This window comes from Fundulus heteroclitus, chromosome 3, assembly GCF_011125445.2.
Source record: "Fundulus heteroclitus isolate FHET01 chromosome 3, MU-UCD_Fhet_4.1, whole genome shotgun sequence".
Classification (NCBI taxonomy): domain Eukaryota; kingdom Metazoa; phylum Chordata; class Actinopteri; order Cyprinodontiformes; family Fundulidae; genus Fundulus; species Fundulus heteroclitus.
Window position 1 is genome coordinate 34,933,365 of NC_046363.1, and position 122,600 is coordinate 35,055,964.

The 122,600-nt window shown below is 38.6% G+C and overlaps 9 protein-coding genes, 2 long non-coding RNA genes and 1 other non-coding gene across 15 annotated transcripts in view; 8 read left to right on the forward strand and 4 right to left on the reverse strand.

The window, feature by feature from the left end:
• The window catches only part of LOC105937448 (glycoprotein endo-alpha-1,2-mannosidase-like protein), an 18,903-nt gene extending 4,151 nt beyond the window's left edge, over window positions 1-14,752 (reverse strand). Inside the window, exons 1-2 of the mRNA XM_012878765.3 lie at window positions 13,840-14,752; window positions 9,177-9,286 (exon numbers count right to left, since the gene is read on the reverse strand). Of these exons, the coding sequence (XP_012734219.2) occupies window positions 9,177-9,286; window positions 13,840-14,353 (624 nt within the window). The 5' untranslated portion in view covers window positions 14,354-14,752. The remainder of the gene's footprint in view (window positions 1-9,176; window positions 9,287-13,839) is intronic.
• A 5,895-nt stretch (window positions 14,753-20,647) lies between these two features.
• Window positions 20,648-34,448, forward strand: si:ch1073-284b18.2 (protein lin-28 homolog A). 2 transcript variants are annotated; one of them, XM_012878743.3, is made up of 4 exons: window positions 20,648-20,805; window positions 21,692-21,864; window positions 29,407-29,591; window positions 33,745-34,448. In XM_012878743.3, exons 1-4 carry the CDS (start codon window positions 20,796-20,798, stop codon window positions 33,962-33,964), a joined length of 588 nt encoding a protein of 195 aa, XP_012734197.1. In that variant the 5' UTR covers window positions 20,648-20,795; the 3' UTR covers window positions 33,965-34,448. The 2 variants fall into 2 exon arrangements, with proteins under 2 accessions (XP_012734197.1, XP_012734196.1); XM_012878742.3 differs by lacking the exon at window positions 20,648-20,805 and adding an exon at window positions 20,968-21,239.
• An 8,401-nt stretch (window positions 34,449-42,849) lies between these two features.
• On the forward strand, window positions 42,850-50,362 carry mecr (mitochondrial trans-2-enoyl-CoA reductase). 2 transcript variants are annotated; one of them, XM_036135266.1, is made up of 10 exons: window positions 42,850-43,167; window positions 44,983-45,080; window positions 45,217-45,348; window positions 45,433-45,576; window positions 45,757-45,859; window positions 46,037-46,139; window positions 46,255-46,328; window positions 46,889-46,949; window positions 49,895-49,967; window positions 50,066-50,362. In XM_036135266.1, the coding sequence occupies exons 1-10, from the start codon at window positions 42,974-42,976 to the stop codon at window positions 50,227-50,229; spliced, it is 1,146 nt and encodes a 381-aa protein (XP_035991159.1). In that variant the 5' UTR covers window positions 42,850-42,973; the 3' UTR covers window positions 50,230-50,362. The 2 variants fall into 2 exon arrangements, with proteins under 2 accessions (XP_035991159.1, XP_035991160.1); XM_036135267.1 differs by having other exon boundaries at window positions 43,085-43,191.
• A 2,942-nt stretch (window positions 50,363-53,304) lies between these two features.
• On the reverse strand, window positions 53,305-58,189 carry smpdl3b (sphingomyelin phosphodiesterase acid like 3B). Its single transcript, XM_012878741.3, has 8 exons — window positions 57,832-58,189; window positions 57,510-57,723; window positions 55,837-55,934; window positions 55,566-55,709; window positions 55,290-55,459; window positions 54,623-54,803; window positions 53,786-53,919; window positions 53,305-53,688 (listed from the first exon to the last, which is right to left on the reverse strand). The coding sequence occupies exons 1-8, from the start codon at window positions 57,890-57,892 to the stop codon at window positions 53,326-53,328; spliced, it is 1,365 nt and encodes a 454-aa protein (XP_012734195.2). The 5' UTR covers window positions 57,893-58,189; the 3' UTR covers window positions 53,305-53,325.
• On the forward strand, window positions 54,849-55,749 carry LOC118562651. The gene is made up of 2 exons (XR_004930721.1): window positions 54,849-54,882; window positions 55,634-55,749. It is a non-coding gene; the product is annotated as an uncharacterized LOC118562651 (long non-coding RNA).
• Window positions 57,655-72,232, forward strand: rpa2 (replication protein A2). 2 transcript variants are annotated; one of them, XM_036135268.1, is made up of 10 exons: window positions 57,655-57,754; window positions 57,839-57,867; window positions 61,165-61,259; window positions 61,513-61,614; window positions 63,181-63,294; window positions 68,390-68,464; window positions 68,684-68,800; window positions 70,475-70,612; window positions 70,763-70,857; window positions 71,746-72,232. In XM_036135268.1, exons 1-10 carry the CDS (start codon window positions 57,729-57,731, stop codon window positions 71,831-71,833), a joined length of 879 nt encoding a protein of 292 aa, XP_035991161.1. In that variant the 5' UTR covers window positions 57,655-57,728; the 3' UTR covers window positions 71,834-72,232. The 2 variants fall into 2 exon arrangements, with proteins under 2 accessions (XP_035991161.1, XP_035991162.1); XM_036135269.1 differs by lacking the exons at window positions 57,655-57,754; window positions 57,839-57,867 and adding an exon at window positions 60,845-60,993.
• Window positions 72,233-72,308: 76 nt separating this feature from the next.
• themis2 (thymocyte selection associated family member 2) lies at window positions 72,309-82,799 on the reverse strand. The gene is made up of 6 exons (XM_012878763.3): window positions 82,557-82,799; window positions 82,084-82,224; window positions 81,570-81,995; window positions 77,423-78,639; window positions 77,073-77,190; window positions 72,309-75,600 (listed from the first exon to the last, which is right to left on the reverse strand). The coding sequence occupies exons 1-6, from the start codon at window positions 82,657-82,659 to the stop codon at window positions 75,497-75,499; spliced, it is 2,109 nt and encodes a 702-aa protein (XP_012734217.1). The 5' UTR covers window positions 82,660-82,799; the 3' UTR covers window positions 72,309-75,496.
• A 4,110-nt stretch (window positions 82,800-86,909) lies between these two features.
• ppp1r8b (protein phosphatase 1, regulatory subunit 8b) lies at window positions 86,910-97,292 on the forward strand. Its single transcript, XM_012878764.3, has 7 exons — window positions 86,910-87,030; window positions 87,414-87,474; window positions 87,792-87,945; window positions 92,252-92,466; window positions 93,993-94,137; window positions 95,443-95,507; window positions 95,623-97,292. Exons 1-7 carry the CDS (start codon window positions 86,978-86,980, stop codon window positions 95,974-95,976), a joined length of 1,047 nt encoding a protein of 348 aa, XP_012734218.1. The 5' UTR covers window positions 86,910-86,977; the 3' UTR covers window positions 95,977-97,292.
• Window positions 87,558-87,713, forward strand: LOC118562786. Its single transcript, XR_004930801.1, has one exon.
• Window positions 97,293-100,512: 3,220 nt separating the features above from the next.
• LOC118562652 (cytochrome P450 4B1-like) lies at window positions 100,513-114,285 on the reverse strand. Its single transcript, XM_036135271.1, has 12 exons — window positions 113,989-114,285; window positions 112,771-112,915; window positions 112,626-112,670; window positions 112,393-112,520; window positions 110,611-110,735; window positions 110,332-110,486; window positions 110,119-110,225; window positions 106,254-106,444; window positions 106,038-106,171; window positions 105,467-105,531; window positions 101,414-101,496; window positions 100,513-101,031 (listed from the first exon to the last, which is right to left on the reverse strand). The coding sequence occupies exons 1-12, from the start codon at window positions 114,178-114,180 to the stop codon at window positions 100,854-100,856; spliced, it is 1,548 nt and encodes a 515-aa protein (XP_035991164.1). The 5' UTR covers window positions 114,181-114,285; the 3' UTR covers window positions 100,513-100,853.
• LOC118557698 lies at window positions 114,189-117,829 on the forward strand. The gene is made up of 5 exons (XM_036127839.1): window positions 114,189-114,298; window positions 116,599-116,681; window positions 116,783-117,085; window positions 117,187-117,468; window positions 117,549-117,829. Exons 2-5 carry the CDS (start codon window positions 116,603-116,605, stop codon window positions 117,827-117,829), a joined length of 945 nt encoding a protein of 314 aa, XP_035983732.1. The 5' UTR covers window positions 114,189-114,298; window positions 116,599-116,602.
• A 2,613-nt stretch (window positions 117,830-120,442) lies between these two features.
• On the forward strand, window positions 120,443-121,034 carry LOC118562654. Its single transcript, XR_004930722.1, has 3 exons — window positions 120,443-120,631; window positions 120,731-120,771; window positions 120,892-121,034. It is a non-coding gene; the product is annotated as an uncharacterized LOC118562654 (long non-coding RNA).
• Window positions 121,035-122,600: the final 1,566 nt, after the last annotated feature.

A 122,600-nucleotide genomic window follows, 5' to 3' on the forward strand; every position in this document is an offset into this window, starting at 1 on the left:
CTGAGACAGCTCTCTCCTTTGCTTCCCGTGATCCATGATCAGTGTGGTACACACCATATACCCCGACATAACAGTAACTACTTATTAACCTTAAATAGACAGAATGACTGGTTACAAGCATGAAGGCATCTGCTAATTAGAGGACACGCCTCAGTTTAACATGTCCACATGGTTAAATTATGTTGAGCCTTTTCTAGAGGTGCCAAAATTTTTGCCCAGGTCTGTTTCATTAGTTTATGTGTTTTTAAGATCCTGTTCAAACACAATTTAAAATCAATGTCGGATTTTCATTGCTTGATTTTCAGCAAATGTTTAGTTATTGTTACTTTTGTCAGTTTTAAGTTATTTCAGTGACCATTGTGGGATTTTCCCAACACTTTTGTCCACGTCTATATGGATGATTTTCCCCTTATGTACATCACTTTGAGTTGTAACATCATGTAAAATCTCAGTAAAACAAATGGAAATTTGTGGTTGTACTGTGACAAAATGTGACAGGGTACATGCCATATAAGTATTCTTGTTGACCCTACAAATAACCTGAAAGGATTTGGGCAAGACAAACAGACACCGAATGTTTTATGTGCAATAAGACGGTTGTGTTGATTTTTCTATAACCGCAGGCCTTTTGAAAATGTAAATCATAACTTAGAAGCTATTTCCATGAAGTCATAACTTTCTGGACATGGTGTGAAGTAAAGTGAGCCTCCAGTGTCAACCTCTCCTGAGAAGCTGATGTAACACAGGATTTAAAGCCACATGATTATCACCCACAGGAGAAAGACAAAGCTGTTTCACTGCAGCTCAGTGTAGACCCACTATAGTCCCAATTTACTGATAACTCTGCTGTAAATTTTAAGTAAATGAGTCCAAGCATCATTATACGTCATAAACACCGTCGGTACGACCCTGGGACAACTGCAGGATGATTCATGCTGAGCAGAGGGAAATTTAGTGCCACCTCATGCAGAAAGCACAAAGGGGTGAGGGGGGGGGGAACACAACATAAACACAAGGCTCCAGATCGTTGCAATAATTAGATCCATTTCAAGTAAACTTGGGAGATCCCTGTAATTGAGAGTGACACTTTCTTTCGTCTGTGGCCAGACAGACAGAGGGTCACGCGCGATTAAAACGTTGCCATCCGCAGACGAAAATAAGACAGTCTGGCGGATCACAGGGCACCCATGCGCCGTGTTCCCCTGTGCACTTGACATGGCCTACTTACGAGACAGAACTTTTACCGCCCCTCAGGGTGCAGATTGTTCAGAGGCACAAACTGACTCATGGGACCTTTGATGCTCATTTCCCCTCCGCTCATTTCCTCCCGCACTCAGCTCCCAGGACACCCCTTACCACCACCCCCCGTCCCCCCGTCCCCCACCAACACGCCCCCACGCTCCCCCTTGGGCAGAGGGACTATTTCGGTTCGAGCCGAGGTCGAGAAGCAGCAGCAGTGCTTATGAGGCTCCATGCGCTGAGCTCTCCAGCTCTCCTGTGCACAACACGCAAGCCGTGTGTGGGAGCTGCTGAAAATACCTTTCACCTTATATAATGAAAACTCCACCGGTTTCTTTTGTAGCCTTACCCAAAGATAGCTTATGGCTTTCTTAACTGTGAGGAGCGGGACTGCTACAATGATTGATGCTGTTTGCGGAGAGGTTCTTGCAAACCAGCGATAAATCCAAAGTTGCCCCCCAAGAAAACTTTGAGTCAGTGTCTGGTCATTTCCACTGATGCCTAGTGTTACGATCTCCAGTTTCTTTTTCTTACAGAGACATTTACGTACACTCGTCGTGGACATGAACGTCATATCATGTTCTGTGCCTTCAGAGGATGCATGTGAGACGCTTTTCTTCCAAGGGGAAATTAATTTACGACAAAGAACTCAAAGTATTGACTGCATACATCTGAATTTTTCTTGGTTATTCTCTACTCTACAAAGAATCTAAATCCAACATACATAAAATGAATGGCTTTACGTGAATGTGGCCTCTGCTACTTAAAACCCACATGTCTTACCATTTTACCCTTTGCTACTTTTATTTCATACCCATAAACAAAGTGTTTCCTACTATTTAAACACAAGTAAAAAAACATTTTGGTTAATTTTTTTATGAATTATGATGGTAAATGCTGATATAACGGCTCAAATTTTACACTTAATCATATTTTATCACCTATAAAACCTTGTTTTAGACTCCTGTGATAGACTGGCAACCTGTCCGACGTGTACCCCGCCTGGAGACAGGTACCAGCCCCCTGTGACCCTGCACAGATAAGCAGGTAGAGACGATGGATGGATGTTTTAACTCCATTCCCATTTAGTTTGGTTCTCCCGGTTACAGCCTGTTGAATCTTAGAAAAGTGATCCCCCTCTAGTAGACATAATTTATAGCAGTCATAGAAAAAATACCTTTTCTTTTAGTAGACTACTGCGCATTAGTCTTAAAATTGTTGAAATTGGAGGTTTTCAAAGCTGGTATGAAACGTCCCCTGGGTGGTACGAATAGATGGATGGTGGATACACCACGTCCCACAGTGGACAGCCACATTTCATATCTAAAAAGTCAGGCATAAAACAACCAAAAATACGTGTGTAAAAGGAATGTGGAAAAATGATCATGTTTGAATAAATATTGTTTAGCAAGTTGTAAAAAAAACAACAACAACACTCCTTGTTGCCAAGTTCAGGCATAATTCTGACTGAATATTTGACCATCCTTCTTATCAGAGTCAATTGTGTTACTTTAAATTTGATTGTTTTCTGACGCAAATCTTTTTATTTTTGACGTGAGTCAATAGTTTTCATTTAGGGTCAAGTTCAGAACATTTCCAGAGCTCTGGTGTTATTCTACTTCCTCTGTTCCTAGACCCCATTCCCAGGTGTGTTTGTGATCATGGTCCTGCTTTTAACATTTCCCTGTTGGTTTGTGAGATATCTGGACAATTTAAAGCATGTCCTGCTAACCCTAACCCTAACCCTGCTCTGCACAGCACAACAATTTTATTGCCACAAAATCAGACTTTTGACTTAATGGTACCACCTCCATGTTAGACAGTTAAAGCACTGATTTTTGTCTTTGAAAGCCTTGCCTTGACTCCTCCAAACACACTTGGTCGTTGTGACTAAAAAGATCAATCTTCATTTCTTCTGTCGGTAAAACCTTTCTCTAGAAGGTGTCTGACTCATCCATGTGGGCAGCTGTGAAGTTCAGTCAAGCTCGGAGGTGTTGATTTTGAAGGTTTGGGCTTTCTTCTTTGGTCCATACAGTCCATGTCGGCGTAACACCTGCCTCTCTTCGCACTGCGACACTGGTGTTCCCGGTTTATTCTTTAACAGTGTAACCAAATGTCTTTAATACAGGATGATAAACCCCAACTAGTTTGGCATTTTTCTTCTGGTACGGCCTCTATATCAGCCCTGGTGAAAATGCATGGGCTGTCTTTAAAATCCATGTCTAAGCCAAGAAACCAACCCATTTAAAATATTTATCTATTCAGATAAGAGGTTGGGTCAAATATCCAGTCAGAAAGATGCAAGTGCCTGATTCATAACTATAGAAAGTGTAGGCCTTCTCTGCAACTTGCTTAGAAACATTTATCCAAACATTATTGTGGGCTGTATGTACATATTTGAGTCCACATTTTTTATCAATTACAGAAAATCCTCTGTAAATTCAAACTTGTGCACCAAATTCTTCAGTTTATTTTTATTTCTTTTTATGAATTAAGTTTTTTTTTTTTTTAGCTTTTTAACATTCCACCATAAAATACAATGATTCAAATGTATCTTTAAATGTCCTAAATAATTATGCTAGTAAAACCTATGATTGCTGCATCTAAATTTCTGGTCATTTGGGAAACTTTAACGTGACGCTGTTCAGTCTGAGAGATTGCCTGGTTTGTATTCCTGCTCTTTGTTTTGGATCAATTCTGCTTCCACAAATAACGCCGAACAGAGAGAGAGGAGACAAGGTTGGAAACCAAAGTCGATACAAAAGTATCTGCCTGTCACGTGTAGCAATTTTAATACAGCGCTATCCCCAACAAAGAGGAATTTTCCAGTGAATTTATAATTAAACATAACTGCTTGAATAATCCTTTCAGTAAATTTCCAGCCACCACCACGGCTCCAGTGAAACTCAGCTGTCCTCTTCACTTATTTCTCTTTTCTTTTTCTTTCTTTTTTTTTTTTGATCCTTGGAGCTGTGAAACATGATCTGAGCCGAAGTTCTGCACTTTGCACTCTGAAATTCTCAGATTGCACAAAAAGAAGAGATCCAAAAATAAACGTTGCTCTCTGCAGAAAGAGCAAAAGGAGCTTGGTAGGAGGACGCATGGAAAAACTGCACTGCGATTTTATCTATTCACGAGGGTATTGTAACTTCTGAAAAGATAAGCAGAAATCCCTTATTTGCGACCAGATGCTGTCATGTTGCAGAACGAGAAAGACTTGAAGCATGTCGCTTATTGTCCTCCGCGTGCTTTTGATGAAAATGTCGTACTGACCGCCGGAGCAGAGATGACAGCAAGACTTGGTAACAAACTGTCTGTTAGCTCCACTCCTGACAGCATTATGTGTGAAACCCTCACGAATCCACTGTTCCGTGTCTGTTCTGATAGTCCTTTTCTTGTCTATTCAGAGATACTTTATTCATTTGCCTCAAGCCAGATTACTGAAGATATAAATGTGATATAAAATCTGACAGTCTGGCTTTAAAAGCCCTTTGGTTCACCAGAGCTGTTTATAGAGAGGATAGTGTCAGTTTGTTGGAAAATGAATTATCAGGGTCTTCATACAAACCAATCTGCCATCGTCACGGGTGGCATCACAGAAGTTCAACACCAGTTATTCACCTTCATAATTACATCACCAGGTTTTTAAAGTGATTTATTTTTTCTTTATAACCAAGCAGTAAATATTTTTTGCGTGAAAAGACCATTTTGAAAGTAGTATAAAGATGACTTATTTCCCATCTAAGATAATAAAATTACTGAAATCTGCAAATGCATACTGCTTTGCAAAAGTATTCGTAGTATTATTTTTTTTTTTTACATTTTGTTGTGTTAAAACCACAATCTTCAAGAACATTGTTTGTTTTCTTTGCAACAACAACACTGTATCTCTTTTCCCTCCATGTTTCTGTCCTTAAATATTGTCTTACGTGAACTTTACACCCTTGCATGTCAACTTTTATCTGTAAATCTTCCATAACAGAAAGCAGGCAGCTAAAAAAATAGGGCAGGTATTTCATCATTTTATGGCTTCGTAGAACAAACCTTCATTTTTGGAAACATCTCCTTAGGTCTGATGGAAATTGAAAAATGGATGAAAGTTTTTGACTAAAAACACATTGGTTACATTTGGAGGAAATAGAAAAAACATCCTAGCTATGAGGTGTAGAGCTGGTAGCATTATGCTGCCGGTGTTTTGCTGCAGGATGGACCGGTCGGCTTCACAATACACATGGTATAATGAGGAAATAACATTGCTTGGAAATATTGAAGTAGCTTCTCAAGACATTCAGCAGAAAGTTTAAGCTTGGGTTCGAAGTGGCTTAATGACAAGAAATTCAAAGTTGGCCACCACAAAGCCCTGATCTCTGTCCCATAAATGAGGACAGAGCTGGGAAGGGATCGAACAAATATTTAGACATTTTTGTAACGAAAAAAGTTTTATTTGGTTTAATGTAAGATTGTGACAAAATTATTTAGTGAATGTAAAATATTTGGTTTCAACTGTATTTTGTGGGCTAAATAAAGAAAACGGAAAAGCCCTGGGCTAAAAAAAACTCATAAAAACAACTTATTTGGACATTAAGTTTCAGGGCAGTAGGCAACAGACTATAACTGCATAAGCCTTTAAGAAATTTCTGGCATCTAATAATGCTCTTAGAATCATTTTAAACTATGACAAACTCTTTCCTGCATAACAAAAATATGAATTTGAATATGACATTTCAAGTCTTATGTAATTAAAAATTACTCCCGCCCTCATTTTCACAGCTCTACCAACTGGAGTTTATCACCTGCAGCGCCACTCAGAGATGGTTTACAGCTGCTCACAGGTTTCTGTTGCTTCTGTTGCATAAATCTGGTTTCCAGTCATGCGCCTTCAAAACTGTCTTATTACAAGTAAGAACAAATGCAATAGTTTATTTGTCAGGCACAGTGTACATTATTAAAAAGTAACAGCATTTTAAAAGGACAATAATATAGGAATTACGTACTTTGATTCTTATCAGGATAAGACATATCACATAAAAGAGATGTTGATGAAAAACTGAGGTAACTACAACCAATATGGATTCAAACAAAAGGTTTCTAAATGTGACCTTGGTGTTGCCGAAGTTTGTTTTTTTCTTTTCTTTTAATAAGATGCAAACAAACTATAGGAGTCCAGTTCTCTCTATTAGGTCCCCGACTGAACTGAGTTGAAAACAACCTTAATAAAACAAGATTCTAGTCCAGAGCAGCTGAAACAGAACAAAAAGCCAAGAACATATTGGATGGCAGTTTCAGGTTAGCTAGTCCTTGTCATTCTTTGATTCAGATTTTGGACTAATGACTGTTTAAAATCTGACTTTTTTTAGCCAAACATCCTAAGCAAGTTTGGTCTAAACAGAGACTCTGAAAGTCAGGCTCGGTTAGCTCTTTTGATCAACTTCAACCACCTTTCAGCTACATTTAGACATCTGAGTAGACCTCTTTTCACCTTTCCACAGCATGTTCTTGCTGCATACAAGGAAGGCAATGTTTTCCATCTAAACCAATCACATTTAAAAAAAAAAATTTCCTACAGAAGCCAAAAGTGGCAAGTTGATAGTTCTCAGAGCAACCACTGGATTTTGACTATTGTTTTTTTTTATTCCATTAACAAAAGTATTTTTATTTTTTTTATCTGTTCAACAATAAACTATCCATCCATCCATTTTCCGTTATGCTTATCCCTATTGGGGTCGCGAGGGGTTGCTGGTGCCTATCCACAGCTGTCAATGGGCGAAAGGCGGGGTACACCCTCGACAGGTCGCCAGTCTATCAGGGCAACACAGAGACAGACAACCATTCTCTCACACACTCACACCTAAGGAGAATTTAGGGAGGCCAATTAACCTAACAGTCATGTTTTTGGACTGTGGGAGAAAGCCGGAGTACCCGGAGAGAACCCACGCATGCAAAGGGAGAACATCCAAACTTTGTGCAGAAAGACCCAGGGCAAGGGTAGGACTTGAACCCAGGACCTTCTTGCTGCATGGCAAACACATCTAGTAGTCTGATTTCTTTAGAAAAAGGATTGTGAATTATAGTAGATCACATATTTACATTTTTAAGAGGTTTGCCTGCTTAATAAAAAAAAAAAGAAAGAAAAAAAAAAAAGATCTTTCAACTATCATTATTGGACAATGGCTTCAAAAGTTGGTGTGACAAGGGCACTCATATCATTGAAGATCTGGATGTTAACAATACTTTTGCTAGCTTTGAACAGTTATCCAGAAAATTTCGTCTGGCCAATAATATTTTTTCCCCCATACTTACAATTAAGGGATTTTACTTGTAAAAAGTAATTTTTTGCCAATTTTCCTAGGCTTCCCTCTCTGTCCTGTGTGGATTCCCTGTTAAGGATCAATACACTGAATAAAAGTAGAACATTATTTATTTATTCCTACATCATGGATAGCTGCTGCCTCCTCATTTCACATAATCGAGAACAATGGGAAAAAGACTTTTGGGTCCCGCTGTCAGACGAGGAGTGGGAATGGCTCTCAGTAGAATCCACTCTTCTTCCATATGTTCCAGCTAAACTATATAAAGCTAAACTAGCAAGAATGTTTCCAAATGTAGTCCCATTACTATGCCAATCTAGGTGTAAACAGACCCCTGGCTCATCTTATCATATGTTCTGGTCTTGTCCGAATCCTGTTCCTTTTTGGTCATCCTATTTTGAAGTCATCTCTAATGCTTATGCTTATGATGTTTCACCGTCTCCCTCGGGGTCTCGGATCCGACAGGATCTGTTCCCCCTGCTCTTTTACCGAGGGTCATTGCCTTTTCCTCCTTGCTGGCTAGACGATTGATTTTATTCAAATGGAAGGCTGCCACTCCTCCATCACACCATCACTGGATTAGAGATGTCATGCAAAATGTAAAATTGGAGGAGATCAGATGTACTCTCAACGGTTCCATCAATAAATTCCTCAAAACCTGGGACCCTTTAATAGCTTATGTGAACAATCTACCTGGTCTGGACCTGAAACTCTGAATGTTTACACCTACCCTTAAACTGTATTGTTGTAAGTAATGTTAAGTGCACTTGAATTACTTTGTTTTTGTTTTTTGTGTTTTAGTCTGTCTGTGATAAGTTGGTCATGTCATCCTGAGATCTAGTAGGTTTTTCTTTTCTTTTATTTGATGGGATTGATTTTCTTCCAAGGTTGTTTTTAAAAATGAAAAAAGGTTACTTGGTTGTTCTGTATTAGCATAGGTAATTATGAATAAAGTGTTAAAAAAAAGGAAAATAAAAACACAGTGTCCAAAATGTTTTGGGTTGATCATTTTTGTCTAGATTTGTGTGTGTGTGTATTTTTTAGCAACATGTACGTGATATGGCCCAATCTTGCTTTATTTAGCTAAGTTTAATAAATGGGTACGCCCAACTATGCTTTTCAATACTAGCCTCTAGATGTTCTTACCCTTATTTGCTATAAAATTAAAAACAAAAACCATGGTTGATAAAATATAAATACATTTTCAGTATAAAGAGCATTTTTAATTTGTATTTATCTTGTTTGACTGCATGCTAAGAAGTTTTATATTATATTTAAATCTTGACGAAAAAATATTTCATAATAGATTTGAGATTGATCTTTCCTGCATCCGCCACGAAGACTAATATAAAAAGTGAATAAATCAATGAAAGGTTCTTTTTGGCTCTGGTCAGCATGTTAGAAAACCTGTAGCTGCAGTAATGATGAACTATGACCTTGCAGTATGTTGTCTTTATATAAACAAATCAGTGAAGAAATTATAATTCCACTCTGGCAACAACAAGTATGACAAATACAGCACAATGTCATGTTTTGGAGCACATGTTGTTCTTTGCCCCTCCCGGAGCCTTTCCTCCAACAGATTTCAGCACTTTTTGCACATTCACAAAATGTGCTGACGTATTTTACCTTCAGGTTGTGTCTGTATGCAGCATCCAGCACAGCTGGCACCAAATCCTCAGCGGGTTCCCCATTGTCGTCAGCAAGGCCAGGAGGATACCAAGACAGTACCAGAACCCCTAAATACAAGGAAACAACACTTCAGTGTTTCACTCTTCATATTCTCACCCTTCTCATCTCTTGGTCATCGTGGAATCTATATTTACACATCTGCTTCTCATCTTAACCTGTCAAGTTGTGTTTAAGAGGACATATTTCTGCTGGGTAAAAAGGACTTTTCAGGGACTTCCATATATTTTCCAGCTAAAAAGCCACAAACCTTCAAATACATTCATATTCAATGAACCAAATAGAATGAAAGTTTTAATAAAAGTTTATTTATACCAATAACTTAATTTACTAATTGAAACACATGACATAGGTAAATTACACAGTCTGACGTTTCCAATTCTTTATTTCTGTTAATTATGATTTTCAACATAAAGGTAATGAAAACATTACATTTAATATAAGAATATTACTGACCAGTAAAAAAAAAAAAATTTAATACAGAAAAGGGAGTTTAGTGACAAGTATGTTTAATACCTGCTTAAAGGCGGCTTAAATGAGTCCTGTTACACATATTTTAATTTATTGAATACTGCTGTATAATTTGGAGGAGATGAACCTGATAGGCCAACATAAATGTATCCCTAATTGTGAAGCAGAATGAGAATAAAGCATGTTAATCGTTTTTTGTTTTTTTTTATGTATAAACACAAGTCTGAAACATATGACCTGCTTTTCTGTTCAGCCACCTTTTGTCTGATGCTCCTAAATAAAATCCAGGGCACCTCATTGCCTTTCACAGTCACTTAATTAGTTAATGGAGGCCACCTGTGTGTAATTTGATCTCAGCTGTAACACAGCTGTTCAGTTAAGGGCTCAGACCAGAAAACGAAGAGCATCAGTCAGAGAAGCAGCCATGAGGCTAAATGGTAGCTGTGGAGGGGTTGCAGAGATCCACAGGATGGGTTGAAGAATGCGCTGACAGAACAACTATTAGTCATTCGCGCTGCAAATCTGGCCTTGCATATGAGAGTGGCAAGGAGAAAAAAAGCCATTTTGAAAGAAAGTCCTGCTCAAAATAAAGCCAAAAACTAATATGTTTTGTCATGTTATTGCTTGAGGTACGACCCAAGAACAGACAAACATGTAAGTGAATATGTTGTATAATAAAATGAAGAAAAACCCTACAGACATGAAGAAAAGGGCAAGGGAAAATATTATTAGGATTAACAATATTTCTAGTGTTTTGTTTATTTAACAAATTAAAACGTATCAGTTCCTTTAATAATTACATTTATGTGCAGCTTTGATTTGATCTATTCCACAAATCCCTAATATAAGACAATCTGCGCTCATAACATGATAAAAATGTTTTTTTGCAAGGCACTATATCTCAGTCGCAGTGATCACTGGTTCCAGAGAGGAACTGGCGCTCCAGATATGCAAATAGAAAAATCCATTAAAGTTATTATAACGCAGCACTCACTGTATAAACAATGTGGCTGTTCCTATTCATTACTGCCTATGACAAAGAAGTGACAGAAACCCAGTTATCAGCTCAAATAGAAGTGTCCAGAGTTTGGCTGGTCATTGTTTCTAATTAAATGGGTGGTTTTAACTATGCATTAAGAGCCAGGCCTGCCATGGTCCATCTGTTAAAGTGATGAGTTTGCAGAGGATTGTATGGGCTGCTCATCAGTCCGGATGGTGTACAATAACCCAGTGAGCCGCGGGACAGAAACATCAGTCACGTGTACTCTAACACACGAGTCTGTTACTGGACACCCCGCAGCAGACCTCAGATGTCTTTTAGAACTGGAAAAGGTTTGGGAAAGGCAACAGCATGTACGCATTTATAATTTATGACACTTTTCAAGAACTACTTGAAAGTTCACAAACAGAGACACTGGATCTCGTTGATGATTTAATACTGTGTATCGTTTTACTGTTGGGTCTGTTCTTGAGAACGGATCTTTTATTAATTTTTATCTCTACAAGGAAGGCTGTTTGCAGTACCTTGCCAAAATATTCGGTCATTGAACGCCACATTTTGTCACATCACAACCACAAATCTCTATGTATTTTGTTGGGATTTAAAACAAGAAACAATTATGCACAGTGTGAGCCAATATTATCTAGCATGGGTGGAAATGGTGGGGGCTAAAATCTGAATGGCATGTGTATGTAAGTAAGTAAGTAAATCAGAGATATGGAGTATCAACAATTAAAAAAAATAATGTCAGAAAAGGTGAGATATGGGAAGAAAATGAAGATGGTTTTATGGGATCAAAAAGGCAGCAGGAGAAGTGAGAACTGGACGTAGGAGCAGAAAGAAGGAAATATTAATAACAAGACTAGGAGTTAGACATACAGGACTTAATTGGACACTTTTTGCAATATAAAGCACAATACGAGGAAATGTAACCGCTGTGGGTAGGATGAAACAATAAAAGATGTTATATACGTATGGGAAGTTAGGTTTTAGATTTTGCTTTATTTTTTGTTACATTGTGAATAAACTGCAAAAGACATACACAAATATAATCGTCTTTGTACCTAATATGCACTTAAATTAATCCACAAATCAGAAACTCTAATTGCAAACGATTGTTTGAGAAACAAATTTGTTCTCACAGTCCGGGGGTCAGTGAGCGTTTCAGTTTAGAGAGACAATTTTGCCCTGCTACAACACAAAATGTGTCCAGAAAACTTGTCCTGCCACAAAAAATGAGATTTTATATATAAATAAAATCTTAAATAAATTAGATGTTTTATTTTTAAAGCTAAAAAAATCAAAATGTATTTCCATTTTCAGATTTTAGAACTAAATAATGATATTATATATATATATATATATATATATATATATATATATATATATATATATATATATATATATATATATATATATATATATATTTACAAATAAAAGATTATTGTACGATAAGGCCAGCTGAGAGAATCATTTCCATAAGTATGGAAAACGGAGAAAGATAAAATATAAAGCACAGTTTGAAGCTCAAGAAATTGCTTTTAAATGCTTTGCGCCTTGGTGCTCCTCTGTTATAGATAACCAATGCAGATATTGAACAAAAATATACAGGAACACAGTTAAAATTACTCTTATTGCCTTTATAATTAAAAATGTTTCTGGTTTTATAAGAGCCACAGACGAGTGGCCAAAGAGCAACATGTGGCTATGGGGCCATCGGTTGCAGACCCCTGTCATAGTCTGTGGACCCCCCTAATAGCCTTGCCCCACTAGCCATTAGGGCTTTAGGTCTTTCAGGGTTTGTCTCCAGCCTTGCCACAGATCCAGTTGGATTTAGGTCAGAACTTTTACTATGCCAATCTAACATGGTATCTCCGGCTATTAGTTTGAGATTGTTGACCTGTTGGAAGGGGACTCTCCACCCTCGTCCTAAGTGTTTTAATCCCTCTATCAGTTTTTTTTTTCAGGATACCCCTTCTTTTAGGTCTATCTTCCCATGAAATTTTGACCTGCTTACTTGTCTCTACTGAAGAAAAGCATTCAAGTGGTTGGAAGGTTCTACCGCGATGTTTCATGTTGATGAGGTTTTGTTTTGAGCTTTGTGCACTGAGGGTAAAAGGGAAGACATGGGTGTTCAAACATATAAAACAGAGCCTGACTGTCATGAAATTTCAAAAGCCGGTGGAGGATGAAACATGGTCTTTGTGCTAAAGAATTAGCTGCAACATTTTGTACCAGTAGTGAGGGAGCCGCAGATGCCTGGCTAATTCCACTGCATACCACAGTGATCACGGATGCATGGATTACCATAGGCTAAAAAGATAAACTATGGTCTCTTCTGACTAAATCGCTGTCTCCCAATTTTTTCGCTGTGTCTCCTTGTTGGCTTGTGGTAAAGTGCAAATGGACCCTGTTATGTCTGTCTTCTAAAATGGCTTTCTTCTTGCCATTATTCCATAATGACCAGATTCCCGTGATATGCGACTAATAGTGTTTCTGTTAACAGATTTTCCCACATGAGTAATGAATCTGTGCAGCTCTTCCAGTGTCCCCATTAATATCTTGACTGTCTCTCTGAATAAGGCTCTTTGCTCTTCAGCCTGTTGGTTTAGGTTCATGGTTTACTATTCTCTCCATCATTTCAGGAGATTCTTTGAGATTTTCAAAGCTCGGTATTTATTTTACCTATTTAAAACGTAATCCTACTTTAAACGTCTTTACAGCTTTATCTCTGACCTATCCTATGTTTTGTATGGTCTTTGTGATGATGATTACTCACTAATGCTGTCTGTTAAACCTCTGAGTTCTTCATAAAACAGTTATACGGAGATTGTAGGTACACAAAGATAGATTCAATTTAAGTTGGTCTATCGCAGAATTTCCATTAAAGTATATTTTTTCGGTTGTAATATGACAAAATACGGAATGTTAAAGGAGTGTGCACAGTTTTGCACAGCGCTGTGACTCCATGAGGAAAACATGCGCAGTAACATGGGGGCTGAGAGTTTAGGGAGCTGTCCAGTCGATTTATGGTGCTGAAATGGTCACCGTCCCTCCAGATACATCAGCTGTCGGTGTAAACCTACACTCAGCTGTTTTTACTCCACCGGGGAGCAACTCAGAGCCCCATACCTGCTGCGGAGGCTCCGACCTGCTCCATGTGGGACTCCAACACGTCCGGATCCCGGGAGCTGTACGGATTCAGCTCCGGGTAAAAGCTGGAGGCGATGTCCTCGGGCGGCATGTGTCTTCCTCTCGGGTAGCTGGATGCGACCTTGGGGTCCCAGTGTGGAACCAGGATGTGGTCCCAGTGGATGTATTTCCCGTCCATGTGCGGGCTACCGTACCAAGTGTAATAAAAGATGTGAACGTCGTAGAATATGGTCCCTTCGGGACCGGAGTTGGACAGGGCGGCTTTTGTGTTGTCCCCGAGCGGGCGGGCTTGAACCGGGGGCGCGGTGGCTTCCCGGGACATCCTCCCTCCTAAGATCGGCAGGAGCTCCAAGCCAGGAGCCAGATCCGAGAAGCCGTCAGTAGGCTTCAGGGTCCTCAGTCCCATCAAAGTCCCAAATATGAAGAGGGTGAAAAGGAACAGGGCAACGCAAGCCTTCCTCCGCAGCCTTGCCATGGTTGGTAAATGTGTCATGAGAGGAAAAGGGCGAAAATAAACCTGTATCCAGATGAAGCGCAACTAAGAAACTGCAAACAACTCTCTGTGAGCGTCCCAGTGACGAGCCAGCTGAACTATGCATGACTGCAGTCCGATAGCAGCAGACAGTCTGGCGCAGTTTGGCGGATATTTAACTTTCCTTTTCTCCCCTCGCGTCTCATTTTGCTGAGCTGCACCAGAAACGTCCCAAATGACGCGATTGTTTACTAAGGGGGTGAAAAAAATTAATCGACCTTCAAAAATTGAAAACGCTCCTGTTTCCGCTGAGTGTGAGCTCTAGAAGCTGCTCCATCCCCCTAACGTCCAACACATGACCGGTGTCCCACAGCAGGAGTGATGCTCCGCGGTGTCGGTGTTTGAAAAGCCTCCGTGGTTGGCTGGTCTCTGCTTTCACCGTTTCTATTTTGGAAGCCAAAGAGGCGGGACTTGCCTCGTCATCCTTCAGCCTGAGTATGGCTGCATGCCCAGAATTTAAAGAATTGAAAAACGAGAAAGCGCAGTGCATAAACATTTAAAAGTATACGCAGTAGTTGCTAAATGGGTTCAAAGTATTTTTTTTATTTACATTTTAAGCGTTAAAACTCAGCTGGTTGCCTCTTGTAAAAGCGTTTGTGTTATTGCCACCTAGTGGTCATTGTAAGGGACAAGCGCCTTCTTGGAGGCTGATGGCGCTGAACGCGTTTAAAATTATTAATAAAACAGCAGAGACTGAATATGCTGGAATATGTTCAGAGCCATAAGCAATCAGAACCATACATCTTGACAAGCACCAGAAGTGTCACACACAAGACAAGCTTTAAACATGTGTTGTTGTTGTTGTTGTTTTTTGTTTTTTTGCACAAGTGATATATCAGCAGTAATTGTGTAAAACAAAACCTGTTATTTGATATTTAAAATGCCATGAGTAAATTGGACTGTACAGTCATTTTACTGAGTAAAACATTTCAATTCCCAGATTAAAATCTTAAAGGTTGTCTGTTTCCTCTCTCTTCGTGGTAACAATGGTTATGGTAGATGTATTATGGAGAAATGTTTGATATAAAGGGGATATTAGTTGTGTATTCTGGACTGGCATTTGCTAACTGATGGTAGTTGGAAGGAATCCTAACCAAATGTATAGGGACACATGCAGCTGTGGACTGGACCTTCTTATGCATCTAAATTTTTTGTGAATATAAATTGAATGATATATTTTTATTTTTTGTTTTAAGTTTCTGGCTCAGAGGATATAATTTGATTGAGATGAAAATGTTCCCGGAGACGTATTGCATGGAGGAACAGCAAAGTTTAAAACTGTATAAACTGATGTAATAAAGCACCTCCTAAAACTGCGGAGACTTTCTGTCAGCTTGCTGGCTTGAATTCAGCTGTGTGGTCCAGAAAATGTTGAATCACGGCCAAGACATTAGACGGCATTTTAGCGGCACTGACCTCCACAGTGTGAACGGTCTGACTTGCTGATATGCTATTAAATCATTTTTTTCTTATCCAATGAGTGCTTTAGAGTAAGTGAAACCTGTCGAGGCTTTTTCTTTCTCACTGCATTCATCATCTAATTTCCCTGACTTCTCAGACAATAAAATGAAACAATATAAAAAAGTGATCATTAAAGATGACGGCTCATGAGCATATAAAGTTACTTTATTGTTGTGTGAATGATAAAAGTTGTCATTTTCATTGTGTGGAATTATTGGCCATGTTTAAAAAAACCACTGTAGGAAAACAAACAGGATTTATTAACTTTTTGCATCATATTTTAATCCTCTAACAGCACTGAGAACTATACATCAACAAACAATTGAAAAGCTTTGGAAAAATCTAAAGCAGGGTTGGGTTATGAAACAGTTTCCAAAGTTTTTAACATCTCACTGTGCAATCCATCATCTAAAAATAAAGTATGGCACAACCGCAAGTCTAGCAACATACAGTCGCTCACCTAAACTGACCGATGGGCAAAAAGAGCATTAATCTGGGATGCAACGAAGAGACTAAATGTAACTCTGGAGGAGCTGCAGATATCCACAGCTCAGGTGGAGGAAGCTGTCGACAGAACAACTATTAGATATACACTCCACATGGCCAGATTTGAAGAGTGGCCTGAAAAAAAGTTGTTTTTGAAAGAAAGCAATAAGTTCTGTTTATGGTTTGCTACAGCTTAAAGACAACATGTGGCTTTCTGGCCTTCATGTAAAACTCTATATGTGATGAAAAACTAACACTTCACATAAACCTTAACGCACAATACCCATGATAAAGGCATGACGTGGAGACGCTCTTCTTCAGCCAACACCAGGAAGCTCATGAGAGTCAATAGAAAGATGGAGGAAGCTAAATAGCAATCGGTACTGAAAGAAAACCTGTTAAATGTCGCAAAAGACTTGAAACTTGAGGGGAACTTCAGCTTGGGACAACCAGTAGAAGTTTTTTAATATAGAATATATGGCACTTACCCCAGAGCACAACTATGTCAGGGGTAAGGGTCAACCTTGGATGGAGACAGGTGGCATAGCTGCAGTACTCAGCTTAGACCTGGTCAGAATTATTTTACACCAGTCTTAAAACCAATGGAGAGACTTACTTTAAAAAACAAGGTTAATTTATTAGGTTTCTTGTTAAATTCTTGACAGCAGAAGGAGAAACTCTCCAACATGTGAAAGAATCGTCTAGGAGAGCTCTAGATCTTAGATCAATGCATACTTCTAACATATGTTAGAATGACCAAAATTTATCAAATAAAAATAAAAAGTTGGGGAAGAAATGTAATATATGAACTGTAAGGTTATAAAATTATTTAAAAAAAAAGCTCCTGGGACATCTTTTTAAATTCTACACCTGCAACAAAAACAGACAATTTGATATGTATTTTTTTTAATTAGTTAGCAATATTAAAATACAGATGCAGAAGTCATAAACCTTTTGTTACAGAACTTATTTTTAGAACAAAAAAAGTAGTGAATCCATAAATAAAAACAGTACAAGATGCAGGTGAAAGCACCATATGGGGTGAATTTAGGTACAGATCCATTCAATAAATTAGAATATTATTGAACAGTAAAGTTTTATCAGTAACCCAATTCAGAATGTGAAATTATACAGATACATTACACACACAGTGAAGTTTTCAAGACTTAATTTTTTGTTCATTATGATGATTTTCCACTTACCCCTAAATAGGAGTGGACAGTAGTTCAATATTGATATATATATCACAATATAACTTTATTCAATAAAGTTGGTATTACATTTTCAATATTTCAATATATATTACAATCTATGATTACAGCATTTCACTGACAGAAGTTCTGGATTTTATGTAGTTTTGTGTGTTTTATTTTTTTAAAGCAAATATCTCTAGAATGTTTTTTTGGAGGAGTTTTATAAACATGCCAAAATAATTGTCATAAGTTTGTTCAGGCATCTGTAGTGGGCATTGTTTGCAGTCTTTGAGGCTTTTATCATTATGATATCATTATTATATTGCATCGACCAAAATTAAGAAACATATTGTGATATAAGTTTTGGACATATCATCCAGCCCTACCCCTTAAGAAAACTCAACATTAAAGATTAGAATATCAGACCAGACTAGCAAAAATAATAAATGTGGGCTGAATGAAAATGATGTCTAATACCTGCTTAAAGGTATTTTTAATCTGGCAAACGAGCCTCGTTGGAAAGGCTATTCTAATTTATGGAATGTGACATGAAGTAAGTTGGGACAGGATAAGTCCAAAGCCTTTTGCCCGTGTCTCAAAGACGATACGTGAAGGTTAGGGGTGTCATTAAATTGGCTCAGAAGTGTATTATCCGATTTATCAGATTATTAGATTTATGTCATAAAGGTAAGAGATTTTGACAGGTTGATACAACTACTACACTACTTCATATATATGAAACATGTATGATCTAATCATGCACCCGAACAACAAATTCTGTTCAAAACATGTTTAATTTTTTTTAAATCAGTAAATTACCTAATGAGATGTTAGAAATTAGGACAAAATGTTTTAAGCCCTTTGGAATGCCATTAAAAGGATATGAAAGGAAGTGTTGAACTAATACCTAAAAAGAGTTGGAGATGAACCTAGACATCAACACACCACAGAGATGTCTGCTACAGCTGTTAAGCAGCAGAAGAAAGAGGCTGATTTGCTAACTGAAAGAATCGTGTGATTAGAACATGCTGGAGTATCACTGAAGTAAAAGCTTCATTAGTGCAATAATAGTGTGGGTTTACACCAATTATATTGTTGCACATAGGTGGAACCTCTGCTTGCACACACGTTTTTACTTAATATTATTCCAAATTGTATAATTTTTCATAAGTTCAGATTTTTCTTTATAGGACGGCACCCTGTCTAATGAAAGAAAGTACAAAGATGGTTTAAGAAGCCAGTGAAAAATTAGTTTTGAAGAAGCAGGATGATGGAGGGAGAACTTTGGTTTTCCAGCCATAATCATCCAAATAGTCAGAAATAAACTAAATAAACGATATATCACTCTCTGTGTAATGAATTTACATAATGGGGTTTCCTCATTTTTGATTATATTCTGTTCTTGTCTCTTCCTTTGATGTTTTCACCAGTCCATGTGAATACAAGCAATATATATTCTGACGGCTTTTTTTTTTTTTTTTTTTTTGGCTGATCTGTTATCTGTTTACAATAAGCATTTAATTAGTGTTGACATCATTTTCTGTGTATCACAGTTTTTTCTGGACCACAAGGGGTCGCTGTTGTTGCATTGATAAGTTTCACTTACAGGAACCTCTGACAGGTACATCAGGCGTCAAGGAGACTTGAAATTTCTTCTTACTCCATGTCAAAGACCCAAATAAATTGATTTAATAAATGGGCAAAGTTAGTCTAAATATTATTCCATCTTTTTTGTGATAGCGTCCTGACATCAAAACATTTTAAAGCCTTTAAACACACGTGAAATGTCTATCTTATATTCTGACAATGTTTAAATAATTCAAAGAAATCACAGTTTCAGGTGTCAACTATCCTTTTACTTTCGGTGCATTAAAGACAACCTTAGAAATTAAATACAAATACAGAAAACCAAACAAAAGCATTAGTGTGCCTTTTACTTTCTTCTTTTAGATATAAAATGTTTATCCAATTTCAACAAATTTCGTTCGATAATCTGTTATTTGGAGTATTTTGCTTTGAATTTCTTTTCTAAAAGTCTTTCTCTTTTTTAACCCATCCATCCCTCCACAAAAGAGGACCCTAACCCTAAGTCAACATGTCAACCTGATGTGATCAATCACTATTGATCCATGAATTCGTTTGCTTGTTTTAATCAGCGCCATGTTGGTTTGATAAAACATCTTTTTTTAATACTGCATATTAGCACCTGGGAAGAAACCACTGAGGTTTACTTCATAAATTCCCAACTTGCATATTTGTATGTTTTAAATAACTCCTAGTCACAAAGGAAAGGTTGGATTTTAACTCCAAAGCAATCAAATAAAATTGTATTTAATACCATCAAATGCAAGAAAAGATTTGAAAGTTTGTGGTCATCTAACCTCCTTTTTCTGCAGTTAAAATGAGATCAGTGTAATAATAATGATTATAAATATTAGTGTTATAATGAAAGGGTTGATTTTAAAGCAGACAAAAATAAACTTTATTGCTACTATCAAATGCAAAAACAATTTCAACTTTAATATCTTTAACCATTGTCATTTTATCTGATTCCCTCTCTTTTTGTGAAACATGTAGAAAGAAAGAAAGAAAGAAAGAAAGAAAGAAAGTGAGATAATAATGAAAAATAAAATAGATGAAACATAATAAAACGAGTAATACGTAAATGGGTTTCAAATAAGTTTGATTTCTCGCTTCAAGTTTAGTTGAATAGAACTTAAAAACGAATAATATTAAGACAAGAAAGTTTTCAAAATCCCAGGTCGTGGTCTATTGTCATTTTACCAAATTTGCACTTTTGCTGCAAACATTTATGATACAATTAAACTGCAGAAATGACTAAATATATATAATATTCTGACCTCACTTAAATGTTACCCTTCGGCCCTTTTTTTTTTTTTTTTTTTTGCACAGGAGGCCAATTTCCTCTTAGAATAAATCAAGGATGATTCGGCACGTGTGGATACTGCGTTTTACCGCCGCCACCTCTCTGCTGCAGAAGTCCAGCTCTGGACGCAACATCAATTTATTCATCTTGTGTTGATTGGTCCTTCCATCACACAATGCATATGCATCCTTGGGGACTGTTATCGTGAATCACGTGGACATGACCGAGAGAGTGCGCGTGTGTGCGCTGGGGGGGTTTGTTGGATAAGAAATTATCATTTGTATTGACCAACAGTGCTGACCACTGCAGGGGAGCTGAAAGCAGCGATCCGGGAGAAAACAGCAGTGGGGAACTGGGACCGAGCTGGCCCACAGGCATGGCAGAAGGTATGTTTGGACGTCGGGACGCTTTTGCGCAGTTTTGTCTTTAAAAGCGTGGCCGGGGCGCCTTGTGGAGGGGGCAGGCTTTGGTGGCATTGTTTAGGATGTTATTGGGGTGTGAGGTGGTGGAAGTGGAGGTGGTGTTGGTGGGGATTCTTCAGCAAAAAAAAAAAAAATTCTCCCCCTCTCCACCCCTCATTGTTGAGGAGGGGGGGTTGCCAGCCCCCTTTTGTTTACCTCCCTCTCCCGCTTTCCCTCTCGCTGCGCAGCTTCTGCTTTTCGCAGCATTTTGCATGAAAGTGGCAATCTGTGCGGATTACCCAGCTTGAGGGCTGCAAGAAGAGGAAAAAAAAGAGAGGATATTGTATCTTGGGTGCTAATTTTTTGACTCAAGGCTGAGGCAGAAGACATGGGTTCCGTTTCTAACCAGGAGTTCCCAGGTGGAGTAAACTTCAGCAGCAGCACTTTGATGTCCAGAGAGTTAATTAAGCTGTTTTCTGATCGACTGGCTCTCCCGATTGTAATGGAGCGTTTTAAGGCTTTGTTCGCACACGCGATGGGCACTGCGTTCACACCCGACCGGTCAAATATGGTTACATTTGCTGAAAGTTTTTTTTTTTCCCCGCATGTTTTAAATGCCACTTTCTTTTTGCGCATGGTCCTTGAACGAGATTGCGCAACGGCTGGTTTTTAAATCGAAAATGCACAGCCAAGCCTGCGCAAGGCGTGCTCGGTCATTGATTCGTATCGATTACTGATCCGCAGAAATAAAACGTTTAAATCTTCTGCAAGTTTTTTTTTTTTTGTTTTGTTTGTTTGTTTTTTTCCCGTGTTGCTTTAAGTGATTATTTAAATGTGCAACGTGAAGTGACTAAACTGGTTTCATTTGCAGGAGTGTGCAAGACGGAGGGAGACGAGGGGCCGAGCGCAGAGGAGGACGCGCAGTCTTTCCACGGGGTCGGGGTGTGCAAGTGGTTCAACGTCCGCATGGGCTTCGGGTTCCTGTCCATGACCAACAGGGAGGGAGTGCCGCTGGACGAACCGGTTGATGTGTTTGTCCATCAGGTAGGTCTGGCCACTCCAACAAAGAAGTTCCGGATAGTCTTCTTCTTCTTTTTTCACCCCGTCTGAACCTTTTTAGGCCCCCTTGATCAATAATTATTGCTCACTCCTTTCACCTGTTTCTAATTCCACCTAATTAGTTTAGGTTTTGTCTTTTTTTTCCTTTTCTTCTTTTAGTCCATGCAGCTATTGAGTTTTTTTTTCCTCATAAAGGAGTCAGGCTTTAGGTGCGTAAAATTGAAAACTGACTCAGCTTTGCAGCCTAAGTACAAGCAGCTGATCAAATTTAGGACACATTTTTAGTTTATTTTAGATTGATGTGTGTTGTTGTGATTTTTTTCTTCTTCTTCTTCTTCTTTTGGAAAAAAAATATGTTTAGTTTGAAGGAATCATTGGGTCTCCTTTAGCTTCTTTCTTTTTTTTCCTAAGAAGGAAGATTAAAAAGGTGAAGGAGATACAAGAGGCTGGCTAACAGGGCTGGATTTAAGAGGATGTGGGCTCCTGGCCAGTTTTGGTGCCCTACCCACACATGCTTCCATTCAGTTTATTTGTTCAGATCAACTTTATTTCAGACATATATGTTTGGGTATTAGACCAATACAATCATGCTGACAGAATCAAATGCATGTCTACCCGACATGCAGAAACCCCTTTGTGTAGTTTTTCCACCAAAGTGGTTCTGGTGCTCGTGCTAGAGCCATTTCTTAACGGGTTCCTTAAAAGTACTGCCACCAAATCCTGTGAGCCAGGTCAGAGCCACATCATGGATTTACTATAACATAGCTAATTCAATAAATGTTCAATCCTCCCTCTGTTTTAATATTTTTTTTTTAGTTTTTATGTAAAGGAGTAATGTATGGCAGACAATTTACACTGAACAGATTATTAATCCCTGCAAACGGTTGACCCATTATTGCTGCCATCATTTTACTAACACTATTTTAAACGAAAAGGAAGGGCTTGTCAACACTTCACAATCACAATCTGTGGATCCCTAATCTGGACCAGAAGTGTAAAAATTTGGGATTTTAAAACATCTTCTGGATATTCTGATTGACTCAGGCTCCATCCGAATACCCTTAATAATAGCTTCTAGCTCCTGATCCTTAAACTTTCATGGGGTCAACAGTAAGAACTCTGGATAGGAAAGGAGCTTCGGACTGCTGTGCCGAATTCGGACAGCCTTTAAGACCGATGCCATTACGTGACGGAAACGCACACGGACGATGCAAGCCTTCCGAAAATGAACTACAAAGTGTGCGCTCTCTTCTCTTCGGACATTTCGTAGATTTCCGTGAGGGGGCTGTGCTGATACGTCATGTCACGCAACGGATTGTGGGATACCTTAAGGGTTCTTAGCGCCGGTAAGGGACGTCGGGATGTCCCTAGGCAAAACTAGCCGTGCTGGGAGGGATCATTCAGGCTGAGTTTCCTACCTCCTTCCTTACCGACTGCACTGTTCAAACAGCACTTATCATGGCGACTGCTGGCGCACTTCTGCTTTGACTAAAGAGTCCGTGCTCTATAAGGGTATTTGTTTGGAGCCAGAGACTTTAAGAACTGAATGTGAAATGGAGTTTATGGATTCATTGGACATGATCAGCAGTGAGCACATCTCCAGGCAGTTTATTGACCTATAAACTCCATAACTCCATAAAAATTAAAAAGAATTATAATGGCAAGATGAGAGATGGTGTGCCTGTGCTATGCTGATATTCATATAACATTTTATGTATTAAGATTGGCAGTATATGTATTTTTAATTGGATTAATGCCTAAACTAATCCCTGGAGTTTTAAAATTGTTACTTTTTGATTGGTTAATAGTCTCCATGAGCCTTGATTTATCTTCTGACAAACGGGGTTCTTTATATTGTCCCGGCAGAGAGTTGGGTCGGTCAAAGAGCATCTTTATCTGTTGTTTTATCAGACAGACTAAGACCTTGTGCTAAACAAGCACCAAACACCATCTTAGTACTGAAACCTGTTTGATGGGGAAGCAACACGGCGCATTACTCTGAACACACCATGCCCAAGGTGAAACAGGATGGTGGCAGCATTATGCTGTGGGGAGGCTTTTCTTCAGCAAAGACAGGCATGCTGGTTTGAGTTGATCAGAAGATAATCGGAGCTAAATGCATAGCAAGCCTGGAAGAAACCCTGTTTGAGGCTGCAAGAGATTTGAGACTAGGGTCTCAACCCTAAACATGCAGCAAGAGCTGTAGTAGGATTGGTTTATATCAAAGCACCTGGTTTAGAATGGCCTAGTCAAAGTCCAATTATAATACAGCGGGTCAAATTTAGTTGACTGTATTTTATGCCAGGCAATCTTAGAAAGCCTGGCCGATTGCGCTGAGACTCTGCAGCAATCCCTCATTCTGAGCAAGCATGCGTCAACAAAGGAAACCTTCACCAGAACTAGGCTCACTGGGACCAGACATCCTCTACTACTGGCTGGGGAAATGGAAGAGGGAGCAAACACACAACAAACCATGAAGGCATGGGTTCAGCAATACTTTTGATGCAAAGGGCAATAGAGTAATAGTTAAGTACACATAATCCTCAAGGTTATTTCTGTCCTTTTTTACTGAGTTCCCTACAAACAAGGCATAGTTATGTCACTCAGAAATGTGCAGCTGACTTGCATGTGGTGATGTAAGTCAGAAATGCAGTGATGCACTCACTAAAATATGCTAAAAACAAAGAAGGAGGCATGGAGCACATGGTTAAAGGAGCACCGGGCGAATTTCACTTTTCAAACCCAAGCTTTTAGATTTCATCCCTTACTACTCCCATTTTGTATTAGCATGCATTAAGCATTGCCTATCAGTCATTGTTAGTTTTTTTTTTGTTATACAATGATAAAATACGTCAACCCTCAAATCGTACAAACAATTTCATTTAATATCAATATCTGAAAAGTTAGTTAGACCTTATTTTAACTTTCTGATTCCAATGAGAGATCATGATCCTCCTAAGTAACTCCTCTGATGTCCTGATGTCCTATCCATATAATAGACTAGGATTAGAATTGGAAAAATTGTTATTAAATCACTGGTTGTCAAAGTACATGGTTGATTTTTTTTTTTTTTTAAAGGGAAAAAAAACTACTGCAGCTCAATTTTTTACCCACAAAAGTCAGGTACAAAAGATCTAACAGCATGAAATGGCAAAAGGGTGAAATGGCCATCATTAAAATCTGGTGGTTACTTCTGATGTGGGTGGGGTCAAGGGTTTTGGTTTGTGTCTGTTGTGTTTGAAACCTGGTAAATACTGTCTACATAACATCCATTTATTTAAAATGATATATTTTGAAGTCTCCTAACCCTCATTCACTACTCCGGTAAGCTCTTGGTTAAGTCTGGCCTGGGTTGCACATCTCAACAGGCTTACAGCAAAGCTCCAAAGCTGCACAAAAACTGAGAACATATCAAATAAAAACCATTTATCACCGCTCCACAGATAAAAAGTAACAGTCGGTTTAAATCTATTTTAACACAGCGCCTTTATTCTGAATCGAATAACATTTTGCCAATTAGGCTTCAGATTCCTGAAACAGTTTAAGTAAAATATTAAATCTTATTACTTTTCTCATCACTATAGAAATTAAGATGGCTCCTCTAAACTGTCAAGAAACCAAAATGCATTTTGCAATTTCTGCTGGAACAAAGAGGAATTGGAAGATAATTAAGTCTGATCGTTTTAAACATATGACAAGCAAACTGTGGGCGTTTGAATATTAAATAGTGGAGTAACCGAAGGAACTTCTACTCAGGGCCTCGTAGAGCCTTGGGTAGCCTCTGGGTGACACAAAGGGAGGTACATTTTCTGCCTTGGTTTCGTCTGTGTGAGCGAGCACCTCCACTTCTGTCTGATAAGATAAAGGTTTAGCATGTGAATGAGAGGAATCCCCACTAGCTGCTCATTCACCTCAAAGTTCCTGTCATAAAGTGATTAAAGGCTCTCTGCTGTCTGCTCAACCCCGCCACCCCCTCTCCCTGACTATCTTAGGTACATTTCCTCGTTCACACGCCACCAACCTCTTGTCTTGGGCTGTGAAGACATTGTGCACATTTGCATTGAGTTTGCATGATTTCTCATGCAGCTCCCGTTTCACTCTTTCTGCCTTCAGCCCATGATGATGCATACGGAGAGATGCCATTGTGAGATTTACCTGAAAGCTACAGGAAGCTGGCTATCTTATTACTCATAATGCAAACCAAACTGTGAGTTCAGCTGGGGATAGAAACCTGCAGTTTAGAGCTCCAGCAGTTAGAGAGTTAAAGCCATTAGAAACGCAAGGTGGTATTAATGTATTATTCTGCAGAACTGCCCTCTGCTTGCATAAAGTCCTAGATCCGTTTCAGATTATAAAGCTTTGAAGTTACCGAATTAGTTGTAAACCATTTGGAGCCTGATACAAAAAATAATATGAAAATGTTTGCTTTGAATTGTTTTATTGGAAACAGAAAGGTGTTTTTTTTATATATATATATATTACCTGGTGTCTGGATCTTTTTTTGTATCATAATTGCCACATTCAGTATTTACTGATATGTATTTATTGTATTTCCCTCTCCCCAACTAAAAGGATAAAGATGCCATTTTTCTAAATTAATACTAAAAATAACTGATTCACTGGCCCATTAAGTTTGCTGAAACATCATAGATGATGCATACATGTTCATGACAGTGCTGGCATATTATTTTTCTTGTTGTATCACTGAATGAAGAATTAATTTTACTAATAATCAGTTTTATAGTATATTTTATATGCTATAAACATTTCCAAAGAAGGACTTTTTAACTCCACAAATACTACTGTGTGCAACTAGAAGGTGTGTGCAACTATCTTGGACTTCAAATAACACAATAGTTATTTGAAGGCAGTGCCAACTTTATTTAAGAGACGGAAGTCTCAGAAACATGTGTATCAGAAATGATGCATTTGGCTTAAGGAGGTAAAATCTTGGACGAGAAAGTAAGTAAAAAATAAATAAATTAGAACTTAGTGGTGGTGTTCAATTTTCTTTCTGCAAACTAATGACTTGACTCAGAGTTTTTTTATTTTATTTACCACAGTATCTGCAATTAATTTCAGGTTATAGGCTTCGAGCATGCTGAGTTTGTCTTTTAAGACCTTTTTATGAAACGAACATGTTAAAGTCTACTACAAGAGATTTGTAAGAAAATTCAGTCTTAAATGTAACTGATTTATTGAATGCTTCTAAAATAAAGATTTTTGCGATATTACTAGATTTCAGTCTTTTTGGATTATGATTGATATTTGAAGCCTTTCCCATTGTGTATTTATCCCGGTGTCGTCAACGGAATATGCTTAAAGACATCTGATGCGCTGACCTATAAAATATACCTGTATACCTAAACTATCACATGGTACACACATTTCCCCCTCAGTTTTCCATCATTTAAGTGATCTTTATGTTAAAGTGCTTCTAGTCAGCAGGCTTGAAAATGAGTGTAGAATTTTGTACAGAAGGAAAGGAAAAATATCAATTTTGGTAGAAGCTCCAGGAATACACGTTTCAAAAGATTATGTGTTTGGCATCATAAGGTGGTAAAGCCATAAATCAAAAGGATAACTTACTGAATTAAATGGGGTTTTGTGAGTTGCATCAAACTAAAAAGTAGTAATTTTCACTTGTTTTATTCCAGCAAACTAATAAGCATGCGGAGAATATGGGAAAAAAGAAAAGCCCTCTATCCTAAAATTAGCAGCCACGCGTCAAGGAAAAATTAAGTCCCACGGTTCGCTGGCCTTTGTGCCGGGGGACAATGGAGCCATGCATCCGAATCAAGCACCCCTCAGCCATGCCCCGAGCCCCTCTTTGTCCTGGCAGAAGTCCTTCCATTGTCCCCCTCCACTCTGATGTCTTTCTTTGCCTCACTTCGCTTCCAGACATATTCTAATGTAGTTTACTCTAGACCCCACAAATGGCACCTCCGCATCAGGTCCTTGAAGGATAAAAAGGAAAAAGAACCCCCCACCCTGATGCTTTACCTGGTTTGAGTGGCCGTGTGGTAGGTGAGGTGTGGGGGTGGTGTGTGTGTGTGTTTTTTCACAATCGTGTTTTGAAGCCGCGTTTTACCGATTTTAATCCTTGTTTTCTTTGAAATTTTATCTTGTTTTGTGAGAAACCCCTATCCAAAAAAAAAAAAAAAAAAACCCTCTACTAACAACGAGCTGCGTGTTTTGTTTGGTTCCATACGGTTTTGACCAACAAAGAATCCAGACGTTTTGTTATAAGACACACAAAAGGACAAAGCTTCGCTCCAAATTAGAATCAAAGAAACGGGATTATCGCTTTATCAGAGCAGATCTGCTAAATTAACGGATGGCTGTTCTTGTGTCAACAGTTTGCGGCCTGCGTGACAGCTTAATCTTGCTATCCCACTCAGGGATTTTTGAATCAAGGGGTTTCCCGTGATGCATTAACCAGTCTGAGGTATTTATCCCCAAACCTGCGCCACACCTTCTTTTTTCTTTTTTCTTTTAACTTTTTTACCTCCGTCTTGGAGGTGGAAACGCTCTTTACCTCACATTAAGGAGAGGACTTCTCTTCGCTTTAGGTGAATCAATAAAAAGGCAGTTAAACATTCAAGCCTGCAGGCCCATTGTTTATTAAGTAAGCAGATCCACCTAATGTCATCAAACCTGTAACAGAGTGAAGTTATCAGCTCCTTCCCACACATACACGCGCACACACACGCGCACACACAAAAAAAAAAGATCTTGTGTGATAACGGTGCTATCAAGGCGAGATATTTGTCATTTGAACTCCTTGTCGGTTTATATCTTTTCACATCTCTCTGCCAAACAACTATCCCAGGAATGTCACCCTGACCCCCAGCCTTCACAGAGAGATGCCTTGCTTACCGTGTCACCCCACCCCCAACGCCAGCACCAACCCCTGCATCCTGTAGTTTAGGGTTAGTGGTGGTGGTGGTCAGTGTGTTAGTGGAGCTTTGTGATGTGGGTGGGAAAAAAAAGGGTGGGGGGTGGGGGCGGCCGTGTGGAATGCTGTTCCTCTGGTGAGGGTGGGGGATGAGGGAGAGTGGTGGTGGTTGGGGGCTGGTGGGGGGGGGGGGGGTATCTTTGTCAGGTTTATCTCTTAAATGCAGCAAAATACGGAGAAGAAAATGCAGCGTTGTGCCGCCGCCGCTGTTGTACTGTGTGGTGATGCGAGAACCGGTTGTAGGGTAGCAACAGCAAGCTTTGTAAAGCTCGTTTATTAGCTCGTAGGCACGCCAGACACTTGATAAGAGCCGTCGGGCTTTGTCAATATCATACAGGATACGTTTGGGTGTCAGGCTCTCTGCAAGCTCACCGTGGAGGCAATCTGCTCAATATTTTAAACATCAACATCCAATATTTTCGCCTACTAACAAGTTGTAGAGTAATCAATCTCCCCCCAATCCCCCTCCTGTTAGATGTACCGGGAGATGCATGATTCTCATATCTGGAGTTTCCCCCCGAATCACAAAATGTAAAACCTGAACGACCTCCTGCTTTGTTTCCTCTCAGAGCAAGCTGCACATGGAGGGTTTCCGCAGCCTGAAGGAAGGCGAAGCGGTTGAGTTTACCTTCAAGAAGTCATCGAAGGGCCTAGAGTCCCAGCGGGTTACTGGGCCGGGCGGCATCCACTGTGTCGGCAGCGAGCGGAGGCCCAAAGGCAAGAAAGTCCAAAAGCGCCGCTCAAAGGGAGACAGGTGAGTGGAGGCATACTGGGAGGAGACACGTCAGATACTTTAACCAAGGATTTTAATAAGAAAGAGAGGGGGAGGACCATTTAAATAAAAATAAAAAAAGTCATACACTTTATTCAACCTCCAATACCATGGAACCTCTTAAAGATAAGATGAAAGTGTTTAAATGAGTGCTGCACAGTATCAGGAAAATAAATATTTGACATAATATACCCTAAAATTGCGATATTGATTATAGTTAACACACGCATGTTTTTCTGGCTCTTCTTTCTTTACAATTTCTGTGTCCTGGCCACTTTCTATGAGCTTTAGCACCTCAGCCAATAAGATGCATATAAAGTGTCGTCGTTAACAATTTGCAAAGCTTGAATCCATACCACTCCTACCAAATACTGTGTCCAAGCAGTCCTTTGTGATCGTAACATTGCCCAGGCTGATAACTGCGCTTTAATATAATGTGCTGCCCTAGTGGAACAATGTATAATAGTATATGCAACAATTATTAAGCAGAAAGCTTTCACATTTTATAAATCTGGCGGTAAATTCAATAAAACAAAATCCCAGTTATTTTCTAAATGTGGGGTATTTTGAAATATCTTTCACAAAAAGTTGTACATTTTAGAATTTCCGTCTTTAAGAGAAATCAGAGTGGAGCATGAGAACCTCTGGAGAAAATAGACTTAAATGTGCTTTAACCTTTTAAAGTCTGATATGTTAATGGCCAGAATGGCCTATTTATTTAATAATTTTCACATGTTTTTTTATGTTACCAAATGATCCAAACAATTTCACCTCAGCTTTTCAAAATATTATAAGATGAGATCAGTTTAGTTTTTGGATTATTTTCTAAACATTATATATTTAGAGGGTAGAAAATATATAAGACTTAAAATAGAAGGTTTTGGAAGAAATTGGCCACTTTCTTGGAATTGGGTATAAGTATCGGAAATGTATGAATCAAAGCTATCTTTGGCGTCACAGAAATAAGTCTTGCTTTCAGAATGTGTATATTAATATACAAAGTATTCCTTTCATAGACACATTCAAATGCACTTCTTCCATTCTGTCCAATTTAGTTTCATTGATTTAGTCTTTTTGCTGCAAAAACGTCATTTCAGGTGTTTTTTTTCCCCCTTTTTAAAAGAATTTCTTTTTAAAAAAAATAATTGGCAAATGCAAAGTCATAAGCTGTTAAAATCATTTCTAAAAACCATGCTTGTCCAAACATCAGCTAATAAGAGCTCAGTCAGGGGAGAAACGTGATCTTTTGTCTTCAAAATCAGTTACAATAATGTTGCTGTGAAGTGTTCATGATTTTAGATTTTTTTTTGTGAGTTTTGCCTGGATCGGATGTACACTGGTGCTGCGGTTTCTCCTCATTTTTGTGCCTTTCTCTGGATCCCAACCCCCCACTTGGGGCTTCACCAAGGGTCACATCAGCAGGGCCTGACGTGTGACCTGGATCAATAACTGTTTAAACCTGCTCGTCCCTGGTGAATTCAGATCTGCCCACTTTCTCCCTTTTCCTACCAACCCTCTTCAACAGAAAGAAGTTCTGCTCCAAATCCAAAATAAACAACTTAAAGACAGACTTAAATTTCTCATTACGTTTCTTCAGATATGATAGAAGTTTGTAAGTTATTTATTTATTTATTTTTAGGGGGGGTTAAAACGTTATACATACATGGATGTATGAAGCCATGCAGCAAAAAAAAAAACCTGCACATCTTAACTTTAACCAGATCCACGTCTTGAGGGTAAGACAACATCTAATCTAATTAAGATCTGATTGCTCCAAAGGCAGAAAAAGGCATGAAGAGATTTCTGCACAAAGAGGGAATTAAAATGTATAATTATCTTAGAATCCAAAGATGCACTGAAAGGCAGAAATGTGGCTCTTATCGGGAACAACAAAGAAGGTAAAGTGATCAGGGTTTGCAGATCCCTCTGGGTGTCACTATGATGCAAGGTTAGAGGTGTATCAACTTCACCGCATGTCAGTTGTGATTACAACCAGAGCGAAGTGAGTGTGAGAACAGAGATCATTATGCCCTCAAAGAGTCCTGGGAGGCCGCCGTGGTTCAATACATCCCCACAGATCTCTCTGATTCCTGGATAAGACGCGTTGTTCTCCTCATCACTTCGGGTTAGGCAACCCAGGATAGCGCTGCATGGATTGGAGTTTGATTAACTGATTGCATTTTGAAAAACAAATAGCTTGTATTTGTATATGAGTTTGAAAGCACGCTGTGATATTCTTTACTGCAGCTCTTCAGTTTGAGTTTTCACCTTTTTTTTTTTTTTTTTTTTTCCCAGAGAAAGCTGCAGTTTTGTTTTGGTTCACATCGCCGACAAACTCGCGTATCTATATCACTTCGGGAGGGAGAGAAAAGTTCCTGTCCATTTAATTGATAACAGATGCAGGAGCCCGGGCAAGGGGCATTAAGGGTCATTGTTGTCATAGCAACCGCGTATGAATAAAAGGACGGAGGGCTGGGGGCTTGGATGGGATTGAAGGGAGGTTGGAGGTCAGGGTTCAGAGGTCATTACTGCAGCTTTTTTAGACAAAGGGACCACTTCCACTTTCCTCCTGATGGATGCTGATGTGGGGAGCCTCTGTGATGGTGACGGTATAGACCTTGACACCGCTCAAACAGCCAGGGCCACAAAGCCAACCTGTCCCCTCTGCAGCCGCCCCTTCCAAACTTCATCTGCTACCACAAAGGTGACCGGGGGGGGGGTGGTGGAGGGGGGTCCTGAAGAGGCACCGAATAACCGCCCACCACCCATCTGTCTTCCACCCCTGCGCGCGTGGCTATTCTATAGATGATGTTGAACAGCAGTGGCCGATGGCAGCCTGATGCCTTTAACTGACCCCCATGCATAGAGTCTTTCTAAGTTCAACGGTGCTGACACGAGCGCCACGCTTTGATTAAACTGGCCCCAACTGGACTTGTCTCTCAGTGACAAATGGCACTAACTGCTCACGACTCTCAGGAAAAGCCTCCAGTAACTTTACCAGACCAATGGTTAAACATATTGGATATTTAAGGAGATTTTGTACAATCTTATTGGTTAAGCTGCGGTAACTTCAATGACAAACAGTTTTGAAATCTTCTTAAACCTTGTCCTTGAGGTTTTGCAGCGTCCCCTCAAATGCCCTTTGAGTTGATTCGTCAAAAGTCAAACTGTTTAGTGTGTGTAAGATTGCCACCTAGTGGCGGAAATATATAACATCGAATCCTCCTTAACACCCAACAAAGGGCCTAGGATGCTAATGTAGGTTTTTTTTTCTGAAGGTTTATGGTAATATACGTGCAAATTTTTGACTTTAGATAAAATTATGTTTCAGTTAACCAAAAATGGCAAATAATAACGGGATTTTAATCTATTTAGATAAATATGATGCACTACAACTGGTTTGCAGATATTTTCTTTTTAGAAAAAGACCAATATCATTGTCTCTTTAAACCATGTGTAAGTAATATTTTAGCAGTTTCAATTGATAACATTACATGAATGTAAGAAAGTTATAATAAGGGCTACTTCAACATGTGATATAACTCAGCTTTGAAATTAGCTTATTGTTTTTGCATTACTTAAAATGCATAATTGCAGCATAGTAATGAGCATGGAAAAATATATTTTCATTAAAATAATTGCGTTACTCCTTTCTGAATAGCTGCCCTTGTTTTTTCGAATAAAAATCTGAAAAGTGTCACATGCACAACTGTTGATTCCCCTTTGCTCTGATACCCCTAAATAAAAAAAAACAGTGCCTTCAGAAGTCACCCACTTCATACTCTGTATACTAGCAGCTGTTCTGTAAAGGCCCCAGCAGGACAAGAGACCCAAACAGACAGCCAAAGCTATGATGGAATGGTTTACTCCTTTTCATGTGATAGAATGGTCCAGACCTAAATCCAACAAAAAAAAATGGAAACAATTGTTTTGAAACTATAGTGCTCAAATTTCCCTTTGATTACACTCGGTCAGAAAAATAACAAGTGTTAATGCCCATAATGTTTATACCAGCTCTGCTGAAAAGGTTGCAAATAATCCAAATTTACTCAAAAAGGGTGATTTAGTTTCATGGGAGGGGTTCTTTTTTTAGGTTTATGTCAAATGTAACCGCTTTGCATGCGTTGTCTTGCAGGTGTTATAACTGTGGAGGCCTAGATCACCATGCCAAAGAGTGCAAGTTACCACCTCAGCCCAAGAGGTGCCACTTCTGCCAGAGCATCGACCACATGGTCGCCAGCTGCCCAGTCAAAGCACAGCAGTCCTCGCCGGTTTCTCAGGGAAAACCGTCGCCGTTGAAAGGAGACGAGGGGGAGCACAGCCAACCGGCGCTACCTCCCGAGACCTCCGATTAAACGGGAGATCGGTCCTCGCCGAAGCACAGAAGCCAATCAAATTGCTTTGACGGTTGAGTAGGGAGACACAATCCCCCTCCCCAGCAGTCGAAGCTGCTTTTGGAATTACCTCAGGTTAAAAAAAAAAAAAACACTCATGAAGAATGTTTTGTTTTATTATTTTTATTTGGTGTAACACTCAGGAATACTGCTTCATTATTGCACTCAGAAAGGTTAAACGGTGTAACGGTGTAATCCCTGCTATCAGGAGCGTGTCGAGTCGGTAGAGATAACACTGAAAGGCCTTCACAGGAGGTTGCGGTTTTAAGCAACTGCACATTCCTTGCGAGCTTTATGTCAGTCTCTTTTGCATTATACTCGAGGTGTTGAGAATCGACCTAAACTTTTGCTGCCTTACCATTCAGTCTCCTTCCTGACTGTTACACCTTACTGTCGACAAAGCAGAGATGAACCCTGCAGTGTCTCTGTGATGAATGTTAGCTCACGGATCAGGTTGGGGGGGGGAGGGAGAGAGGGAGGGAGGGAGGGAGGGAGGGGGGGGGAGAAAAACAGAAAACGGGTTTAAGGGTATAGGTGTAGGCAATGCACTGTAGTGACATTTGCCAGTATTGCTGTTGACCATCCAGATTCCTGGGGCCAAATGAATGTCAGACCAAAAAGTGTTTTCCAGGTTTTGGTCGGTTGTTTTTTTTTTTTTTTTGTTTTTTTTTTCATTTTTATTTTTGCATTTCATCTTTTTTTTCTATTTTTTTTTTTTATATATATATTCAGCGTTTTGCTGGCTGTTCTGGTCTACCTCACTAGTGCACGTTTGGTCTGCTATTTATAGATATCTGATTTTAGTTGGGATTATATCAAATCCTTTTTGCACTACAGAATGTATACAGGATAGAAGTTCTCCATCAGACACCACCTGAAAGAGTAACTCAATAACCTGGCCCTGCGGCGACTCGGCTCCACACGCCGCTGCGCTCAAACGGGCGTACTTGTGAGACCTGAGAAACTGAAACCACTCTGTGGTAGATGGGTTAAAATCACGAGGTCAATGGATTTCTAAAGCACGCCTTTCATTTTAGCCAAATCTGACAGCACAAAACCAATGATCTCACCTCATCAGTGGCTCGGTCTGTTGCTTCGTTTCGCGACGCTGTGCCCAAATATCGGAAGCTGACAGACATTTAAGGGAGAATACCGGGTTTAAAGCTCCAGGGTAAAGTTGGGAGCGCTCTTAAGTTTTGTGATACATAATTTTTAATCTTTTAAGTATAAAAACACATCTTCATCCCTTACAGAACTACAATAAACTAGAACAGATCAGTATAGTAAAGTATATTTCAGTAATTCGATTCAAAAATAGAAACTTGTTAAATAGATTCATTATACACAGGGTGATGTATTTCAAGTGTTGCATTTTTGTTCATTTTGAAAACAATTGTGGTATTGACTAAATGATAATATCACACGAGACAAATTTAAATAAAATATTTAATACAGAAATGCCTGATGAAAAGCATACCTACAGTTTACATTTTATGGACTCAAAGATGCCACGGATTTGATCAAACTGTGGCAGCGCAGAGGTGTTAGGGAAGCCCAGCATGCATTAGGAGCGGCCTTTAGCTTGTCTGCATTGCTGGGTCTGACGTCTCCTCTTCCTCTGGATAACACCTCAGATTCTTGACAGGCAGACGATTATACTGATCAATCAAGCAAAGTAAAATCATGGTCATTAAGTCAGGAAATTATACTTTTGGCCCAGTGGGTGGGTGCCAAGTGCTGGTGGAAGATGAAAATCAGCATCACCATAAAGCTTCTCAATTGAGGGAATCATAAGGGACGGTAAAGGTTCCTGTTAGACAATCCCACTGATGTTCCAGATTCCTCTAGATTCTAAATTTACAAATTAAATGCAAAATTTACTTTGATCTGAAAAGAGGACTTTACCGGGCAACAATCCAGTCCTTTCCCTTTAACATGCTTACATAATGGCTGGTTCAGGATTGGCTCAGCAACACAACATGCTACAGTTCTAGCCCATATTCTGAATTTTCTGCAATGGCTAGCCGCTGTTCACGCCCTGTGAATCTACCCCAAACTCATGAATGGGCTTATTTTTTATTTTTTTTTTGCAATTCACTCTTATCTGTGGGCATCCCTGTTGGTTGTGCTCTTTGTTTACCACACTTTTCCTTCCACACAACTTTCCATTAATATCCTCTGATACCGCACTCTGAACAGCCAGATTTGTTAGCAGTACCTTCGTTATGGATTATCTCTGCTGAGAACGTCAGTGATTTTTCTGCTTGGCACCTGTCAAGTCCCTATGGTTGTGTTGGCAATAACATTTCCATATTAAAAATATACTTTTATTACTATTATGTTATATAGTAATTTCCTGAGCTACTGAATTTTAGCTTTTCAGTGGCTGTAAGTCAGGATAATCAAAATGAACCGAAACCAATCCCTGATTACAACATCCCTCTGTGTGTAACGAAGCTATGTAATCATTTTCCCTTTTTTGAATTGACTTAATGACATATTTTGTCTATTATTTTCAAATTTATTGAGATGCAAATGCGCTTGCAGGCAGGTCAACGAATAAGCCTGACCTATAGATGGCAGCAAAATTCTGCTTCTTGGCTTGAAGTCAGTTACTCTTCCTTCCTGGGCCTTTTTAGGCATCATCATTTTTTTTTTCTGAATGGAGTTCTATCTCTATTGGCTGATCTGTATAAGACTGTTGCTTTATGACTACTTTAACTTCGATTTGACAATTTGTTTTTTTAGGATTACATTGTACGAACAACAGCATAAATACTTGACCTTCTACTGAATTACTGAGGGCTCCAGCTTGCTCTACCCTGGATGCGTAAAATAAAGGAATGGAAATGAGGCGGAATCACGCACGAGGCGTCTCGTGAGAAGGCTGCTGCTGCTGTTGTTGTTGTTTTATGTTCAGTTTGAGCTATATCTAGGTAGATATTTAAGACACTGTAGGCTTTTAGCTCAGGAGCGCACCCAGCCTGCAAGGAGGAGCATGTAGACCTAGCTAGTCAATCAGCATTTTACTCCCGTTTTACAGGAGATGCTGACTGATAATTTAACACCCGATTAATATATATGTAAAATTATTCTAAAGTCTTTTTTTAAGAAATGCATACTACTTATTTATTTTCATCCAAAAGCATCTTCTCCCTGTGCTCCTTTTTTTGAAGCCTAAACAGCATGTTTGAGTAGAGATCATCGTATAAAACTCAAATGGGACAACAAAAGCTTGAAAAATATCTGGTTTACTATCTTAACATCATGGTACTCTTACTGGTGTGTACATATGTGCTTGAAAGATCATTCCCTTAATTTAATTTGGCCTGAACGAAGGGTAACAGTAATATATTGCTACATAACAGTATGAATGCAACACATACTGTGCAGGTACATAGAATAATGAAGACTGATCTAAACTGTGAGGATTTTCTTTGCCTTGTATGTTTTATTATTGATTTTTTTTTTTTAAGTATATATATTTTTAGTGCACAACGAGCCTTTTGGAGGAAAAGCTCATTGTTATTCCTATCTATGCCAAAACTAATGCAGTGCCACTCTGCACTAATCATGTGTAAGATGCATTAATATGTTTTCTATATTTTCGTTTTCATTGCGTCTGAATATATGCTGTGGTTTATTGCGAGCTGCAAAAAAATACCTCATCTCTCGGGCTCATCTCAGGATTTGCTAATCTGAAAACTCAGGGATGGTTTTAGATACAATTGAAGGAGTCAAGGAGTGTGCTTTCAAGAACGAGCAAGGATTAAATGCTCATTTTACAAAATGTGAAAAAAATGGAACAAAGAAGCTAAATGGCTTTGGGAGTGTCTTGGCTCTTCTGTCTTTTTACTTTTACACAATGAAAATGTATTGGAAGATTTTAAAAGTTTTGGTCAGGAAAGCAGTTTTGCCCTAACATGGTTTATGGTGTTTTATGTCCTCTTTTGCCTAACACGAAGAAAGTGTTCCGCTATTGTTGTATTTTCTCCGCTGGTATCGTTGTAGATGGGGATAAAAGTAGAGTATTTTAAAGGGACTGGGGCTAGTAGTATATAAACGTTGTCTCATCTCAACACGTTGATAATTGGTGTTTCAGACTATCAATGCTTATGACAAAAAGAATGTGCTACAAATGACTTAACACACAAATTACTACTTCGATTCGAAGTAGGTTCTCCACAACTTCGGGTATACAGTTAAATAATTTTAAGGTTTTAATGTAGACATTTGAATTATTCCACTCAATATAAGAATGGTCCTGACATTAAATGAAGAACGTTGCTTTTCTTTGCTTTTGTTTTGCATCGTATTGTCATTTTGAATTCAGTGTTTACAGCTATAGTGCCAGTACGTCCTTCAATGTGAACAGCTTACTGCCGTTTCTGTCTGAGTCACTTATGAGCGCTGATGACGTCATCCGTTAAACTGACTTTAACCAATGATTCCATGTACTTTTCAAATTTGAAGTGTATTGTTTTGGGGTTAATCAGTTTTACTTTGTTGTCTCAAATTAGAACCTTGAAACACAAAGTTCATGTGTATGTACCAGCAGGTTTGGCCCCAACAACTTTATTGTCAGGTGCTTGATTTCTTTAAAATTCAACAACTTGTCTGACTAGCTATGGGCAACAGTTGAAGCAGATCAAGGCATTGTGGTTGTTGTTTATTTTTTTCTTTTTCTTTTTGTAATCATCTTGTTTTTGACCATCAGCCAGTTCATTTTGTGGTGGTGTTGTGTTTTCTCAGGCGGCTTTCTACAGAGCTAATTTCCGAAAAATGTGCATTTACTATTAATGAATGTATTAGTATTTACTGCCATGAAACTGTCAATTATCTTCAACTCAGGTAATTTAATGACTATAGTCTGTAAGTGATGAGCAGCATGTGAGATTTTCAAAGTAATATTGTGATTATGTTTCTATATGTAAAATTTTGCTCCATTTCATAATAAACATGTCAATAATAATCCAAAAAACCAAAGAACAATATATTGTTCAGCAGAAGTTGTACTTTCCTTTGCTTCTAAGATTATGGTCAGTCAAGATTCTTACACATTTCTTACACATTTATTCAGACACTAAATCTCCAAAAAAACAAAGCCTAATAACATATATAAAAGATTGAAAACTTGTTGACCACAAGTTGGAGTTGGAAAAGAGAATAAAAAATATTCCTAACCTTCAAAACTAGTTAAGAAATGTGCCAAGTTAAGTATTAAGTGGGGATAGAATAGAGACAAAGTGTGCTGGCTGAGGTGTGATGCAATGTTATCATCAGCATAAAAAATTAAAATGCTTATTGATATTTGTTTAAGGAGCACCTAATACTAACACCTTGTGGCTCAAATCAGTAAAACAGCTTGTCAGTCACAATAATCCAGTTTTTAAGCGGTGTTGCTGTTGTGAATTTTTACTAACACAGGACAGATATATGATGTATTCTGTTCTGTTTCTGGTCTGCTTCTCTGACTGACTTCCATGTTTGCAGGCTGCTGCTCGTTTGCCAAAATAAAATAACAAATGCACTCTGTGTTGGGAACCCTGGAAAATGGCATATGATTGGCTCAGGAACCAGGAAGTTAAAACGGGCCACACTCTGAACCGAAGTAGTTCCAGCCGGTACCTCTAGGTTTGAAAGGAGAAAAGGGTGAGAAAGACAATGTTGATGGAGTGGAAAGATTGTTTATAGGGAATGTTACTCCCATCCTGGTTACACTTTATTTGAAGGGGTGTAAGACTGACATTACATTGTCATAAATATGACATAACAGCTGTAATGAACATAAATGACTCTTTATGAATGTTTAGGACTGTTGTCATTAATTGTCATTCGGTAAATTATGACACTATTAAAGCAAAGTTGACATTTTTTAAAATGTCTTTGTTATGACAACTTGACACTAACAGAGACAAGGTTAAGTTTAGGGCTTGATTTGGGAATAGGTTAAGTTAAGGACTTGGGGTTTTGTTAAGTTAAGGGCTTGTCATAGCAGCTGTTATGTCATGTTTATGACAGTGTAATGTCAGTCTTATGTACACCCCTTCAAATAAAGTGTTACCATTACAAGTTATTAGTCGTTATTACGAGTAATTACCCTGCTACAGTCATTCATGTGTGCTTTTCTGAAACCAAAATACGTTTTTGACCATATAAGTAAAACTGTGGTTGAAAGCAGTCTTAAGGTCTGCAGCTTCTCTTAAGGTCTGCAGCTTCTCGTAAGTGAGCCACAAAAGAGTTATTCGACCACTTGTGACATTGTATCTTTGTCACTCTGAGGCTGTTTGAACACAGCACAACTGTTTCAGGATATGAAACGTACTAAAACGCTTCGGAGAAAAAAAAAATCTGCTAATTTTAAGAAATGACATTTAGATATCTTCTCTTTGACACATGTTTCCTGTCAGAGACAGCACAACCCACAGGACCTTCTAACATGGCATTTCACTTCTACATGCTTTAGAAAAGTGACATTTTTTAATGTATTTATTATAATCTTTTTTTTTTATTATGGAAATGAGATGACCTAAGTGAGGGCTTTTTTTTTGGCCCTTTCACTTGATACTGAATATGTTTTCTTAGTACAATTACAATGTTATACCAGTGCTATGATGCAACAGCCCCCCGAAAAAAATAACAATTTTACTTTAGAAAGAAATCAGTAACAAGTCCCCACTATTTCTAAGTAAAAACTGCGTGGGAAAGGTTATGAGGCATGACTCTTAAGCCGTTAAAATGAAGGTTTACCCGGGCACATTTAAAAACAAAGGGGCATGAGTTGTGCTTTATGAATAGATTCTCAAACATTGGCAGTTCCTGCATGAATGTCCTTTTTGGGGATGCCCACCTGCTGCCCGCCAAATAATCCAGATTAAGGAAACCTCTAAGCATGTAAAATAGTCGATCTCTCAGCAACAAGCATGGGGCGCTAACTCCTTCTTGGTAATATTAAAAGGATAACATCAAGAGAAAATTGTTCAAGACACAACTGTCAGATAAGAGCTGTTTTTTTTTTGTGTTTCTCAATCTGCTTGTGCAATCCCACCCACAGTGGAACCCTGGGCAACTACCTCTGAGGGAGCGGTGGCCTAGTGGTTAGAGCAGCATGCTTCCGCTCTGAGAAGGTTTAAAGTACCTGGTTCAATCTCCGCAGACTGAGCAAGATGCTTAGCCTCAGACTAATCCATGGGAGCTGTAAAAGCTGCCCACTCCTCCCTAAGAGATGGGTTAAATGCAGAAGACAAATGTTGTAGGAATGTACAATTGCAATGACGAATAAAGATTTCTTCTTCTGCATATGACCCAGTGTAAAATCCATTACCACAAATATATAGTTTCTCGGTTAACATATCCTTAAAGGCAAAAAAAAAAAACATGTACAGATGTACATGTACACAATTTCTATGTTCACAACATATATATATATATATATATATATATATATATATATATATATATAGATAGATAGATAGATAGATAGATAGATATAGATATTGGTATCACTGTTAAGTAGTAAATAAAATGACAAAGATCAAATCCATCAATTGTCTATACCTGTTAATCCGTGCAGGGTAATGGAAGGGCTGATGCCCATCTCCAGCAGTCATTGGTTGAGAGACGGGGTAAACCCTGGGCAGGTCGCCAGTCCACCACAGGGCAATAGAGAGACACGCAGAACAAATAACAGTGCACACACACTCACACCTAGTGGGTAAATTAGGGACTACAAAGATAAAATATTTTGAATATTTTACCTTCATAACAACCCCGGGGGACTACGCAGTGGTACAGTTGGTAGCAAGCTGTCTTGGGTCCAAAACCTGGCCTGTGGCTTTTCTGCATTTCTTCCTGTGCATGGGTTCTCTCCTGGTAGTCTGGCTTCAACCCACAGTGCAAAAACATGACTGTTAGGTTAAGGGTTCTCTCTAAAATATACTTAGCCCTGTGATGGAATGAATTTTAACTATTTTTTTCACATTAAAAAAAACAAATGCACAATCACGTGTATTCATTTGGCCCATTATACATGTTATTTTATTAGCTGTGACATCATCCAGGGAAGACAGATCATCTGCTATTACCATATAACATAGAAAGGATTCCTGGACCAATGTGTGCTTCTGTGCTTTTTTTGTCTCTGCTCAGTCTTCTCTAACCCCCAAGTTGGTCGAGGCGGAGGACCGTTCACACTGGTTCTGCTGGAGGTTTTCCTTACTGTTAAAGGGGAGTTTTCCTCTCCACTGTCACTACATGCTTGTTCAGTGTGAGGGATTGCTGCAACAACAATGCAGACGACTCTCCCTGTGGCTCTACATTCTATCAGGAGGAGTGAATGCTGCTTGTCGGGACTTTGATGCAATCTACTGGGTTTCCTTAGAGAGGAAACTTTTTGACCATTCTGTCTGATCTGATTGAATTTGACTTTGGAAAGTGCCTTGAGATGACATGTATTGTGAATTGGCGCTATATAAATAAAATAAAATTGAATTGAATATTATGATGAACTAACTAAAATAAATATAAATATACTTAAATTGTAATTTTGACACGAGTATCCATGGAATTAGATTAACTGCAACCATAACATCTTCAAGAATGTTTGAAGATTAGTATAATTAGACAGACTTGCAGTCTGCTGTTTTCAAACCACTATACTGAACACCACAGATCAATCAATATTAAAAATACACTTTAAATATATTAAAACATTTTTTGTCAGTTGGGTGCATTTGTCAATATATTTTATTTCATAATAAAATATGTAGGCTGGGAATATTTACGCAACACATATGAGCAATGTGTAGTGCCGCATTTATCCAGCAGGGGCGCTGTTCTCTGTTTATATTTCCTCTGACAACCTCATGCAAAACAAACATGGCCGCCGCCGTATTGAACTTGCAGCCTTAATACGGCTATAACTAAAGATTAGCCATTGCTGTCACCTGTAAAATTGTATATTGGGTGGAGATGTGGTTTCCGGTTCGCTCAGCGTGTTTAGGGGGCCGTGCAGTTTGTGACAGAGGCTTTGTCGGGGCTATTTTACAGCGTCCAAGGCGCAGAGAAGCTAAGGTTTCCCCCTTCAGTCATTCAGCCGGACGCTGCGCGCAGACCTGCCAAGCTCTCGTCTACAGAAAACACGGAGACCCCTCTCGAGTTGTTGAGTAAGAAGACGTCTTTGAACAAGCGTTAAGTTGTATTTTTATTTAAAAAAAAAAAAAAAAAAAAACCTTTCTGTTGGTCAGCTCAAACATCGCAAAATGAACCCAAAGCCTAACCAAGGAGCATCTGCTGCAAACCAGAAAAGTCTCGCCCCTCTGTGGTTTCTTCCTGCCTTCGTTGCTCGTTGTTCTCTGCTGTCCGCTGAAGTTGTCGCACGGGAAACTCCTGAGCAGCTGCGGTTACAAGCTCGTCTTGCAGAGGGGGCTGCTCGGCAAATTACAGCCCACACACCATCTGTAACAGCTTCTTGTCATGTCTGTATACAGTGTGTCCAAAGCAACATCAGAACAAGTCATATGATGGGTGTTATCATGTCCTGTCACATAAGAATTCAGATATTTTACACAGTACCTAAACCTAACTGCACGTATAGAAACGTTTTGAGTTCCCTAAAAAAGTGTATTTAATAACCTGCAAAGCAAAAAAAAAAAAAAAAAAATAGGAAAAAAGAAAGGTGCCCAGCCTGGGTTTGTTTAGTCCACTATTTTTATTGAGCTCTTCCACTTTGATTTCTTGAGACATTAAACTCTGTCTCACCTTTCCACAGGTCTGACCTTGCCATTCAATTAAATTTGTCTTTGTCTTCCCAACCCTACTGTACAGATTGCAGCTTTGATTTTATATATATATATGTATATATATATATATATATATATATATATATATATATATATATATATATATATATATATTACTCAGGTCAGAGTTTATATTTCTACTCATCCTAAGGTTGTGAGGGCAGAGAACATAAACATCAAAAAGCAGTACACACATGAACTGTTTCAATGAGAATTACTGTTCAAGCCTTTCTCTGAAACTCCACTTGTACCTCTTACATTGGAGGTAAATCATAATAAAAAGTTAGTAGGCCAATGGTGAATGATTACGGACTTGTCTGGACCGTTTTATCTCAGTTTGTCTTTTTTACAAATTGATGATATTTTTTCGACTGATGTATTTGATTCTGGGTGGAGTCATTGACAGAGATCTATTGCATTTGCTGCAGTTGGGTATGAGGATTGTGGGGTGTTTTCATCAAAGAAAACGCTCAGTTCCATTTTTTTTAGCTGTGTTTTCTGCTTAAATTTCTATAATCTTTTGTCTTTTTCATACCAAGTACTTCTGCTTTTGTTTTCAGCTGTGACTTTTACCTATTGTTGTCATTGACTTTGAGTTGTCTCTTTCATCTTTCTTCCTCATAGAAAGTACAACTGATCCAGCGGTGTGTTTGTTGTTTTTCTTTTTCCTTGGAGGAAGCTATTGTCGTGATTTACTGTGTGTTATCTTTTTAATTTCCCACAGAAAGTAGTTCTGGGCCAGTGGCTCTGTGAATAACCGTGTGGTTTCCCCCCCAGGTGAAGACATTTGCCAGACCTATTGCTGCCATTAACCTTGTTTATTATTTGCTTTTTGTAGAAAGTGCCATGTCTCTGTTTGTCTTTCCTGGACGGTTGTTGACAAAGCTATTGTTGCCATTAACTGTGCTTTGTTGTTTTATATTCCTCGAAGGTCCACATGCACAAGTGCTTCTTTGTTTAGCTCCGTTTCTTACCTGGATGGAGTTATTGGTCCATCTTTTAATTGTGTTTTCCTCATTTTCTCCCCACATAGAGTACATCTGGCTTAGTCTTTTTATGTTTTTCTGGATTTTCCTGTTATTCTGATTGAAAAGCAACATGACAAGACTAAAGATATTACATGAGTCATATTGGGTTTTTTTTTCATCTGAATTTATTTCTTCTTTTGTCTACCATCAGGTTGGAAGATGTACCAGTGCCCCAAACAGGTGAAAAGGATGTCCTGGTTAAACTGCTGGCATCTCCGATAAATCCATCTGACATAAATATGATTCAGGGTATGCTTGGTTTGTTGCTTTTATTCTACATAAAGCAACAGCAAAAAAAAAAAAAAAATGCTACGAAAGCATTTCTGACGTAACAAAGAAAGAAATATTAACTGTTGTAATTCTGACCGTTTTCCTGTGGTTTTAGGTACTTATGCCATCCTGCCGGACCTTCCCGCCGTTGGTGGCAATGAGGGCGTGGCCCAGGTCCTAGAGGTGGGCAGTCAGGTGAAGTCTCTTAAACCAGGAGACTGGGTCATCCCCAGAGATGCAGGGCTTGGTAAATTATAACTTAAGGATTTATTTAAAGACCATTTTCACACATGATTGTTTAAATCTAGTTTTGTTGTATTTGCGCGAGCAGGGATGTGGAGGACAGAGGCAGTGTTAGCCGAAGACGATGTTATCTCAGTGCCAAATGGCATTCCTCTGCTCTCCGCTGCCACACTGGGGGTCAATCCCTGCACTGCCTTCAGGATGCTCTCCGACTTTGAAGATCTGAAGCCCGGTAAGCTTTTCTACACACAAAATCCACATGTTTTTATTTGACCAAACTCTAAATCATTGCGGTTCCCAGTTTCACAAAGCCACCTAGTAGTCATAAAACAACCTTTGGGGTTGATTGAGAGGCTTTAATGGAGTCTTGATAATACTGCGGTAGTTTTGCTGTACTTGCTGCCCCTTATAGGAGACTCGGTGATCCAGAACGCAGCCAACAGCGGCGTTGGGCAGGCTGTCATACAGATCGCTGCTGCAAGAGGAATCAACACCATAAATGTTATTCGAGACAGGTGAGCTCGGTCTAATTAAATAAACTCCTTATTTACTCTTAGACACAGCCAGGGTTAAAACTGAAAGTCTAAAATGTCCTTTTAAGCCACCTAATGAGATTTAACCAAAAAATTTAACCCCTTCCTCTCGTCTTTTTAACCGTGCGGAACATCTCGTTCATGCCATCCTCTACAAAGGCCAGATTTCACACAACTCTGCGACAGGCTGAAGGCTATCGGGGCCAGTCATGTAATCAAGGAAGAGAGCCTGAGGCGACCTGAGATGAAGGAACTGTTCAAGGTGTGTTGCTCTGAAGATAAGCCAACAGTTTAAACAAAAAAAAAAAAAAAAGAAAAGAGAGACGTGGTCATGTGGTTTGTGCCTGTTATCCAATCTATATCATGTTTTTTCACAGACGTGTTCAAAGCCTAAACTGGCTTTAAATGGAGTTGGAGGGAAGAGTGCAACAGAACTGCTTCGTCATCTGCAGTGAGTATCTTAAATAGTTTTTATTTCCAATAGGGCTGGGTGATAAATCGATTTCATCTATGAATTCGGATTGTTGGAAAATATGCATTTTATTTTGCCAAGGCACTCATTGGGCTTCCATGAAGAGAATAGCATGCAATGCTGAATATATAAGTATTTTTTATTATTTTTTTTTTTTACAAATTTTTTAAAGTGAAGTAAAGCCTGTTCTTAGCTCATTGTGTAAAACCACTAGCAGCAAGCATTTTGTTATATTTTTTTTATTGTTTACAACAGCAGGGCCGCCATCTTGTTTTACAAGCATGTTTCACATCCTGTATTTAGTTGCACTTTGAATTCAGGTCAACTCCCTGGTGAAATACTTTACATAAAAGCAAGTTTTTAATACGATGTCTTTTTGTGAAGCAAGAAGGAGGGAAAAAATTAATTAATCAGCTTTAATCGGCTTTGGTATTATAAAATCTGAGATTTTATTTTTAAGTCATATCGCCCAGCCCTAATTTGTATTATGTTTATATCAATAATTTATATCTTTTCCATTCGTCTGGTACTGTTTCTAGAGTTGGAGGCTCTATGGTGACATATGGTGGCATGTCTAAACAGCCAGTGACTGTCCCTGTGGTAAGACATCATTTTGAATCACAAAAAATAAAAAGGAAATTAAAATAAATTAACAAATACAGTGCCCTGACAAAGTATTAATACCCCTTAGACATTCTCACATTTTGTCACTTTACAACCATATATATTATTGGGATTTTATGTGATGTATCAGTATTGGATACTTATAAAGTGGGAGGAAAATAAAAATGTTAAACGAATGGCATGCTCTTCTATCCAACACTTTGCCAAACCATATTTCTCTCCAATAATGGCTGGAAGTCTTTTCAGGTTTGTCTCCACCCACTTTGTATATCTTCAAACTGAATTTTCTGCCCCTTCCTCATTGAGATTAAGAACTTCTAATCATCAGTCTGATTAAACAGATGATGTCTTTCAACACTTTCTTCGGGTTTTACCACAGACTTCCAATTTGAATTAGTTTTGGACATTGACTGCGTCACTCTAAAACATTACCAAACCAAAACCATCCCTCTGCAGATCTGGCTGACTTTTTAGGGTCATTGTCCTGGTGGAAGGTGAACCTCGCCTCTCCTATTGTCCAGCAGTTGGCTTCCCGTAAACTCTCTGCTTTAGTGACCCTGCTGTGAAGAAAGTCTTAGACACAGCATTACGGCCGCCACCACGTTTAATTATGCCGATGTTTTGTCCATTTGTCTTGTGAAGAATTAGGTCACCTGTGTGGTGGATCTCTGCAGCTCCTCCAGAGTTGCCATGTGACTCTTGGCTGTGTTCCTTCCCCAGCCTTTTCGGTGTAGCTGGATGGCCATCGCATGGTTTGGTTTTCAGTTTGAACAGAGCTCTGTGAGATGTTCAAAGTTTGGGTTGTTGGTTTATAACCCGACCCCGCTTTGAACGTATCCACTAGTCCCTGATTTGTCTGCTATAGTCTTTGTCCTTAAACATGCTGTTTATTCACAGAAATGCCAAATTTATACAGAGAGTGAATTACACATAGCAAGAGTTTTTTGAATAGTAAAGTGACTTCTGAAACCAATTGGTTGCATTGACTTTTATTTAGGAGTTAAATGGGTTAAATACATGTGCTGGTCATATGACTGGTATTTCATGAAAACTTTTTTTTTTTTTTTCTGTAATTCTATTCCAAAAGTGAAACTTGTATATTATATGAATTCATTACACACATACTTACATATTTCAAAGTGTTTTATTTCTTTTAATTTTGATTATTATAACTGACGACTAATGAAAACCCCAAATTCAGTATATCAGAAAATTTGAATATTGTGAAAAGGTCCAATACTGAAGACACCTGGTTCCACACCAACCTAATTAACTCAAAACACATGCAAAACCCTTTAAATGGTCTCTCAGTCTAGTTCTGTAGGCGACACAATCATGGGGAAGATTGCTGACTTGATAGTTGTCCAGAAGACGACCACTGACACCTTGCACAAGGAGGGCAAGACACAGAAGGTCATTGCTAAAGAGGCTGGCTGTTCACAGAGCTCTGTGTCCAGGCACATTAATAGAGGCAAGGAGAAGAAAAAGATGTGGTAGAAAAAAAGTGTACAAGCAATAGGAATGACCGCACCCTGAAGAGTATTGTGAAACAAAACCCATTCAGGAATATGGGGGAAATTCACAAAAAGTGACTGTAGCTGAAGTCAGAGCCTCACGAACCACCAGACAGACGTCTGCAAGACATGGTTACAGCTGTTTCAAGTCACTACATTTGTTTAAGATCGCCTTTGACTGTTCTAGTTAAACTGTTTACTGAAAAATCATTAATATTTGCTTTTAGTTTCCATCTCCCCGTGTTTTTTATTTTTTCAGTTTTTCTACATTTTATTCCAACTTGCTTTTATTCAGTTTTTATTTTCCTATGTAAAACACTTTGCGTTGTCCTCATACTGAAATGTGCTATACAAATAAATCTGCCTTGCCTTGAATATTGCGTTTCCTTTGGAAATCAAGGTCCAAGAGTCTGGAGGAAGAGAGGAGAGGCACAGAATCCTCATTGCTTGAGGTCCAGTGTAAAGTTTCCACAGTCAGTGATGGTTTGAGGTGCCATGTCATCTGCTGGTGTTGGTCCACTGTGATTTCTGAGGTCAAAGGTCAACACAGCCATATACCAGGAAGTTTTAGAGCACTTCATGCTCCCTACTGCTGACCAGCTTTATGGAAATGCAGATTTCTTTTTCCAACAGGACTTGGCACCTGCACAAAGTGCCAAAGCTACCAGTACCTGGATTAAGGACCACAGTGTCCCTGTTCTTAATTGGCCAGAAAACTCACCTGACCTTATCACCATAGAAAATGTATGGGGTATTGTGAAGAGGAAGATGTGATACGCCCGACCTAACAATGCAGAAGAGCTGAAGGCCACTATCAGAGCAACCTGGCCTCTCATAACACCTGATCACACAGATTGATCGACTCCATTCCACGCCGCATTGCTCCAGTAATCCAGGGAAAAGGAGCCCCGACTAAGTATTGAGTGCTGTACATGCTCATAAAGTTCAGTTGGCCAACATTTCTGGAAATTCTTTTTTTTTTTTGTATTGGTTTTAAGTAATATTCAAATTTTCTGATATACTGAATTTGGGATTTTTATTAGTTGTCAGTTTTAATTATTAAAATTAAAATAAACACTTGAATATATCAGTCTGTGTGTAACGAATGAATATAATGTACAAGTTTCACATTTTGAATGGAACTACTGAAAACAATCTGCTTTTTAATGGTATTCTAATTATATGACCAGCACCTGTACATATATATATACCTTTTCTGTAAAAATAAAAAAAATGATAACCATATCTTTTTTTTTTTTAAACTGTGTTGGTCTGTCACATAAAATCCCAAGGAAATATCTAGATGTTTGTGGCAGATGGTGAAAGGTTTCAGGGGTGTGAATGCTTCTGCAAGAGCCTGAATATGAGCTGCTACTTTAATGTTTTCCTTGTATTTGCTGTTTCCAGAGTGCTCTTATTTTCAAGAACGTAAAAGTTTGTGGTTTTTGGGTCACGCAGTGGAAGAGAGATCACTCTCACGGTGAGCAGGCACCTAAAGTATGAAGTAAGACGAAAGTGTCACTGAAGATTTTTTAAAATAAGTTTGCTGATATTTGTTTTGTTTTGTTGTGTCTGTAGATGGAAGGGCATTTCGAGCCATGGTGGATGATCTGTGCTCTCTCATCCAGAAGGGGAAGTTAACAGCACCTGCTTGCACAGAGGTGTGTCTACAAGACTATGAAAAGGCTCTGGGCGCAGCCTTACAGCCTTTTACTTCCAGTAAACAAGTCCTGATTATGTGAAAGTGCTATTTTCCTCAGCCAATCACAGCCGCGAGAGCCGTGCTTGAATTGTAGCGTAACCTCAGGCCCGTGCCGCATTATCGTTGATCTGTAAACCAGTTACAGTACTCAATAAACATGCTTGCACATCAGGCTCAAAGTTCTCTGTCATATATTATCTCACAATCACGCAGCTACGTTTCTACTTTACAAGCCGTAATGAAAAGCCTATTAAACCTTTTATTTGAGCAGATGAGATAAGAGAAGCTATAAAAAAAAACTCATAAGCGTGCTTTGTCAGTAATTTGCAGCAACAGATAACTGTGCTTCTAAAGCAATTCAGCACAAAGAAGAGCACCAGTCACCGGGAAGTATATTTAATTGTGCAGAAATAACAGTTGTGTCAACTTCTTTTTTTTGGTTTCATTTTTTAAAGAAAGCGCAACAATATCTGGGTAGGAAACATTTGACAACACTCGGATCTACGAATGAAACCAGTACCGGTTACCCACGGGGAAGGGGTTGCTGATGTCACAGAATATTTCTTTTACGCTTAATAAGAGAGATAGGCTTTATTGATCTCACATTGGAGAAATTCACATGTCACATCGGCTCAGTAATCAGTAATCATAGGAAGAAGGTGTCAAGCAGGACGAGGTGCATCATATACACAGTGTGTCCTCGTTATACCATGGATCAAAAGTAGTAGAAAAGAAAAAAAAATACAAAAAAGAAATAAGGCAGAGGATGTCTTATGTACATTCACAAGACTTTTACGCGTGTGTATTGACATATATTCGGGTGTAATAGCAGCAGAGGTCACTTCTTTCAGGATTATTGCACAGTGTATTAAATAGAATTGCACATTAGTTATTGCATGTTGGTTCTTACAGTTACCGTTATATATGTATTAAATAGGATAAATAGGATGTAATAAATTACATATTTTGCTAGAATAATTTTGTTTTCATGTATGACTGAGAAACTTAAAACCACATCTATTTAACAAGAAATGTCTACACAGACCTATGTTGATGTATATTGCTGGTACTCCATTTCTCTTCACATTGAACTGTTTTTCTATGTGTAACATAGAGTTAACCTTAAGATATTTCTGCCCTAGTTTATAGAAGAAACTGTCATTCAGTAATGTTTGAGACTTTCCATCCAGATGGTAAACTTGTATGTATATTAAATTAGTTACATTCAAATTTTGCACTCAGCTTCCCATTAATATGGTTGTGAACAGTCAGTTTCTCTAGACCTTAGTTGTATCACCTTCTTTGTTGGGGGCGACAATGTCTAGACCCTTATATGGAGATAGCATACTAGTTCAGATAAAGAAAATGTATATAGAGTAAATGTGCAATTATTATTATTCATTCATTTCAGAAAGTGAAATGGTTATTTTACAGAGATTTATTACACATAGAGTAAAATATTTCAAACTTGATTATAATTATTATGATGATGATGGCTTACAGGTAAAGAAAACCATAAATTCAGTGTCTCAGAAGATTAGAACATTGCATTGGACCAATCAAAAAAGTATGTTTTAAGCACAAACGTCGGGTCGAAAAGTATGTCCAATGCTTGGTTTAGCCTCCACTTGCAGGAATGACTGCATCGATGCGCCGTGGCATAGAGGCGAACAGCTTTGATAGCTGCCTTCAGGTCATCTGCCTTGTTGGGTCTGGTGTTTCTCATCTTCCTCTTGACAATAGCCCATAGCTTTTCTGTGGGGTTCAGATGAGGAGAGTTTGATGGTCTATTAACAAACAGTAACACCGTGGTTATTGAACCAGCTTTTGGTACCATTGGCAGTGTGGGCAAGTGTCAAGTCCTGCTGGAAGATAAAATAAGCATCTCCATATTGCTTGTCAGCAGAGGGAAGCATGAAGTGCTCTATAATTTCCTGAAGGATGGCTGCATTGACTGTAGACCTCAGAAAACACAGTGGAGCAACACCAGCAGATGACATGGCACCCCAAACCATCATTGACTGTGGAAACCTTCCACTGGACCTCAAGCAACGTGGTTTCTGTGCCTCTCCACTCTTCCTCCAAACTCTGGGACCCTGATTTCCAAATGAAATGCATAATTTACTTTCATCTGAAAAACAGGAGTTTGGATCATTGAGTAACAATCCAGTTCCTTTTCTCTTTAGCTAAGGTTAGATGCTTCTGACATTGCCTTTGGTTCAGGAGAGGCTTGACACGCGGAATACGGCATTGTAGGTCGCATTCGTCTGTGTCTGGTGGCTCTTGATGCACCGACTTCAGTCTAAGTCCTCTCTTTATGAAGTGGTGATCCCTGATGCTGGTGCACCTTTTCCTACCACACTTTTTCCTTCCACTCAATTCTCTGTTTAATATGTTTGGATGCAGAACTCTGTGAACAACCAGCTTCTTCAGCAACGGCCTTTTGTGGTTTACCCTCCTGGTGAAGGGTGTCAGTGACTGTCTTCTGGACATCTGTCCAGTCAGCAGTCTTCCCTATGATTCTGTCACCTACTCACCCAGACTGAGAGACCATCATTTTAGTCTTTAAAATACCAGAATTTGAACTTTGCATTTTTGTCTGTCGATCACATCACTTTAAAATAATACAGATAGTTACTCAGTACCTGAGTAGCCTTCCTACCGATTCTACATTTATATATTTTTTGGGCTACTTTTTGCTTTTATTTGAGTAACAATATGTTGGAGTGGTGCTACTCTTACTTGAGTACAGTTTTTGTCTTCCGTACTCACTTCTGAATTATTCCATATATGGATTTAACTTTCTGAGATGACTGGCAAAAAAAAAGTATTGCACTTTTACGCAATATTCAAAATTTTTGCGATGTACTAGTAATATATTTGCGAATATTTCGTAACAGAAATAGTCTTTCTGTTACGAAATGTTAAAATTTGCAGAGAAACTGAATTTAGTTTTTTGTTAGGGGTTAACCATAATCATCAAAAAATCTGTGAAAATATATAACTTTATGTGTAATAAATCCATAACTACTTGGATTGACTGTCTAAAATAAATAACCTTTTAATTATATTCTAATAAATTAAGATGCACCTCCAGATATTTTTTTTTGTTGAAAAACTGTGATGCCGATCCTCTCTACCAACCAGCTATCATCCAGGCAGCTGCCACACATATGACCAGCTGCAGTCCTCCATAAATGGAAACTGCTCCTTCTTTCACCAGGCATTGTTCATACCTCTCAAAGTCTACTTCTCTCGCTGCACATACATGGTCAACACGGCAGTCGCTGTCACAGTCTGTCATATCATAGCTGACAGAGTTGAACTCGTAGTACTTCTGCAGGTAGCAGCGGTCGGTCGCAATGCGTTCCAGAACCTGGTGCATTGAGGCTGGAGAGGCGTCAGGCACTCTGAAGCTTTCTGTGAGGCGGTACTCTTTCTCCCAGCGTTCTTTGTCAGCATTGGCGTGTGTGAGGTTCAGATAATATGTCACCACATCCTGTTCACACATTGGGGTATCAAAACAAGACAAAGCATAACAATGTAAGCCCTGAGAGAAAGAAAAAAAGTCTACAGTTGCCTTGTTTTTAACTTACTTTCACCAGCAAAGTTTCGGTGTCATATTCAAAGACACGAATCCCAGGGTTGTTAGCTCCATCCACGACTCCAGGAAGAGTTGTTTCCCATGGTGTAACTCCTGGGCTGAGAAACATTGTGCTGATGGGCAGGCCTGTGGAAACAGAGTCCCACTGAAACAGCTACAAGGAAATGCATGTCAACCACAGTAGTTAAAACCTGATTGGTGTTTGAACCGCTAGACGTAGTAGAGCTCTCTGGGTTATTCAAAATTTTAGCTTCATCTAAACCTTCAACTTGCATGTTAGACCCAATCCCAGTTAGTTAGTTATTTAAGGAAGTTTTCACTTTGATCAATGCCCCCATTTTAGACACGATTAATCTATCCTTAGAAAATGGATACATACCACAGGGTTTTAAAGTAGCTGATGTTAAATCATCTCTTGATCAAGATGACTTAATAAATTACAGACCTATATCTAATCTTCTTTTCCTATCTAAAATTCTTGAGAAAATAGTTGGTTCAAGTGTGTGAACATTTACAAAGTAATGACCTATTTGAAGAGTTTCAGTCAGGCTTCAGAGCTCATCATAGCATTGAAACAGCTCTGGTGAAGGTCACTAGGCTTGAAACTTTCCTTTTTGACAAAGCTTCTAGTTAGAGTGGCTTATGTTACTCTGAGTTATCTCTGTAGTTATGCTGCTATAGGCTTAGGCTGCTGGAGGACAGGGTGTATTTTTCTCACCCTGCTTAGTTCTCCTACTGTTCTCCAATTTGCATTGTTTGTTGTTATTTCAGCTTTTGATTTTCTGTTCTGTCTTTTTTCTCTTCATAGTAGGTACACCTGGAGACTTACCTTCTGTACTGTAGAACATGCGAAAGCTGTCTGTATGATGGTGACCAAAGAACTGCCCGATTATGACCGGATGATGCTTCTGAATTATTTCTACATATCTCTTGTTGAACTTTTGTGTGAACCATGGTTTATTTCTTTTCTTCTCGAAGAAACCTGGAGGAACATGGCCAATGATGTAGACCTGAGGAAGAAAACCAGGTGAGAGTTAGCCCAAGGTAGGGTTGAAGTGAACCAAAGAGATTTAAGATTCTATCCTTGAGGTATGATGCAAATATGACAAAAATATTTCACACATGGCATGCAGTCATCACAAAAAATTATGATACCCCATGAAATACTAGTTTATTAAGAAATACAAAAAAGAAATTGATTAGATTACAGGTAAACGGACAAAAACTTGATCTGCTCATTAGAAAAAATATATGAACGAAAATGAGTAATCTAACATGCGAAAAAGTTAAATACATCCTACCCCAACATCTTTTTTCAGTGTTGTTGGAGCTGATATTAAATAACCTCATGTCCAAATATGTAAAAAAAAAAAAAAAAGAAAGAAAAAGAAAAGAGAAAAAAACACACACAGACTCTAGTGTGTTCTACTGCTTTTCTAATGACTGTATATAAAGATCCCCCTGTCTTTATGCACATACTATTTTCTCCTCTATACCTTTTCTTTGTTGTTAGCTGCCGCTGTAAGGGTCTCATCCAACCAACTAAACTGGTCTGCTGGGTCACCAACATTGTGGGTCACCTTGTTCTGGTCATAGTAGAGATTGGTGTTGAGGACCAGTATTCTGTAACCGGCTCGGTTTAGGAGTTTTTCTGTGTAATATCCACCTACACAAAAGTCATATTTAAGTGTCTGGTTTTCTTGTGACGTATGCGTCATTTGACATGTTTTTATTGATTACTGCTCTTTGGAAAACAGATGTGCAACTGTTACCATTTTTAAATGTTTTTTTGGACTCCGGCTCCAGCCATTGATGCCACATTTCCGCTATTTTGTCATAGATGGAGTTTGGGCCTGGAGGAAGCTGACTTTTGGGGTGGTAATCATGGTTCCCTAGTGCACAATACACTTTAGTATCTGAAAAAAAAGCACACAATAAAAAAGCTTTATTTGTTGAGTGGTTAAATTTGTAAAGATGGGCATTTTTGACCTCCAAGGGTTTTCTCTTTAAGAATCCAAACATGTCACTTTAATTTAAACTTACGTGGAAACACCATAGTTATGATCTCGGTGAGATTGCCAATGATGTTAACCACCGCCTCTTCTCCTAGATCCTCATTTGGCACATGCGGTGTATCATCTCTGTAAAGTAATAAAGTAACCTTTTTAAGGTTTAAGGACTTAAAAATAGGGAACTACTAGTTTCAATCCAAAGGGCAGTGAGGATTTTTGAAAAGGGTCATATGGTCTTCTGCCCTGAGCAGCATGGCTGATAGTTTGCCATGAGAAGGAAAAGGTTATGTTGAGAAGTTAAGTTTGTTATTGCTTCTTGGTGTGTCCAGTCAGTGGAGTCAGTGGGAGCCCAATTGTGTTCTGCAAGCAGTATAATGATTTTTTTTTTTGCTGCATTTTAACAACTATTCACTCATCTACTTCAACTTTGGTGCTTAAGTTGGTGTTTGATTCACAACTTTAGACTAGCTGCACAGTCTAGACCAGAGATCTGCAACCATTATCCTTTTTTTTTTCTTTTCATTTTTGTGTCCTGTCTGTCAATGTAGCATTAAGAATAGTTGTTTTAATGCCAAAATGAGCCCAACAGATTTTACTTTCACAAGTGGAGCCTTATTGCTTTTGCCATAGTGAAAAATAAACAAGAAGCTTTATTAGAATTTAGGCTGGGACTATTTCATGTTCAATGGACACTTAAATGGGAAGGTAAAAGAGTAAAAACAGGAGAGAAGCAGATGAGACAAACGCCTTGATACCATCACTGAAGAATATACAGCGGATCCAGCCATGGGCACAGAGACCAGAGACCCAGGGGTGCGTGCAAATCTCGTGTTGTTGCATGTTGGTCTTAAGTGTGTTTAAAACTGAGAGGGCCTGTATTTTTTCCTACACTATGTTTAAAAACATATCTTTTAATAAAAATAATTATTAACCTCTTGTCTAGACTAATTGAGCATCTGTTTTTCAAAGTTTTACATTTTAAGACTGGGCAGACCTCAGTTGGATTATTTTACAGAAGAGATATCTTTCTGTATCTCATATTCTCTAAACTGGCTGCTTGTTTCTTTCAGAATTGCTTTTAAGATTTACTTTTGGTTTTTAAATATTTAAACAGTCTTACACCCTTTTCCTCGCTGAAATTTTACATAAACACAGTCCTAGTAGGACACTGAGACCTGAAAACCAAATCCTTTAGTTGTTCCAAGGACTTATCAGGTGACTAAAGGAGACCAAGCTTTTTCAGCTGCAGCTCCTAAACTGTGGAACAGTCTTTCACTATTCATGAGCTTTGCTAGAACATGGGATGACTTTAAATCACTTTTAAAAACACATGTTTTCATTGGCTTTTATTCTGGGTAGCTTTAGCATTGGGCCCTTGTTTTTATGGTATTACTTTATTGTTTTGCTTTTACTGTCTTATTTATCCTAACTGGGACTTTATGTTTTTGCTATTACTCTCTCTCTCTTACTCTCTCTTAAGGGGGGATGCAGGAAAAGCTGAAGGATTCTTGGACATCTGGTTCTCATGCGTGGTCGCAGGACAAATGTTATTCAGAAAAAAATATGTTCCCTTTTGCTGTAGGCTATGTGAGCTTGTAAAAAAGGAAACTTGATTTATGTTTCCTTTTATAGGCATTAATTCACAAAATGACTCCAGTTTTATCCACATACAAAGATCAATCTCTACCTCCAAATATAGCTTACCCTGTCCACACAATGAAATCTGGGTCTGGCAGGATTCCCTTCATCGCGTAAACCGAGGAGTTGATTAGGTGCCATGGCGCGTCACAGGCATAGTCTCCAAATTTACCAGCACTAAGCGCTGGCCGTTTACCGCTGGATGCGCACACTTGCTCCGGGTTATCCGTTAGTTTGTACGTCGGGTCCCAGTGCAAATCCGTGATATGCCAAAAACTCCCTGGGATGAAAAAAGCACGTAGTTACGCACAGTAAGTGACTCTTTAAGGTCCCCTGAAAGCGGTGAGATAAAAGAAATCAGGAAATGTGCAATGACTTTGTTTCTTACCTGACAGTGCAAGAGCCTCTCCAAAGAGGAGACAAGGTAAGAGCAATCTTACAGGAGACATGTTAGACTCTGAAAACCGCAAACGTCAAAAGCAAAGGAGGGAATTGAGAGGAATGTTCATGAAGCGCAAGATAAGATAGCGGCAGCTATTAATGACGCGTATTCGCTTTGAAAGGTGTTAACCAGATCTCTCCTGCAATACATCAGAGTTATGAAATCAGTGCAAGTTGGTTTGAAGCTGGGATGTTGGACATTTAAGATCCGCGGAGTCAGCGGGATCTAGCTCACGGTTGAGCCGATTGAGGGACTCCGATTTCGGCCAGCGTCTCTCAGCTGCTCTCTACTCCCATACGCGGTGGTGCTGTTAGGGACTGTCAAAAAACTTTTGAACCAAGTACTCTTGAGAAATAAAAATCAACAAATTCCTTATCTTGTGACCAGCTAGGACAAAACTAATATAAAAGGGGAAAATAAACATGAGCAGGCTCTATTTGGCTCACACTGAGCATTTATAGCAAGCATAGAGGAGAACGCATTATTAGATTAAATTAGATTAGATTCAACTTTATTATAATGGCATTGGTTCTTCCTCACCTTGCTCTGCTAATTATTTTACATGTAAATTAGGAATTGCCTTTTTCCAAAGACTAATGATTACGTGGAATGAATGGGGGAGGGAGAACCTGAAAAGGCAATGGATATAGAAGGCTATTGCATCCCTAAACTATTTTTATGTGGGCTAAAGATAAAGCCAGTTACATCTTTCAGTTAAGGGAGCTCATGTTTCAGTATAGACTTGGGTCAGCCCGGAGTATGTGTTTTCTATCGTCTCTGTGTTACACAAGAACTATTGGTGTTGTTAGTCTTTGAAAAATGAGCAAATAGTTATGGCCACTGTGTGTTAGATTTGATGAAAATAATGTTTAAATAAAGTTTCCGTTTCTTGGAAAATTGGAAGAGAAAAATGATTGGGCTACTCCTCAGATTTGCATTTCATTTAAAAATTAAGGTCCCATAGTCCGGAGGAAGAGTAGAGGAGAGAATCCGCGTTGCTCGACATCCAGTGTCAGATTTATTCAGTCGGTGAGGTTTTTAGGCGCTGTTCCTGTTGGTGTACTATGCTTTCTCAAGTCCATAGTCAGAGCAGCTGTCTACCAGAAAATCTATGAACTCATCATGCTTCCCTCAGCTGACAAACTTTATAGAAATACTGATTTCCTTTTCCAGCAGGACTTGACACCTGTTCATACTCCCAAAACTACCAATGCCTGGATTGACCATGGTATCACTGTGTTTGAATGGCCAGCAAACTGGCCTGACCTGCATATTGTGGACAATCTATGGAGTTTTATCAGGAGTGAGACAAGAGTCACCAGACTCAATGATGCAGAAGTTTGCTATTAAAAGGGCTCATGCAAAACTTACTTTTCGGATGTTATTTAACTACGTCATGATGCTATTCCTTCATCAAAATCATGCCCAAAAGTTGCATTTTGCTTGATTCACACATATCTGAGTAATCCTTGTGAATTCTCCCCTCCCTGTTCTAGTAAACAGCACGCCCAAAGTGATGTGAGACAGAGCTCCATCATTTCTGCTCAAAGTCAAGATGAAGTGGGTCTTTTAGCACATAGTCTGCACAGCGACAGAAACTGCTCTTTTTTGATACCATGCTGTAGTGGCTCTAGGGCAACATCATGAAAGGGGGAGAGGTGGCTTCACAGTTATGACAAGTGTCTTTCTTCTGGGTTGGAAAAACATAACAGATAAACAGCTAAATACTATTTTATCAGATATATGCCTGTAGTTAACTTTGGAAGGCTTGAAAAAGCATGACATAGAATGGAAAAAAGTAGTTTCCATGTCCTTGTTGAATGTTTTCAACTATCCAAATACAAAGATCAATCTCTACCTTAATACATTGTTAACAGGCTTTTTAAAAGCATCATATAGAACCTTTAAAACAACTTGGGTTTCCTTAACACCTCAGCAGAACCTGCGTATGCCATTGCCCCATTTATGGAGTATTTCATCCAAAAGAGCCACAAAAGACAGAGTGTGCATACAATGTACAGTAGATTGACAAAGTTTTAGGTAGGCCATTTCTGAAAAACAAATATTTTTATTGGTCTTATATAACCTTAAAATTTTCCAAGAAACTTAATTTTATGATTTATTCAGCTGTAAGACAGGATAACCAAATTAACGTAAATAAACACATATGTGTAACTACATTCGTGAATCCATAGAAAATATACGTATATTTACAAATATTTACTTTGTGCATATATTTTCTTCTTTTAGTTGAATTACTGAATTACTGGTAACCTTTTCATTGATGTTCTCATGTGATGCAAATTTTCAGTTGGCGTAAACGAGATTTACCTCTGTGCTTATGTTGCATTCATGGTGCATTCGTCTTTGATAGTGCTTACTTCCACAGCGATACAGTGGGCATTTAATTGGTTTGATTTGAAGTGGGACGAACTAATATAATTATTCTAATATCGTCAGTTGCAGATTTATCTATTTAACGATTGTCCTCTGTAACTCTTGCATAAAGTAGAATGAAAACATATAATATTTATTCAGTTCTAGGATTCAGAGGTTTGTAAAATTGTTGTATGTTATGAACCTATTATTCTATATTAGATTTTATTTAGATATTATATATTCAAATGTCTAGCCTATGTATGAAAAATAATGAAATGACAACATACAAGAGTTGTAAGCATAATATTTACGACAGTACTTGAATAGGTCTTGCGAGCCCTTCCATCGTTTTATTTTGCCCTGATGTTTGTCTCACAGGTTTACGACACCAAAGGATGAGCCTTACTTCCTACAGCAACACTAAATAAAGGAACTTAACACACTTTACTGATAAGACGCTCAGTGTTTACGTTTTAAACAAGACGCTATTACATTTGGTGTTGTAGTAGTGGTCACACAAACAAAATGCAGGGCAAAATCTCCTCCACGTTCAACGCAGTTTCGCGGCATTTAGGCTGCGCGCATGCGCCTTGCAACGAATTCAGCGCGGGTCTACACAAGAAGGATAACAACTGCTAACCGCCGCTGACGGCCCTGTCTAGCAGAGTTTATAACGTTTACATTTGTTTTTAATACGTTATTTACGCGGTGCCAGCATGTGGAATCAGGGTGAGCTTACTTTCCACTCTGTCCCGTGTGTTTTTAAAGCGTCTATTACTTTTCTGGCGCTTTCTCCCTAAGCCAACGTTAGCTTGATAACCAACGTGCTGCTTTGTTGTTAGTGAAGTTCGTCTTAAGTGGAGCAAATCCAAAATAACGTCCACGTTATTGTATTTGCAGGAGGATACAGTGAGACCGCAATGGTGGGGGGTTACACTCAGTCTCCTGGGGGCTTTGCCTCTCCTACCGCATCCCAGGGAGGAGAGAAAAAAGGGGTCAGTGCTGATGATCATAAAGAGTTTTAACACTAGAGAAAATGTTCTAGAGATGAAACACAGAACTAAAGAAGCTTGAAGTACTGTCATTTCTTATTCTCGTTTTATATTCCCCTGTTCCCCTTTGTACGTGTCTTTTACCTCAGCTATGTCTCCCCAGCATGCTATGTGAAAGAATAGAGACGCCAATAGGCTGAAAACCGAATAAAAGGGCATTTAATGTACATATATATATTTTAATCTTTCAAAATAGAGGACCCGAGCTACACAAATAATCCCCTGCACGGTGTCCCAGCTGATGTCCGCCACACAGGTTGAAGAGGCCTTCAAAGTGGGAGATGTGGAAGTGACGCAGGTATGTGACCTAAAATTGCATGGGTAGTTTTTGAGTTTGCTCTCATTATTTTACCTTGACTAACAGAAGAAGACGAAAGTGGTATTTCTTGGTTGCATTTTCTTGCTCACTTTGAAAAATTAAGATTCCAATAAATGATCAGTATTGATAAAATTGCTTTTCTGTCTCAACAATCAACCGCTCAGAAGTTAGAAGCAGTCTCCAAGTTTTTCGTCTGATTCACACTGATTGACATTTATTCAATGTATTCATTTTTCTTCCTATTAAATACATTAAAACTAACAGCAAGCATATTGATGCACTGCATTTTTTTAGTTTGAGTTGACCGAAAAACAGATGACATTTATTGAGATGAGCTTTGATGCATACATAGGGATAACTGTGCAATTCCTTTTATCCGTTAGATTCAAAACCGCTGCCTGTGTTATGAAACCTGCGGCAAATGTTGTCCTTAGTGCTCAAAATCGGAGCATTATACAGTAGATGATTGCTGCCTAATATCATTATCTACTAAATGATCAATTGCATACCGTAAACCACATGTGTCAAACCCAAGGCCCGCGGGCCGATTCTGGCCCGTCGAGGCAATTTATCCGGCCCTCAAGAGCCAAGAAAGGCATATTATGTCATAAAGTAGAGGCATATAAACTTTAAAATTGTATAAAGTGTCTAAAACGGTGCCTCCTCTAGCAAATGTTGATTTCGACCCGCTAATTTGCACATTTGTATGTATCCTTCAATATCGCTGCTGCACTTTTTCCGGAAACGTACTGCAAAACTGTTTACAATGCAACTGTCTATTGTTAAATCACTGCTGCACCTTACTGCATATTTGTTTACATTGCTTACATTGTCTTTACATTTCAATCTGCCTACTGCTCACTGCTGCACTTTATCCGAAAGTTAAATTGAAAGTTATCCTGTATTTGACTGTGATTTACCACTGCATTTTTCTTATCCTGTACTGTAAATTCACTGCAAGGTATCCTGTAGAGTTACTGCAATCTTTCTGAGCTGTATGAAAAAACGAAATTTCGTTCTGTATGCACTCTGTGCTACAAAATGACAATAAAGAAAGTCTAAGTCTAAGTTCACTAAAGGAGGCACAGCATTGAGCCACTAGATGTCAGTTTTCCCACAACACATTAAAACAACCCAGAAATGTCCGAAAAGAGACAAAAGTGATGCAGAATGATGAGTTTGAAGTGTAACTCATCCCAATATCAACTTTTTTTATTTGCTGATACACCGTATAAACTGGACCTAAGGGTGCTACATTTATGTTACTGTGATTTTTAAAATATTTCTCTGTGAACTGAAATGAAATTATGAAATCAAATGTATTATCTATACATGTGCAACCGGCCCTTTTAAAGACTTTATGATGCCAAAGTGGCCCATTATAGAAATGACTTGGACACCCATGCCGTAAACTGTCGTCACAGAAAATGGACATACTCTTGGTGCAATAAAAAACAGATTTTTTATTTTTATTTTATTTCTGTATATTAATCAGTAACACAAAGCACACATAATATACATACACATGAGTTCTTGTTATTCTAGGTCACCATTGTGGGCATCATAAGAAGCACAGACAAATCTATGACCAACATCCAGTACAAGGTGGACGACATGACTGGTGCGCCTATGGACGTGAAGCAGTGGGTCGACACTGAGGTAGGTGGTTGGCATCTACAGTTTCGATGAGACGTTTACATGTACTAATTACCAACATGATGATGATTATGTATAAGGAACACAAATTCAATCTTGTTTTAAAAAAAAAAAGTTGTAATTTTAAAAAAAGAAATGTAAGTTGTTTGTAGTTTCCTCATACCCTCCTGGGAAAAAGAATAGTTTGAATACATTAAAAACTCCAAATGTTACTTACAAACTGTTTGTGTAAATATATCCACAAGACAAAATGATGTGCACACACTGCCATGCGGATTCCAGTAGAGTACAGATTTTAGCGCTTTACAAATGTTTTGAGTGTAAAAGGTTCTCAGAAAGAGGAAAAAGTCCAATTTGTTCAATCATGTGACATTTCAAGTACTTTTCATCCTCATAATTGATCAAGATCCCGACCACATGTAACACAGAGTTTCATTTATTTTTTTCTTGAGAAAAATAGGGTTGTCAAGGTGCTAAAATTTCAAACTCGATACTGATGCTTAGAAAAATACTTTGCTCGATATATAATACTCAATGTAATGGTCGATACTGATGCTTAGGAAAATCTTTGGAGGTGCAGGGTCCTTTGGATTTAAAATCTAAGCTAAGCAGCTAAAGCTAATACGAGTCAATTTTCTTTTATCATATTTTTAACTTTGTAGTACATTTAAGTTTTAACTGTAATTAACTAATAACCTGTATTTTATTTAGATTTTATTTGTTGCTTCGGAATATTTTTCGGTGTTTAAACTATTTTGAAATGTATTCATGCAACACAAGTGTTGAGGAAATGTGTTCAAGGTTCACATTGATTCCTATGGGGGTCTCAACGAGCTTTTCAACTAGCTTTTTACGCTGCGGGGCTGAGACAAGTAAAGGAAATGTTAATCTATAGTCCAGTCTCTGTAATTTCATAATCTCCAACGGAAAGGAAAAAAGATGATGCAGAAAGGGAAGTATGAGCGTTGGGGTTTAGTTTTGTTAAGGGGGGCAAGGAAGAAGGGATGGGGAAGAAGGTCTTCATGTGCTTTTTTGCCCTTTGAGTTCTGTGTTATATGTGTGCTAATTTTACACAAGACCTTGGATTTACCATACTTTTGACTCCCAATTCAATATAAAAACAAGGATCAAGGTCATACTAATTTGGAAAAATTTTCACTTCACCCCAGATAAAGTATTGATAGATTCAAATGGTTGCTATGTTATTGTTACCGGTACATTATATGGAAAGCAGGTAATCCTGGTATGGATCTAATCTCCAATTTGGGACAACCTTGGCTTTGTGAGCTCATTACTTACTATTTTTCCAAATTTTGATTCTCACCTTCTGATAATGAGATCAGATCCAACACTGGACTGTTGTAGCCCATGCTCAACTACATCCATGAAAATGTCCCAGGTCTTTTCCCCCTTTATGAGTCAATATGGGTTTGTCGACCTTTACCTATTTTTACATCCTTCCGCAAAAACAATATTCTTTCTTCTCCCATGCACATCACTCATTTTCACGCATAGACTACTTCTTTATAGATAAATAACTTATCCCAGAGATTGTTTCCAACCTAAGCCTAAGGGATTCAGACAGTGGAGGTGAAATCCTCTTTTGTTGGCAGATGCCAGCTTCTGTAAGTATATTTCTGAATCCATTACATTCTGCGAAATTAATAAAGATTATGAAACTTCCCCGTCAATATTGTGGGACAGTCTCAAAGCCTCCATAAGGGGCAAATTGATCTCTTTCAATTCACATGCTAATAAATTAAGCAGATTTTGGCAAAAAGAGCTGGAGGAGACCATTGCAGATGTAGACGCCTCCCTCTCGACTGCAAATAAACCAGATTTTTATAAAGAAAGAGATTAAAATTCAACACAGAACTCTGTCTTTCTCACATCTGAAGCTAAACAACTTCTCCTTTGCTCTCCGGGGTTGGTGTACAAACATGGAAACAAAGCTGGACGTCTATTGGCTCTTCAACTGAAGGCAAAAATGGCATTGAATTCAATTACTCAAATAACAGATGAGTCATGTTCAATAACCTCTGACCCGGAGAGAATAAATAGCACTTTTAGATCATTCTTCTCCCAACTGTATGCCTCCAAATCTTATAGATGAAAACCAATTAAATAACTTTTTTGAAAAATTGGAATTACCGAATGACTCGCCCAAGGACAATCGATGTCTCAACGCTGTTCTCACTCTCATAATTTAAAGAAGCAATACAGTCAATGAATAGTGGTAAATCCCCAAGCCCTGACGGATACCTGGTCGAGTAGGGATCCACTGAGCTGGGCTTCTTATGGACCAATATGGCTTCTCTCGGTAAACGCTAAAATACTTGCAAAAATCTTAGCTCGGCGGTTGGAATCTGTCATGCCTCAGATCATTTCAGAAGACCAGACAGGATTTATAACTGGAAGACGCTCATAATTCCAACATAGAAAGGCTTCTGGATGTTATTCTCTCTCCATCTGCTAATGTCCCAGAGGTCATAAGCTCTCTTGATGCTGAGAAGGCCTTCAACATGGTGGAGTGGGCCTATCTACCCTTTTCCCTAAGACAGTTCGACTTAATTTCCTGGGTGAGACTACTCTGCTCGTCTCCCTGCGTTTTAGTGTGTACAAACAATCAACACTCTGCCCCATTCCTACTTTTTCGGGGAAAACGACACGGGTCCCCGCTATACCTGTTACTATTTGCATTAACGATTGAGACACTGTCAATGGCTCTAAAAACACGAAGTTGTGTTATACGCAGATGTTCTGCTGCTATACATAAGTGACCCTCTTTCAAGTATCCCACATATCCTGACATTATTAAATTATTTCTGTAGTCTGGATATAAACTAAACATTTCTAAAAGTGAATACTTCCCAATCAAACAATTAGCTATTGACACACCGCCGTTAACTATACCCTTCAAAGTAACCAACTCTTAAATACCTCGGCATTATAATTACATGTTTCTTGCAAACAGTGCAGGCACAAAATCTCACTTCATTAACAACAGTCAAATAGAATTTACAAAGATCAAGGATCCAAATTGTAAAAATGAATGGATTACCAAGATACTTGTATGTTTTTCAATGTTTACCCATTTTTCTTCCCAAATCCTTTTTCACAGCTTTAAAAGACATTATTTCATCATTCATCTGGGTGGGTAAACGCTCAAGGGCAAGTCATACATTTTTATGTAGGGCTAGATCGACTGGGGGACTGGGTTTACCCAATTTAATGGGTTATTACTGGGCGGCCAACCTGCATAAGATAATATCTTTGTTTACTTCCCCTCAGTCCAGCTAGTGCCTCCTGTTCCTCATCGCTGCTGGCTTTAACACGTAGTCCCTTGCCCCTCTCCCCGTCAAACTCTACTTCTAATCCGGTTGTTGTTGTAACACTAAAAATTTGGACACAAATAAGACGCCACTTCGGATGGCTCACACTTCCCCTAGCTACCCCCATTTGCAATAATCGTCTGTTTATTCCAGCAAAGATCAACCCACGATTCTCCGCATAAGAAAATAAAGGGCTACATAGTTTGGGAGACTTGCACATGGATATTATTTGCAGGCTTCGACCAATTAAGCTCTACCTTTTTAATCTACATAAATTATTAAAAAGCGAATAATTTGAAAAGCCTCGTGCAACCGTGCTAGCACTGCTGAAAACCCTTGTACTGATTAAAGAAGCAATAGAAATTGGTCTTCCTTTAGCTAGTTGGGTATCTGGAGCGTCAGCATTTGTGCGTTCGATTATTGTCTCAAAATGGACGGCAGAAAATACCTTTACACCGAAACTCGTCAATCTACGCTTGTTCTGAGAAATGAAGGTTATTCAATGGGAGAAACTGCCAAGAAATGGAGAACAGTTTAAACTGACTCTAACCAGAATAGGAGGAGGAGAAGTTAGAGGCTCTGGTGCACAACAGAGCAAGACAATAAACCAGTTTGAGAAACGGATGCCTTATCTGAGACTAGCCAACAAAAGGAAACTATTAAGATGGGTAAAAAAACATTAACACTGCACAAAGGAAGGTTGACAAAAGGTGTTATGTAAGTTTGAGGTGTTTGGATCACAAAGAAGAAGATTCGTGAGGCAGAACAAAGGGGAAGATGCTGGAGGAAACATGACGCTCCGGCTATCACTCCGTTTGGCAACGCCATAAAACCAGACAGTTAGCTTATGTCGCGCATGAAGTTTACTACTTCCTTGCTGAAGATACAGGAGCTTTGTGGACCTTTTTTTAAGTTTCTTTCAAATAAAATATCAGTATCATTGTCCAGTTGTCCAGCTTTTTTTTTTTTTTTTTTTTGGTCCTGTCAGTCTGCCTCATAGAGAAGGCACTACTAAACAATGCCTAAGTGTTTTTTGTTTTTTTTCTGGCTTTATTCACCATGTTAGCAGTAGGGATGGGTGATGAGTCGATTAATTCGAATTTGCAATTTTTTAAGATTTAATTTTTGAAAATCTGAATTTTTATTTTGTCCAATGAACTCTATGGGCTTCTATGAAGAGAACAGCATGCCATGCTGAATATATTTAGGAAAATATATTGTCAAAATGCTGTAAAGAGGAAACTTTTTTTTTTTTTTTTTAGAATAATACGAGGCACTTTAATTTACTCAATAACTTTTTTTTTTTATTTAATTTGAAGTTACACCAGTGAACTGAAGCCTGTTCTTATCTCATTGTGTAACACTACTAGCAGCAAGCATTTTGCTATATTTTCATTGTTTACGATGGCAGGGCGGCCATCTTGTTTTAGTAGCATTTTTAACAGCTTGTATTTAGTCACACTTTGAATTCAGACGAAATGCTTGACATAAAAGCATGTTTTTAAGATAATTTCTTTAATTTCTTTTTGGGAAATGAAAAGGAGGAGAGAAAAAAAGTCGATTCATCAGATTTGGTGTAATAAAATCGGAGATTTCATTTCTAAGCTGTATTGCCCAGCCCTAGTTAGCAGTTTAAAACCTCCAGGGTCAGTTTTTATCGTTTTTTTTACGCATCTTTAAATAATCCATCTTTTAACTATCGGTTATATTGATTATTTTGACAACCTTCTAGAAACCTTGCTTTCCTGTGCTTCTCTCCTTTCTAGGACCCGAGTATGGACACCACGGTGTTGCCCCCAGGAACCTATGTCAAAGTGTCTGGAAATCTGCGCTCCTTTCAGGTAAGTTGAACAAATTTAGCCTCATTCAACCTTGAGCAAGTTTAACCTGCATGATCAGACGTTTCAGTCACCACAATAGGCAGAAGATTGTTTTATAGTAGATCTGTCATAGTGGAAATCTATTTTTTTTAAATTGCTAGTCTGATATGAGGCCATTTATTTTCTAGCTGTATTATTTCATCCAAACTGAAGGTGTGTGTGTGTGTGTTCCTCTCCCAGAATCACAGGTCTGTTGTCGCATTCAGCGTCAGGCCCCTGGAGGACATGAACGAAATCACCTCGCACATTCTGGAGGTTGTCCATGCGCACATGGCGCTCAGCAAACCTCAAACCATGGTGAGACGTCACTCGCTTACCGTCTCAGCGACGCTTTATCTACCTAAAGCGTGAAAATGAGGAAGCATGATTCAGTTCATGTGCATAGCACCTCTGTTTGATTTCCTCATTTCAGTAAATACTCAGAAACCCAGCAGAGCATCATAAGAGCTCTTGGTTGTTTCATGAAGTGTGGGGTAGCAGAATCTTTGCTTTTAGAAACCAGAAATCTTTGTGAAAAGCAAATGAGCGCGGTTTGACTTCGGCCTGCAGTCGCAATGCTAAGAAAAGCCTCTTGAGTTTTAACACAGGAACTAAACATGTTTTAGTTGCCCCTAGATACACGCTGTGAAAAAGATTTCATATCCTTTAGACATATTTATGTTTAAATGACTTAATGAGGATCAGCTAAAAGTAGCAAATAATTGTGAAGTCCAATTTTACTACATGTTTAGAATATAGGACGCCTCATTATCCATTCCCGTTAATGTCGAAACCCCTGAAAAAAACCAAGTGCAACCGGTTTAATCTCAGGATGAACACCGATGTTCTGTGAATTTTCTTAGATGTTGTTCCACTTGAACTGAGAGGCTGAGAAACAATAAAGATGGCAGCTGTAAGTCTGGAGGAGCTGCAGGCATCCACGGCTGCCCCCAATCAAAAGCTATAAAATGTGTGAAAGAAGGTGCTGTGGTCAGATAAGACTAACGTGATATTTCTTTTTCTTTTTTTTGGCCTGCAGGCAAAACCCTCTTGTAGAAGACTAACACAATGTCACACTAAACAGCATCCTTACAGTGCAGCATGGTGGTGACAGGGAAGCTAGTCTGAGTCGTAGAGAAGGGAGATGGAGTTTATGGCTGCGCAGTCCTAGAGGGAATCTTATTAAGAAGGCAGGCCGAGTTACAGTGGAACAGTTTAGATCAGTCTATATTAATATGTTAGAATGGCCTAGTCAAAGTCCAGACCTGAATCTCTGGCAAGACTTGGATATTGATGTTCACGGATGCTCTCCAACCAACTCGACTTACCTGTTTTTTTTGCAGTGTTTTCAATCCCCAAATGTCCAGAGCAAATGACTCGTAGTTGGTGGTTTGGCAACGTATTGGGGGGGGGGGGGATAAAGCATATACACTCTACAGAAATGGGCTTTTATTACTACTCAGGCGATTTTGATTATAGTTGTTCTCACTGGGTTCATTTTGACATCTAAGCCGACTGAATGCAAACTTAGACATGTACCATTTTCCTTGCACTGGTCTGTCTGTTGGTTTCTCACACACACACAAAAAAAAAAAAACACCAGTAAATTTACTGTTGTAATTTGGTAAAATGTGAAAACGTTCCCATTAGGTGCAGAGTTCCTGTTTATTTCAAGACACAGACAAATTTGTCTGTGAACCGAAAAACATACCTCAAAATTTGCTTTTGATGATGTAACTTTACCTCTTCCGTGTGCGTTTTAGCATATTATTTGCAACTTTTTGCCCTGTTCTAAAAGGAAAAGGTGGAAGTTATAATTCTTTAAATGCTAGTACATTTTGAATGCACTAATTTCAAAAGACGCATCGTTGTAAATGAATTTATTTTTTTTATAGGATCTTTGTCATCTTTGCATTTTAAGACTTCCTGCTGACTGTAAGAGGGGGAAAAAAAAGACATATTGGTACCATTTACGGTTTGTCTGTCATACAGCCGGGTCTCGGAGGAGGAGTGGGCGCCAACAACACACTAATGCCGCACCAAGGTCCGGGGATCACTGGGGGGAGCTATGCAGGCGCCGGTGGGAACCACATGATGGCCGTTAACGGGTTAAGTGCGAGTCAAAACCAGGTACGTCTGAACATGTAGCTCTTCTAGCTTTTATGAGCCTTTCTTCTCCATTCTTTGAATACAAATTGCACAACACTGTCTTCTGTTTCTAAGTGGTTATTGCGTCAATGTTCTTTCTTTTGTTTTTTTTTTGTTGTTTCCGCTCACAAGGTGTTGAGTTTGATAAAAGGCTGTCCGGACCAGCAGGGTATCAGCCTCCAGGATCTGAAGCAAAGGCTGAGTGGCATAAGTCTCGCAGTGATCAAGTAAGTTAGGTTCCGCTTCAGGTTTCTTAACAAGAGCCGATCGGCATAAATTTATAACTGAGAACAACTGAGCAGGATAAAAATCTACATGTGATTTTTAGTCATCATTGGGCAACTGTTAAAAACTTTTTATAATAACTATGGTAAGAAACTGAGAAAGTGGGAATCTACCTTCTATGAAAAATAAGTTAATATATACTGGTACCTTTTTTGCCATATAGTACATTTCTTTTATTTCTTAAGGTAGGAAAAGGTTGAATTTCTTATTTTCTGAGTCATTTTGACCACATTTGCCACTAGTTTGCAAAGTTACTTGCAGTAAAAATGTAGAGAAAACCACATTGAGATGGATCAATATAACGTTTAAGTTTAAAGATACAGTACACAATAAATTCTTTGACGATCTTCATTCCACTTTTGACCCGTTTGAATCAGAAATGGCGTTAAAAGTGGCTTTATCACTTTTCGTCATATGCTGCATGTTCTGCACCACCGCCGCCAGCTCAAATTCCTTTTATGTAAAATATTTGGTTACTAAGCTGACTTCTGATTCTGATCAAAACTTTGTTTCACATGCATAAATATTTTAGTTCACTTTGAATCAAAACCAATCTGAAAAGTAATTTTTTTTATATATATATATATATATATATATATATATATATATATATATATATATATATATATATATATATATATAACCACCTCCTAATGAAATACGGCAAGTTAAAACATTAGGGATTTTACTTAGTTGTTTATCTTAAACTTTGTCTAAAACTGTTTTGAAGAGTTCAAATTTGTTTTGGCCTGTGTCAACTTCCTTTTTTGGAGTAGATCAAGCGCTACAATCAAAACATGTTTTGTTTATTTGTCTCTTCGCTGTAACAGGCAAGCGGTGGAATTCCTGAGCAACGAAGGCCACATCTTCTCAACCATAGACGAGGATCACTTCAAATCCACCGACAGTGAAGACTAGCCCGCCTCGTCTTCGCAGCACTCGTGGCGTTCCGTATTTGAACTTAAGCTGTCAGCGTTGTTGGTAAATAGTTTAATTGAAAGCTGTGAGCAGCTGATCTCTTTGTCACCGAAGAACTAAGTGGGATCCTGTCATTACTTACATTAGGGTACATTAGGCTAATGTCGAACACAGGATTTGAGGAAACGTTTGGCTTCAACAACCTGTATTCCCTCGACCTACTTCTGCATCTGTGCAAAGCAGAATAGAGTCCAGTTATGTTTATTTGCAGTTTCTATAATGCTGCATATCCTGCTCTTGTATAACATTTTGTACTTTTTAAAAGATTTGAAACATGTACTTTGTTTATTTTCCCTTTATGGTTCACTTTTGATCGAATTAAAGATTATTTCAAAAGACTCTTCTTTGAGATTTTCTTTTTTTTCTTTTTTGCTTTTTAGAAAGTTTAAGAAATAACACAGCAGAAGTATATATGTACTTTTCACCTTCTTTATTGCATTGAGGGTTGTACTTGATGCTTTCCATAACACAATTTTTGTGCAAATTTCTTACATTTTAAATGCTAACTTTCGTATACTACTTTAGCCGTAACCGCTAGCATTAATCTGTGTCTCAGGATCACACAGTTTGCAGGAAGCAAACATGCACACAAGTTTTCATACAGCACATTTGAACAGTTACTAAAAAACCACATGGGCGCCAGTGCACTTACTGGCGCCTCACGGTACAGTTTGAAATATAGTTTATCAACGTCAAATGCAAAGCTTTAACACCTATTCATGGATGGATGTGGTTGGAGGGAGAGTTGAAATATGTGAAGTGGTTTAGTTTGGCTCCCATCAACTACTTTCTGTTTAGTTTGCATATCCACAGTAGCACAGTGCAACACAATAAATGCTTTTTTCAGGCAAATGCGTCCCTTAACCACTTCAATGAGTCACAGCAGTTTACCTATTATAATAAAGCTATATTTGTCTTCATGGTAGAATTGTCCTGATTTGGGTTCTGCAGTCGCTATGCACCACAAACACTTTATGTACACTACAGTAGGTTACTGCTTAGTATTGCACAATAAATACGGGAACTGTATACTAAACTTCAAAACACAAATCTTCCCAACTTATGCACCAAATAGTTGAATCAACATCGCCTAGGAGTGCTCGAAAACACAGGGATGGTGTTATTTTGTGAGTTGTGCAATAACCGTGACCATTAGTTTGCCGAGCCCATTTCACAGCAGACTTTTTGACTTGAACGAAGAGGACAGCTACAAGGTTGCTTTTTTTTTTTTCTCTTTCCTTTTCTAAGTACGGCATCCCAAATAGAGGAAGCTGTGCTCTCTGGTAAGAAGGGCCCTTCTTAATCAAATTTAAGGCTTCAGAGGATGACCAAATAGAGACATGGTTCCACTACAGTGGGACAGGACTTTAGAAACAGACATTGAAACATTGTCTGTCTACATGCATCTCATTTATGTCTAGGTTATAAGGTTGGCCAGCCCTTTTTTTTTTTTATGTCTGGAAAAAGATGGTGAAAAGAACCATGCGCTTCCTATCCAACAGCTTTGGTCAATCCATTTCATCGAGCCCCATCCCCCTATTACTAGTTTGACATCTATACGCGTCTTTAAGGGACTTTTCAACCACAGTACCACATGGTCTAGTCAGACGTCTGTTCAATAAAACTTTGCTCGGCGGGGGCAGGCTTTACAGGATGTGGTTTATAATTTTCTTTGTACTTTTAGTGCCAGATTTTCCAAGTTTCAGATTGTAAAAATGAATTGAGAAGGTCCTCTGAAGTCTGAATCATTTCCGGTAAAGACAGACCTCATAGTCCAATATGGCTGCCGCAGGTTTAGAGCCAGTAGCTATTTCATTTGCACCCATGGCTGCTTGCGTCTTAGAAATTCACCGACCATCTGTAATACTGTACAGCTTCTTTTAGAGGACATGTTGCAACGGTTCAATACCAAACATGCAGCGAAGATGTTATCACTGCGTTGTATCGCTCGTAGCAGCGGGCCTGGTCACTGAGCACAGAACGTGGCATAAGCTGCGTGTCTTTTCCAGATCTTAGCTGCAACCCTGCAATTAAATGAAAATGCAGGAGTAGTAGTCACCGGAACGTGCTTTCTTGAGTCATTCCATTCAGTTTCTGATGGAAGTTCCTTAAAATAATATTCACAGCACTTCCCTTTTAATTAGGTTTTGATTGAAGCAAAGTGCTCTGTGCTTGGGCCATTATTCTTTTTGCTACTTGTCCTTATTGGTTTATGTCATAGTTTGGCATACAGTGGATGCATGGGTAAGTATTTACCCATTGCACAGCTGTTATAAGTTTAAAAAGTATGACTTGAATTCAATGTCGGTCCCCTTTCTTATGATAGGCCCAAATAAAATCCTGTGCAAAAAGCTGCGATCAAAAAAAAAAATCCCCTAAATAATACATGTACTCAGTTATGAATGCTGCTGTAATTTAACGCATTCAAGTCGGTGGCAGAATTGGGCTTTGGGATGCTTTTCTTCCGCTGGGAAAGAGAAGCTGGTCGGTAAATACAGGGCACTCATCGTAATACTGTTAGAGACTGCAAAACTCTTGAGACGTGGGCAGAAGTCAAGATCCAAGCAGGATAAGGTGAGGTCAAATGTCCAAATGAGTGTCCGATGAAAAGTCCAAACCTAGTTCCAACTGAGGATCTGCTGCTAGACCCAAAAGCAGTCTCCACCCAGTCTAACTAAGAATAGGCAGAAAAGGGAGTCTCTAGATGCCCCAAGCTGGTAGAGACATGCTTTAAGAAGACTTGTAGATGTAATTGCAGGGAAAGGGGATTCTTAAAGTTATTAACTTGGGGGCTAAATGCAAATGTTTATCTCACTTTTACCATTGTCATTTGAAAAACTGTTTCCTTTTCCTCAAACTTCCCTGTTATGCGCTCTTTATGCAGGGGTTGCAATGTGACAAAATGTGGAAAACTATAAGATCATCCATCCTCGGACCACCTTTGATGGATAATGATCTCTGCAGACTGGGAACATCCAGCGAGAGCTGCAGTTTTGGACATAATCAGATGAAGCCGTCGCAACTTAGCCCCCATGAACTCTTTCAGATCCTTGCACCCGCCCGTTTTTCCTGCTTTTACCACATCGATGTCGCTTGCAAAATGTTCACCTGCTGCCTAATATATCCCAACCCACCAACAAGTGCAAATGATGAAGACATCACCAATCAGTGTTGCTCCATTCAGCTGTCACTGGTCATAATCCTGTGCCTGGTTGGTATTGAGGAAAACCTTTTTTGCCACCCTTATAAATACATTCGTGCTCGCTGTGCTCTTTTAAATCAAAATGTCTGGTGTGAAAGTGGATTGTAAAGGTACAACGTTTTTCATTGGTGGAATAGGGAGAAGTCTTACTGACCACAAAAGAAAAACATTTCAAACACTGCTACTTTCTCAACACTTGTCATCATTGTACAAGCGCTCTTTCTCTTATGTACAAATATTTAAAGGCTGAAGAGTACGATCACTTCATTTGAGAGTGGCTCTGTGTGGTGGTCCAAAACGAGAGTTCACCTCTGCCGTTCTACTTTAGCGGCTCCTAAATTCAGCACTCAGCGCCCACATTACATCAAGCTAACGTTAACGACTGCAGAATAGCTCTTCTTCTAATAGAACGGCACACTTTCTTGTGCTGTCTTAACCATAGCTACCAAAGAGTCATCCACGGTTTCATAGTCATGGTCACTTTCCACGTCTGCAGTCAAGTTCTCTGGAAAAAAAATAATATATATTGTTAATTTGTTTTCATTGAGAATACAACTCTTTGCATATTTTTTTGTAACTTTGCAATGTTTTAAATTAGGAAATGTTCAGTTTTTTTTAACTCATTGCACCTCCTGAAAAATGAAATACATTTTGTTCATTGCTAGAAATAGAAAAGAGGGTAGTGACTGTAAAGTGTCCATAACACTGTTCAAATGTTTTGTTTTAGTGATGTCAAAAAGTTAGATGTTGTTTGATATATTCAAAGGTTTTCCGATCTTTAATGTGATAGACCCCGTGGAATTAAAGAGAGAAACACATTATTACAGCACAAAATAGTGCTAAATAAAAAGTTGCAGCAACTTGGTTGCACAAATGTGCACAACAATAAACTAATAGTTTGTTGAACCACCTTTTTTGCTACTGTCAGCATTCAGTCTTCTTGAATTTACATCTGCCGACAAATAAAGTGTACCTGATGAATCTGAAATTTAAAGCCAGCTGACAGTTTTCCAATTTACGTTTCTTAACATAGTTTGCAAATATATTGCAAACTATTAAAATTATCTTATTGAACAAAAGTATCAGTTTGGAGATGGTTAGATTAACATCCAGAGCATTATATATTCCCAGTGAAGGCAGTTATACTGGACATCCCTATAAAATTGATGCGAGGAAGAGGCTGAAACTGGTCAGGGAGAATGTCAAGATGATGACAGCAGCACTGAATGAGCTGCAGCATTTTCTTGCAGATACTGGTTGTGCTCTACGTTTGTCAACAATCTGCTATAATCTCCTTATAGCTGGACAAAGGTTTCATGTGGAAAGGCTGGTTAAAATTTCCCAAAGCCTTTGCAGGGTTATGTGATATGGTTTGAAGAAACCAAATTGGAATATTTGGGATGATTTTTGTTTTAATTTATTAGTCAGTCACATAAAAGCATAAGGAATATCTTATTTTTTTGCGGTTGTATGGTGACAAAGTGCAAAAAACAATAAGGGGTACTTTTGTCAGATGGAACTGATGTTTTTGTCACGGGGATTGACGTTATCAAAAGTCCCAAATAAAATTTATTTTTGATCCCAAAATTTGAAGAATAAAATTATGACCAGATACCATGAAATAGCTATTTTATTTTGCAGCATCATAGGCATTAAAATAAGGACTGCATGAGAGAAAACAATAAAGCTCAGAAATGGCCCTTCCAGAGTTCAGAAGTAAAACTGGACAAAATTTCAGGGATCACCTGAAGAAAAGTTTTAAAATATTAAGTTATCACATATTGTCAAGTCAGGTTGTAAATAGACTCCAAACACAAAAGACAGTGCAGCATCTAAATCGAAAGGTGCTTCAACAAAGTATTAATTTAGGGTGTGTGCACTTTTGTTACCTGCTATATACCAGAAAATGCTCAAATCTGTATGATTCAGAGATAACATGTTTAAATCTTTCTTAAAGACAAATATAAAAAGCCCCACCATTTTTTATCGACTGGTTTATCTTCACGTAAGTGTTTGGCAGGGCCTTGCTTGTCGTTTCTGCAGTCAAGCACTTTCGTGGTACAAGTGGAGGAGGAGATTCATCATTTAAGCCCTCCTGCATCAGAAGAGGAAGTCAGAAAACCTCTGGTTATTACAGAAAATTACCACAGCAAAAAGCAATATAAAAAAATAAAATGTGGAAGCTCAGCTTCTCTCTTTGCCTTCTTCTTTACTCTCAAGATTTCCTGGAAGTAACATTATCAAGGCTTTCTCTCTAAAGGATCATGCTCCACTGAGCTTTGCAGAGAAGTATGCAAAAAAAGGACGTTGCGAAAAGCAATACTCACAGGAGGCAGTGGAGCTGGGGGTCTTTTTTTGTGATTCAACGTTAAGTCGTTTAGCTTCTCTGTCGGCGGGCTTTTGTCTTTGTTTTTCTTAGGCTTGGAGTGTTTCTTTGTAGATTTTGATGTTTTTTTGGTCAAGTTTAACGATGACATGTCTCGTTTTGGCGGCCGAGGTGGAGGGGCCTCGTTTGAGTTATCCTTCCTGCGAAACTCATAGAAAAAAGTGTCTGTCACCTCGCTAACCTTTTCTATGACACACTTCGGGCACTGGTGCTCAGGCCACGGAAGGGGGTCCTTGGTGAAAGACACGGACAAAGACAGCCACTGGGGCAGGAGCTGGAAACAGTGGTCAGGTTTGTTCTGAAAGCTCGCCTGGATGCTGGGCTCCAACATTGCCCCCTCTATCCTTAGACAAGGGAACCCAACCAGCGGATCTGTCTCCAGGTCAGTATCTCGGCTCACCACTTTTACATCCAGTGGCAAACTGAACTCCTTTCCCAGGTCACTGAGTTTATACTTTTTGTTTTCAGCGAGAACCTCTACAAAGTGACCCTGCATGTAGAGAGGCAATAAGACCTCCTCATTTTCCTGCTCCTGCTCCTTCTTCTCTTCATCGTCCTCCTCCTCGTCCTCGTCGTCATCATCGTTTGGCTCTTGAAGACGATGACACAAAAGAGCCTCGACAGACTGCCTCTCCCCTTTACTGTTCACACAAGGCAACTCCATTCTAGTGCAGTCCACCACCTGTAGCTTCTCCCCGACGCTGAGGTCTGGCAGACCCTCCTCTTTGACTTCCTCGCAGTTCCTTGTCACGCTCACTGTCAGGCCGTTTGTCTGGGTTGAAGCAACATACAGCTCGTACACTGAGCTGAACTCTCTCGGCCGCCTCCGAAACCGTCCGTTGTACTGCTGGGACACAACGAAGTACTGTTGATTCTTCCGGCCCTTCAGGCTAGACATCAGGACCATGGCCATGGTTCCTTTCTTGTGCAGAACCAGGTTGGTGCTCTTGGTCAGGCCCGGAAGCCAGTCACACTTGAAAAAAGAGCGGCTCTCGGGCTCCTCCAACACCTCTGCCACCACGGGGAATGATTCGTCCGGCTGTGACAGGACCTCCGTCAGACTCAGAGGCGTCACGAAGTGGACGTTTTTACACACATCAGTGACGTCAACCACGTCCACCTCCAGGCTGGATGGAAACCTGAGCACGTTCTTCCTCACTGCGCAAAGGAGAGAAGATAAAACGAGGACATTGAGGGTAAATGAAGAGGAACAGAAAATGTTGTTTTTGGGGTGCAGTGTCTGAACTGAACCTTCTCAGGAAGTAAAAAAAAAAAAAATAGCATGACCGTTAATTAAATATCTCCCAGACAACCTGTAACCTCTTAAGTGGTTAGGGTTAATACACTGTCAAAACTATTTGTAGACATACAACGTATGCAAAGAAACAGCCTTTTTTCAGACATTTAATCAGACTAAACCTATCCTATTTTAGGTCAGTTAAAATGACCAAGATCATTTTTCTGTTTGCTAAATGGCAGAATAGTAATTATCATCTTGGAGAACTTTGTATTATTTCCCCCAGATTTTGTCTTTTACATTTTTTTTTTCAATTTCTTTGAGCAAAAATACAAGTAAGATTTACATTGAAATGTTAAGACATTTTAGTAGTGCTCAAAAGGAGTGGGTAGAAGTTCAAGAACTTATAAGAACCTACCCCCAATTACAATATTCATGTCATGTAACATATGCAGTCTTTTGATAAAAGGCATTACAAATTAAAGCACAGTTACATGAATACGGTGTCTTATTTTGAAAGCAATTGTACAGAAGAAGATATATAGTAGTACTTATTGAAAATGTTACAAATTATCACATTTAAATGTTTGGGTTACATGCATATTTTTTAAAGATGACATATTTATACCTGCTTTTAAATTGTCTTAGCGTGGTACATGCACTGAATTTTTTTTTTACCAATCTTACAAACCTTCAGATGATGAAGTCATGGCTTTTTTTTAAGACTCTCATGGGTTAATTCAGAATTTTTTTTGTAAATTGTAGGAACCCCTGGGGATACATTCTAAGGAAATGCCTCAGACACATCACTCCCCTGTGTGACATTTTGGGAGAAGCAAAATAAATCAACCACGATATCAAAAGAATTGTGGCCCTTCAGATGCCTGGCTGATCCTTGGGAACTGTTGCCAAATGCCTGAAAGCATAATGTAAATATCTGGTTTCAGTTGTACCTAGAAAGGTAGAAAAGTGTAAAAAGGTTGCAATGGAGGGTTTTCAGTGATAACATTTCGGCTGCTCCCCTCAGGGGGCTCCTCAACGGAAAACTGCCTCCATCTCACCATGTCCTTTGCCTCCTCGACTGTTGCACCAGAAATCTCTGTGTCCTTAGACTTTTCTCTGTTGTCTTCCTCCTTTCCTGTTGTGTCCTTGGGTGAGACACTTCACCCGAATTGCCTGCTGCTGGTGGGCAGAGGGCCTGTGGCGCCGTTGTATGGCAGCCTCACTTTTCTCAGTCAGGGCAGCTGTGGTTGCTAATAGCTCACCACCGTCAGGGTGTGAATGACTGAATGTAGTGTAAAGTGCTTTGGGGTCATTGTACTACCTAAAGCTATACAAGTGCAAGCCATTTACCATTTACCTCCTGCCGAGCTCAATCTCCTACATCCTCTTTGCAATGTGTCCACTAGCTTTTCTCACAACATGTCCAAAACATCTCAAACTCGCCTCTCTAACTTTGTCTCCAAACCAACCAACCTTAGCTCCTTTTTCTCCGGTCTGCTCGTTTCTAATCTTATCTGTCTTGTTCAATCTAAATGGAAGTGTCAGCATCTCCAGCTGTGTCACCTCCAGCTCAGCCTCCTGCCTTTTGGACAATGCCGCCGTCCACAAACCGGAGACATATCAGAGCAGATCTCTCTACTGCGTTACAGTATTCCCCCGTCGATCTTAAAGTATTCCCTCTGCCACTCATCTCCATCCAATCCACCCTGCCTGCGATATCGTTTTCCGCACTGTCCAGTGTTTTCAGTGGTTGTACCCAGGCATTTGAACTCAACTCCTGCTCCTTCCAGCTTCACCTTAATCACACACATGTATTCTTCTTGCTTCCACCAACTTTCGTTCCTCTTCTCTCTAATGCAAATCTGTCTCTCGAAGTTCTTCACTTGCTCACTACTTTCACCGGAGATTTCAAAGCCATCTTCACACATCATAGTCCACAGATCCCCCTGGGTCCACAAAGACAGAGCGAAAAAAACTCAATCTCTGGGGCCCTGGGCATACACGAAACCATCCCCTGTGTTTTTTGTACATCTGTACCAGAGTACACTCCTCCTCCAATCTTCAAGCATTTTCTCACTTCCCTCAATTCTGTTTAACAAGCTAGTCAGAAATCTCACTGCATTCTCTCCCGGGGGCTCTGATGGGTTTGCTGCCTTGACCACATGCCTTTTTCATACTTCATTCTCTTCGAAGCTCATCTAATTTCAAACTTGCTAGTTCCCCAAAATTTTTATATGATGACTTTTTTTTAGGTTTTAGTGACTCGTCTAAACGGATGTCTTTAAAGGACTTATTTGCAAGCAGAAGTGATCCGCATAAATGCACACGTTTGTGAACAGCGCCCTCCACAATCATTGAAATCACTGACAGTTATAGTGTGAGCGGCACCCTGGTAAGACGCTCCATCTGCTTTGATCTGGACATGAACAAATGCAGTCCAGAATAGTTAGGAGAAGTTCACTCTTCTTAAATGACTCAAGCCTTTCTGTTATTTCTCGCTTTCCCATTGTGCCTAGGCAAATCTATATTTTAAATTTTAACATACGTCAGTCCCCACCCCCATCTCCACCCAAGCTCCATTCTAAAGTACAGGATACCTAATAAGCCCACATCTCAAAGGGAGGTGAAGGTATGTACCACTGACTCGTGGTCAGTTGAGACATTCTTGAACGCCACAGAGCAATGGGATTATTTTAAGATAACCTTGTTTCTTCTTTGTGTTTACTCAAAATGAATTAAAAATTACAAAAATAACTGAAAACATATCAGTAATTGTGGTCAACGCGCTGACATATGTCATTTTCAGGCTAATCTAACAAATATTCACTATAAAGAGAGCCATACTTACGGTTCATTATGGCCTGGACCTGGTAGATTGGACTGAAGACGACAACTCGTTCACACTTGGTGGTCTTAACGAAGCGAAACCTTCGACTGCGCAGGGAAGGCGAAGCCATTATGTCCTTCAGGGTGTAGCTTTCCTCACTCTCGCATTCGTAAAACTCCCCTCGAGAAGACAGAGGAATACACACTTCGGCCGAGGCCTCCGTTTGCCCCTTTACGTGGCAACGCACCCGGCCCTCTTCGCCGTTATGCCTCTCGATGGAGAGCACGGTCAATGCTTTGCCGGACCCCAGCGTCAGACTGCCGAAAGTCATCTTGGAGTTGCTGGTGAAGGTAAAAGGAAGGGAGTCGTCCAGGTCCACGGGCCTCAGGCTCACCATCTCCTCGATTGAAGTGTATGGCATCTGCTCAGGGACCACTTTGAACAGCCCTAGAAAAAACAGAAATGTGTCAGCGAATAGCAAATAAATAAAAAAAAAAAATTGCCTTTTTTTTCAGATTATGTATTTCCAACAAACCTGTGTGAGTGATTGGAAGCTCAAATCTTTCTTTGTTAACGACATCTTCACAGGAAACAGACTGTAGTTCAATGCCAATGACCTTTATTAGATCCCCGGTAGAAAAGCACACTTCACTTCCAGAAATTTCATATATTGAACCTGATGATAAGAAATAAACCAAGAAAGGGTCAAAAAGATAAATTTGTTCATTAAAGATGTTGTATTTTAGAACTTTTTTGGACTCATTTTATGCGAATTTAAAACTTTAACAAATGCCCGACTGTCTTACTTGGCTACAGTAACATCCGATCTATAGTTAATGGATAAAAAACACACACGCGCATAGGTTTGCAAAAGATCTAGACTTATTTAGACACCCCAGCCCAATTCAACCCAAGCTGATCTCATGTGAGTATGTCTCTTCTGCTCGCTATTGTTCTCACATAACCTCAGGCTTTAATTTCCCACCCAACAAAAAGGGAAAGGCTTACCTTGGAAATACACTCCAGAGCAAACTTGCAAAATTTTTGGCAAACTGGCGTTGTCCAGTGAAGCAATGAATTCTTGAAGCGGCAAAGCAATGGTGCCTGCCATCGCTGCTCACTGAACTGCAAATCCGAAATAAAGGCAGGCGGCAACTGACAAGTGCAGCAAAAAGAGGAGTTACACTCACAGCTCAAAACCACAGAAGTGAATGAGGAAGTTAGAGGAGCGGAGTTTTTGCACAAGTTTTTTTTCTCATTTAAAGAGTGTGGCTAAGCGCTAATCTTAAGATACTGTTCTATTGTAAAAATGTGGAACGGCTGGCTTTTAAACTTCACCTTTAATCAGCTGCACCTTTACGATGATTACCAACATATGGAAACAATAAAAAAGAACAACTTTTTTTTCTTTTTTAGGAAACATGCTTGAATCCTAAGGATGAAATAGATTTTTGTCACTGAATGTACAGTAGCTGTATTTGTTACATAGGTAAAACACAAAGTTTTTACATTACAAAGGGCCTGCTTGAATAACCACCTAAGTGCCAAAAAAGTGAATCTTGCTCTCTCTGATAAAAAAAAAAACAACGAAAAGTAAAAACCCTCAAAGAGAGGCTGTAACTTAAAACACGAGCCACAAAACGTAATCACCATCTTATAACTTAAACTTTAACCAAGCATCAGCATTTTCCAAAAAGATATTATTGCCACATGACTCATCCTTATGGGGTGAACTTTAACTTAGTCTAACATGAGCAAGGAAAAGTCAGTAGCCCCACTTCCTTATGCTGCAGGGAGAGACTACGGTACAAAAAGCATGCTCCCGTCTCTGCGGCAAGGCCTACAGCTTAAAACCCACAGTTTTGAAATGAGACAGAAAAAACCTCAAACAACAGCCTGATGTGTAGGTTTGATCCCCCTCCCCCTACACCATCAAACAGAAGGTGCTATGTCCCTGCAGCAAATAACATACGCTGAGAGACATGTGGCGTTCAAAGTTCAAAAACCAACATTACGAAATCTTTTTCTCAGGTAGACTCTAATGCGTAGGAGTCAGCAACGAGGAGATGGAGCCCTCTAGTGATTCTTGTTAGCATAAGAAGACTTTCTTATCAAAAACTTGTATTTCAGCTGAGATCAATAATAGTTTAATAAAAGCAAAAAGAGGATAAATTGTGGTTTAGTGCCCAGCTCAATCAAAACAAAAGAGGTACATGTGCTCCAATGTTCTGTTTACGCCATTATTTTTCGCTTTTCCACAGTTTAGTGGGAAATAATTTCATGGTTTTTATTTTATTTTTGCATAACAACTCTATTTACTGTCTAATTTAAAAAAAAAATTTGCTACAAACAAAATTTGAAGATCATAAATGATATTTAAAAGGCCTGACTGGGTTGGGAGTGGGAGCATTTATCAGTGAAGCGGCAAAATAATCCTGGAAGAGCTGCAGGGATTCACAGCTCAGGTGGGTGAATCTGCCTAATATTAGACGTGCACTCCAATTAAATTCAATTGAATTACATTTTATTTATATAGCGCCAATTCATGAAACATGTCATCTCGAGGCACTTTACAAAGTAAAAATCAATCATATTATACAGATTGGTCAACAATGTCCTATATAAGGGAACCAGTTGATTGCATCAAAGTCCCGACAAGCAGCATTCACTCCTGGAGAAGCGTAGAGCCACAGGAAGAGTCGTCTGCATTGTCCATGGCTTTGCAGCAATCCCTCATACTGAGCAAGCATGAAGCGACAGTGGATAGAAAAACCTCCCATTAGCGGGAAGGAAAACCCTCCAGCTGAACTGGGCTCAGTATGAACGGTCATCTGCCTCGACCGACTGGGGGTTACAGAAGACAGAACAGAGACACAACAAGAGAGACAAAAAGGCACAGAAGCACACATTGATCCAGTAATCTGTTCTACATTAGATGGTAGTAGTGGGTGAGCCGTCTTCCTTGGATGATGTCACAGTTAACAGAACATCAGACCAGGTGTACCTACTATGAAGAAAAAAGAGAGAGAGAGCAAAACGTTACTAGCCCTTTAGCAAATCTCGCATTTGCTAAAGGGCTCATAAAAGAAGGTCATTGTTAAGAGAATGTCTGAAGTATGCCACAAATAATGTGAGGACACAGTGAAAATATGGAAGAAGATGCTCTGGTCAGATGGGACTAAAATGTAACTTTTTGGCCTGCAAGTAATGCGCTCTTAAAGATATACTTACCATCTCCTTGGACACACTGTCCCTTCGGTGAAACATGTTGGTGGCAGCGTCAGGCTGTGGGAGTGCTTTTTCTCCCCAGCAGGTACAGGAAAGCTGATCAGAGTTGATGGGAAGATGAATGGATCTAGATACAGGATAATAAGACCGAGCTCTTGCCCACTTGGAGAATCCTGGGAGCACCATGAGGATCATGTTCTTTGATTTCTCCAGTGCTTTCGACTCGATCCAACAACGTCTCCTGAAGGACAAACTGGTAGTAGTGAACCACCACCTGTCCCAGTGGATACTAGATTATCTCACTGGTCGACCACGATATGTGAGAAAGAGGGTGTGTGTTTCTGATAGGTTGGTCTGCAACACAGGAGCACCGCATGGAACTGTGCTGGCACCCTTCTTCTTCACGCTCTACATTGTGGACTCTGTGGGGACATCACCACAGAGTGATCAGCGTATCTGTAGCTCAGAGGAAGCGGTCGGATGAGCTCATTAGGAGGGCCAGTTCTGTCCTGAGATGCCCCCTGTACCCAATGCAGGTAGGAGGAGACAAAGGATTCTAAGAAAAATAACATAATTGATGGACAGTGTCTCCCACCCCATTCATGGAGGTGTTGCAGAGCTGGAGACCTCTTTCAGTGGCAGACGTCTTAAATCTTCAACCGGCAATTCATCCCAGCTGCTGTTAGACTTTATAATCTCTGCTGCTCACAACAAACTCAATAAGTGTTTAGAAGATGCTAATGGCTGCATGGGTTCTGATCTGATCTTAAGTCATTTTCACTGTCTCTCATATGCTGATGTCCGTTTGCACACATTGTTTTCCACTCTGGATGTTGCAGAATAATAATGCACATTGCACATGTTTTTTCTTGTGTAAATCAGCAGCTGTCTTCCCTCTGTTTAACTTGAATATTTATTTTTAACCTGAACATGCTATATTATATTATCAATAATTGTGCAATACTTATTCTGTTTTTTTTTTCTTTTACTATTATTTTAGCCTTTATGATAAGTTCATTCTCTGTTGCTGAAGAACTAACTTTGCATTAGAGTAGCTGTTTTTTCATTAATGATTTAGTGTATAACTCCGATTGTAAAAGCCCCACATTTCTCTATTATGGGACAATAAAGAAACTTATCTTATCTTACCTATAAAGAAAACATTTTAAAGGCCGCTAAACTGGGGCCGAGGTTCAAAGACGGACAAAAACCCTAAACGTATAATTGGGAATTGTTTATTGTAAATTTGCCCTTACTGTACAGTTTAAAATTACACTGATTATTATTATTTATTATTGTTTTTTATCTTTGTGTGAATCCAGGCTTTCATTTGTCTGTTACTTTGTTGCTGGTACACTGTAATTTCCCCAATGAGGGACAATGAAAAATACTTTTATCTATTCTTTTCCCATCAAAGCATATTGGGTTAGAATGGACCACTCAAGTCTCAGCCAAAGTCCAATTAGGAACCTTGGACGAAACTTGAAAACTAATTTTCACAGATGTTCTCCATTCAGTCTGATTAAGCTTGAATTCCTTTGTGAAGAATGGCCTAACATTGCAATTTCTAGATATGCAAACCTTTTAAAGGCAAATTACAAAAGACCTCTGTAAATATAGTGAAAGATTTCAACAAGGTACCAGGTAGAGTGTAAAAAAATACAAAAAAAAAGAAAAACAAACATACATATCACACTTTTCAGATTTTGATTTTTAGCCAAAAACTTTTCGAAAATTTAGGAATTGTAATCTAATCGGTTGCCAACCTGATCTAATAATTTTCCTCGCACTTCAATAGTGCTTGAGTAGTTCTATATCTTAATAAAAACACATTTCAAGTTTGTAATGTATAAATTGAAATCTGAAAAACTTAAATGGGGTGTGAATAATATTGCACTGATTATTTGATATTATTGTCCTCCACTGTATTTGTATTTTTTTACATTTATCAAAGGTCTACAGCTTTACTACACGGTGAAATTAAAATGTTTACACTATTTTTCAAATATTTCCTTTGTGACCCTCATATCTTTATTTTACGTGCCTTCGTTGGGCTTGGATAAATCCCAATTTTACGTAAAGCGGCATCCACATTTTTACCCCAGACGCGCCTCTTGGGCAGAACTAGAAACTACAATTCCCAGAATGCAGCGGCAAATTCCTCCCAAGATGCATCTCGGCTTTTAATGCGCTGAGGGAAGATGGCGAGTAAAACAAGCAAAGACGGTCCTCCTCCTTTTGATTGTCCATCATGGTGAGACAAACGCACACGCCAAAGTTGTAGCGGGCTGTTCGTGAGACATTGCTAGTTGCAGACAAGCAGAACAACGAACTTCGGCGCGTATATGAAACTTTTATCACAGATAAAAGCTCGCCTTTTCTGCAGCTAACATTAGCTTTGAGCCTAGCTAGCAGGCTAACCCGTCAATGATGTTGGAAATGAATTAGCCAAAAAAAAAAGAGCAATGCAGCATGTGCTGAATTAGCTGAACGCGGTTTCCTAACATAAAAACATAGGAGATAAATTAAGCAGTTGGTATTTTCGTGACAGATTTGCTCCTGCACTGGACTTTTGTGTTTTTATTTATTTTTGTATCTTTTACACTGAATAAATCCTCTCTAACCTTTTGCTTGTAGGGCAGGAAAACCACCCACAGGGCTGCATCTGGACGTGATGAAGGGGGACAAATTGATAGAGGTGACTGAAACTTTAAAGATTTTTCTATAACGACGGAGTGGTTGTTTTAATGCATGCAGTTGTGAGAGGACAAAAAAAATAAAATGCACCAGATACTAGCCTGACAGTCTGCTGTGTCCCAAATGTGGGGGTCACTCTGTGGCTGCTCGGCTTCAAACGGTGCGAGAGCAACATGAACCATGAGATTTAAGCCCTTCAGTGGAAGCAACGCTGAAGAGTTATAACTCAGAGGCACAGATGCATCATGCTTGGCTGATTTTTAGATGTGGTGTCAGGGAGTTATTGACACAGGTTTTTTTTTTTCTCTCTCCTTGTAGAAACTGATCATAGATGAGAAGAAGTTTTACCTGTTCGGGAGGAACCCCGACTGGTGTGACTTCACCATTGACCACCAGTCCTGCTCTCGGGTTCATTCGGCGCTAATCTACCACAAACACCTAAAAAGGGTCTTCCTCATAGACCTAAACAGCAGTAAGACGGCACCCACAATCACACTTTGCTGCTTGATTTCCGTTGTTCTGTTATCGGTGTGGCTAGAATGTAAATTGCACAGAAGAAAAAGAAAAACTACCATTGATCCAAAATGATTGTTCTTGAGGTCAAGAAATAAATTATAATGTTGCAGCTGATTAATCAACCGTATCCTCTTAAAACCTAATCATTTTGGTCCAAACGAAGCCTTTTAGACACCTGAAAAAAAAGTTCCCCTTCAAATATATATGTTTGATTACAGATCTGTCAGGAGAATGTCTGTAGAGACACGGATAATTTTTAGGCGTCAAAAAGCCTGTTTAGACTACAATTATTGGGTCTTGTGAGGTTAAACATCCAAATAATTATTTTGGTTCATAACACTAGATTTACAGATTTCATATTATATTTAAAGCATTTAATATGTTGTGAAATTGTTCTAAAAAGAGAAGAATATTGTAATGCATTCTAAACATTTTGTCCTAATCTGCTTTTTTATAGTCTCGTTGTTTATTTTTCTTAGAGATGAGGTGATCACCTATTTTGTTCAGTTCAAACCTGCTGATACTGATTGTACCTGATTCAGATTTCTCTTTAAGAGCTATAAATAACAGTAAAATAACACTGTGTAGTGTCTGGATCATGGATACATTGAAAATTGAACTTTAACAAAATTGTCTCAATATTTCAAAGCTTTCTCTCCTTATGTCCCAGAAAGTTACGAATACAGTTAAATTCACACGGTTCTGGCAAATCAGATTATTGCCCACAGACTGTTTCTGCTTACTTGTATGCACACCTGAAAAATAACATGCATAGCATAAGCAGATTTTGACACATACTTTATAATAACAATAATGATAGTTCTGTCGAATTTACATTGCAGACGAAAAAGTTCAGATTTAGTGTTGAATGCTGAATTGAATTGTTAAATCATTTATGCGTGCCTTACAACCCTAGCCTCTCTGTTGTGAACGATCATTAATTATTTATCTGGATCAAACACACAGAAGCCTCTAGCAAACTGTACCAGTTGAACTGAATCTCAGTTATTTGATAATATAATTTAAAAAGACAGAATGAGTATTCACAACATTTGATTCTGTGAATACACATTTGCTATGTCATGGCCTTATCGACTGCTTTATGTGGTGTAATGTTACCTTAATGTAAGATTTCCAAAAGACTCGCTATATCTTCTAACACACGCTGCCCTATCAATGACTGGCAAAATTTGAAGGATGAAACAGAGAAACATGGCTGTGATTAGGGCTGAACAATTAATCGCAATTTCAATATAATCACAATTTTAAAGAACGCAATTTTCAAATCGCTGAGGTCATGTAACAATTAATGGATCAGACACGTCCTTTTGCTGTTGTTAATATGTTTAAAGTGGGTTTGGCTCCACATGGAAGGGAAGAGAGTTGCAGCAGTGAGATAATCTAAATGTATTATTTGTTTTAGAGTTTTTATAATCATACTGTTTTACCAGAAACTTTCAGGATTCTCACCATAGCATTAAGTACGATGGAACTGATTAATACATAGACTTGTTTGTTGGTTTCACAAGGACTGATGTCCAATTCAACAAGCTATTCTTTTGAATGATAATATTCAGATTAATAAAAACTGTTAAATTACTTGTTTTAAATAGTCCTTGTTTACAAACATCTTTACCTACAGGCCATTTTTGTTGGTTGTGGTTAATGCAGAGAAAAGTCAAAATTAAAGAAAAGTTACTTTATTCCGAAATCCACTGAAATTCACTGAAATTCTCAAGCTGTATACAAACGAAATTTTGTTCTGTACGCACTCTCTGCATACAAAATGAGAATAAAGTTTGTCTAAGTCTAAAGCGCAATTATGGTTGAAATATATCGCAGTATAGATTTTTGCCAAAATCGTACGGCCCAAATATGTTTAAAAAGACATGATAAATTAAACTGAAAACAAATAATTGCATTAAATTGCAATATTAAGATAAAAATCGCAATTAGATTATTTTCCAAAATCGTTCAGCCCTAGCTGTGATAGGTTCAGCTTTCTGTTGCCTCTTGAAGTCCAGCTTTTAAGTGCGACCTGAATGATCAGCGGTCATGCTTGCACAGAGTTTCCTTACCAGAAGCAGAGAACATTTTAAACAGGGAAGGAAAATGTGGATTTAACACAAGTGTTGTTGTCATCACAAGATTCTGTGTCCATATTCACAAGGAATCCTAGGACTAAAAGTAGCTCATAGTGAGGTCATTCTAGGTAAAATCTTAGAATTTTGTGAATTATAAGGTCTTCCTCTGAATTTTACCTTTTTGTAAGATAAAAGGTATTCACAAAGCGCTAAAGTGAAAAATGTTAGGAGTGAGAAGGACTTTTAGAGTGTCTTAAACAGTGAAGATGATCAAAACAGAGAGAGCCGATTGGCTGATCCACCGTCTTAGCAGTGGAGGGAGGACATGAGCACTTTAACATTTCTTTAACATTTATACAGGTTTCTCAGCAGCGCATTTCAGCGTAAAGCGCCGTTATGCTGAAAATTTTCAAGATTACACTGACATTAGACCATTAATGTTCATTAAAATTAGCCTAAATGCATCCAGAGAAGCACCAAACACCCCACCCCACCGCCGTTAGCGGTCCACCGTGAAAAAAGGTATTTTTATTGAGGATACAAACTGTAAATAACAGGAAAAAATATTGAATAATCGTCAATAAAAAGTGGAGAAATATACAAAGAATACAGTAGAGGATTTTTTTTTTAATTTACAGAAAATACTGTTAATAATAAACTTTTTAGAAGAATTGGAAAAGGTCGCAGACAAATGTATACATAAATACATTCTAGACAAGGTAAAGAGTTGAGGAAGTATTTGCTGTCTTCTACATTATTATTTCAGTGTCCATAGCTTAAATAGTCATCCAGAAGGTTGCTTGTGTGATTCCATCTTCTCTCTGGCTTTTGATTGCAGCACGTAGCGCTTCTCACTTTCAGGCTGGTGCGTAAAAGCAGAGAGAAAGATTCATGGTCCACCTATTTGCACTGGGATCAATTTACCTTTCAACTCTCCTCTATTCTCCTCTCAGAGCTGAGGACAGAGGAGCTGTCCGATATTTTGTTTCTGTGTTTTACGCTTTATTTTTTGCTCTATTTGTTAGTAAACCAAGTGCTTTTTGTATGTATTTACCATAACAAGACCACGTGACGGACGTACCATATTGCACATATTTGAAATGAGTAAATGAGGAGGAGCAATCGGAGTCAGTTTTCTAAGTAAACACCATCAGAATGAACGCTTGGCAGATATTGTTTTATTAAAGATGGATATATGTTTTTTTTTTGTTTTTTTATGGTTGAAATATGTGACTAGGCCCCTTTAACTAGAGGGCATGGTTCTGAATATTTCACCAACAAAGATGTCATCACAGGGTTTTCTAATATTGTAAAGCCCTGACCTCTATGATGTTGAAAATATCTCAGTTTTCTTTCCAGCGCAGCCACCTTCACACCAAAGAGGGATGTATTCCCTGTGCCCCTGGTGAAGAGTAAAATTGGCCTATTCTGTTCACCATCCGATTTCACTGTGCAGCTCTAATTTAAATTGTTTGGGCATTACAGTCAGGCAGTCTTGTAGACAGCTCAGGGGTCTAATCAGGTAGTGACACAGTGTACCGTGATGCTTTGAATATCCATTGAGCGGAGCGGCTTCGTTGCTAACCAAAGTCATACTTAGACATTTTAACAGATTTTTGACCACATTGTACCACATAAAATCAGTCAGTAAGCACAACGGTAATCATATATAAGGAACGGCATCAGTTTTTAAGAAAATTTAAAGATTTTAAGTGTGCCTTATAATCTGAAAAATATTTACATTTCCTAATCTTACATGTTCTGAGACCAACAGAGATCGGATAATACTGTACCTTTGCTCTGCCCTTTTCCACTTTCCTGTTATCTTGAGCTAGTATAATTTTTTTGACATCTTGAATAAAACTAAGGAATAAAAATAAAGCCGACTTCGTTTTTAAACACTTCACTGAGACCTGAGGAAATTGCTAACTTTGAGGGTTTTTTTTAGTCAGAAACATGGGAGCCTTTAATGATTGGTGCATTCACTGACCAGAGAAGGGTCTGGTTATTTTAGCTTCATCCCAAGCTTGCCAGCAGTCAAAACCAACAAAGCTAGAAACTGTTGACTTTCTTGATGAATCTCCTAAAATATGACAAACTGTTGGTTGACATTCTTCCAGATTAGTCAATGAACTGACTACAAGAGCCTCTAATAAGACTTGACATTTTTTATTTCAGCACACGGTACTTTCCTTGGACACATTCGCCTCGAGCCCCACAAGCCTCAGCAGGTTCCCATAGACTCTACGATATCGTTTGGGGCGTCAACACGGACCTACACTATTAGAGAGAAGCCCCAGTCCCAAGGCACCGCTGGCACAGGAGACAAGACGGGGGATGAAGAGGAGCTCAAAGGACTACTTGGACTTCCAGAGGAAGAGACAGAGCTGGAGGTACATTATTGATATTATAAATATTATTATATTATCATGGTTAGTTGTATAAAATGGGTTGTGATGATTTAACTGTCTTCTGTTCAGTTTTGGTCTCATATCTGATTAGATTAAATTCTTCAATCTTGCTTTTTTGTTTCTTTCTTTTTTTGCCTTACTGCATACACTGCTTTTTTTTTTTTTACTTTATGGTTTCTATGCATGATTTTTACCAGCAAAATATTGCACTCTTTAAAATGTGTACATTAATTTCTGTTCCTTAATCTGCATTTCACAGAAATGTTTACTGGTACAGCTAAAAGATGTGAATATTGTGAAAAGGTTTTATTTTTTGCCAATCATTTCAGAAAGTGAATCTAATTTGATTAATTACACACAGAGTGAAATATTTCAAGCCTTTATTCTTTTTCATTTTGATGTTAGCTTGCAGATAATGAAAACTCAAAATTCTTTGTCTCAGAAAATTTGAATCTTATACACCAACAATACTTTTAATGTATAGGTGTTTTATAATTCCCATATTATGGCCTACACAATCATAGGGAAGACTGCGGACTTGACAGACGCCCAGAAGACGGTCATTAACACTCGCCGCAAGTAGATTAAGCCACTAAAGGTCATCGCTAAATGAGCTGTTTGTTCAGAGTCCTGTATCCAGTCATAGTCATAGAAAGTTGAGTGGAAGGAAAAAGTGTGATAGGAAAAGGAGCACCAGCAACAGGGATAACTGCAGCCTTGATCTGCTACAGATGGAATCTCCACACGGGCTACAGGTGTCGCATCCGTCGTGTAAATCCACTCTTGAAGCACACAGAAAAAGTACTTGACTGTTTCTCAGGGGTCCAAAGTCCTGTTTATAGATGAAAGTAAATTCTGCATTTCAAATGAAAATCAAGGTCCCAGAGTCTGGAAGAAAAGCAGACAGGCACAGATGAAACGTTGCTTAAAGTCCAGTGTGAGGTTTCAGTCATCAGCGACGGTTTGGGGAGCTATGCTGGTGTCGGTCCGCTGCGGATAACCTGATATTCTTATTTTCTGAAACATCACATTTAGGGTTTTTCATTATCTTTAAGACATGATTATCAACATTAGAAGAAATGAAGGCTTTCACCCTGTGATGAATTTAATTTTCTAAAATTGATTAAAAAATATTGAACTGTTACAATATTATAATATTCTGAGATGTCCCTGTAAGGCTGTTTCCCAAGTCGCTGAACCCAAGTGTTAAATATATGATGACGATAACCGTAAAAAAAAATGCAGCTTGAGCACCAGCAGGCTTATGTAATGTTTCAAGCAGCTATTAATTTGATCTGCAAAAGTTTGTTTTGTCAAATATGTTGTAATTGTCATTGTGGTTTCAGTTCTTTTTTATTCACCATTGGCGTATTTACTAAGTATATCTCCTTTTGTCTCAGAGGTTGATCATACTTCATGTTATTATCCAAACCAGTGATTTATGATGCAGAAAAAATTTAATTTATGGTTATAATAGTCACTTTAAATCTTTTTATTTGATCTTCCAGAACCTTACAGAGTTTAATACTGCTCACAACAAGCGCATCTCCATCCTGACAATCGAGGAAGGCAACCTGGAAATTCAGAGGCCAAAGAGGAAACGCAAGAACTCCAGAGTTACTTTCAGTGAAGAGGACTCCATCATTAATCCAGGTGAATCCAGCAATCTACAGATCGATAGTCGAAACTTTCTGTTTTTCTTCAATCATCAAGGATATACAAATTTCTTTTTTACCTTAAAGGTTCTGGATCATGCTTTTATAAGCCTTCCAAAGTCAACTGTAGGCATATATAATGAAATATTGCCTCTGGCACTACGGAGTATTTATTTGTTATGAAATATTAGGTTTTTTTTTCTGCTGCTGTTTTTCCAACCCATAAAAAAGACGTCTGCCTTCATTGCGACGCCACTTCTCCCCATGTGGGGTCGCCGTAGAGCCGCTGCAGCACGGTGTTGACAAGGAGCAGCTGCTGAAGAGGTGCTAAAAGAGCCACTTCGTCTCCGCTTGCAGCAGAAATGATTGCGCTTTGCCTCACATCGCTGCGTGTTGGGCGTCTTTACCTTAGACATTATATGCACAGGCGCCTCATTACGTGCTGGAGCATATCGTGCGTCGCTGCCATACTGGATGGGTCTCCTCTACCGCAGAGGGAACAACTCGGCCCGTATTTTCTGCAGCTTAAGGTTGCAATAACCGGTGCAGATCGCCGTTTTGGGCTGAGATTGGTTCTGAAGATGTTTTTACTTGGTGAGAACGTTGCAGAAACCCAACAGACGGACCTTCATTTTATGTGACCGTTCTGCATAGGCTGCTTGTTTTCCAGGACAGGGAGGGGTTGCTACTTAGGGAGCAGAAATCACAAGGATTACTCACATATGCATGAATTGAGCAAAAAGGTCACTTTGGGTATGATTTTAATGAAGGAATGGCATCACTACAGAGTTAAAAGCTCAAAGAAGTTGATTTACTGTGACATGGGCCCTTTCAGCCAACATTTCTCTTGGTTCTATGCAGTTTGTCCTTAACAGAGTTCCAGACTGCAAAGTGCAATAGCAAAAACATTATTTGAGAAATCTTTCTCACCTAAATTTAAACCCAGAGCACAAAATAATTAATTTTGGGGCGCGTTGGTGGCACAGCGGGTAGCCCGACCCGCCTTTGTCCTCGACGCGGTCGACCCGGGTTCGACTCCGACCCGCGGCCCTTTGCCCCATGTCTCTCCCTTTCTTCAACCCCGCTTCCTGTCAGCCTACTGTGTTAAAAAGCGAGAAAAAAAAATCTATTCTGGAAATAATAATTTTAACAGATTGCCTCGGACAGCTAGATTCTGAGTGCACACAATAATGTAACATCTCTGTTTAATTACTGTCAGCCTGCACAATAAAAGGTTAAAGAAGTTAGTCTGATGCTCTCTGCAATGAAATGTAACCATGGTCTGTATTTTTTATGCTTACAGAAGATATAGACCCCTCTGTTGGACGCTTTAGAAATATGGTGCAGACAGCCGTCATTCCTATGAAGGTAATTCTCCTCCGTACATTTCCGATCCACTAAGCCTCGCAGAATACGCTTTAAGATAGCACAGATTGCCTTGTGTACGGCCTGTAAAGCTGCCGTCCTGTCATCCCTCTTGCAGAAGCGAAGATTTGACAGCCAGAACACACTGGGCCTGGACGACCTGGCTTCGAAGCGCATTCACGCCTACAGCTTAGGCGGAGGGCTGTACGGGGACCTGCCCCCCACCAGCCACGAGAACAAGCCAACAGGAGCCTCAGGAGGTGCCGCTATGCAGGGCGGGCTTCCTCTGCCCTTCCCCAACCCGGCACCAGAGGTAGATTTGGCCCCGGAAGCTCCCCAGCCCCCGATCACCCTCAACCCCACTCCAGTCACGGCCCCCTACCTTCCAGAGACCCTCAACGAGCCACGGAAAAAGAAGTACGCCAAGGAAGCTTGGCCGGGGAAGAAACCCACCCCTTCACTTCTCATCTAACCAGTTTTTTTAACAGCGCTGACTCTCAGGTTCCCAGCAGAAACATCAGGGACTGTGACCTGCCAGAGGTGGACCTCCTCACTTCTGTTTTTATTCGTTGTGTTATACAAAACTAGTGCAAACTGCACCACACAGAACTTTAGTTTGTTTTTTTTTTTTACAACAGAATACCCGGAAAAGCTCATGAGTTACAGAGTGATGGTTATGTGCTGAACTGAGTGATAGGCTGTATAGATAAAATGATGGAGTTGTGTGTTAAATGGCTTTGATTTGATGTAAAGTTGTATTTTCTACATGTTCCAACATTTTTTCACTCTTTCAAAAATATTGATAAAACTATTGAAAAAAGGGTTGAGAAATGTGGTTTTATTGAAATCTTACTCTGAGGAGTAAAGGCCACCCAGAGACTTTTTTTTATTTTGTCAAAACAGCTTTTTTAAAAATGTGTTGATAGGATGAAATTTTACTAAAAAAATCTGTCTAAGCCAATATTTCGTCAGCCAAGGTTTCCTGTACTTCCCCTAAACGCCACTAGGCGGCGGCTCAAGCAAACGGTTCGTTCTTCAATTACAAGCTGAAAACATGAATTAGCAGCTTAAAGCAATATCCTATTTTTTTTTTACTTTGAACTTTTTCTCTTGCATTAAGTTTGAAATGGTTTGCCGTATTCTCAGAACAAATATAGTATAAATACAATCCTTTTTACACTTTGTTGCTATTTAAGTGGACGTCTACAAAGTACAAGCAAAGCGGACTGGACACTAGCACAACTGCAACATAAAAGGTTACTAATAGCAGAAATGTTTAGATTCAGACTGTTGTAATGCATACATGGTATTAACATCTTTAAAATACTACTGCCTTCCTTAACCAATTCAAGATATAGTCCCTCCTTGCTCAACATTGCTTTAAAGTTAAATTTTTTGAATGGTTTTATTGAGTTAAGCGACACCAATTAAGTAAATGATGCACATATAAACAGCTCTGTTAGAAATTGCTTTAACAACAGTAGTTATGCTTTCCAGGTTTTTTATTTTTATTTATTTTTTTAAAGAGGTTGAAAATAGAGGTCTGGCAGCTTTAAGAACAGCTGATTGCTTTATAGCACCGGTAGCTGTTTTATCGTCTGGAAATGTTTGAGATGGCTTCCAAGATATAAAAACATAAACTGGTCATTTTAATGGATGCAAAAAATAATGATAATAAAAATTGGGCCGCCCCCCACTCATTTTTACAAACTAGACTGGTGTCTTCCCATTTTATTGTGTGGGTTTTGTATTATGACTGTAAATAAAAACAAATTACTTTTGACTCAATCTGTTTCAGTTCTTATTAGTATGGTGAATACGCCGCACTTTGACAGTGTAGACCAGCCACATTGTGTTGCTGTGATACCATTTAATAACCCTTTATAATTTTGTCTCATCACAAACTTTTTAGGATTTTATTGAGCAACAGAGTAGAAAAGGATAAATAGTTCTGTCATTTTATTTAGCTAATGAACATCTGAAAAGTATAGAGGGCGTTTATTATCATCAACTTATGTTACCTATACTGCAACTAACCGTCTTAGTCACCTTGGAAGTCCTGTTTGCAGTTTGTGGCGAAAATGTTGTGTTTTGGAAAACAAAACACTCTGGTGAGTGAAACTTGTCCTTTTTATGTGGCTTGGCATGTAGGCTAAGCCACATTCTTCACGTGGCTTGGCCTACATGCAGAATGCAATGTGTGGCATTGCATTCTGCATGGTGCTGGCTGCATCATGCCTTGGGGATGATGCATCCTCAGCATGGACAGGAAGGCTGATGAAAACTGATGGGATGAAGGAGATAGACACAGGACTATCCAGAAGCAAACCTGTTAGAGGCAGCAAAGGACTTATGGCTGGGGCGAAGGGTCCACTTTCCAACAGAACCACAGCCCTGAAGATGCAGCCGGAGCTACAATGGAATGGTTAGGTACAAAGCAGTGTCATGTGTTAGATGGTCCAGTCAAAACCCATTTGAGAATCAGTGAAAAAGCTTGAAAATTAATAATTGAAGATTAAGCATTTTTGCAAAGAAGAAAGACCAGACAAGTCAGTCTGTGTTAAGCTGGTGGAGCCATACATCAGAAGACTTGTAGCTATAGTTGCACCAAAGGTCAATTCTACAAAATATTGACGCTGAATTCAGATCTCGGCCAAACTTTTTAGTTTTTATTTGTAAACTATTTTGAAATCCATGTATCCTTCACCTTTAGCTGCACAATTATCCACTACTTTGTGTTGATATGGCACTTTTAATCCCGATGAAATGCATTGTTGTTCCAGTGTGCCAAAAAGTGAAATTCAAGGTGTGTTTTCTGATTAGTGTGATGCATCCAAAGTGAACGGGATACATAAAAAAACAAGGCTCCGTACCACTTAAGCTGTAGATTGAATAATGAGTACTTTAATCAATTCACCTTATTATTCTGGCTCAACAATCTGAACTTTTTGACATCAAGCTCAATCGCTCATATACTCTTTTTACCCTGGGGGTTATTTTATATTATATCCTTTTTATTCTTTTTGCGTGGGCAAAGAGGTCGGTAGAAATGCAGTTGGTGTCAAACATGGACACCTCCATGTCCAAATTTTGGGAATTTGTGATGTAAAAAGGGGAACTATAATAATTAGCTCAATCCAAATCTCCATTAAATGATTTCAAATCTATCTGCACATTTAAAGTGACATCTAATGTACGTTTTTAAGTGAGCAACAAATAAATCAAAGTGAAACGTGACAAAAAAAGAAATAGGCCACAACCCTGCGTGCAAATAATGTGCACACTCTGAAGCTATTCCTTTATCAAAGGACATTTTGATTTAGTTTAACGTGTTCAGTGTAAGCCCTCCACCCTTGGCTTGACTTGCATGCCATTGTGCCCAGATGTCAGGTGTGGTGTTGAAATATCGTGCTTTTCAGTTTTTGCAATTGCTTTGTGATAGCCTCAGATCAAATGCGGTTAGGTCACATTCAGACTAATTCCTAACAGAATGTTAGGAACTCATGGAGTTAAACATTCACCATTGACCTCATTCAAATGAGAAAATATGACACAAACAAACCCCTTTTATGAGAGGTCAGACACAGTCAGGGAACTTATAGCTGTGGGAGGGAGGGCGGGGCAGAGCTTTTAAAGACATATGGGGAAAAAAAGGAACTTTAAATCTGTTACTTTGTGACACAACTTAAGTCGTAACTTTTTAAGCTGTTGAACTGAACTGCACTGAGCGATCAACCACGTGCGACAGAAAGGTGTGTGAACCACTAACCACTCCAACTGCATTTAGTGGTTTCTTGACCTTTCAAAACAGTGTGTTTTGACATGTTCTCACAACCAGATGTGAATATGTAAAACTCGAACATCAGTCCGCACAAACACCCCCCATTAAGAAGTGATTGTAACAAGAATCCCCAGGGCCTCTGTGTAACGGCATATCTGTGTGGTGCAGGAAGTCGTAGGTTACTGAATCAAAGTCTGTGCACACTCTGATCAACATAAAAAAAAGGAAAGTTTGAATTACAAAATGCTTTAGTGATATTTATATTAATCAAATTTTTGTCACCTATCATGGAACCTTTGAATTTTGTTGGTTATTTCTAAATGTGTGATTTCTCTAAGCCACTCTTCAAAATCGGCAAGACAAGAGTACATAGCGTTGATAATTATTGGTTATAGGAAGAGAGGTACTTACCTAAACCTGACAAATCTACCAAAATAACAATATTTCTACTTGGCAAACAGCGATCGTTTGTTCGCTTGAACAAATGTAAGACCTCTTGAAAGATATTTGCTATGTAAAGAAAACCCAATGCAGTACAACTAGTTCAATGGAAAAATAATGGTGACAATATATTTTTCTGACGTGAATAATATTATAATATATAATAATATACTTTATTTCATAATGAAAAATGTTTATGCTGCTTGACAGAACAAAGGCAGGATACTTTAGTTGCTACTTTCTTGTAATAGAGAGCTGGTTTGGTGCTCAGTGGGTTTGAAACTAAATTACTAAGACTAAACAAAAGCTGGATCTATCTATCTATCTATCTATCTATCTATCTATCTATCTATCTATCTATCTATCTATCTATCTATCTATCTATCTATCTATCTATCTATCTATCTATCTATCTATCTATCTATCTATCTATCTATCTATCTATCTATCTATCTATCTATCTATCTGATACGACTGATATGTCATTTGTAAACAGTATGTTGCTGCTGTGAAACTCCACTCAATTTTTACTAACACAGGATAATTCAATTCAATTCAATTCAATTCAATTCAATTTTATTTATATAGCACCAATTCATGAAACATGTCATCTCAAGGCACTTTACAAAGTCAAATTCAATCATATTATACAGATAAGTATATGATTTCTTACTTATTACCCCTTTAAATTGTATATAAACCTCACTCCCTATTTCACATTTCTTAAAGTATGTTCACCATTAAAGTCTGATGAACGTATGTTTGCATGACATATAAATGTCTCTCTTATTTTCATCCGAAAAAGTTTATTTTTGTCCCAACAACAGAAACACAACTTACATTTCTAGCTGCAGATTTCGACTGTGTTAATTTAAAAACAGCATGTAAATAAAATGGATACAATCACAACATGTTTTTAGTCACATTTTCATATAGACAGTGCAAATATCCCTCGGAAGAATGCATTTATGGTTATAAGTTTATACATTTCAAGTTCTAAAAGAGGTACAAAACACAACAAATTTCATCATTAGGATGCATTAGTGTAAAAATCTAGACTTTAATCTACCTGAGTTATCACCATGCCAGGATTTGTTTCCCTTTAACTTTAACACCTTTTTTCTCCATCACAGATCTGGTTCCACGGGTTTAATCTTGACATGGATCCCATTAAGTGAGCGGAGAACCAACCTGGGAACCATTTTGGGTTTAATTTCGGGGTCCTCCATTAGCTGGTACCGCTTTAGCGTGAGGGCCGTCACCACCTTCATCTCATTCATAGCAAACGTCTGGCCGATGCAGTTTCTGAAGGAAAACAACATTAAGAAGGAAGTTAAAGAAATATGTAGAATAAATCTAAAGGAAAACAACATTACAAAGTGAATGTAAATTAACAGTAGAACAAATCTAGGGGAAAGCAACATGTTTATGTAGAACAGGATTAAGCAGAAGGTGAAAGATCAAAGCAACTTTTAGCAGAACACGTCTGTGCTCAATCACATCACCTCTCTTCTACTTTACTCTCACCGCCCGCAACAACAAAACGTTTATTATGACTGTAAATCTAGGTGTGGGTGCCGCAAAATAAACATTCACAATTTGCATATCAGGTTAAAGAGCTGGCGGAGAGAGGTTGTAAACTGAGAAGATCATTCACACAGTCACCCAGGGTCAGGTTTTTCCGAACCTTGGTCCGGCGGAGAAAGGCACATATGCATGAGGCGACCTCTTAGAGACGTTTTCTGGGAGGAAACGCAGTGGGTCAAAGGCCTATGAGTTGGGAAAAACATCAGTATTTGTTATAGGCATAAGGGGAAAAAGTACATCCTCATTCAAATCTAAACTTTTATGTATTAGGACAAAACAAAAATGATCTGGTCTGTTCCAGGTCCTAAATCCATTTAAATCAAATCATAGGTGTGCAAAAACACAACAGGTTGAAACATTATACATCAGCCAAAGAGGAGTCCAAAATGGGGAAACATTGTGTTAAAAACGAAGTAAACTCTATTATCCATTATGTTATAGAGCCTCCAGGTGTTAAATAGCTTCACATTTGACTCTAGACTAGGGCTGGATGATAGATTCAAAAATAACATATAGATAAAATAGAAATCGTATTGATCGATATTGATAATTATCAACAAATTAAAAACATGTATTTTAAGTGCAGCCCTGGCCATTTTATACTTTTATACTGCAACCTATTTTTAGATAAAGAACACAAAAACGCTGAATTCAACCAACTTTTTACCAAAACTGCAAGTTTTTAAAAAAAGAGCAAAATAATGCGTGCTCTCTGAACTCTCTGAAGGGGGCGGAGTTTGGTGACGGAGCGTTCCGGGGTCTGTGTTTGTGATTGGTTGGGATGATTTAAATGATTAGTATTAACCAACATGATAGGCTAGAATGCAAAAGGAAGAAAAACTGTTGTTCTATTGAACTTTTTATAAACCTTTTTTTTCTATCATCGATATATGTCTATGGATCGATAAATATCGTTATTGAATTATCATCCAGCCCTACACTAGACCATGTTTGTATGCAGAGGAGTTCATGCTCCAATCAATGGCTGCCAGGTACCTGGGGCTGCAGATTAAAGCCCAAATCCTCAACCTTCCCCCACCATGCTGGACAGTTTGTGTTCAGCGTTGGTGCTCATATGCTGTGTTTGATTCGCTCGCAAGAAGTTTCTCGATATGATAGAAAAAAACATCACAACTTTAGGTTGAGCTGTCCATTAATTCAGGCAAAACTTTGCAAATCTAAATTGCCATATTTCTCCTAGTACCCTTCCAGAAAAGCCACCCCTGTGTTATTTTCTTCTAATTGGCCTGTGATGGACGTTAACTTTTAAAATGGCAAGCATTTAAGCATTTCTCTGAGCGCTGCACAGTCTGTATGTGCACATGTAGAAAGGCTGGTATCTAGTATATGTTTCCACTTGTAAATATTAACTTTTTTAACTCATGTATGATAGACTTCAGATGGCTCTGGTCCAGTGTGCCCCGCTGCAATTCATGCCCCAGTTTCATACCCATGCATTGACCTTTCTTTAAGGTGAACAAATTTAGATTTTTTTAAACAGAGGACACTTGGTCCTGTTGGGAAACACTTTAAAGATAATCTGCTTATGTAAAACAAAAATAGTTCACCCTGCTCCGTTGCACGCGTCTTTGCTTTTTTTTTGATTATGCTTTTTAACAACTAATAACAGTACAGTGCTTTTTTCTTGTCTTACTAATTAGTAATTATTACACAGTCTCTTATGTTGGTTTATTTATTTTTGTTTTTATATGCATCTAAAGCAAAGAATACATCAATAAATAGATCTATCGCACCCTCGTCATACAAAGCAACACAGCTTTGCACACGGTGCCCTCCGCCCACCATTCGTTCCGACCAGGAGGGCATGAGGAAAATTTCGTTTGTGGTTCGTCTGTAAAGCTACACTTGCGCTTTGACACCTTGTAAACAGCAGCCAGCAGTGCTACCAGCGTTGCCCTGCTCTGTGAGGGGAAAAATAACCACCCACAATGCAGCGGCTCGGGATGACGTCACCCGAAAGGAAGGCTGTCTTACTCCACGGGTCATATCAGTCCATTTAAGTACATGTCTATTAGTCCAGTTAAAAACTTTGGACATGGTGTGAAAAGTGGACATTTCTGGGCAAAAGGGGACATTAGGTCACCCTACCTTATTACATCAATTTGTAGCTGTGACTAATTATCATCAAAATCTCACAAATATTTAATTCAATTGAACATTCCCATTTAAAAAGCTCCAACCAAGATAACCCTAAGGGGATTTTTCTGCTCGAACATGTGATGATCATCTATTAAACACTTTATTGGCAGCTACTTAATACATAAAAACTGGAATTAAACTGTTGCGTGCTTTAGTAATTCAAGGTTAGATAAGATAAAAGAAATGGCCTGTAAAGAACATATTACTTTTATTGGGTTAACAAGCTCAAATGTGTCAGTTTGACCACTGAATAACCATAGAACTAGATTTTTAGACGAGTATTTATCAGTTATGAATCAATCGTCAGATATTGGAATTTGCTTGTGTTAGGTTGACTAGCTCCTATTGTTATCGACAGGTCGAAGGAACATATGCTTTGATGCATAAATGGAGATCTATTTCTGCAATTCCTTCATTTTCTGGCAGATTCAAAGCTACTACTTGTATTAAAGTACCTGAATCACAATGGTCAAAATCAGAATATCAGCCAGAAAAAGCCTGTTCTGTCCTTCTTCATTAATTTCATGTTTTTTTAATATATTTTATATATTTTAATTAGTGCTGTCAGTTAAACGCGTTATTAACGGCGTTAACGTAAACCCATTTTAACGCCGACAATTTTTTTGTCGCCGTTAATCGCGCGTCAAAACACACACACCGTTCCCTAATGTTTTTCCCCCCGCCGCTCTCTCCGGACTCTTTCTTTTACCCTCAACGCTTTCCGTAGTTTCAAGAGTGCTAGAAAACTGTAGCAAAACAGACCCGCGCTGCGCTCACTGTTGCGAAGTTTCTTTTACCCTCGGACACATGCGACTTTGGGCTTCTCTTTTCTAAAAGCGCTTCTAAATTTCACGAGTCACGGGTTGCGATTTTTTTGGGCCGGTTTCTGAAAGTGAAATCGCTTATTTGGGCTCTAAAATAAGTGACGAAATAGGGGTTATTATGAGACCTGCCTGCACTACATTTGAGTGTATCCAGCTGAAATATCCCTCCGCCATAGGAGCCGACGGTAGTAAAGGCAGACAGAGCAACTCTGCTCGTATTTTCTGCACTTTACGCTGCAATAACCGGTGATAACTGCTGAAAGTAGATTACATGGTGCAGAATACCATTTTAAGCAGAGATTGGTTCTAAAGATTAGCTTTTACACGTTGATAACATTGCAGAAACCCAACCCATAAACTGTACTTTAATGCTTATTCATTTATCTCTGTATTTGACAAACTAAGGCTGAATCACGTTGCCAAACGAAGGACCTGGAGTTACTAATCAGTTCCTAAACAGTCTCTTTCAAGTGTAAGGCTGGAATGACCTGGGGATTTAAAACCGTTTTCCAGGCTTAAACTCTATGAACATGGATAGAAACAGCAAGCAAAAATATTCAAAGAAATTATTGTTGCTGGTGTGAAAGCTCAGAATTAGATGTGTGTGAGAGAGAGTGAAGAAATTAACAAAACTTATGACTTTATTGAAATGTACAATTTTTATTAATTTATATGTTTATGCATAATACCATGTCTATCTTTGTTTAAGAGGCAAAAAAATATATATCAGCATGAAAACAGATATTTATTTACACATTTGTTTACACACTGTGTAAACATTAGGGCGTCATGATTAGTCATATAGCCATTATAGTCCAGAGTTTAACATTTGGCACCAGGATGTTTTCATTCCAATTCTGAAAAGTGCTTGAAAAATAACAAAATAAAAATATTTTTTGTACAAGCATGTATTTTATTAGTGTCATTTATTGCAAAATTGCATATTAAAATGCCCAAACAGGCTATTACACTTTCAGTAATAAAAGGATAAAATATGCAATTAATTTGCGATTAATCTCGAGTTAACTATCGACATTATGCGATTAATCGCGATTAAAAATTTTAATCGTTTGACAGCACTAATTTTAATATATATTTTGATCAAATTGACATCTTAATTTCTCAATTCCCAGGTCAGTTATCATCACAATAAACTTTTCATGACTTACGTTAGGGTCCTCCCAGACAGTTGAGTTTCTGTGAGTTGCAAACACGCTCACTCCAACATGAGAGCCTTTAAATCAGGAAAAAAAAAGAGCTGTATTTTAGTTGGGACAGTGAACAAAATGCAAAGACAAAATGTGTATACACCGCTTCCTAGCTGCCTTAAAGGTAATATTCAGTACATTACTGTAAAGCTGCCTGTGTCAATAACTTCCTGAATAAGCAGCAGGCGACTAATGGATCTACCCAGTTATAATCCGGTTTCCAGTGTGTTTATAAAACCCATAGTGCTTAATAGAAATCTGCGTTAAGCGATGCTTATAGTCTCTGAAATATAATCATTTGAAAATGTTTTCCTGTGACTAAGTAACACAGTAACAGAGAATATTCCACACAGCGCACACAGGAAACAAATGATTTTACAATCGCAGTTTATCTTGTTAATGTGTGCAGCTTTATCTCAGGCTGACTTTGTAAAAGAAAACCCAATTCCATAAGTCAGAAAGTTAATATTTGATCTTCTTTTGTAACGTTCACATGCGGTATCCATCCGTCTCAGTGCCTCGTGTCTCCGACCTGCGGGCAATGTTCTTCCATCGAAGAAGGTCATGGGTTTGGTGATCTGCCTGGATATTCCTGGCACGGGCGGGTAAAGACGAAGCGACTCTTTGATGCACATCGTCGTGTATGGAATTTTGTGGAGATCCTCCCTGGACAGGACAGAGACGTAATGTTAACCACAGAAAGATAAGAAAGGTTTGTTATAGCTAGGCTTTCTTAGAGTTTCCCCACCACTCGATGGTGTCTTTGCCTTCCAAAGCTTGACAAACTTCATCCCTGCAGAGCTTCTGGTGCTCTGGGTGGCAGGCCAAGCAGTAGAAGATGAACGAGAGGCCGCTGGCTGTGGTGTCGTGCCCCTCGAACATGAAGGTGTCCACTTCTGCTCGCAAATCCTCATCCGACAGGCCCTGCTGCTTTTCATCCTGATGAATAAATAAATGCGCTGTGTGTAGAATCCTATTAGAAGAAGAAGGGCTTTACCACACTTTCTTAGCCCACGCATTTTAACAGAGATTATTTTTGTTGGACGATGCATTTGCAACGAAATTTCTGTGCTTTGTTTTCGAACAGTTAAAGCAAATAAACCCAGTGAACAAATGCTTAACTTAGCTGAAACACGTCGTCAAACCTAAGCCTAGCATAGCTTTACTAAACAGAGAGGGTGGAAAGAGAAGATGAAGGTATGTTCAGTTACATTTTTTGTTGTATTTCTGGTTGCTGTGACTCAAAGCAGCTTTTAATATTTGGAAGAAAACATATGAAGGTTGATCTGTCCAGGGTGTACCCCGGCTCTCGCCCATTGACCAGCACCCCTCGTGACCCCACGGGGATAGACGTGTTAGAAAATGGATGGATGGATGGAACATATGAAGGTTAACCGCACTGATGTTATTGGTTTTATTTTATGATTCTGCGGTAAATGTTCTTCGATCTATGGGGTCATTGTCCCCGTATCTCCATTCTACCGCTAAGCTTCAGGTGGCAGACAGCTGCCTTATCTTTATGAGCTGTTCATGGCTGTTAAAAGGGACTGGGAATGCTGCAAGGAAAATGTTTTGCAATATAGTCTAATTTTTTTTTACCCTCAGCTTTAGGAGCAGAGGAGAAAAAGGGAGACAAATAGCTAAAAAACTGTCTTATCACAGGACATTACTAAGCAGAAAATGGTTAGTGAAGAACCTCTGGTTACTTTAACACTGTGATCTAATGTTTCCTGATATCTGATCTGTTATCAGGTTTACACATTTATTTATTTATTTCCTTTTGATTTGTTTATACAGTGCTGAGCACATTGACTGGACCCCTGGTAATAAATGTAAAATGCCTTAACATAAATTTACCTTTTACTGCACCTGAATAACTTCGATTAGAAATAATCCCACGTCAAGAAATTTTCTCTTTACAAAATCCCTTTAGATTAATCAGAGTCCTCTGTCTTTGGGCTATCTTTGAACTGGTTGGGCTAGAAAAAAACAGCTTATGGCAGATTGTTAAAATTTGGGCTGCTTTTCTCAATATTTTGTGGGGTTTTAGCAAGCACTATTCATAGATAATTCATAAAATAGTAATTGTGTGGTAGAAAGGTAAAAAACTTTCCCCTTTTTTAATTAAATGCGATTTCCTTGCACTCATTTTATGACTTAATCTATTTTGAAATGTCTAGAATCTACGGCCTACATGGGGTTAAGAGTTCAACTAATCAACTGAAAAACATTTCATAGCTGTGTGCGAAAGAGAAATGTCAGATTGATCTACTTCATCGGGACTGTGTCACACGAAGGACTACCTGTAGTGACCTTTGAACTTTTTTTAGTTATTGTAATTTTTAAATCTAAGGCTACAGACTAAAACATTTTAGATGCAGCTTACTGGAGGGTTGTACTAGTTTTAGAACAGACTTGAGGGCATCACATGTGGTCCTTGGGGGCTACCTGGTGCCCGCGAGCCCCGTGTTGGTGACCCCTGCTCTATACGCTTTGTGAGAAGGAATGAAAGAAATGTTGAATTTAGTCAAATGTATAACTTATGTTGGTAGGCTATTGATAACTTTTTTTTGCAGTTGCTATGATGACATGTTTGGGAAAGTGATCTTTGTGTCTATTTAGTTTCCTGATTGCACATTTGGTGGGGAGCCTGTGTGTAAAGTTTTTTTTCTTTGCTTTAGTGCAGTTCTGTGCTAACCTGGCCAGCCAGAATGATAACGTGTAGCACTCTCCGTTCTGCACATTATGAATCTGGGCCTGCTCCCATTGAATCTGTTTGGTGAAAGGCGGGACATTCAGCAGAAATTTCTGAGCTGATTGGGCGAAGCGACACCTAGTGCCCACCTACCAAAGGTTAGTTTTAACCAATATGGGTATCAAATTAAAACATGAGCAACAGACGGCATGAGAAACCACAAAAATTTAAGCTAGCCAAGGCATTTGTTCCTGTTCTTCTTTCAAAGAACAGATTGTGGATTCTTACCAAACAGATGTGAACAAACCAAACACGTGCGTCCTCCTGCACTGCCATGTTTATTTTGGTTCCTCGGCTCTTGCTTTCTTCACAGCTGGTATGTTCCGCCTTGAACCACAAAACTGCAACGCGATTGGCCCGAACCGTTTTTGGTTCGAACACAAACATTTGGAGCAGTACAAGATGGAGGTATTTGTGAATGCACAAAGACTGCGAGAGTTCATCTTGCAGGCAAGGTTAGTTCTGTGCTAACGGCGTCTTCTTTATTATGGGTTCAATAGTTGTACTTTTTTTTTTTTGGTTTTTGTTTTGCAGTTCACCGGGCTTTATGTCATGTTTGGGCTGGAAACTGTCAGTCAGATCTGGCAACCCTGCTTGAGATTTCCCAGAATGAACTGGAGGTTGTTGCTGGAGAGAGGGACGTCTGGGTTGAATAGTAAAGATTACTATTTTTTAAAGGCTCCTGGTCTTTAACGGTACATGGCCACTTTATTTGACTTTATAGTTACTTATATGTCAGTAGCTCACTCTGGTTGCATACAAAGTTTTTAAGAAAATTATCCCGTCCTGTTAGCGTATTAGTTATTATTTTGCCATTTTAAGAATTGTTTTTGCACAGTTTGTTAGTAAATAAAGCCTTACGTGTTTATTTTTAATAAAATAATGGCTATTAGCATCTCCCAGCGAAACAATGCAAAATGGTCCAAGTTCCAGTGTATAAAAAAAGTGACTCCAAGAAGGAAAAGACTGGAATGTCAAACAGTTTTAGCTTCTTCCACTAGGAACAACCAATCAGGCCCGAAATCTGGGTGTACTGATGGATTCAGTCCTAAACTTTCAAAGGTAATTGAAATGTTAGCCTTTTATCACCTAAACATTTTTTCCAAGATTAAAGGACTGATGTCTCAGCAGGATCTGGAAAAGCTAATCCATGCATTTATCTTTAGTCAACTTCGTTACTGTAACAGTGTTTTCACAGGTCTGCCTAAAAAGTTGATCAGACAGCTGCAGCTGATCCAGAACGCTGCTGCCAGCGTCCTCACTAAGACTAAGAAAGTAGAGAACATCACTCCAGTTCTAAAGTCCTTACACTGGCTCCCTGTATCTTAGAGAATAGACTTTAAAATACTTCTGTTAGTCTATAAATGAATGTCTTAGCACCTAAATACATCACAGACCTGTTATCAGTGCATCAACCCTCCAGACCACTAAGGTCTTCTGGCTCCAGCCAGCTCTGCAGAACCAGAACCAGAACCAAACATGGAGAAGCAGCATTTAGTTCCTATGCTCCACTTATCTGGAACAAACTCCCAGAGGATTGTAAAAGTGCTGAAACTCCGAGTTCCTTTAAATTAATGTTAAAAACGTATTTGTTTAGAGTGGCCTTTGAGTGTTAATGTTATACTTAAACTGTTCACTGAAACTTCATTAGATTAAGTTTGTAGTCCAACTTCTCTTGATTCCACTGCAATGTACTTTCTTCTATCTTTTATGGTCTTATGTTCTGTTTATGTACAGCACTTTGAATTGTCTTGTTACTGAAATGTGCTACACATTCACTGATATCTTTGTCATTAATACAGAACTAATGAATTAAATACTTGTTTTAAATTATCAGGTTTGCGCTGATGTCACTTACCCGTGCAAAGAGAAGAATGTCCAGAAAATCCAAGTACCTCTTGGTCTGTATGCGGCCTAGCTCCGTTTCTTCCTTTAGTGCTTCTTTCCTCTTTTTGATAACCTCGTCTTGAAAAGAAAACAAATGAGCTTTTCCCTTGTAGATGAACAGATTAAACTGAAAAGCAGACCTCAGTGAGTTGTCAAAGCTAATCTAAACCAAGTTACATCTTACCTGTATGACTGTGAGCCACTTTGCATGCTCTCCTGTATCTGAAACCATGTGGGCTGAGGTGGAAAATGAGGTCGCTGTGGTATGGAAACGTCCTCACCCGGAAGTTAATAAGATAGCTGAGCTCATACACCGCTTTGATGTAGGCATTTCTTCCCCTGACACATAAAAGCAGGAACACATGAAAGGCAATGTTCTTTCTTCTGCCTGGAACTAAAGCAGCTGATCTGGTTTTGAACTAAAGCAGAAATGGTGAATGTTTCAAAGTTTACGTGCACTCACCCCTCTGTCTGACAGTTGCTGTTGCAGCTGAAGGCACACTTCAGGATGCTATCAAGTGTCATAAGGCTGACGTGCTCAAACACTTCAAAGGTCTCTTCGGTGGTTGCATACCTTTCCCATTTGTCCTGGAAAAGACACAAGAACACAGATGCCACCATGTCAGCAGAAAAAAAAACTATAAGCGATACAAACAATAATCAACAATAATCTGTTGTCACTAAAACCAGGAAGATAGAGCTCATCACCCCAGTTCTAAATTCCTTACACTGGCTCCCTGTATCTCAGAGAATAGACTTCAAAAGGCAATGCTTTTTTTGTTCATGGACAGTACTTTGAATCATCTTGTTACTGAAAAGTGCTTTATAAATAAACTTGCCTTGCCTTACCATAGAAAACCAGATTCTGAAACTGAATCTGAAGTCATTTAAATACAATTAACATGAAAACAGATTAGTTCAGCAACGTTTCACATTTTAACTTTTAATTAGGATTTAATAATTAGTTTGTTTTGTTTTTCAGTTGATAAATTTCACATTTCAAGGGAAAATGTTTTATTGTAAAAATAAACTCATTGGTTTTGTATAGGGGTGCCAAAACTTCCACTGCATGTACTTTTTTTAATTCAATACAGTTTGATTTATATAGCGCAAATTCACAACACATCAACTTAAGGCAATTTACAAAGTTGATTCAATCAAATCATATAGATAGGGTAAACATTTTCTGTCTAAGAATCATCGAGTCACTTGCAGCATTCACTCCTCCACAAAGAACACGTAGCCACAGTTAACAGTTGCCTGCACTGTTGTTGACTTTGCAGCAATCCCTCCAGGGGTCTGCAAACTATGGCTCTGGAGCCGCAAGTGGCTCTTTGGACCTTCCACAGTGGCTCTTAATAACCTTGGCTATAAATTATATTTTTAGTGTGTTATTTAAATGTAATAATGATAATAAATGCAGGTTTTAGCAGTTTTTTCTTGGAATAATTGCTTTTAATTTCCACAACAGAATGTTACTAAAAGTGCCAGTAATATTTAATTTTAAATCAATATTTTTTCATTATGTTAGAAACTATGATTTTTTTTTTTACATCATTATCCACAAATATCAACATCCCATCCATCCTGTTTTTTAACCTCAAAACAGTCATAAAAGGGCGTTTCTTTAACGATGACAACATATTTCCTACAGTAGATCTTTATCAAAAATTATAACTAGTCTTTTTTCAAAAGACCAGGCAAGATTTGTGGCTCTGAATCAGTTTAACTCAAGTGGACTGTAGGCAAAATGGCTTCTTAGGCTGTAAAGGTTGCAGACCCCTGCCTTATACCGAGCATGCATGTAGCGACAGTGGAGAGGAAAATTTCCCTTTAACAGGAAGAAACCTCCAGCAGAACCAGGCTCAGTGTGAACGGCCATCGGCCTCGACCGACTGGGACTTAGAGAAGACAAGGCAGAGACACAAATTAAAATTCCTCCAAGTTTTGATGTCATCAAGACATGCCTGTAAACTAAGTAACTGATTGGATTAATCAACATTTATTCTATCTATCTATCTATCTATCTATCTATCTATCTATCTATCTATCTATCTATCTATCTATCTATCTATCTATCTATCTATCTATCTATCTATCTATCTATCTATCTATCTATCTATCTATCTATCTCTATCTTTTTTAAATACCACCTGAGTTGCAATAATCATTTCATTCAGGGAACAGGTTGTGCATTTCCTTATTCCCAACATGTTTAATTATTCTCAGTTATCAAATAACATACCAGCATTGTTTTGGCAGACTCTGACATCAGTTTCACATACGGTTTTAAAACATCATAATGGAAACCTGGAGTCAGGAGCCTTCGGTGGCGAAACCATTTCTGACCTTTTGACACCAATAAGCCATTTCCTAAAAGGAAAAAAAAAGAAAAAGATGAAAGTGAGTAAAACATGTCAAAAATGAACCCTGCATCGAAACAAAATGAGCAAGTAAGAGAAGGTAAAATGGTCTTACCAATCCAAGACTCAATAAATTTATATGCAAAGTCATCCTTTGGCTCTATTAGGAAAAAGCAAATCAAAGCTTAGTTACATTTTGGTTCATGTCATGGTTAAAATATTCTAACAAAGAGTTGAGAGGAAAGAAAATATGCTCCCACCTGTTGATGTCAGTAAGGTCTTTACGTAATCAGGGTGGTGAATGTTGAGAATACAAATACTTGGGCCGAACCACAGAGGGAAAGCATAGGGATACTGCTCCCCCCACTTTAGCCCCTTGAAGAAATCAGTTCCATCTTGTTTAAACTAAACGAGAAACAAAAACATCACAAGATGCATGAAATTAAACAAGCATGCGTTATTATCAAGATCCATACACTTTTATTTATACAGGTAGTCTCACTGAGACACGAGTTCTCATAGCATCCCCTGATACTGCACAATGTTGACACACACATCCTAAATGGATCGATGAACAGACCAGTTTTAACAGCAATAAATGTTTGGACATAAAACTTAAAACACTTTATTCATATTGCTTGATTTAATTTTACAACTTCAAATAAAGCATACAGTGCGTAACTAATACAGGACGTCTTAGTTCTTATTTTACTATTGAGCCGATGGGACAAGTGAATTTCTCCACTGTGAGATCAATAAAGCTTATCTTATCTAAATAGCATTACAACTACCATTCATTTTCAATTTTTGGATCTTTATCCTCCTAATATCCTCACAAGAGGATAATTTGACATAAAAGTGTGCCAAACAGTGGAAAAGGTTTTCCGGTTTGCCGACAAAATACCCCCTTAATGTCACAAAAGATGTGTTGACACAATAACTAATTTAACGAAGCACTTATTTATTTTTATGCACGTGGACATTATTAGTATATAAAACAACACAAGTTTACTGCTATTTATATATATTTTCTAAATTGCATACTTGTTTATTACAGTTATGTCAGATTTATTTTGTGTATTAGGCATGAATAACTTTATATGACGTATGTTCGGCTTATTGAAGTTTTATGATTTTTTTTGGAGAATTTTATAATTGTTATTTATATATTTTTTTATTTATCTCTACAAACTATATTAATTCCGTGTTATTTTATTTTAAATGAAGGCTTATAAAAACCCTGAGCTTTTTGCCTCTCTCCTCCCTGCTCTGCGGTAATTGTTTCTTTCTGCGCGCAGGTATGATGCAAAACAAATAAACTAATATAAACCACACAGTTGAATTAGCAAACGTCCAACGACGCTCCAAATAACAAATTGAAAGTTTGACACAGAGTAACGCGCTTTAGCTGTGTCACCGTGTTGAAGTTACGTAAGGATGCAGCTGCTGCGTTGCAGGGCGCCTCGGAAACGGGTTACCTCCAAAACATTTCCAAACAGAAAGTGTCCCGGCGGTCCTGGAAAGGCTTCAAGGCTCCGCAGGACAGCCTTCCGTCTGAGGAGGACGGCGGTGAATTTGTACACGAAGGCAACGAGACACAAAGTGGCGAAGAAGTAATGCATGTGTGGCCAGAGCAGCTGGTATTTGAGAAAAGCCTCTGTCAACTCCATGCCGACGACGTCCGGGTTGCGGTTGCGCAGGGGCGAAGAACGGCGCTCCCTCCGGGGGACCGCAGCGCAGGCCGGGCTGCAGGCTTTCTGTCTGCCCGGCTGCAGCCTGGCTGAGTAGGTAGGCGGAGGATCTGCATGTCTGGGCGGGTTCTGCGCTCAATGACGGAAATTTAAAGAGATTTAGGCCCTAAACAGCTAAACTCTTTCTGATTATTACTAAGCAGTGTTCATTTGGACAGCGCATCGCTCTCTTACGCCTGCGTGTAATTTGGTTTGGCTAATCCTTAATCCGTATGCTTAATCTAATTGTAGGCTACGATATTTTAATTTTCTGTATATTTAGTTGACTTAAAATTGAAAAAAAAAAAAAGAAGCATTCTATTTGAAACTTCTTACATCTTAAAAAAAATACATTTTCCCCACTCATATGTGACCAAATGGTGCATCTTACTAAAGTTGATCTATCTGAGTAATTCAATTCAAAAGGGGAAACATGTACTGCATGGGGGTTCATTATGCAGTGATTATAGTGACTCATTTAAGATGTTTATTTACTGAGGCTAATAAATGAAAACCCACAACTCAGCTTCTCAGAAAATATGAAATGAGAACTAAAAGAACATGATTTTTAATCCAGAAATGTTATGACAATGTGAGGGCCAGCATGATCATGGAGGTCTGACAGTTGTCCAGCAAACAGGAGCGAGGAGGGTAAACCACAAAAGCTTGTTGCCAAAAACTGACAGTTCACCGAAAACTCAATCCAAGCTACTGTTTTTAGCAAGTACAACCTGAGCAGGCTTAAATGAGGCATTTCAAACGAATCATTTCTAGTAGGAAAGAATAAATCTTTTCCAGTCTGGGTTTTATCAGCTTCAGATCTTTTACCTTTAGAGAAAAACACTTACATAATAAAGTGTCAAATGAATGGCAGCATGGAAGTGATTGCCAATCAAAAGGCCGACTTATTCATCTTATCTTATGCGGTCTAATTCGATGCCTAAACCATATTGTGTTAATGTTGGTGTTCCTTTTGTTTTTATGTTTTATCTGTTTTTAAATTGTATTGTTTTATTTCTTTGTTGTTGTTGTTGTTGTTTTTACGACCTACATTTCAGCACTTTGTTTGAAAGCACTCTATAAATAAAGTTATTATTATTATTATTATTATTATTATTATTATTATTATTATTATTATTATTATTATTATTATCTGTGTCGGACTGTTGTTGTGCCTTATTGATTACACATATTGTGAGACAATATCATTAACTCTATCAATGTTTCAGACAAAGCAGCTTTGCTGCTAACTTGCAGAATTCCCGATTTCACCACTTTTTAAGCTGCTCAACCAGAAATAAGGTAGTGTGGATCTTTTATTTGAAAACAAGCATGTTTTGACTGCCATTTCCCTGCCACTTGGGGATTTTTAGCAGCACATGTTGTCACTCAATCCGCTCAGTGAGCCTCCTTTTCAGATACCACCTATGGTGTCTTTCAAAAGTATTCTTACCCCCCCAAACTTTTCCAAATTCTGTTACGTAACAAACAACAAATTTTAGCCTGTTTCCACAAGTAGCAATCACATAATTGTAATGCAGAAGCAGAAACTTGCGAAAAACTTGTTCATAGCTATAACAAGCAATAAAAAGTTTCTGCATGGTACTTTTAATACAATTTACAAAAAAATTACTTAATTTAGCTTTGTTTCATGTAATTATTGGTTAAAAAGTACTTTATTGAACAAGACATCCATTTGCATCAGGAACCTCGAAATTTTTTAAATTTTATTTTTAAACTTTTTGCAATGAAAAAAGTTAAATCTATGATTGGGAAAAAAATTTTCATAAGGCTTCTGATAAACACTTGTTGGTGTAGTCTGCTGGTGTGACTCATGTCTGTTTCATGGCGTTCATGCTGTAGAAGTGTTTCCACTGTTGGTCTACTTCAACAGCTCTAGTTATTGAAGGTTGGTTCACAGTTCAGCTTATAAGGACTTTATATGCTTGCAGTTAAATTCAGCCTAAACTTGAATTTCACAGGTCAATCACATTTTTTTTCTTCTTCTCGAAAATATCGCAGCGACACGTATCAGATCGAGTGCCATAACAGACTTGACACCTCTGGGTGAGAAATCAAACTTTTTTTTTTAATGCACGTTCTTTATTTCAACACCTAGCCGATGCAGAGAGCGAAATATATACGACAGAAGTGTGTGGGAGAGAGCTTTGTCAGATTTCCTATGCAGTCGCTGTTGGACCACTTCCTATGTGTCAGCCTCAGTTTACATATGATACTCAAACTAAAAGCTTGTGATGCTGCACAGACTCTCTGAACCGCGTTTTGATGAGCTGTGAGGATGGTGGGACCACACAGGGAGTCTTTTTGATTTGCGTGATACTGTCTTCATTAATGCAGAGACATGACTTCATCGCCTCGAAACGCCTGCGTTTGTGTGTTTTTTCTGACTTACTGGAACTCATGCATTCTCCCAGGAAATGGTAAGTACCTGATAAAATCACTGTCTTGTCAAGGTGCTTCAAAAGCAACATCTTAAACCTTCTTGTAGTCTTTGTGACTAACAGAAAAACTGATACTTTAGCGGCAGCACTTCAGCTTCGTTCCTGGCTGGGATGCCCGGTTCTGGTACCTTGCCATGGTCGCAGCGCTGACTCAGACTCTTTCAGCTGGTTTTACAAGAAGAATGAGCACAGTAAGGAAACCCGGCTATACGTTCAGGATAAGACAGGATTAAAACACTTCGGTAACACTCTAAAAGCAGACATTCTGGCAAATCGCTCCCTGTTGATCAATAACTTCACTGAGAAAAATGAAGGCATATACTGGTGTCAAAACTGTCATCAAGACATCTGCAAATCTACCAGCGTCATCAATGTGCAGAGAGGTATCAGCTGTTGTCATTAATCTAAAATGATCAAAGTTTCTCATTGATATTGTTCTACGCATATTAACGCACCGTTCCTTTTTCTTTTTTATTTCTTTTAGAAATTATGTATGAAATTCAAAAAACAATTTACATCCCTTCAGGCAGCTATTTCACCCAGACATGCCCAGGTGAATTTTCTACCTTTAAATGGACATTTGAAGCCAGTAATACGACCCAAAATAAATTAGAAAGAAGATCAGAAGCTGTCACTGTGACCACGAACAAGACCCTGTATACTGGACCTGTCCAAAACACAGATGCTGGGTATTACACCTGCTGGGCGAGCCGCTGTGATGGTCCGAGTCAAAAAGTCCTCACCATCAACTTATGTGTCATCACAGGTGAGGCTCTGATATTTCCACAAATTAGTATATTGGATAATAAAAAGTTTATGTTACGCTTTTTATTTGCTTTCGGACAGTTTACCAAAGGGCGGATTCTCCTCCTTCTTGTGCTGCGACATGCGATGTGGACTTAAATGATCTAACAGATAGTTCACGTCTTCTGATAAACAATCGGACATTATCAGTAGACATAGATCCATCTGGGTCCTTAATCTGTAATTTAACTGAGATCTTGGATGAGCACCTAACAACTACCAACAGCTACACATCATTAGTTGCTTTAAGCCCAACAATGGGTGGGTATTTTTCTTTTACAGATTTGAACATGTTTGTTGGTACCCCTGTTGAGAATGGATAAAAATCCCTTTGATAAATTAATCTCCTATTACTGTAGCATTAGCTAATAGTAAAACCTTTTCAAAATCTACCTTTGATTTGAGCGCATTTACGCAATTTGAAAGAAATCCTGTTAAGAAATAATTATTTCAAACACAATTCACCTTGGCATAATTGTTGTCCTAAAAATTCTATTAAAATAACTATCTAAAGTGTAATACTTTTTTTAATTTTAATTTAGCAGGTGTTGTTCTAGCAAGATATAATTAGAAACCACTGTTAGGACCCTCTAAAATTTTAGTTTTGTTTCTCGCTTTTCTCTTTAGTTTTGGGTCTTATTTTTCAGCGACTTCTTATGTTGGCCATTCCTGTTTATTTATGTTTACTTGTGTTCTGCTTTGTGATTGTTTTTGTCTCTTTATGTCTGTTTTTAATCAATATTCTCCCTTGTACTCCTTCATTCCTTATGACACTAACCCTAACCTTAAGGCAAATATTTACATAGCACATTTAACAAGGACAACATGGGAAAATAAAAACAGAATAAAAGCAAGATGGAATAAGATAAGATAAGATAGTCTTTATTGATCTCACAATGGAGAACTTCACTTGTCACATCGGCTCATACAAGAAAAATGTTGAAAAACTGAAACAAATTAAATCATGGGAAAATGGAAACTAAAAGCACATATTGATGATTTTAAAAACAGTTGAACTACAAAGTTTAACTAGAACAGCCATAGGCAGTCCTAAACAAATGTGTTTTTATTCTTGATTTAAAAGAACTTGGGCTTTCAGCACTTTTACAGTTTCCTGGAACTTTGTTCCAGATAGTAGTTATACTCCTTCGCTCTGTCATTCCCTGTTGGATTCTTTTTCTTTTCTGCATAGTCCTTGCTGTTGTGCTTCCTGATGATGGCATGTATCTCTTTCCACCGTACATATTCATACATTTTTCTTAGTGCTTAAATCACTTCCCTTGTGTAATGCTTGTCCCATGACTGCGTTGTGTCCTTCACCACGACTTTCATCATGACTTACTATGTCAAAGGAGGAAAATAGTGATACAACACAGAGGTCCACGTCTTTTTGCCACGGGCTATTTAGCGGGATGAGGACCCATATTTATTTTGCCACCAGGTAAAGTGAGCAGGATGATGACTGAGGTGAGAAAAATCCCTAAACTTCACTGTTGGAGAACTGCATAGAAGGATATTTTGGGGTCACCCCGTCTCCATAAAAACTATCAGACACAGTTTAAATGCCAAACAGGTGATTGTCAGCCATTAGAGCAAAAACATTTTTTTTTGTCTTGCTATCACAAATGTAAACATGTGGAGTTTGTTCAATTCTACCTGGATTTTAACTTAAAATGCGTGATTTGATCAAATGAGATAGATCCTTTCTGCAACAGTAGTCGTGGTCCTAATGTGGGCCTGGCAAAAGCAGTGGATGGACTATGTGGGGGAAACTCCTCACGCCACCAGTTAAGTAAAGTTGAGGATCTGGGATGCTGTGGGTCTGTTTCTTGTCCAAAGACCCTAAGAACCTTGTTTAGAGTGCATGGCATCAGGAACTTTTTTAATTACTGACATTTTAGATAATAATCTTGTGGACTCTACAAGTAAATGATCATTTTTGCTCCTTTTGTTGAGTAGATGTTGCAAAGATGTAATCATTCCACATTATAGCAACATTACTCCATGCATTAAGGATTATAATTATATTACTCCATGTGTATCGGCTAAACTTGGTATAACTTTAAGATGCATCTTATGAAACCCTGTGACATTTGAGACCAGCTTGTTAAATGGTTGCATGCTGGGAGCCAGACCTTACCAGAGACGCTGATTAACAAAGGATTGTTAACAAATGGAAGAGGAGTGATTGCATTGAAACCTTTGGATCTTGCCTGCTGGCGGTGGTCAGAGGGCCCGGTGGCACAGATCTATGGCAGCTTTACTTCTGTCAGTGTGCTCCAGGGCAGCTGTGGCTACTAACATAGCTCACAATCATCAGGGTGTGAATATATGTGTGAATGTGTGAATGACTGACTGTGATGTAAAGCGCTTTGAGGTTGTCGGACTTCATAAAGTGCTATACAAGTATAAGCCATTTACCATTTAACAAGCCGTCTTTGTAACAGACACTTCCTTGGGGCAAGTAGAAAGACCTGCATCATATCACACCCAGGCGACTGTCGTTTCTGTTTTTAGTAAGGCGAAAATTACAATTTCACCAACACTTATACAGGCTGAAAACATTTAGTACCATCAGCATACTAACGATCTGAAACAAAACACGCCTTCTGTGTGTGCTCTTTTGAAAGGTAATAGGACAAGACACATCAACGTCCTAAAGTGATTTGTACAATTATTAGCAGCAATAATCTCAATAATTTAGTTTTGATTTTGTGAAAAATTCTGTTATTTAAATAATTATTTACAAAATATGTCATTTAGATGGTGAATTATGTTATGTTATTTCTCAGCATGGATTGAATAAAAGATTCTGAAATTAAAAGTTGGATTTTTACAAAATATTTAGAGTGAGATAATGCCACGGCAAGAAAAGATTAATTTATTTAAAGGGTTTTTGCATGTCTTTCAGGCAGGGCTGGCAAACATGTCCATTTCTATATCTATCCATTTTAAGATTATGTGAATTATGTGAAAATGACTTCTTACTGAGTTTTTTATTCTTACAGGTGTTTCTAGGAAGGCTAAAAATTTTATGCCAATTGTTTATGGAGTATTGGCTGTCTTTATATTTTTGACTTTACTGGCATTTTTAAGTGGATGTTTCAAATCAAGAATACAAGCAGGTAAGTTTGCAGTTTTTTGTTAACTTCCGGTGTTTTTCTGCATGCGGTCTTGAAATAAATGCGCCCCCCAATTCTTATTTGGTTTCTGTCTTTTCTAAGCATTTCCTTTTCATCTCTCATGCTGTGGCTACACTGGTGAGGTAAGAACAGATGCAAAGGCGGGTTTGCAGTGAACTTTGTACAAGCTTGAAGTAGATTTGCAGTGGAAACGTAAACTGTTGTTTTGTTCACATTATCAAACTGTTTTTTTTTATTTCAAGCAGGAAGAAGAGGAGTCCACCGTAATTTATTCATCTGTTATCACCAGGACTCCTCCAAAACCAAGAAACCAACATACAGATGGCACCGACTGTGTTTACAGCGAATTAAAACTATAGAGGAAATTCCCCAGGTTAAAAAAAAACACTAAATGGAACAGTTGATGATTATCATTTTCATGCTGCCTATAGATTTAGACTATTTTTAATGAGTTTACCCACAATGAGTGTATCTTCCAGTTTTTAAACTACTGAATGATTAAGTTATATATCTCCAGCAGTCATTGGGCGAGAGGCAGGGTAGTCCATCACAGGGCAACATAGAGAGACAAAAGACAAACAACCAAACACACACAGATCCTGAAACAGGAAACAAAAAAATTGCTGTTCTGATTGGCTTATGCTGGTCATACAGCATGTGCATAAATATCCATTACTAACTCCTATAGTTATTCAGATTATCATTCATCAACATCTGAAGTTTGATTATTTTACTTTCACTTGGAAAACTACTTATTCATGCTACTTTCATTATCATATTTTTGTTGTCGTCGTCGTCATCATCATCATCATCATCATCATCATCATCATCATCATCATCATCATCATCGAGGGTTTTAAGGTTAACCTTTTTTACACATTGCTGCATTTAGTACATAATGTACACACTGTCCCAGTTTTGCTTTTGTTTTATATGTGACAAATTTAAACAAAGAAATGTATCTCATTTTAATTTTCATTGTTTATTATGTAAATATTATTGCACTAAAACAGCTATTGAGGTGGCTACAATGCAAACCTTATATCACTGCAAAGGAACGAGATATTTGATTAAAGATTTGCTGAGTAAACGAGCTGCATTACCTTATTACCTTATTATCTGTGACTCACAACGGACAACTACTTCATACAAACTTTGAATCTTCATCAGTTTTTTTTTTTAATCTCCTTTAAAGGCTATAATAAAAAAAACAAAAAACAGGTAACTCTTGTTCATTGCATGTGTGTTTGTTTGCTTGGCTTTCTTATGTGTCCTCTCAGCCGGAGTGGCCAAAAGAATTTTGAGTTGGCTTAATTGGTAAATTTAATTGAATTATAATTTGAATGTACATTTAAAATAAACTCCAAATATATAAGCTCTGTCATACTCAAATATTTGAGTTTCAGAACTCAAAAGAATTGTGGCAACTGATTGCCTTACTTTTTTTGATTACTGCTAACTTATTCGGGTTTACAGTGCAACACTCTCTGCCACATACACCTAAGAACAAAACTTCAACAATCCACTTCAAAAATATACCAGTCAGACAGGATTAAACACTCCCGCACGAGCCTCCAATATATGTTACGCCCCCTGGCTTAATCTACGGGATATACGGGACTAACGTAAAATGAGAAACTGAATTGAGGAGGCAGAATGGGGTAACCCTAACATTTTAAGTATTTGTTTTCTACCATTTTTAAGTTATTTACATTTCAGACTTAAACTTCAGGGAGAGCCCAGGCCAACATGAACAAAACAACCCTAATCAGAAAATAAAGAAAAACATACTAACACCAATAAAGCAAAAATAGTACAAACCTACAAAACTAACCTTATACCGAACAATCACGTAAACAGGAGAAAAATGGGGTTTAAACAAAAGGCAGCTCTCCCCTACAAAAGCAGTCTGACCAAGATTATGTTGAAACAATGACAAAGAAGGCATTTG

What these genes read in the sequence shown, in the direction of transcription:
- mecr (XM_036135266.1), top strand. Translation starts at nt 42,974, where the DNA reads ATGTGGTTTCCGGTTCGCTCAGCGTGTTTAGGGGGCCGTGCAGTTTGT. An exon ending in AGCCAGTGACTGTCCCTGTG is followed by an intron (nt 46,950 to 49,894) that starts GTAAGACATCAT and finishes TGCTGTTTCCAG; the next exon opens with AGTGCTCTTATTTTCAAGAA. An exon ending in GAAGAGAGATCACTCTCACG is followed by an intron (nt 49,968 to 50,065) that starts GTGAGCAGGCAC and finishes TTGTGTCTGTAG; the next exon opens with ATGGAAGGGCATTTCGAGCC.
- themis2 (XM_012878763.3), bottom strand. Translation starts at nt 82,659, where the DNA reads ATGGCAGGCACCATTGCTTTGCCGCTTCAAGAATTCATTGCTTCACTG. An exon ending in CTCTGGAGTGTATTTCCAAG is followed by an intron (nt 82,225 to 82,556) that starts GTAAGCCTTTCC and finishes TCTTATCATCAG; the next exon opens with GTTCAATATATGAAATTTCT. An exon ending in AAACCAGTCGATAAAAAATG is followed by an intron (nt 75,601 to 77,072) that starts GTGGGGCTTTTT and finishes TTTTTTTTCCAG; the next exon opens with AGAACTTGACTGCAGACGTG.
- rpa2 (XM_036135268.1), top strand. Translation starts at nt 57,729, where the DNA reads ATGAAAAAAGCACGTAGTTACGCACA. An exon ending in AGGGAGGAGAGAAAAAAGGG is followed by an intron (nt 61,260 to 61,512) that starts GTCAGTGCTGAT and finishes CTTTCAAAATAG; the next exon opens with AGGACCCGAGCTACACAAAT. An exon ending in GAGATGTGGAAGTGACGCAG is followed by an intron (nt 61,615 to 63,180) that starts GTATGTGACCTA and finishes TTGTTATTCTAG; the next exon opens with GTCACCATTGTGGGCATCAT.
- LOC118557698 (XM_036127839.1), top strand. Translation starts at nt 116,603, where the DNA reads ATGACTTCATCGCCTCGAAACGCCTGCGTTTGTGTGTTTTTTCTGACT. An exon ending in CGTCATCAATGTGCAGAGAG is followed by an intron (nt 117,086 to 117,186) that starts GTATCAGCTGTT and finishes TATTTCTTTTAG; the next exon opens with AAATTATGTATGAAATTCAA. An exon ending in CAACTTATGTGTCATCACAG is followed by an intron (nt 117,469 to 117,548) that starts GTGAGGCTCTGA and finishes GCTTTCGGACAG; the next exon opens with TTTACCAAAGGGCGGATTCT.
- smpdl3b (XM_012878741.3), bottom strand. Translation starts at nt 57,892, where the DNA reads ATGTCTCCTGTAAGATTGCTCTTACCTTGTCTCCTCTTTGGAGAGGCT. An exon ending in GATTTCATTGTGTGGACAGG is followed by an intron (nt 55,935 to 57,509) that starts GTAAGCTATATT and finishes ATTACTTTACAG; the next exon opens with AGATGATACACCGCATGTGC. An exon ending in CATGTTCTACAGTACAGAAG is followed by an intron (nt 53,920 to 54,622) that starts GTAAGTCTCCAG and finishes CTGTTTCCACAG; the next exon opens with GCCTGCCCATCAGCACAATG.
- si:ch1073-284b18.2 (XM_012878742.3), top strand. Translation starts at nt 21,209, where the DNA reads ATGGGTTCCGTTTCTAACCAGGAGTTCCCAG. An exon ending in TTGATGTGTTTGTCCATCAG is followed by an intron (nt 21,865 to 29,406) that starts GTAGGTCTGGCC and finishes GTTTCCTCTCAG; the next exon opens with AGCAAGCTGCACATGGAGGG. An exon ending in CGCCGCTCAAAGGGAGACAG is followed by an intron (nt 29,592 to 33,744) that starts GTGAGTGGAGGC and finishes GTTGTCTTGCAG; the next exon opens with GTGTTATAACTGTGGAGGCC.
- ppp1r8b (XM_012878764.3), top strand. Translation starts at nt 86,978, where the DNA reads ATGGCGAGTAAAACAAGCAAAGACGGTCCTCCTCCTTTTGATTGTCCA. An exon ending in CCTTTTGATTGTCCATCATG is followed by an intron (nt 87,031 to 87,413) that starts GTGAGACAAACG and finishes TTTTGCTTGTAG; the next exon opens with GGCAGGAAAACCACCCACAG. An exon ending in CAGCCGTCATTCCTATGAAG is followed by an intron (nt 95,508 to 95,622) that starts GTAATTCTCCTC and finishes TCCCTCTTGCAG; the next exon opens with AAGCGAAGATTTGACAGCCA.
- LOC118562652 (XM_036135271.1), bottom strand. Translation starts at nt 114,180, where the DNA reads ATGGAGTTGACAGAGGCTTTTCTCAAATACCAGCTGCTCTGGCCACAC. An exon ending in ACATTCTTCTCTTTGCACGG is followed by an intron (nt 106,445 to 110,118) that starts GTAAGTGACATC and finishes TTTATTCATCAG; the next exon opens with GATGAAAAGCAGCAGGGCCT. An exon ending in TGGAAGAACATTGCCCGCAG is followed by an intron (nt 105,532 to 106,037) that starts GTCGGAGACACG and finishes CCTGATTTAAAG; the next exon opens with GCTCTCATGTTGGAGTGAGC.